At 46.9% G+C, this 144,179-nt stretch overlaps 3 protein-coding genes across 13 annotated transcripts in view; 2 read left to right on the top strand and 1 right to left on the bottom strand.

Annotated features, from left to right (window-relative positions):
* Positions 1-49,043, top strand: part of NOP14 (NOP14 nucleolar protein) — an 85,413-nt gene extending 36,370 nt beyond the window's left edge. The window contains exons 4-18 of one of the 2 annotated variants that reach the window (XM_038745597.1): positions 163-311; positions 3,270-3,404; positions 4,820-4,942; positions 7,253-7,384; positions 12,170-12,464; positions 14,207-14,337; positions 16,076-16,161; positions 23,265-23,400; positions 26,945-27,046; positions 29,519-29,672; positions 33,300-33,459; positions 35,164-35,311; positions 38,663-38,781; positions 44,693-44,848; positions 48,733-49,043. In XM_038745597.1, coding sequence (XP_038601525.1) covers positions 163-311; positions 3,270-3,404; positions 4,820-4,942; positions 7,253-7,384; positions 12,170-12,464; positions 14,207-14,337; positions 16,076-16,161; positions 23,265-23,400; positions 26,945-27,046; positions 29,519-29,672; positions 33,300-33,459; positions 35,164-35,311; positions 38,663-38,781; positions 44,693-44,848; positions 48,733-48,832 — 2,126 coding nt within the window. In that variant the 3' untranslated portion in view covers positions 48,833-49,043. Of the gene's footprint in view, positions 1-162; positions 312-3,266; positions 3,405-4,819; positions 4,943-7,252; positions 7,385-12,169; positions 12,465-14,206; positions 14,338-16,075; positions 16,162-23,264; positions 23,401-26,944; positions 27,047-29,518; positions 29,673-33,299; positions 33,460-35,163; positions 35,312-38,662; positions 38,782-44,692; positions 44,849-48,732 lie in introns of both variants that reach the window. The other variant, XM_038745596.1, reaches the window with a different exon arrangement.
* An 18,117-nt stretch (positions 49,044-67,160) lies between these two features.
* Positions 67,161-123,819, top strand: MFSD10 (major facilitator superfamily domain containing 10). Of its 2 annotated transcripts, XM_038745270.1 has the most exons (13): positions 67,161-67,246; positions 77,293-77,567; positions 80,636-80,732; positions 83,955-84,058; positions 89,427-89,585; positions 94,896-95,084; positions 103,582-103,690; positions 105,235-105,346; positions 108,117-108,225; positions 111,395-111,485; positions 114,431-114,478; positions 118,854-118,943; positions 123,513-123,819. In XM_038745270.1, exons 2-13 carry the CDS (start codon positions 77,349-77,351, stop codon positions 123,617-123,619), a joined length of 1,434 nt encoding a protein of 477 aa, XP_038601198.1. In that variant the 5' UTR covers positions 67,161-67,246; positions 77,293-77,348; the 3' UTR covers positions 123,620-123,819. The 2 variants fall into 2 exon arrangements, with proteins under 2 accessions (XP_038601198.1, XP_038601199.1); XM_038745271.1 differs by lacking the exon at positions 114,431-114,478.
* Positions 123,820-141,974: 18,155 nt separating this feature from the next.
* Positions 141,975-144,179, bottom strand: part of ADD1 (adducin 1) — a 146,440-nt gene continuing 144,235 nt past the window's right edge. For 8 of the 9 annotated variants that reach the window (XM_038744570.1, XM_038744573.1, XM_038744571.1 and 5 more), the window contains one exon: positions 141,975-143,813. In XM_038744570.1, coding sequence (XP_038600498.1) covers positions 143,497-143,813 — 317 coding nt within the window. In that variant the 3' untranslated portion in view covers positions 141,975-143,496. The remainder of the gene's footprint in view (positions 143,814-144,179) is intronic. The other variant, XM_038744578.1, reaches the window with a different exon arrangement.

Below are 144,179 nucleotides of genomic sequence, written 5' to 3'. Positions count from 1 at the left end.
TTTGTACTTCCCAAGTGCTTAGTACAGTGCGCTGCACATAGTAAGCGCTCAATAAATACGATTGATGATGATGATGATGATGATGAAAAAACATCGGCAAAGCGCGGTGGACTGGGCTTTTGTGATTCACGTCAGCCGTGTCTCCACCCTCTCTGCCTCCAGCCGAGCTAACCGCCGCCCACTTCGGAGGGGGCGGGGGGCTCCTCCGCAAGAAAGCCCCCCGACAGCAAGACGACGACGGGGAGGAGGAGAAACCCAAGTCGCGCAAGGAACTCATCGAGGAGCTCATCGTGAAGTCCAAACAAGAGAAGGTGAGTCGCTGGGATGGACCGCAGAACAACGCCCGTGGGAAACTGGTTTGGGGAGTTGGCGCATTGGATCTCCTCACCGTACCTCGTCCTCGCCTGTCCTCATCATCATCAATCGTATTTATTGAGCGCTTACGGTGTGCAGAGCACTGTACTAAGCGCTTGGGAAGTCCAAATTGGCAACATACAGAGACAGTCCCTCCCCAACAGTGGGCTCACAGTCTAAAAGGGGGAGACAGAGGACAAAACCGAACATACTAACAAAATAAATAGAATAGATACGGACAAGTCCCCCGGGCCTGGAATGCCCCCAATCCCTCTGCCCATCCGCCAAGCTAGCTCTCTTCCTCCCAGAAGCAGCATGGCTCAGTGGAAAGAGCGCGGGCTTGGGAGTCACGGGTCATGGGTTCGAGTCCCGCCTCCCCCACATCTCTGCTGTGTGACCTTGGGCAAGTCACTTCACTTCTCTGTGCCCCAGTTCCCTCGTCTGTAAAACGGGGATTAAGACTGTGAGCCCCACATGGGACAACCTCATCTCCTTGTATTCCCCCCAGCGCTTAGAACAGTGCTTTGCACATAGTAAGCGCTTAACAAATACCAACATTATTATTATTATTATTATTCTTATTGAGAGCTCACCTCCTCCAGGAGGCCTTCCCAGACTGAGCCCCTTCCTTCCTCTCCCCCTCGCCCCCCTCTCCATCCCCCCTTCTTACCTCCTTCCCTTCCCCACAGCACCTGTATATATGTTTGTACAGATTTACTACTCTATTTATTTTACTTGTACATATCTATTCTATTTTATTTTGTTAATATGTTTGGTTTTGTTCTCTGTCTCCCCCTTTTCGACTGTGAGCCCACTGTTGGGTAGGGACTGTCTCTAGATGTTGCCAATTTGTACTTCCCAAGCGCTTAGTACGGTGCTCTGCACATAGTAAGCGCTCAATAAATACGATTGATGATGATGATGATGATTCATCTTTCAGGGTTCGACGGGGTTGGAGTGTTTCTGCGGTGGTCTTACCGGCGCTAGCCATTTTCCAACCTCCGTGCCATTTTCCTCCAACCTCATGTTTGCACGAGCCCTCTCGAACGTACAGGTGCCCCCAAATTGGATGGGAAATGTTTAATTTTTGCGGGGGGCATTCCAGCCCGTTGTATTGCAGTGGTCTTTTGGGCGTTTGACCTCCCCGCGCTACCGCGGTTTCTATCAGCTTTGTTTTCCTGGTGGGCTTTCATGAGCGTGACTTTTTCATGTACCACCCCCCCGCCCCAAATGGGACTTTTCATCATCAATCATCATCAATCGTATTTATTGAGCGCTTACTATGTGCAGAGCACTGTACTAAGCGCTTGGGAAGTACAAATTGGCAACATCTAGAGACAGTCCCTACCCAACAGTGGGCTCACAGTCTAAAAGGGGGAGACAGAGAACAAAACCAAACATACTAACAAAATAAAATAAATAGAATAGATATGTACAAATAAAATAAATAAATAAATAAATAAATAGAGTAAAGAATATGTACAAACATATATACATATATACAGGTGCTGTGGGGAAGGAAAGGAGGTAAGATGGGGGGGATGGAGAGGGGGATGAGGGGGAGAGGAAGGAAGGGGCTCAGTCTGGGAAGGCCTCCTGGAGGAGGTGAACTTTTCGTTCTCAGCGGTTGAACAGCCCCACGTGGGACGACTTGATTGCCGTGTGTCTACCCCTGCGCTTAGAACAGTGCTTTGCACATAGTAAGCGCTTGATAAATGCCATTATTTTGGTGATGCCATTCATAAATTAATGGCATTAATAAATGCCATTCATCCCCCGGGGCCCAGAATGCCCCCAATCCCTCTGCCCATCCGCCAAGCTAGCTCTCTTCCTCCCTTCAAGGCCCTGCTGAGAGCTCACCTCCTCCAGGAGGCCTTCCCACACTCAGCCCCTTCCTTCCTCTCCCCCTCGTCCCCCTCTCCATCCCCCCCATCTTACCTCCTTCCCTTCCCCACAGCACCTGTATATATGTATATATGTTTGTACATATTTATTACTCTATTTTACTTGTACATATCTATTCTATTTATTTTATTTTGTTAGTATGTTTGGTCTTGTTCTCTTTCTCCCCCTTTTAGACTGTGAGCCCAATGTTGGGTAGGGACTGTCTCTATATGTTGCCAATTTGTACTTCCCAAGCGCTTAGTACAGTGCTCTGCACATAGTAAGCGCTCAATAAATACAATTGATGATGATGATGATGGTGATGATGCTTTGCACATAGTAAGCGCTTGATAAGTGCCATTATTTTTGTGATGCCATTCATAAATTAATGGCATTAATAAATGCCATTCATCCCCCGGGCCCGGAATGCCCCCAATCCCTCTGCCCATCCGCCAAGCTAGCTCTCTTCCTCCCTTCAAGGCCCTACTGAGAGCTCACCTCCTCCAGGAGGCCTTCCCACACTCAGCCCCTTCCTTCCTCTCTCCCTCGTCCCCCTCTCCATCCCCCCATCTTACCTCCTTTCCTTCCCCACAGCACCTGTATATATGTCCGTACATATTTATTACTCTATTTATTTTACTTGTACATATCTATTCTATTTATTTTATTTTGTTAGTAGTCATTCATTCATTCGGTCATACTTATTGAGCGCTTACTGTGTGCAGAGCACTGTACTAAGCGCTTGGAAAGTACAATTCGGCAACATATAGAGACGGAACCTACCCAATAACGGGCTAGAGAGCACGTTTCTGAGGAACGCAGAGGTTTGGTTTTGTTGTGTGTCTCCCCGTTTTAGACTGTGAGCCCGCTGTAGGGTAGGGACCGTCTCTAGATGTTGCCAACTTGGACTTCCCAAGCGCTTAGTCCAGTGCTCTGCACACAGTAAGCGCTCAATAAATACGATTGATTGATTGATTGATTGATTATTATTATTATTATTAATGACACGTGCCGGTATCTTTCCTCAGCGGGAACGCCAGGCTCGGCGAGAAGACGCCCTGGAGCTCACCGAGAAGCTGGACGGCGACTGGAAGGAAATCCAATCCCTCCTGTCTCGCAAAGCCCCCAAAGCGGATAAAAAAGAAAAGGACGACGAGAAGCCCAAGGTAAGAGTCGGATCGTGCCACTTCGAGAAGCAGCGTGGCTCAGTGGAAAGAGCCCGGGCTTTGGAGTCAGAGGTCACCGGTTCAAATCCTGCCTCCGCCAATTGCCTGCTGTGTGACCCTGGGCAAGTCACTTAACTTCTCTGTGCCCCAGTTCCTTCACCTGTAAAAGGGGGGTTAATACTGTGAGCCCACCGCGGGATAACCTGATCACCTTGTAACCTCCCCAGCGCTTAGAACAGTGCTTTGCACATAGTAAGCGCTTAATAAATGTCATTATTATGATTGCGAGCCCCCCGTGGGATAACCTGATCACCTTGTAACCTCCCCAGCGCTTAGAACAGTGCTTTGCACATAGTAAGCGCTTAATAAATGCCATTATTATGATTGCGAGCCCCCCCGTGGGATAGCCTGATCACCTTGTAACCTCCCCAGCGCTTAGAACAGTGCTTTGCACATAGTAAGCACTTAATAAATGCCATTATTATGATTGCGAGCCCCCCGTGGGATAACCTGATCACCTTGTAACCTCCCAGCGCTTAGAACAGTGCTTTACACGTAGTAAGCGCTTAATAAATGCCATTTTTATGATTGCGAGCCCCCCCGTGGGATAACCTGATCACCTTGTAACCTCCCCAGCACTTAGAACAGTGCTTTGCACATAGTAAGCACTTAATAAATGCCATTATTATTATTATTATTATTATTATTATTATTATTATTAAAGCAGCTTCACAGGCCTGGGATTCAGAAGGATATGGGTTCTTGATTCGGTCAAATTTATTGACACGGTGCTCTGCACAAAGCAAGCACTTGGGAGAGGACGATAGAGCAATAAAGCGGACACATTCCCTGCCCACAACGAGCGTACAGTCTAGGGGAAGAGACGGACGTGATTAGAAATAAATCAATGACAGATCTGGACATAAATCAATCAATCAATCGTATTTATTGAGCGCTTACTATGTGCAGAGCACTGTACTGAGCGCTTGGGAAGTACAAGTAAATGACTGTGAGCCCCCCATGGGACAACCTGAGCCCCCCGTGGGACAACAACCTGATTACCTTGTAACCTCCCCAGCGCTTAGAACAGTGCTGTGCACATAGTAAGCGCTTAATAAATGCCAACATTATTGTTATTATTATTATACATATATACAGGTGCTGTGGGGAAGGGAAGGAGGTAAGGCGGGGGGGAATGAATCAATCAATCATATTTATTGAGCGCTTACTGTGTGCGGAGCACTGTAGTAAGCGCTTGGGAAGTCCAAGTTGGCAACATATAGAGACAGTCCCTACCCACCAGTGGGCTCACGGTCTGGAAGAGGGGGAGGAGCACTGTACTAAGCGCTTAATTATGACTGGCTAGATTGTCACAGACCTGGTGACGACGTCCCGATGCGGCTTTTGCCTTTCAGCCCGACGCGTACGACGTGATGGTTCGGGAACTTGGCTTTGAGATGAAGGCGCAGCCCTCCGACAGAATGAAGACCGAGGAGGAGCTGGCCAGGCAGGAACAGGAGCGACTCAAGAAGCTGGAGGTACTTTAGAGACGCCATGGCTTCGTTCTCGTTTCCCACAGAAATTAACGAGGCTAATTTCCCCAGGGAGAGTCTTTACACCACAGAAAAACTTTGAAAACTCTCAGCTGCGTAGTGTTAGCCCCTCTTGTCCCTTTGGGTTAAAAAGGGGGAAACAGTATGGCCTAGTGGATAGAGCGTGGGCCCCGGGCGTAAGAAAGACCTGGGTTCTAATCCTGACTCTGCCTCTTGTGGGCTGGGTGACCCTGGGCAAGTCACTTCACTTCTCTGGGCCTCAATTCACCTCATCCATAAAACGGGGATTGAGGCTGTGAGCCCCATCTGGGACATGTTCTCTGGCCAGTCTGATTCGGCTCAGCGGAAAGAGCCCGGGCTTTTGGAGTCAGAGGTCATGGGTTCGAAATCCGACTGCGCCACATGTCTGCTGTGTGACCTTGGGCAAGTCACTTCACTTCTCTGGGCCTCAGTTCCCTCATCTGTAAAACGGGGATTGAGACTGTAAGCCCCATCTGGGACGTGTTCTTTGGCCAGTGTGATTCGGCTCAGTGGAAAAAGCCCGGGCTCTGGAGTCAGAGGTCATGGGTTCGAATGTCGACTGCGCCACATGTTTGCTGTGTGACCTTGGGCAAGTCACTTCTTCTCTGGGCCTCAGTTCCCTCATCCGTAAAACGGGGATTGAGACTGTGAGCCCCATCTGGGACATGTTCTCTGGCCAGTCTGATTCGGCTCAGCGGAAAGAGCCCGGGCTTTGGAGTCAGGGGTCATGGGTTCAAAACCCGACTGCGCCACATGTCTGCTGTGTGACCTTGGGCAAGTCACTTCACTTCTCTGAGCCTCAGTTCCCTCATCTGTAAAACAGAGATTGAGACTGTGAGCCCCATCTGGGACACGTTCTTTGGCCAGTGTGATTCGGCTCAGTGGAAAAAGCCCGGGCTTTGGAGTCAGAGGTCATGGGTTCGAATGTCGACTGCGCCACATGTTTGCTGTGTGACCTTGGGCAAGTCACTTCTTCTCTGGGCCTCAGTTCCCTCATCTGTAAAACGGGGATTGAGACTGTGAGCCCCATCTGGGACATGTTCTCTGGCCAGTCTGATTCGGCTCAGCGGAAAGAGCCCGGGCTTTTGGAGTCAGAGGTCATGGGTTCGAAATCCGACTGCGCCACATGTCTGCTGTGTGACCTTGGGCAAGTCACTTCACTTCTCTGGGCCTCAGTTCCCTCATCTGTAAAACGGGGATTGAGACTGTAAGCCCCATCTGGGACGTGTTCTTTGGCCAGTGTGATTCGGCTCAGCGGAAGGAGCCCGGGCTTTGGAGTCAGAGGTCATGGGTTCGAAATCCGACTGCGCCACATGTCTGCTGTGTGACCTTGGGCAAGTAACTTCACTTCTGGGCCTCAGTTCACCTCATCCGTAAAATGGGGATTGAGGCTGTGAGCCCCATCTGGGACATGTTCTCTGGCCAGTCTGACTCGGCTCAGCGGAAAGAGCCCGGGCTTTGGAGTCAGGGGTCATGGGTTCGAATCCCGACTGCGCCACATGTCTGCTGTGTGGCCTTGGGCAAGTCACGTCACTTCTCTGAGCCTCAGTTACCTCATCTGTAAAATGGGGATGAAGACGGTGAGCCCCACGTGGGACAACCTGATCACCTTGTATCCGCCCCAGCGCTTAGAACAGTGCTTTGCACATAGTAAGTGCTTAACAAATGCCATTATTATTATTATTATTATCTACCCCAGCGCTTGGGACTAATGCCTGGTGCCTTTTAAATGCCATTAAAAGAAAAAAAAAACCCAGATTTAAGATTGTAAACTCCGGCTGTCCTGGCATCCCGCCCGATTCATAAATAACAACCGCAGATCGCTGTTGTTGACCGAAAAGATTCCAAAACTGACCTTTTTTTTTTTTTTTATGACAGTAAAGCGCTTTGGGTTTAACTGAAGACAAAAGTACTTAACTACCAAGGAAACCCTAGTTTCTTTGGTAAACAGGATGTATTTGAAAATCTTCCTTTTTAGGCTTGAGGCACATTTGTCAGTTGGGGTTATTTGAGCGGTTTAAATAGAAAACACCCGAATCGCCTTTGAGTCGCAGCACGCACCCAAAGAGAAAGATAATGCCGAATTAAAGGTAGGATAAAACGGGGCCAGGAATCGCGCTGAGATAAACAGCACAGACCCCTTTTTAAATGATCTTTTCCGTCAGCAGCATAACCCCCGTGAGAAATGTTACGTTTCCAATTTCCTTCTCGTCAGAACAAAATCCCGTCGCCTTTCACGTACTCACTCAGTGCTGAATTTATTTTGGCCGGCAGGCCGACAGACTGCGCCGAATGCTGGGGAGAGATGAAGAGGAAAAGCTTCAGAAACCCAAGCATACATCAGCAGATGACTTAAGCGACGGCTTCATATTAGATAAAGACGATCGACGTATGCTCTCGTATAAAGTAAGGGGGCCGGGGGCTCTGGAAAGTGGATTAAAGATACCATTTTCTGGCGCGAACGATTCTGGTTTTGTTTGGTTGTCTTGTCTCAATCAATCAATCAATCGTATTTATTGAGCGCTTACTGTGTGCAGAGCACTGGACTAAGTGCTTGGTAAGTACAAGTTGGCAACATATAGAGACAGTGCCTACCCAACAGAGATCTCCCCCTTCTAGACTGTGAGCCCGCTGTTGGGTCGGGACCGTCTCTATGTGTCGCCAACTTGGACTTCCCAACCGCTTAGTCCAGTGCTCTGCACACAGTAAGCGCTCAATAAATGCGATTGAATGAATGAATGAATAATCCTGGCTCTGCCACTTGCCTGCTGGGTGACCTCGGGGACGTCACTTCACTTCTCTGTGCCTGTTACCTCATTCGGACGCTCTTATTGAGCGCTCACTGTGTGCAGGCCACCTCATCTTATGGAGATCGTGAGCCCTATGTGGGACAGGGACTGTGTTTACTTGTACATATTTATTCTACTTATTTTATTTTCTTAATATGTTTTGTTCTGTTCTCTGTCTCCCCCTTCTAATAATGATGGTATTTGTTAAGCGCTTACTATGTGCAAAGCACTGTTCTTCTAGACTGTGAGCCCACTGTTGGGTAGGGGCCGTCTCTGTATGTTGCCAACTTGTACTTCCCAAGCGCTTAGTCCAGTGCTCTGCACACAGTAAGCGCTCAATAAATACGATTGAATGAGTGAATGAATAATCCTGGCTTGCCTGCTGGGTGACCTCGGGGACGTCACTTCACTTCTCTGTGCCTGTTACCTCATTCGGACGCTCTTATTGAGCGCTCACTGTGTGCAGACCACCTCATCTGATGGAGATCGTGAGCCCTATGTGGGACAGGGACTGTGTTTACTTGTACATATTTATTCTACTTATTTTATTTCGTTAATATATTTTGTTTTGTTCTCTGTCTTCCCCCTTCTAATAATGATGGTATTTGTTAAGCGCTTACTATGTGCAAAGCACTGTTCTTCTTGACTGTGAGCCCGCTGTTGGGTCGGGACCGTCTCTATGTGTCGCCAGCTTGGACTTCCCAAGCGCTTAGTCCAGTGCTCTGCACACAGAAAGCGCTCAATAAATATGATTGAATGAATGAATGAATAATCCTGGCTCTGCCACTTGCCTGCTGGGTGACCTCGGGGACGTCACTTCACTTCTCTGTGCCTGTTACCTCATTCGGACGCTCTTATTGAGCGCTCACTGTGTGCAGACCACCTCATTGGATTGAGATCGTGAGCCCTATGTGGGACAGGGACTGTGTTTACTTGTACATATTTATTCTACTTATTTTATTTCGTTAATATATTTTGTTCTGTTCTCTGTCTCCCCCTTCTAATAATGATGGTATTTGTTAAGCGCTTACTATGTGCAGAGCACTGTTCTTCTTGACTGTGAGCCCACTGTTGGGTTGGGACCGTCTCTATGTGTCGCCAACTTGGACTTCCCAAGCGCTTAGTCCAGTGCTCTGCACACAGTAAGCGCTCAATAAATACGATTGAATGAGTGAATGAATAATCCTGGCTTGCCTGCTGGGTGACCTCGGGGACGTCACTTCACTTCTCTGTGCCTGTTACCTCATTCGGACGCTCTTATTGAGCGCTCACTGTGTGCAGACCACCTCATCTGATGGAGATCGTGAGCCCTATGTGGGACAGGGACTGTGTTTACTTGTACATATTTATTCTACTTATTTTATTTTCTTAATATGTTTTGTTTTGTTCTCTGTCTCCCCCTTCTAATAATGATGGTATTTGTTAAGCGCTTACTATGTGCAGAGCACTGTTCTTCTTGACTGTGAGCCCACTGTTGGGTAGGGGCCGTCTCTGTATGTTGCCAACTTGTACTTCCCAAGCGCTTAGTCCAGTGCTCTGCACACAGTAAGCGCTCAATAAATACGATTGAATGAATGAATGAATAATCCTGGCTTGCCTGCTGGGTGACCTCGGGGACGTCACTTCACTTCTCTGTGCCTGTTACCTCATTCGGACGCTCTTATTGAGCGCTCACTGTGTGCAGACCACCTCATCTGATGAAGATCGTGAGCCCTATGTGGGACAGGGACTGTTTACACTTGTACATATTTATTCTACTTATTTTATTTTCTTAATATGTTTTGTTCTGTTCTCTGTCTCCCCCTTCTAATAATGATGGTATTTGTTAAGCGCTTACTATGTGCAAAGCACTGTTCTTCTTGACTGTGAGCCCACTGTTGGGTAGGGGCCGTCCCTGTATGTTGCCAACTGGTACATCCCAAGCGCTTAGTACAGTGCTCTGCACACAGTAAGCGCTCAATAAATTTGAATGAATGAATGGTTGAGGTAAACTTTCGAAGGGAGTCGTTATTTTCGGTGTGGCCTAGTAGGGAAGCAGCGTGGCTTGGCGGAAAGAGCCTGGGCCTGGGTTCTAATCCCCGCTCCGCCACTTGCCTTAGAACAGTGCTGTGCACATAGTAAGCGCTTAACAAATGCCATCATTATCATTATTATTATTATTACCTGCCCCTGCTGCGTGGGACCTGCCTCGGTTCCCTCATCTGCAGAGATTTGGAGCCCCAGGTGGGACTCGGTTATCTCTTATCTACCCCAGCGCTTAGTACAGTGATTGGCGCGTAGTAAGCGCTTGAGATTCTTATTATATAAATAAATAAATATTATATATTTATTTATTATGTAATGATGTATAAATAAATAAATATTATATAAATAAATAAATATTATATATTTATTTATTATGTAATGATGTATAATAGTGAGCGCTTGAGATTCTTATTATATAAATAAATGTGTAATATTTATTTATATAATAAGAATCTCAAGCGCTCACTATTATTATATATTGTTATATATTATAACTGCAATTATTATATTAATAATAATATGATTATTTATTATAGTTATAATGTAATTATTAGTTATAATTATATATAGTTATTATGTATTTATATAAATTATATAATATAAGTGTTACTCTATTTGTACATATTTATTCTGTTTATTTTATTTTGTTCATATGTTTTGTTCTGTCTATTTCATTTTGTTAATATGTTTTGTTTTGTTCTCCGTCTCCCCCTTCTAGACTGTGAGCCCGCCGTTGGGTAGGGACCGTCTCTATACGTTGCCAACTTGGACTTCCCAAGCGCTTAGTCCAGTGCTCTGCGCACAGTAAGCGCTCAATAAATACGATTGAATGAATGAATGACTCGGTTATCTCTTCTCTACCCCAGCGCTCAGTACAGCGATTGGCGCATAGTAAGCGCTTGAGAAATACCACAGTCGTTCACTCGATGCGCTGTTCAGGGACGTAGTAGAGGAAATAATTGCCCTCTGAGGCAAGGGATGCCCATCAGAACCCGATTCACTCATTCATTCAGCCGTATTTATTGAGTGCCCACTATGTACTACTACCATGTACCTTTTAGACTGTGAGCCCACTGTTGGGTAGGGACTGTCTCTATTTGTTGCCAACTTGTACTTCCCAAGCGCTTAGTACAGTGCTCTGCACACAGTAAGCGCTCAATAAATACGATTGATTGATTGACTGATTGATGTACTAAGCACTTGAGAGAGTAAGAGCCCGGGCTCAGGAGCCGGAGGACATGGGTTCTAATCCCAGCTCCACCACTTGTTGACCGCGTGACCTCGGGGGTGGGCCGCTTCACTCTTTGTGCCTCAGTTGCCTTATCTGGAAAATGGAGTGAGTGCCGCGTAGGAGAACCTGATTGCCTTGAATCCACCCCAGCGCTTAGAACGGTGCTTGGCACATAGTAAGCGCTGAACAAATACTGTAATTATTATTATTAACAACAAACAGACGTGTTCCCTTAACAGACACGTTGAGAGAAGCAGCGTGGCTCAGTGGAAAAGAGCCCGGGCTTTGGAGTCAGGGGTCATGGGTTCAAGTCCCGGCTCCGCCAGTGGTCAGCTGTGTGACTTTGGGCAAGTCACTTCACTTCTCTGAGCCTCAGTTACCTCATCTGTAAAATGGCGATTAAGACTGTGAGCCCCCCGTGGGACCACCTGATCACCTTGTATCCCCCCAGCGCTTAGAACAGTGCTCTTCACATAGTAAACACTTAATAAATGCCATTATTATTATTATTATTATTATTATTATTATTATTATTATTATTATTCCCTGCCCACAGCGAGCTGATCCCGAGATGACTCCTGTCCCACCCAGAAAATGTCCGCTATCCCCCTCCTCCCCCTCTCCATCCCCCCTGCCCTACCTCCTTCCCTTCCCCACAGCTCCTGTATATATGTATATATGTTTGTGCGGATTTATTACTCTATTTATTTATTTTACTTGTACATATCTATTCTATTCATTTTATTTTGTTAATATGTTTGGTTTTGTTCTCCGTCTCCCCCTTCTAGACGGCGAGCCCGCTGTTGGGTAGGGACCGTCTCTGTATGTTGCCAACTTGTACTTCCCAAGCGCTTAGTACAGTGCTCTGCACACAGTAAGCGCTCAATAAGTATGATTGATTGATTGATTGAGTCTGAACATTTCAACCGGAATTTGAAGTTTCGGGTTTTAGCTGTGTCTTCGTTCTCTCTGCCGAGCCGTCCCTTTCGTTCTTTCAGCCTTTCATTCAGTCGTATTGAGGCTTTAGGCTTGTAGACTCTGAGCCCACTTAAATGATTGATTGATTGATTGATGGAGTGCTTACTTGGTGCAAAGCACTGTACTAAACGCTTGGGAGAGTCCCTGATTTCTCTCTCTGCTCCCAAGGATGGCAAGATGAACCACGAGGAAGCAGACGACTCTGAGAGCGAAGGCGACGGCGACGAGCGTGAGATGGGTGCCGTCGAAGAGGAGCGCGAGGGTGGCGGAAGGGACGGGGAAAGCGAGGCTCCGGACAGCCACTCCGACCTCGAGTCCGACGTGGACAGTGAAAGAGACGCCTCGGGAAACGACGACCAGAGCCGAGGAAAATCCCAGGCGGCGGAAGAGGAGCCTGGCGACGAGGAGGATCAGAGGGCCAAGGTGGAGGCCGCCCGGGCTGAGCTCCCTTACACGTTCACCGGTGGGTGGAAGGCAGAGTGCCCTTCGCTACAGGGAACAAAATAATAATATTAATAATACAATTAATATTAATCATCATCATCATCATCATCAATCATATTTATTGAGCGCTTACTATGTGCAGAGCACTGGACTAAGCGCTTGGGAAGTACAAATTGGCAACATCTAGAGACAGTCCCTACCCAACAGTGGGCTCACAGTCTAAAAGGGGGAGACAGAGAACAAAACCAAACATACTAACGAAATAAAATAAATAGAATAGATATGTACAAATAAAATAAATAAATAAATAGAGTAATTAATATTAATGCAATTGCAATATTATTGCAATGTTAATGCAGTGTTAATGCAATATTAATTGCATTAATATTAATGCAATTAATATTAATTGTACTTCCCACGCGCTTAGTACAGTGCTCTGCACACAGCAAGCTCTCAATAAATATGAATAGCATATTTATTTAGCATATTATGAATAGCATGCATGAATAGCATATTTATTCTATTTATTTTATTTTGTTAATATGTTTTGTTTTGTTGTCTGTCTCCCCCTTCTTGACTGTGAGCCCGCTGTTGGGTAGGGACCGTCTCTATATGTTGCCAATTTGGATTTCCCAAGCGCTTAGTGCAGTGCTGTGCACACAGTAAGCGCTCAATAAATATGAATGAATGAATGAATGAATGGAGCATATTTATTCTATTTATTTTATTTTGTTAATATGTTTTGTTTGGTTGTCTGGCTCCCCCTTCTAGACTGTGAGCCCGCTGTTGGGTAGGGACCGTCTCTATATGTTGCCAACTTGGACTTCCCAAGCGCTTAGTGCAGTGCTCTGCACACAGTAAGCGCTCAATAAATATGAATGAATGAATGAATGAATGGAGCATATTTATTCTATTTATTTTATTTTGTTAATATGTTTTGTTTGGTTGTCTGTCTCCCCCTTCTAGACTGTGAGCCTGCTGTTGGGTAGGGACCGTCTCTAGATGTTGCCAACTTGGACTTCCCAAGCGCTTAGTCCGGTGCACTGCACCCAGTAAGCGCTCAATAAATACGATTGAATGAATAAATACGATTGATTGATTGATAATGGCATTCATTCATTCCATCCTATTTATTGAGAAGCAGCGTGGCTCGGTGGAAAGAGCCCGGGCTTGGGAGTCGGAGGTCGTGGGTTCTAATCCCAGCTCTGCCTCTGGTCTGCTGTGTGACCTTGGGCAAGTCACTTCACTTCTCTGGGCCTCAGTTCCCTCATCTGGACAACGGGGATTTCATTCATTCATTCGGTCATGTTTGTTGAGCGCTTACTGTGAGCACTGGACTAAGCGCTTGGGAAGCCCAAGTCGGCAACATAGAGAGACGGTCCCTACCCAACAGCGGGCTCACGGTCTAGAAGGGGGAGACAGAGAACAAAACATATTAACAAAATAAAATAAATAGAAGTAATATGTATAAATGAATAAATAAATAATTTTTAAAAAGACTGGGGAGGTTACAAGCTGATCAGGTTGTCCCACGGGGGGCTCACAGTTTTTAATCCCCGTTTTCCAGATGAGGGAACTGAGGCCCAGAGAAGTGAAGTGACTTGCCCAGAGCCACCCAGCTGACAAGTGGCGGGGCCGGGATTTGAACCCGCGACCTCTGACTCCGAAGCCCGGGCTCTTTCCCCCGAGCCACGCTGCTTCGCCATTTAGGACCTGCCTTCGTTGCTTGTCTGACGCTTTTCCGTGCCACGTTTTCAACAGCTCCAGGATCCCTCGAGGAACTGAAGTCGCTGCTGTCGGGAAGATCGCCGGAGCAGCAGCTCGTGGTGGTGGAGAGAATTCAGAAATGCAACCATCCAAGCCTGGCGGTGGGAAACAAAACCAAGCTGGAAGTACGTGTGTTGCCTAAACCCCGCGTCTTCCCTCTCCTCCAGGAGGAATCTGCCAATGCGGCGAATCAATCAATCAATCGTATTTATTGAGCGCTTCCTATGTGCAGAGCACTGGACTAAGCGCTTGGGAAGTACAAATTGGCAACATGTAGAGACAGTCCCTACCCAACATTGGGCTCACAGTCTAGAAGGGGGAGACAGAGAATAAAACCAAACATACTAACAAAATAAAATAAATAGACTAGATATGTACAAATAAAATAAATAAATAAATAGAGTAAAAAATATGTACAAACATATATACATATATCCAGGTGCTGTGGGGAAGGGAAGGAGGTAAGATGGGGGGGATGGAGAGGGGGACGAGGCGGGGAGAGGGAGAGAGGGGGACGAGGGCGAAGGTCTTGCTCCATAACTCTCGGAAATAACAATCGATCAATCAATCAGTGGTACTTACTGAGTGCTTACGCTGTACAGTAAGAAGCTTGGGGGAATAATAATCATAATAATGGCATTTATTAAGCGCGTACTATGTGCAAAGCACTGTTCTAAGCGCTGGGGAGGTTACAAGGTAATCAGGTTGTCCCATGTGGGGCTCACAGTCTTCATCCCCATTTCACAGATGAGGGAACTGAGGCCCAGAGAAGTGAAGTGACTTGCCCAGAGTCACCCAGCAGACAAGCGCTCAATAAATACGATTGAATGAATGAAGGAACCAGGCCCCTGCTCTTCCCTCTAGACTGCACTGCTTCCAACGCAGCTTCAATCGATCTATCAATCGTATTTATTGAGCGCTTACTGTGTGCAGAGCGCTGTACTAAGCTCCTGGGAAGTCCAAGTTGGCAACATATAGAGACAGTCCCTACCCAACAGTGGGCTCACAGTCTGAAAGGGGGAGACAGAGAACAAAACCAAACATACTAACAAAATAAAATAAATCATCATCATCAATCGTATTTATTGAGCGCTTACTGTGTGCAGAGCACTGCACTAAGCGCTTGGGAAGTCCAAGTTGGCAACATATAGAGACAGTCCCTACCCAACAGTGGGCTCACAGTCTAAAAGGGGGAGACAGAGAACAAAACCAAACATACTAACAAAATTAAACATATTCCGGATCAGGCCACGGCCCCTCCGGTTGATTCCCATTTGCCGCTTCTACGGGAAGCTCCCAGGCGCACAAGACATGAACTCCACAACTCCCAGCCGGAATCCACTTCTCTGGGAGTGGGAGATGGCTCAGTGGAAAGAGCACGGGGTTGGGAGTCGGAGACCGCGGGTTCTAATCCCGCCTCCAACACTTCCCCCTTCTCTGTGCCTCAGTCACCCCATCAGTGAAATGGGGATTTAAGACCGCGAGCCCCATGTGGGACAATACGATTGCCGTGTGTCCACCCCGGTGCACAGAACAGCACTGCTTCCAGCGCAGCTTCACACAGTAAGCACTCAAAAAATACCACAACTTGGCCTTCCCGCGCGCTTCGTCCAGTGCTCTGCACACGGTAAGCGCTCAGTAAGTACGATCGAGTGAATGAATGAGTGAAGTGGCGGAGGCAGGATTAGAACCCGTGACCCCCAACTTCCAAGCCCGGGCTCTTTCCACTGAGCCACGCTGCCTCTCTCGGGGCCGAGCCATCCCCACCCCCGTGGCCCCTCTGGTCGCCTCGTCACCCGAGGACGCGGTGGCAGGTGAAGCGTTCAAGTCATCCGGGTGTTTTCTTTCCCCCACGTCCTGCAGAAACTGTTTGGATTCCTCCTGGAATACGTCGGGGAGCTGGCAACCGGGGACCCGCCGGATCTCCAGACGGTCGACAAGTTGGTCCTGTAAGTGAAGCCCGCGGGCCACGATAAGGAAGCAGCGTGGCTCGGTGGGAAAGAGCCCGGGCTTTGGAGTCAGAGGTCATGGGTTCAAATCCCGTCTCCGCCAACTGTCAGCTGGGTGACTTCGGGCAAGTCACTTCACTCCTCTGAGCCTCAGTTCCCTCATCTGGAAAATGGAGATAGAGACTGTGAGCCCCCCGTGGGACAACCTGATCACCTTGTAACCTCCCCAGGGCTTAGAACGGCGCTTTGCACATAGTAAGCGCTTAATACATGCCATCAGTATTATTGTTAAGTGGAGCGGCCTATCGTGGAAGTCAATCAAGCAATCAATCATGTTTATTGAGCGCTTACTGTGTGCAGAGCACTGTACTAAGCGCTTGGGAAGTACAAGTTGGCAACATATAGAGACAGTCCCTACCCAACATTGGGCTCACAGTCTAAAAGGGGGAGACAGAGAACAAAACCAAACCTACTAACAAAATAAAATAAATAGAATAGATATGTACAAGTAAAATAAATAGAGTAATAAATATGTACAAACATATATACATATATATGCATATATACATATGCATATGTATATGCATATATGCATATACTTGTATGTGTGTGTATATATGTGTGTATACACACACACACACACACACACACACATATACACACTGTACTAAGCGCTTGGGAAGTACAAGTTGGCAACATATAGAGACAGTCCCTACCCAACATTGGGCTCACAGTCTAAAAGGGGGAGACAGAGAACAAAACCAAACCTACTAACAAAATAAAATAAATGGAATAGATATGTACAAGTAAAATAAATAGAGTAATAAATATGTACAAACATATATACATATATATATGCATATATACATATACATATGTATATACATATATGCATATACTTGTATGTGTGTGTATATATATGTGTGTGTGTGTGTGTATACACACACACACACACACACACATGTATATATATACACTGTACTAAGCGCTTGGGAAGTACAAATTGGCCACATATAGAGACAGTCCCTACCCAACATTGGGCTCACAGTCTAAAAGGGGAAGACAGAGAACAAAACCAAACCTACTAACAAAATAAAATAAATAGAATAGATATGTGCAAGTAAAATAAATAGAGTAATAAATATGTACAAATATATATGCATATATACATATACATATGTATATACATATACATATACATATGTATATACATATATGTGTATGTGTGTGTGTGTGTGTATACACACACACACACACACACACACACACACACACACACATAAAGGAACGGACAAGCAGAAGCGGCCCTTCCTGAATTCCTCTTGGGTTTTTTCTTTTCTTTTCCACCCTCGCTTTCCGGGTGAAAGGGTGAGGGCAATGCAGTGGAGTGGTCCAGTCCATCATTCCGGTTTTTCTTGAGCCCTTCCTGTGGGCCGAGCGCTGTACTCGCCACTTGGAGTAATAATAATTGTGATACTTGCAGGTGCTTACTATGTCCCATTCATTCAATCGTATCCCAGCTCCGCCAACTGTCAGCTGTGTGACTTTGGGCGAGTCACTTCACTTCAAGTCACTTCACACACGAGAAGCAGCGTGGCTCAGTGGAAAGAGCCCGGGCTTTGGAGTCAGAGGTCGTGGGTTTGAATCCCGGCTCCACCACGAGTCTGCTGTGTGACCTTGGGCAAGTCACTTAACTTCTCTGTGCCTCAGTTCCCTCATCTGTAAAAATGGGGATTAAGACTGTGAGCCCCATGTGGGACAACTTGATCACATTGTATCCCCCCCAGTGCTTAGAACAGTGCTTTGCACATAGTAAGCGCTTAACAAATGCCATCATTATTATTATTATTATTATTATTCTCTGGGCCTCAGTTACCTCATCTGTAAAATGGGGATTAAGACTGTGAGCCCTCCGTGGGACAACCTGACCACCTTGTAGCCTCCCCAGCGCTTAGAACAGTGCTTTGCACATAGTAAGCACTTAATGCCATTATTATTATTATACTGTGTACACAGTAAGCGCTCAATAAATGTGATTGATTGATTGCAGAGCACTGTACTCAGCGCTTCCAAGCAGAGAAGCAGCGTGGCTCAGTGGAAAGAGCCCGGGCTTGGGAGTCAGAGGCCATGGGTTCTAATCCCAGCTCGACCACATGTCTGCTGTATGACCTTGGTCAAGTCACTTCACTTCCTGAGCCTGTTTCTAGACTGTGAGCCCATTGTTGGGTAGGGACTGTCTCTGTATGTTGCCAACTTGGACTTCCCAAGCGCTTAGTACAGTGCTCTGCACACAGTAAGCGCTCAATAAATACGATTGAATGAACGAATGAATGTTGCCTCACCTGCCTCACCTTCCCTTCCCCACAGCACCTGTATATATGTATATATGTTTGTACATATTTGTCACTCAATTTATTTATTTATTTATTTTACTTGTACATTTCTATTCTATTTATTTTATTTTGTTAGTATGTTTGGTTTTGTTCTCTGTCTCCCCCCCCTTCTAGACTGTGAGCCCACTGTTGGGTAGGGACTGTCTCTATATGTTGCCAACCTGTACTTCCCAAGCGCTTAGTACAGTGCTCTGCACACAGTAAGCGCTCAATAAATACGATTGATGATGATGATGATAAATTAAGACCGTGAGCCCCACGTGGGATAACCTTATATAACCCCAGCGCTTAGAACAGTGCTTTTGCGCATAGTTAGCACTTAACAAACATCATTATTATTATTATTATTGTTATTATTATTATTATTACTAAGCCCTGGGGTAGATACTAGCTAGTCCCTGTCCCACATGGGACTCCCAGTCTTAATCCCCATTTTACAGATAAGGGAACTGGGGCCCAGAGAAGTGAAATGACTTGTCCAAGGTCACCCAGCAGGCAAGCGTCAGATTCGGGCCTATCACCCAGATACTTCTGATTCCCAGGCCCTTGTTCCGTTCTCTAAACCACGCGGCTTTTCTTCTTTTTCTTCTCTTCCCCGCCCTCCCCGCAAATTATTTTGAACTGTCAACTTCTCAAGGGCAGGGATGATGCCCGTTAACTGTACAGTGCTCTCCCAAACGCTCAGCACAGTGCTCTGCACACAGTAGGTCCTCAATAAATAACCGTTGATGGACTGAAAATAGATTTTCCGGTTCCAGAGTACATCGATGCGCATTTGCTATCCTGCCCGCTTGTACTTCCAAAGCGCTTAGTACAGTGCTCTGCACACAGTAAGCGCTCAATAAATACGATTGACTGATTGATATATTTAATAGCGCACTTCTTCAGTGTTTAAGAACTGGTAGCTTGTTTCTGGTGTTGCCAATATGTTGCCAATTTGTACTTCCCAAGCGCTTAGTACAGTGCTCTGCACACAGTAAGCGCTCAATAAATACGATTGGTGATGATGGTGTGTTTTCTCAAGTGTTTACTGCTTTCCATTCAGTGGGCACGGGGATTGCTTGACCATTAATCAGAGGTGAAAGCAGCGTGGCTAAGTGGAAAGAGCCCGGGCTTTGGAGCCAGAGGTCACGGGTTCAAATCCCGGCTCTGCCAATTGTCAGCTGGGCGACTTTGGGCAAGTCATTTAACTTCTCCGTGCCTCAGTTGCCTCATCTGTAAAATGGGGATTGAGACTGCGAGCCCCCCGTGGGACAACCTTGTAACCTCCCCAGCGCGGAGAACAGTGCTTTGCACATAGTAAGAGCTTAATAAATGCCATCATCATCATCATTAATAATAGTTATTAGGGTATTTGTTAAGCACTTACTGTGTGCCAGGCACTGTACTAAACGCTGGGGTGGCTACACGGGAAGCAGCGTGGCTTATTGGAAAGAGCGAGGGCTTGGAAGTCAAAGATCGTGGGTTCTAATCCCGGTTCTGCCACTTGTCTGCTATGTGACGTTGGGCAAGTCACTTTACTTCTCTGGGCCTCAGTCCCCTCATCTGTAAAATGGGGATTGAGACTGTGAGCTCCACGTGCGACTGCCTGATTACCTTGTATTTACCCCAATCAATCAATCAATCAATCAATCGTATTTATTGAGCGCTTACTGTGTGCAGAGCACTGTACTAAGCGCTTGGGAAGTACAAGTTGGCAACATGTAGAGACAGTCCCTACGCAACAGTGGGCTCACAGTCTAGAAGGGGGAGACAGACAACAAAACGAAACATATTAACAAAGTAAAATAAATAGAATAGATATGTACAAGTAAAATAAATAAATAAGTAGAGTAACAAATATGTACAAACATATATACATATATACAGGTGCTGTGGGGAAGGGAAGGAGGTAAGACGGGGGGATGGACGGGGGGCGAGGGGGAGAGGAAGGAGGGGGCTCAGTCTGGGAAGGCCTCCTGGAGGAGGTGAGCTCTCAGTAGCTCAGCACTTAGAACAGTGCTTGGCACACTGTGTAAGTGCTTGGCAAACTTGGCTTACTATAAGAGCTTAACAAATACCATAATTGTAATTATTATTATTATTGTTACACAGTAATCAGGTCCCATGTGGGACTCGTAGTCGCAACACCTATTGTACAGATGAGGTAACCGAGGCACAAAGAAGTGACATGACTTGCCCAAGGTCACATAGCAGAGAAGTGGCGGAGCCGGGATTAGACGCCAGGTCCTTCTGACTCCCGGGCCTGGGCGCTATCCACTAAGCCACACTGCTTTTCTGGCACTTTGGGCAGTGATTGCAGACCATCAGTACTCAATAAATACTGTTGATTGATCGGTTGTACCACGCTAAAGGTATTATAATAATAATATCATCATCATCAATCGTATTTATTGAGCGCTTACTGTGTGCAGAGCACTGTACTAAGCGCTTGGGAAGTCCAAGTTGGCAACATATAGAGACAGTCCCTACCCAACAGCGGGCTCACAGTCTAGAAGGGGGAGACAGAGAACAAAACCAAACATACTAACAAAATAAAATAAATAGAATAGATGTGTACAAGTAAAATAAATAGAGTAACAAATATGTACAAACATATATCCATATATACAGGTGCTGTTGGGAAGGGAAGGAGGTAAGATGGGGAGATGGAGAGGAAGGAAGGGGCTTACTATAATAATAGTAATGATGGCATTTATTAAGCGCTTACTACGTGCAAAGCACGGTTCTAAGCACTGGGGAGGTCACAAGGAGATCAGGTTGTCCCACGGGGGCCTCACAGTCTTAATCCCCATATTACAGATGAGGGAACTGAGGCCCAGAGAAGTGAAGTGACTCGCCCAAAGTCACACAGCTGACAATTGGCAGTAAGTGCTCAATGAATACGATTGAATGAATTTATTTTGATGCCGTCGATGCCTAGCTACTTGTTTTGTTGTCTGTCTTCCCCCCTTCTAGACTGTGAGCCCGTTGTTGGGCAGGGACCGTCTCTATCTGTTGCCGAGTTGTACTTTCCAAGCGCTTAGTACAGTAAGCGCTCAGTCAATGCGAATGAATGAATGAATTTATTCTGATGTTATTGATGCCTGGCTACTTGTTTTGTTTTGTCCGTCTCGCCCTTCTAGACCGTGAGCCCGTTGTTGGGTAGGGACCTATTTGTTGCCGAATTGTACTTCCCAAGCACTTAGTACAGTGCTCTGAGCACAGTAATCGCTCAATAAATACGATTGGGTCAATCAATCAATCGTATTTGTTGAGCGCTTACTGTGCGCAAAGCACTGTACTAAGCGCTTGGGATGTCCAAGTTGGCAACATATAGAGACAGTCCCTACCCAACAGTGGGCTCACAGTCTAAAAGGGGAAGACAGAGAACAAAACCAAACATACTAACAAAATAAAATAAATAGAATAGATATGTACAAGTAAAATAAATAGAGTAATAAATATGTACATACATATATACAGGTGCTGTGGGGAAGGGAAGGAGGTGAGATGAGGGGGATGGAGAGGGGGACGCTAATCTCCTCACCATACCTCGTTCTCGCCTGTCCCGCCATCGACCCCCGGCCCACGTCATCCCCCGGGCCTGGAATGGCCTCCCTCTGCCCATCCGCCAAGCTAGCCCTCTTCCCCCCTTCAAGGCCCTGCTGAGAGCTCACCTCCTCCAGGAGGCCTTCCCAGACTGAGCCCCTTCCTTCCTCTCCCCCTCGTCCCCCTCTCCATCCCCCCCATCTTACCTCCTTCCCTTCCCCACAGCACCTGTATATATATATATATATGCTTGTACATATTTATAACTCTATTTATTTGTTTTACTTGTACATATCTATTCTTTTTATTTTATTTTGTTAGTATATTTGGTTTTGTTCTCTGTCTCCCCCTTTAAGACTGTGAGCCCACTGTTGGGTAGGGACTGTCTCTATATGTTGCCAATTTGTACTTCCGAAGCGCTTAGTACAGTGCTCTGCACATAGTAAGCGCTCAATAAATACGACTGATGATGATGATGACGAGGGGGAGAGGAAGGAAGGGGCTCAGTCTGGGAAGGCCTCCTGGAGGTGATTGGATGAATGAATGAATTGGCAGAGCCGGGATTCGAACCCATGACCCCCGACTCCAAAGCCCGGGCTCTTTCCACTGACCTCAAACTCTCGCATAGAGCTTTTCCCTGAAGTCTCTCATTTCCATTTCAGCAACTAGCCAAGATCCGGGGCCAGCTCTTTGCCGCCGGGCCTCTGCCCGTATCACGGTGCGGCCACGGTCCTTGATTTGTTCCTCCCTTCAAGGCCCTGCTGAGAGCTCACCTCCTCCAGGAGGCCTTCCCAGACTGAGCCCCTTCCTTCCTCTCCCCTTAGTCCCCCTCTCCATCCCCCCCGCCTTACCTCCTTCCCTTCACTGCAGCACCTGTATATATGGATATATGTTTGTCCAGATTTATTACCCTATTTATTTATTTATTTTATTTGTGCAGATCTATTGTATTTATTTTATTTTGTTAGTATGTTTGGTTTTGTTCTCCGTCTCCCCCTTCTAGACTGTGAGCCCGCTGTTGGGTAGGGACCATCTCTAGATGTTGCCAACTTGGACTTCCCAAGCGCTTAGTCCAGTGCTCTGCACCCAGTAAGCGCTCAATAAATACGATCGATGATGATGATTCGTTTTTCCTCTCGGGCTCGATCCGACGGTGACTCGTGTTTCTGGTCGCCGCAGGCAGTTGTACAGCCTGTGCCAGATGTTTCCCGAGTCGGCAAGCAACACGGTGAAATTTGCCCTCCGAGAGGCCGCGCACGAGGCGGAGGAGATGGTGGAAGTCAAGGGGCGTGCGGCGTTTCCGGGGTTGGACGTGGTGAGCCCCCTGCTCCTTCCAAACACGCGCCGACCGCAGTGGGTTGGGAAATCCTCGTCTGTTTTTCCCCGAAAGGCTGATTGTCGGAATACTGTACCCTCGCTGCTGCTTAAGCGCTTAGTACAGTGCTCTGCGCGCAGTAAGCGCTCAGTAAATACGATTGAAATACGATTGATGCTGCTCTGAATAATAATAATAATGATGATGATGAGGGTGGTATTTGTTAAGCGCTTACTAAGCACAGGGGTAGATCCAAGGTCACCAGGGTGTCCCACGGGGGGCTCACAGTCGGCATCCCCATTTTACAGAGGAGGGAACTGAGGCACGGAGAAGTGAAGTGACTCATCCAAGGTCACACAGCAGAGCCCACCTCCTCCAGGAGGCCTTCCCAGACCAAGCCCCTTCCTTCCTTTCCCCCTCGTCCCCTTCTCCATCCCCCCCATCTTACCTCCTTCCCTTCCCCACAGCACCTGTATATATGTATATATGTTTGTACATATTTATTACTCTATTTATTTATCTATTTATTTTACTTGTACATATCTATTCTATTTATTTTATTTTGTTAGCATGTTTGGTTTTGTTCTCTGTCTCCCCGTTTTAGACTGTGAGCCCACTGTTGGGTAGGGACCGTCTCTATATGTTGCCAACTTGTACTTCCCAAGCGCTTAGTACAGTGCTCTGCACACAGTAAGCACTCAATAAATATGATTGATTGATTGATAAGTGGTGGAACGAGGATTAGAACCCACGACCTCTGACTCCGAAGCCCGGGCTCTTCCCACTAAGCCACGTTCCTTCTCTGAATTTAGAGAAGGAACTTTTAGACTGTGAGCCCACTGTTGGGTCGGGACTGTCTCTATATGTTGCCAACTTGTACTTCCCAAGCACTTAGTACAGTGCTCTGCACACAGTAAGCGCTCAATAAATACGATTGATGATGATGATGATGAATTGAACGTGTCCCCAGAGCATGGAGGACAGCGGGAGGGGGCCGCTTTCCCTAGGTTAACAATTAACTTTCCATGTTTTTATTAAATGAAACAAGACCCACGTTTGTATTTCATAACAATAATAATAATGATCGTATTCGTTAAGCGCTTACTATGTGCCAGGAACTGTACCAAGCGCTGGGGTGGATACAAGCAAGTTGAGTATCCACACTGCAAACAGAGCACATTTCATCCATCGATAATAATCATGATGGCATTTATTAAGCGCCTACTATGTGCCAAGCACTGTTCTAAGCACTGGGGAGGTTACAAGGTGATCAGGTTGTCCCACAGGGGGCTCAGCAGTCTTCATCCCCATTTTACAGATGAGGGAACTGAGGCCCAGAGAAGTGACTTGCCCAAAGTCACACAGCTGACAGTTGGTGGAGCCGGGATTTGAACCCATGACCTCTGACTCCAAATCCCGGGCCCTTTTCCAGCGCTTAGAGCAGTGCTTTGCACATAGTAAGCGCTTAACAAATGCCATCATTATTATTATTATTATTTTCCACTGAGCCACGCTGCTTCTTCATCCATCAATGGTATTCATTCATTCATTCATCCATTCGATCATATTTATTGAGCGCTTACTGAGTGCAGAGCACTGTACTAAACGCTTGGGTGGTGCAAGTCAGCAACATATCTATTGAGTGCTGACTGTGTACGGAGCAATCAATCGATCGGATCTACTGGATAGAGCCTGGTCCTGGGAAGACTTGGGTTCTAATCCTGACTCTGCCATTCATTCAATGGTATTTAATTGTATTAATTTAATTTAATTTTGTATTTAATTCATTCAATTGCCACTTGTCTGCTGGGTGACCTTGGGTAAGTCACTTCACTCCTCAGGTCCCTCATCTGGAAAATGGAGATTGAGACTGTGAGCCCCACATGGGAGAAGGAACTGTGTCAAACCCAATATGTTTGTATCCACCCTAGCACTTAGAACAGTGCCTGACATAGTAAGCGCTTAACAAATGCCATCATCGTTATTATTGCTATTGTTATAATTATTATTAATCTCCGTGCCGCCATCTGTAATATTATTATTAATCATCTGTAAAATGGGGTTGAAGACCGCGAGCCCCGTGTGGGACGTCTAGACTGTGAGCCCGCTGTTGGGTAGGGACCGTCTCTATATGTTCTTCCCAAGTGCTTAGTACAGTGCTCTGCACACAGGAAGCGCTTAATAAATACGATTGAATGAATGAATGATTACCTTATATTCATTCAGTTGTATTTATTGAGCATTTACTGAGTAAGCGCTTATACATATGTCAGCACTTAGAGCAGTGCCTGACACCCGGGAAGCGCTTAACAAATACCCTTATCGTTATTTATTGTGTTCTTACTCTGCGCACTGTACTAAGCGCTTGGAAGAGTACAGTACAGCAGAAATAGCGGTCACGTTCCTTGCCCAAAACAAGCTTACAGTCTTCAAGGGGAGACAGACATTAATATGAATAAAGAAGTTACTGAATTTAAAGATATATACAGAGAAGTTCCCCCATCTGTAAAATTCCCCCCTCCGCCTTACCTCCTTCCCCTCCCCACAGCACCTTTATATCTGTATATATGTTTGTACATATTTATTACTCTATTTATTTTACTTGTACATATTTATTCTATTTATTTTCTTTTGTTAATATGTTTGGTTCCGTTGTCTGTCTCCCCCTTCTAGACTGTGAGCCCGCTGTTGGGTAGGGACCGTCTCTATATGTTGCCAACTTGGACTTCCCAAGCGCTTAGTACAGTGCCCCATTTTATTGAGGAGGAAACTGAGGCCCAGGGAGGGAAATGGACTTATCCAAGGCCATCCAAGAGCTGGGATTAGAGACAAGTCGCACTCTTTTTTTTTTTTTTTTAATACCTGTTTATCACTTACTACATGCCAGGCACTGCTAACCATCATCATCATCATCATCAATGGTATTTATTGAGCACTTACTGTGTGCAGAGCACTGGACTAAGCGCTTGGGAAGTCCAAGTCGGCAACATATAGAGACGGTCCCTGCCCAACAGTGGGCTCACAGTCTAAAAGGGGGAGACGGAGAACAAAACCAAACATACTAACAAAATAAAATAAATAGAATAGATGTGTACAAGTAAAATAAATAGATAGAGTAATAAATATGTACAAACATATATCCATATATATATACATATATACATATATCCTTTTAGACTGTGAGCCCACTGTTGGGTAGGGACTGTCTCTATATGTTGCCAATTTGTACTTCCCAAGCGCTTAGTACAGTGCTCTGCACATAGTAAGCGCTCAATAAATACGATTGATGATGATGATCCATATATACAGGTGCTGTGGGGAAGGGAAGGAGGTAAGATGGGGGGGATGGAGAGGGGGAACCACTGAGGAGGATACACGCTAATCAGTTTGGACCCAATCCGTTTCCCCCAAGGGGCTCACAGTCTTAACCCCCATTTCACAGACGAGGGAACTGAGGCACATAGTAAGCGCTTAACAAATACCATTATTATTATTATTATTATTTTACGTTATCTTTTTTATGTCGTTCTTCACCGTTCTTCAGCTCATTTATTTGAAGATAACGGCGATACTGTTTCCGACTTCCGACTTCTGGCACCCGGTCGTCACGCCCGCTCTGATGTACATGAGTCAGCTGCTCACTAAGGTAAAGAAATCGGGGGGCCTTTCCCCTCCTGGCCACCTTCCTTTTCGCTGGCAGATCGATCATTCAATCAACGACATTTATCCGGCAGTTACTGTGTGCAGAGCATATTCATTCAATCATATTTATTGAGCGCTTACTGTGTGCAGAGCACTGTACTAAGCGGTTGGGAAGAGCCCCTCCTTCCCCTCTCCATCCCCCCCACCTTACCTCCTTCCCTTCCCCACACCACCTGTATATATGTTTGTATGTATTTATTACTCGATTTATTTATTTTACTTGTACATATCTATTCTATTTACTTTATTTTGTTAATAAAAATTAACAATTTTGTTAAACGTTAAAAATTAAGGAGCAGCGTGGCTCAGTGGAAAGAGCCCGGGCTTTGGAGTCGGAGGTCATGGGTTCGAATGCCGACTCCACCAGATGTCTGCTGTGTGACTTTGGGCAAGTCACTTAACTTCTCTGAGCCTCAGTTCCCTCATCTGTAAAATGGGGATTAAGACTCTGAGCCTCACGTGGGACAACTTGATCACCTTGTAACCCCCCCAGTGCTTAGAACAGTGTTCTGCACATAGTAAGCACTTAACAAATGCCATCATTATTATTATTATTATTAATATGTTTGGTTTTGTTGTCTGTCTCCCCTTTCTAGACTGTGAGCTCACTGTTGGGTAGGAACCGTCTCTATATGTTGCCAACTTGGACTTCCCAAGCGTTTAGTACAGTGCTCTGCACACAGTAAGCGCTCAATAAATACGATTGATGATGATGATGATGATATGTTGCCAACTTGGACTTCCCAAGCTCTTAGTACAGTGCTCTGCACACAGTAAGCGCTCAATAAATACGATTGATTGATTGATTGATGTATATATGTTTGTACGGATTTATTACTCTATTTTACTTGTACATATTGATTCTATTTATTTTATTTTGTTAATATGTTTGGTTTTGTTGTCTGTCTCCCCCTTCTAGACTGTGAGCCCGCTGTTGGGTAGGGACCGCCTCTAGATGTTGCCAACTTGGACTTCCCAAGCGCTTAGTACAGTGCTCTGCACACAGTAAGCGCTCAATAAATGCGATTGATTGATTGATTACAAGTTGGCAACATATAGAGACGGTCCCTACCCAATGGTGGGCTCACAGTCTAGAAGGGAGAGTAATAATAACAACAATGGTGATATTTGTTAAGCACTTACTATGTACCAGCCGCTGTACTTGGCACAGTGGATGGAGCCCGGCTTGGGAATCACGAGGTCGGGAGTTCTGATCCCGGCTCCGCCACTTGTCTGCCGTGTGACCTTGGGCAAGTCGCTTCACTTCTCTGGGCCTCAGTTACCTCATCTGGAAAATGGGGATTAAGACCATGAGCCCACTCTTTTAGACTGTGAGCCCACTGTTGGGTAGGGACTGTCTCTATATGTTGCCAACTTGTACTTCCCAAGCGCTTAGTACAGTGCTCTGCACACAGTAAGCGCTCAGTAAATACAATTGATTGATTGATTGATTGCAGAACAGAGATGTGTCCGACCCTATTTGCTTGTATCCATCCCAGCACTTAGGACAATGCCTAGCAATATTAAGTGCTTAACTAACACCACAGCTGTTGTAATTATTATTATTGCTATTAAATCGACAACTACCAAATGTGTGCCGCGGGGTTGAAAACCTAAAAACAGCATACGTATAATAATAATAATCATCATCATCATCAATCGTATTTATTGAGCGCTTACTGTGTGCAGAGCACTGTACTAAGCGCTTGGGAAGTACAAGTTGGTAACATATAGAGACAGTCCCTACCCAGCAGTGGGCTCACAGTCTAAAAGATAATGGCATTTATTAAGTGCTTACTATTATCATCATCATTATCATCATCAATCGTATTTATTGAGCGCTTACTATGTGCAGAGCACTGTACTAAGCGCTTGGGAAGTACAAATTGGCAACATATAGAGACAGTCCCTACCCAACAGTGGGCTCACAGTCTAAAAGGGGGAGACAGAGAACAAAACCAAACATACTAACAAAGTAAAATAAATAGAATAGATATGTACAAATAAATTAAATAAATAAATAGAGTAAATAAATATGTACAAGCATATATACATATATACAGGTGCTGTGGGGAAGGGAGGTAGGTAAGATGGGGGGATGGAGAGGGGGACGAGGGGGAGAGGAAGGAAGGGGCTCAGTCTGGGTGCAAAGCACTGTTCTAAGCACTGGGGGGGATACAAGGTGATCAAGTTGTCCCACGTGGGGCTCACAGTCTTAATCCCCATTTTGCAGATGAGGTCACTGAGGCTCAGAGAAGTGAAGTGACCTGCCCAAGATCACACAGCAGACACGTGGCAGAGTCGGGATTCGAACCCATGACCTCTGACTCCAAAGCCCGGGCTCTTTCCACTGAGCCGCGCTGCTTCTCTTTATCTGAGGTGACCCTTTACAAGATGAACCCTTTTATCTCCTCAGTGTCCTGTCCTGTCCCTCCAAGATGTGGTCAAGGGACTTTTTGTGTGCTCTGTGTTTCTGGAGTACGTGTCCCTATCCCAGAGATTTATTCCGGAACTTCTGAATTTCCTTCTTGGAATCCTCCATACGGCCACGCCCGACCAAAGCCCCCGAGGTAAGTTCTTGTGATGTCGTAACTAAAACACAACCGAACGTTGAAAATCTGGAAGCTTTTTATCGGGATTTCCTGGAGTTTTCCAACGCTTTTTATCCTAGTGAGTGTCAGAGTCGGGTTCAGTGTGATGTGGAATTCTAGACTGTGAGCCCGTTGGTGGGTAGGGACCGTCTCTATATGGTGCCGACTTGTACTTCCCAAGCGCTTAGTACAGTGCTCTGCACACAGCAAGTGCTCAATAAGTACGATTGAATGAAAGAAGCCGCTTTTTTTTTTCCAGAGGAAATGTTTGCGTTTCATAACACTCGGATCCATTGTTTAGTTGGGTTATGTTAAATTCATTCGTTAGAGAAGCAGTGTGGCTCAGTGGAAAGAGCCCGGGCTTCGGAGTCAGAAGTCATGGGTTCTAATCCCGGCTCCTGAATCTGAACCCATGACCACTGACTCCAAAGCTCTCTTTTCCATCGAGCCACGCTGCTTCTCAGCCACTATTAAGCACTTACTATGTGCAAAGCACTGTTCTAAGCGCTGGGGAGGTTACAAGGAGATCAGGGTGTCCCACGGGGGGCTCACAGTCTTAATCCCAATTTTACAGATGAGGGAACTGAGGCCCAGAGAAGTGAAGTAACTTGCCCAAAGTCACACAGCTGACAAGTGGCAGAGCCGGAATTTGAACCCATGACCTCTGACTCCAAAGCCCGGGCTCTTTCCACTGAGCCACGCTGCTTCTCTAAGAGTCTGTTATAGTAATGATGGCATTTGCACAGTACTTAGTACAGTGCTCTGCACACAGTAAGCGCTTAATAAATACGATGACTTGTTGAGTGCTTACTATGTGCAAATCACTGTTCTAAGCACTGGAGTAGATACAGGGTAATCAGGGTGTCCCATTAAGAGCTCTCGGACTTCATCCCTATTTTACAGATGAGGGAACTGAGGCCCAGTGAAGTGACTTGCCCAAAGTCACACTGCTGACCAGCGGCAGAAGCGGGATTAGAACCCATGACCTCCGACTCCCAAACCCGAGCTCTTTCCACTAAGCTACACTGCTCCAAGTCTCTTCGTAGTTTTGAGTTGCCAAGATTCATTCATTCAGTCGTATTTATTGAGCGCTTCCTGTGTGCAGAGCACTGTACTAAGTGCTTGGGAAGTCCAAACTGGCGACATATAGAGACGGTCCCTTCCCAACAGCGGGCTCACAGTCTAGAAGGGGGAGACAGAGAACAAAACCAAACATATTAACAAAATAAAATAAATAGAATAGATATGTACACGTAAAATAAATAAATAGAGTAATAAATATGTACAAACAAATACACATATATACAGGTGCTGTGGGGAGGGGAAGGAGGTGAGGAGGGGGAGAGGAAGGAGGGGGCTCAGTCTGGGAAGGCCTACGTACTGAGCGCTGGGGTAGATATAAGCTTATTCATTCAGTCGTATTTATTGAGCGCTTACTGTGTGCAGAGCACTGTACTAAGCGCTTGGGAAGTCCAAGTTGGCAACCTATAGAGACGGTCCCTACCCAACAGTGGGCTCACAGTCTAGCTAGTCACGTTAGGCACACAGTCCTCGTCCCATGTGGGGCTCAGAGTCTCTATCCCCACTTAGACGGGGAAACCAAAGCACAGAGAAGTGAAGGAACTCACCCAGGGTCACACAGCAGACGAGTGGCAGAGCGCGGATTCCAACCCAGGGCCTCCGACCGGGCCACGCCGTCTCCTTTTCTCCCTCCTTGCTTCCGGCTTCCCGGTTTCAATCAATCAATCAATCAGTTGTATTTATTGAGCGCTTACTGTGTGCAGAGCACTGTACTAAGCGCTTGGGAAGTCCAAGTTGGCAACATATAGAGACGGTCCCTACCCAACAGTGGGCTCACAGTCTAAAAGGGGGAGACGGAGAACAAAACCAAACATACTAACAAGCGTTCAGTCCAGCAGCAGTACCTCGATCTCCTCACCCGTCCCCTGCGGCGGAACCAGAACCACGTCATCTGTGGTCCAGCCTTTTTTTTTTTGGATGGCATTTATTAAGCGCTTACTACGTGCAAAGCACTGTTGTAAGCGCTGGGGAGGTTACGAGATTATCAGGTTGCCCCTCGTGGGGCTCACAGTCCCAATCCCCATTTTCCAGGTGAGGTAACTGAGGCCCAGAGAAGTGAAGTAACTTGCGAAAGTCACCCAGCTGACAATTGGCGGGGCCGGGATTTGAACCCATGACCTCTGACTCCAAAGCCCGGGCGCTTTCCTTTTAGACTGTGAGCCCAATGTTGGGTAGGGACTGTCTCTATATGTTGCCAATTTGTACTTCCCAAGCGCTTAGTACAGTGCCCTGCACATAGTAAGCGCTCAATAAATATGATTGATTGATTGATTGATTGATTGATTTCCTACTGAGCCACGCTGCTTCTCGGTCTTGCCGTTCGATGCCGAGAGCGGCGCGTAAAGGACGCAGAAGGCTGGTTTTCACCGACGGTCACCTAACTTTGATCAGCCCCCTCAGCTGCTTCTTGGGGAAGCAGCGTGGCTCGGTGGAAAAGAGCCCGGGCTTTGGAGTCAGAGGTCATGGGTTCAAATCCCGGCTCCGCCAATTCTAGGCTGGGTGACTTTGGGCAAGCCACTTCACTTCTCTGTGCCTCGGTTACCTCATCTGTAAAATGGGGGTGAAGACTGTGAGCCCCCCCCGTGGGACAACCTGATCGTCTTGTAACCTCCCCAGCGCTTAGAACAGTGCTTTGCACATAGTAAGTGCTTAATAAATGCCACCATTATTATTATTATTATTATTATTATTATTATTATTTGATCTCCCAGCTCATCTTGGGTTTCTTTTAGACTGTGAGCCCACTGTTGGGTAGGGACTGTCTCTATATGTTGCCAGCTTGTACTTCCTTGTAACCTCCCCAGCGCTTAGAACAGTGCTTTGCACATAGTAAGCACTTAATAAATGCCATCATCATCATCATTATTATTATTATTATTTGATCTCCCAGCTCATCTTGGGTTTCTTTTAGACTGTGAGCCCACTGTTGGGTAGGGACTGTCTCTATATGTTGCCAACTTGTATATATATATATATATATATATATATATATATATATATATATATAATGGCATTTATTAAGCGCTTACTATGTGCAAAGCACTGTTCTAAGCGCTGGGGAGGTTACAAGTTGATCAGGTTGTCCCACGGGGGGCTCACAGTCTTCATCCCCATTTTACAGGTGAGGTCACTGAGGCCCAGAGAAGTGAAGTGACTTGCCCAAAGTCACTCAGCTGACAATTGGCGGAGCCGGAATTCGAACCCTTGACCTCTGACTCCAAAGCCCGGGCTCTTTCCAGTGAGCCACGCTGCTTCTCTAACTTGTACTTCCCAAGCGCTCAGTCCAGTGCTGTGCACACAGTAAGCTCTCAATAAATACGATTGAATGAATTAAGACTGTGAGCCCCCCGAGGGACAACCTGCTCACCTTGTTAACCTCCCCAGCGCTTAGAACGGTGCTTGGCACATAGTAAGCGCTTAATAAATGCCATTATTAATGGCAATAATGAATGCCATTATTATTACGCCAACTCCAAGACCACGCTCTCCGTTCACCTTTTTTTTCTCGTTGTGCCGAAACTTTAGGTTATACCCTGGTGCCCCCTTTCAAACCTCTGGGAGAAAATTTGCGACTGCTCCTGGTTTCCGATAAAGAGGATATGGACACCTGGCAGAAGAAGCGGTTACCCCTTTCTCTGATGAACGGATTGAAGGAAACCAACAGGACGGTAAAAAATCACATCAGGTACGTTGGGTTCGATTGCCGAAATGGTCCGTTGGAGCAGTTCTGTCCCGCAAGCCTTGTTTTTAGGGAAGAGGAATGGGGGAACAGCAGTTCACAATTTCCGCCCCCCCTGCCCGCTTTGTACAAGGCAAGTTTCAAGCCATTTCTTCTCCTGCAAAAGTGCATTTTATAACCGGGCAAGTTTGGAACTTAGCTCTCTTCCTCCCTTCAAGGCCTTGCGGAGAGCTCACCTCCTCCAGGAGGCCTTCCCAGACTGAGCCCCTTCCTTCCTCTCCCCCTCGTCCCCCTCTCCATCCCCCCCATCTTACCTCCTTCCCTTCCCCACAGCACCTGTATATATGGATATATGTTGGTACATATTTCCCATCTTACCTCCTTCCCTTCCCCACAGCACCTGTATATATGTTTGTACATATTTATTACTGTATTTATTTATTTTGCTTGTACATATCTATTCTATTTATTTTATTTTGTTAGTATGTTTGGTTTTGTTCTCTGTCTCCCCCTTTTAGACTGTGGGCCCACTGTTGGGTAGGGACTGTCTCTAGATGTTGCCAATTTGTACTTCCCAAGCGCTTAGTACAGTGCTCTGCACGTAGTAAGCGCTCACTAAATATGATTGATGATGATGATGTTGGGTAGTGACTGTATATGTTGCCAATTTGTACTTCCCAAGCGCTTAGTACAGTGCTCTGCACGTAGTAAGCGCTCACTAAATACGATTGATGATGATGATGTTGGGTAGGGACTGTCTCTATATGTTGCCAATTTGTACTTCCCAAGCGCTTAGTACAGTGCTCTGCACGTAGTAAGCGCTCACTAAATACGATTGATGATGATGATGATGATGTTGGGTAGGGACTGTCTCTATATGTTGCCAATTTGTACTTCCCAAGCGCTTAGTACAGTGCTCTGCACGTAGTAAGCGCTCACTAAATACGATTGATGATGATGATGATGATGTTGGGTAGGGACTGTCTCTATATGTTGCCAATTTGTACTTCCCAGGCGCTTAGTACAGTGCTCTGCACGTAGTAAGCGCTCACTAAATACGATTGATGATGATGATGATGTTGGGTAGGGACTGTCTCTATATGTTGCCAATTTGTACTTCCCAAGCGCTTAGTACAGTGCTCTGCACATAGTAAGCGCTCAATAAATACGATTGATGATGATGATGATGAAACAAAATTCTCCACAAGGCCTCCGCTGCAGAGCAGATCTGTTGGAGTTTGTGAGCAAACAACTGGCAGTGCAAATCCGCCATGTGAAAAAGTAACTTTCCCTGCCCACAGCGAGCTCCCAGTCGAGGGGCGGGGAGACGGACGGCGATGCAAATAAATAAAATGACAGATATGAACATAAGTGGTTCATATGGACTGTGGACTTTCATATGGACTTTTAGACTGTGAGCCCAATGTTGGGTAGGGACTGTCTCTATATGTTGCCAATTTGTACTTCCCAAGCACTTAGTACAGTGCTCTGCACATAGTAAGCGCTCAATAAATACGATTGATGATGATATGGGGCTGGGAGGGGGGGATGAAAGAAGGGAGCAAGTCAGGGGGACGCAGAAGGGAGAGGGTTTCCCAACTGGCGGTTGACCCCGAGGAATCCTCTGATTTTTGCCCGAGCCGTGTAAGGGAGCCGAGCCCAGAAAACGGAAACGCTTTGCCCTCACCCCAGCGTAAAATGTCGTTGCAGGCTATCGTGTGTGGCCCTGTGTTTAGACCTCGTTAAGAGATGCGGAACGATGTACGCATCGCTGGCGTCCGTCCACGAAATAATGAAGCCCATCAGAGCGCTGCTCTCCGGACACGAGTCAGGGGATGGATACCCTGAAGAGCTGCAGGTTGGTTTTGGCTCTCTATCTGCGTTCCTCAGAAAGGTGCTCTCTAGCCCGTCGTTGGGCAGGTTCCGTCTCTATCTGTTGCCGAATTGTACTTTCCAAGCGCTTAGTACAGTGCTCTGCACACAGCTAGCGCTCAATAAATACGACCGAATGAATGAATCCATTTCTTTCAGACTGAGCCCCTTCCTTCCTCTCCTCCTTGTCCCCCTCTCCATCCCCCCATCTTACCTCCTTCCCTTCCCCACAGCACCTGTATATATGGATATATGTTTGTACATATTTATTACTCTATTTTACTTGTACATATCTATTCTATTTATTTTACTTTGTTAATATGTTTGGTTTTGTTCTCTGTCTCCCCCTTTTAGACTGTGAGCCCACTGTTGGGTAGGGACTGTCTTTATATGTTGCCAACTTGTACTTCCCAAGTGCTTAGTACAGTGCTCTGCACACAGTAAGCGCTCAATAAATATGATTGATTGATTGATTTGTACATATTTATTACTCTTTATTTATTTTACTTGTACATATCTATTCTATTTCTTTTATTTTGTTAGTATGTTTGGTTTTGTTCTCTGTCTCCCCCTTCTAGACTGTGAGCCCACTGTTGGGTAGGGACTGTCTCTAGATGTTGCCAACTTGTACTTCCCAAGAGCTTAGTACAGTGCTCTGCACACAGTAAGCGCTCAATAAATATGATTGATTGATTTATTGATTTGTACATATTTATTACTCTTTATTTTACTTGTACATATCTATTCTATTTATTTTATTTTGTTGGTATGTTTGGTTTTGTTCTCCCCCTTCTAGCCTGTGAGCCCACTGTTGGGTAGGGACTGTCTCTATATGTTGCCAACTTGTACTTCTCAAGTGCTTAGTACTTAAATAAATAAATTATTTATTAATAAATAGAGTAATGAATATGTACAAACATATATACATATATACAGGTGCCGTGGGGAAGGGAAGGAGGTAAGATGAGGGGGATGAATGATGTTTTTTATTTTCCCAGGAATGGCGTCCTCTCCTTTTCAGGGCTTTGCATTATTCTCCTCAGGAGGCTGGGCTGTCACTTGTATTATAGTCAGTAATTTGGGCAGGGATCACATCCCTCAGTTCCGTTGGATTGTACTTTCCCTGATGCTTTGTTCAGTACACTGCACACAGTAACCGCTCTATCGATGCCACCGACTGATTTATGGATATTAATCATTGTATTTATTGAGCACTCACTGTGTGCAGAGCAGCGTGGCTCAGTGGAAAGAGCCCGGGCTTTGGAGTCAGAGGTCATGAGTTCAAACCCCGGCACCGCCAATTGTCAGCTGGGTGACTTTGGGCAAGTCACTTCACTTCTGTGGGCCTCAATTACCTCATCTGGAAAATGGGGATTAAGACTGTGAGCCCCTCATGGGACAACCTAATCACCTTGTATCCCCCCAGAGCTTAGAACAGTGCTTTGCACATAGTAAGGGCTTAATAAATGCCATCATCATTATTATTATTAGAATGACTTGACACCAGTTGTTTTCTGATGACTTGTTTGTTGTTGTTGGTTTTCTGATGACCTGACACCCCGTCCACGTTTTGTTTTGTTGTCCGTCTCCCCCTTCTAGACTATGAGCCCGTCTTTGGGTAGGGACCGTCTCTATATGTTGCCCACTTGGACTTCCCATGCGCTTAGTACAGTGCTCTGCATACAGTAAGCGCTCAATAAATACGACTGAATGAATGAATGAATAATAAATGCCATTATTATTATTATTATTATTACTAAGCACTTGGGAGAGGACAGTATAACAGGCTAGTATAACATGTTCCTTCCCCACAGCATGCCTACAGTCTAGCGGGGGAGACAGACATTAATAGCAATAAATTGCAAATATGTACACAAGTGCTGAGGGAGGGGTGAATGAAGGGTACAAATCCAAATTCAAGGGGTGACACAGAAGGGAGAGGGAGAAGAGGAAATGAGAGCTTAATCAGGGAAGGCCTCTTGGGGGAGATATACAGTTAATAATAATAATAATAATAATAATAGTGGCATTTGTTAAGCGCTCACTGTGTGCCAAGCACTGTTCTAACACTGGGGTAATCCAGGGTGATCAGGTTGTCCCACAGGGGGCTCACAATCTTAATCCCCATTTTACAGAGGAGGGAACTGAGACTCAGAGAAGTTAAGTGAGTCGCCCAAGGTCACACAGCAGACATGTGGCGGAGCCGAGATTCGAACCCATGACCTCTGACTCCCAAGCCCGGGCTCTTTCCACTGAGCCACGCTGCTTCTCTGCTTGGAAGGTGTTAATATCTGTCTCCCCATCTAGACTCCTGTGGGCAGGGAACATTTCAGCCAAACTCTACTGTCCAATCATGCAGTACAGTGCTCTGCGCAGAGTTAGCGCTCCATTCATTTTTTTTAATGGCATTTATTAAGTGATTATTATGTGCAAAGCACTGTTCTAAGCGCTGGGGAGGTTACAAGGTGATCAGATCTCCCAACGAGGGGCTCACAGGCTTCATCCCCATTTTCCAGCTGAGGTAACTGAGGCCCAGAGAAGTGACTTTCCCAAAGTCACACAGCTGACAACTGGTGGAGCCAGGATTTGAACCCCTGACCTCTGACTCCAAAGCCCGGGCTCTTTCCACTGAGCCACGCTGCTTCCCAATGATTCATTCATTCATATTTAATGAGCGCTTACTGTGTGGCTCAGTGAAAAGAGCCCGGGCTTTGGAGTCGGAGGTCATCGGTTCAAATCCCAGCTCCGCCACTTGTCAGCTGTGTGACTTTGGGCAAGTCACTTCACTTCTCTGTGCCTCAGTTCCCTCATCTGTAAAATGGGGATTAAGACTGTGAGCCCCCCGTGGGGCAACCTGATCACCTTGTAAACTCCCCAGCGCTTAGAACAGTGCTTTGCACATAGTAAGTGCTTAATAAATGCCATCATTATTATTATTATTATTACTGTGTGCAGAACACTGTAATAAGCTCTTAGAAAGTACAGTTTGGCAACAGATAGAGACAATCCCTACCCAACAACGGGCTTACAGTCTAGAAAAATGTCATTGACTGACTGATGGATTAGAACAGTGCTTGGCACATAGTAAGCGCTTAACAAATGCCGTCATTATTATTATTATTATAAAGACAGGCTTTGCCTTTAATCAGTGGAGTGCTGTGTCCTAGAAGAAGAGAGTCCGAACCAAAAAGAAGAAAGTACGTAATTGTACAGGAACAATTGCCAACTTGTACTTCCCAAGCGCTTAGTCCACTGCTCTGCACACAGTAAGTGCTCCATAAATACGATTGATTGATTGATTGAACCTTTTTAAAGCCCCGGCTCATTTGTGTTTCAGGAACTGATTCGGAGTGTATTAAAAGATCTGGAAAACCAAGAAAAATGTTACCGGCCCCTTGAGTGTGAGAAGAGTAAGCCTGTGCCGTTGAAACTCTTCACGCCCAAAATAGTGAAAGTGTAAGTAAAATCGGCCCCTCGTGATTCTTTACCACGCAGTGCTTCACTCTCTCCCTGGCTGCTCGTTGGAGGTCTCTTCCTCTGCCTCCCATCCTCTGACTGTCGGGGGGTCCCTCCAGTTTCAGCCTTGGGTCCCCTTCTGTTCTTCCATCTTCACCCACTCCCATGGAAAACTCATTTGCTCCCATGGTTCAGCGTCTATCTCCGTGCGGATGATTCATAAATCTCCATCTCGAGCCCTGATCTTTGTCCCTTTTCTGCCGCCTCGCATCTCCTCCTGCCCGGGAGACATCTCCACTTGGATGTCCTCCTGACACCTCAGACTTAAAACTCATTCGCTCCCGTGGTTTCAGCATCTATCTCCGTGCGGATGATTCATAAATCTCCATCTCGAGCCCTGATCTCCGTCCCTCTCTGCCGCCTCGCATCTCCTCCTGCCCAGGAGACATCTCCACTTGGATGTCCTCCTGACACCTCAGACTTGAAACTCATTCGCTCCCATGGTTTCAGCGTCTGTCTCCGTGCGGATGATTCGTAAATCTCCATCTCGAGCCCTGATCTCTGTCCTTCTCTGCCACCTCGCATCTCCTCCTGCCCAGGAGACATCTCCACTTGGATGTCCTCCTGACACCTCTGACTTAAAACTCATTCGCTCCCATGGTTTCAACGTCTTTCTCCGTGAGGATGATTCATAAATCTCCATCCCGAGCCCTGATCTCCGTCCCTTTCTGCCACCTCGCATCTCCTCCTGCCCGGGAGACATCTCCACTTGGATGTCCTCCTGACACCTCAGCCTTAAAACTCATTCACTCCCATGGTTTCAGCGTCTATCTCCGTGCGGATGATTCGTAAATCTCCATCTCGAGCCCTGATCTCTGTCCTTCTCTGCCACCTCGCATCTCCTCCTGCCCAGGAGACATCTCCACTTGGATGTCCTCCTGACACCTCTGACTTAAAACTCATTCGCTCCCATGGTTTCAACGTCTTTCTCCGTGAGGATGATTCATAAATCTCCATCCCGAGCCCTGATCTCCGTCCCTCTCTGCCACCTCGCATCTCCTCCTGCCCGGGAGACATCTCCACTTGGATGTCCTCCTGACACCTCAGCCTTAAAACTCATTCGCTCCCATGGTTTCAGCGTCTATCTCCGTGCGGATGATTCGTAAATCTCCATCTCGAGCCCTGATCTCTGTCCTTCTCTGCCACCTCGCATCTCCTCCTGCCCAGGAGACATCTCCACTTGGATGTCCTCCTGACACCTCTGACTTAAAACTCATTCGCTCCCATGGTTTCAACGTCTTTCTCCGTGAGGATGATTCATAAATCTCCATCCCGAGCCCTGATCTCCGTCCCTCTCTGCCACCTCGCATCTCCTCCTGCCCGGGAGACATCTCCACTTCGATGTCCTCCTGACACCTCAGACTTAAAACTCATTTGCTCCCGTGAATTCAGCGTCTGTCTCCGTGCGGATGATTCGTAAATCTCCATCTCGAGCCCTGATCTCCGTCCCTCTCTGCCGCCTCGCATCTCCTCCTGCCCGGGAGACATCTCCACTTGGATGTCCTCCTGACACCTCAGACTTAAAACTCATTCGCTCCCATGGTTTCAGTGTCTATCTCCGTGCGGATGATTCGTAAATCTCCATCTCGAGCCCTGATCTCCGTCCCTCTCTGCCGCCTCGCATCTCCTCCTGCCCGGGAGACATCTCCACTTGGATGTCCTCCTGACACCTCAGCCTTAAAACTCATTCGCTCCCATGGTTTCAGCGTCTATCTCCGTGCGGATGATTCGTAAATCTCCATCTCGAGCCCTGATCTCCTCCGTCCCTCTCTGCCGCCTCGCATCTCCTCCTGCCCGGGAGACATCTCCACTTGAATGTCCTCCTGACACCTCAGACTTACAACAGAACGTGTCTTCCCTCCCAAACCCTGTCCTCCCCCCTGATTTTCCCGTCACTGTAGACAGCACCACCAGTCCTCCTGTCTCGCAAACCCATAGCCTTGTGACGTTCTCATTCAACCCACATGTTCAGTCCATCACTAAATCCTGTCGATTCCACCTTCACACATGGCTAAAATCCGCCCTTTCTTCTCCATCCACCCTTGAATTGTAGTCACGAATCCTATCCTGCCTTGATTACTGTATCAGCCCCCTTTCTGGCCTCCCAGCCTCCTGTCTCTTCCCCACTCCAGTCCATATTTCACTCCGTGGCCCGGATCATTTTTCTCCAGAAATGTTCAGGCCACGTTTCCCCGCGCCTCAAGAACCCCCAGCAGTTGCCCATCCACCTCCGCATCAATAGGGAATTCCTTACTATCGTCTGCAAATCAGTCAATCAATCAGTCAATCGTATTTATTGAGCGCTTACTGTGTGCAGAGCACTGTACTAAGCGCTTGGGAAGTACAAGTTCAAATCACTCAATCCCCCTTGCCCCCTCCTGCCTCAAGTCGCTACTCTACAACCCAGCTCTCTATCTGCGTTCCTCAGAAACGTGCTCTCTAGCCCATCGTTGGGCAGGTTCTGTCTCTGTGGCCGAATTGTACTTTCCAAGCGCTTAGTACAGTGCTCTGCACACAGTAAGCGCTCAATAAATACGACCGAACGAATGAACCCAGCCCTCACACTTCATTCCTCTAATTCCAGCCTACTCACGGAGCCTCCATTTCGGCTCGCTGGCCGCCGACCTCTTATTCATTCAGTCGTATTTATTGAGCGCTTACTGCGTGCAGAGGACTGTACTGAGCGCTTGGGAAGTACCACGTCCGTAGCCCAGATGGACAGTGAAAACAGGCGTCATGGATTCTAGGCCCAGCTCTGCTTCCAGCCTGCACATAGTAAGCGCTTAATAAATGCCATCATTATTATTAAGTCTTGGGACTGGAAGATCCTTCTGGGCAAGGAACGTATTTTCCGACTGAAGCAGCACAACGGCTTCATTGTCAGAGGACCCGCGTTCTAATCCCAGCTCTGCCCACTGCTTGCTGTGTGGCCTTGGGCAAATCACTTAACTCCTCTGTTGCCAACCTGCACTTCCCAAGCACTTAGTACAGTGCTCTGCACACAGTAAGCGCTCAATAAATACGATTGAATGAATCCCCTCCCCACAGCATCTGTATATCTGTATGTATGTCTGTACGTATTTATTACTCTATTTTATTTGTACATCTTTATTCTATTTATTTTATTTTGTTAATATGTTTTGTTTTGTTGTCCGTCTCCCCCTTCTAGACTGTGAACCCACTGTTGGGTAGGGACCGTCTCTACATGTTGCCAACTTGGACCTCCCAAGCACTTAGTACAGTGCTCTGCACACAGTAAGCGCTCAATAAATACGATTGAATGAATCCCCCCCATCTCCTTCCCCTCCCCACAGCACCTGTATATCTGTATATATGTCTGTACGTATTTATTACTCTATTTTATTTGTACATATCTGTTCTATTTATTTTATTTTGTTAATATGTTTGGTTTTGTTGTCCGTCTCCCCCTTCTAGACTGTGAACCCACTGTTGGGTAGGGACCGTCTCTACATGTTGCCAACTTGGACCTCCCAAGCACTTAGTACAGTGCTCTGCACACAGTAAGCGCTCAATAAATACGATTGAATGAATCCCCCCCATCTCCTTCCCCTCCCCACAGCACCTGTATATCTGTATATATGTCTGTACGTATTTATTACTCTATTTTATTTGTACATATCTATTCTATTTATTTTATTTTGTTAATATGTTTTGTTCTGTTCTCTGTCTCCCACTTCTACACTGTGAGCCCGCTGTTGGGTAGGGACCGTCTCTATATGTTGCCAAGTTATACTTCCCAAGCGCTTAGTCCAGTGCTCTGCACACAGTAAGCGCTCAATAAATACGATTGAATGAATCCTCTGTGCCTCAGATTCCTCAACTACAAAATGGGGGTACCTGTCCTCCCTCCTGTTTAGTCTGTGAGCTCTAGGCGGAACAGGGACTCTGTCCATCCAAAATTAATTCATACCTACCCCGACGTTTGGAATAAGGATCGACATGTAGCAAGCGCTGAATCCCATTAAACAAAGCCCCGCAAAACCGAGGTGTATCATACTCTCCCCAGCACTAAGTACAGTGCTTTGCACCCCGAAAGCGCTCAAGCAGCGTGGCTCAGCGGAAGGAGCCCGGGCTTTGGAGTCAGAGGTCATGGGTTCAAATCCCAGCTCCTCCACTTTCATTCATTCAGTCGTATTTATTGAGCGCTTACTGTGTGCAGAGCACTGGACTAAGCGCTTGGGAAGTACAAGTCGGTAACATCTAGAGACGGTCCGTACCCAATGGCGGGCTCACAGTCTAGAAGGGGGAGACTCCGCCACTTCCATTCATTCATTCATTCAATCATGTTTATTGAGCGCTTACTGTGTGCAGAGCACTGGACTAAGCGCTTGGGAAGTCCAAGTTGGTAACATATAGAGACGGTCCCTACCCAGTGGCGGGCTCACAGTCTAGAAGGGGGAGACGGACAACAAAACAACACATATTAACAAAATAAAATAAATAGAATAGTAAATATGTACAAGTAAAATAAATAGAGTAATAAATCTGTACAAACATATATACGGGGGCTGTGGGGAGGGGAAGGAGGTAGGGCTTGTCAGCCGTGTGACTTTGGGCAAGTCACTTAACTTCTCTGGGCCTCAGTTCCCTCATCTGTAAAATGGGGATTAAGGCTGTGAGCCCCACCTGGGACAACCTGATCACCGCATATCCCCCCAGCGCTTAGAACAGTGCTTTGCACATAGTAAGGTCTTAACAAATACCATCATTATTATTATTATAAATACAGTTAATGATATTCATTCATTCATTCAATCGTATTTATTGAGCCCTTACTGTGTGCAGAGCACTGTACTAAGCGCTTGGGAAGTCCAAGTCGGCAACATCTAGAGACGGTCCCTACCCAACAGCGGGCTCACAGTCTAGAAGTACGTAAAGCCCAAGAACATGTAATGTTGCTGAATTACAGCAGAGTGATTGAGAATCATCTCCTTCAAAGAAACTGGGGTATGAGGAGTAGAAGTTGTGTTTTTGTTTTGTTTTGTTTTTGTTTTTAATCTACATTTGTGGCAGAAAGACATGATTCAGAAATCCAGGCCCGTACATCCACCGTTTGACTCCATAATGAATGAAGCATAGTGGCTCAGTGGAAAGAGCCCGGGCTTGGGCGTCAGAGGTCGTGGGTTCTAATCCCAGCTCCGTCCCTTGTCAGCTGGGTGACTTTGGGCAAGTCACTTCACTTCCCTGTGCCTCAATGACCTCATCTGTAAAATGGGGATTAAGACTGTGAGCCCCTCGTGGGACAACCTGATCACCTTGTATCTCCCCCAGCACTTAGAACAGTGCTTGGCATATACTATTCATTCATTCACTCATTCAATCGTATTTATTGAGCGCTTACTGTGTGCAGAGCACTGTACTAAGCGCTTGGTACTAAGCCACATGTATATATGTTTGTACATATTTATTACTCTATTTTACTTGTACATATCTATTCTATTTATTTTGTTAATATGTTTTGTTTTGTTGTCTGTCTCCCTCTTCTACACTGTGAGCCCACTGTTGGTTAGGGGCTGACTCTATATGTTGCCAACTTGTACTTCCCAAGCGCTTAGTACAGTGCTCTGCACACAGTAAGCGCTCAATAAATACGATTGAGTGATTGATTGATTGGGCAGTCCAAGTTGGCAACATATAGAGACGGTCCCTACCCAACAGCGGGCTCACAGTCTAGAAGGGGGAGGCAGAGAACAAAACAAAGCATATTAACAGAATAAATATGTACAAATAGAGTAATAAATAGGTCCGAACATACGTAGTAAGCGCTTAACAAATGCCATCATCATTATTATTCTTCTTCTTACGATAATACTGCATTTCCCCCCTTCAGCCTCGAGTTTGGAAGAAAACAAGGCCACAGTAAGGAGGAGCAAGAAAGGAAGAGATTGATTCACAAGCATAAACGTGAATTTAAAGGAGCCGTCCGGGAAATTCGCAAAGACAATCAGTTCCTGGCCCGAATGCAGCTTTCAGAAATCCTGGAAAGGTACCGATCGCGGTGTTTGACCCCGAGGCCCGCACCGTGGCACGTCACCCTCTTTCCTGGCCTGTTTAGTGACCCACTGTGCCCTCGGGGTTATTTGGTTCATGTGTCATTCATTTATTCATTCAACCGTATTTATTGAGCGCTTACTGTGTGCCGAGCACTGTACTAAGCGCTTGGGAAGTCCAAGTTGGCAACATATAGAGACGGTCCCTACCCAACAGTGGGCTCACAGTGGCTGGAGTCCAGACACCTCCCTCGTTCGCTTTTAGAAAACCGAGATCATCATCAATCATATTTATTGAGCGCTTACTGTGTGCAGAGCACTGTACTAAGCGCTTGGGAAGTACAAATTGGCAACATATAGAGACAGTCCCTACCCAACAGTGGGCTCACAGTCTAACATGGCCATGAGATGCAGAGTTCACTAAAAACTGGTGCCCAAAACAGCATCTGATTCAAGTTTCTTTAAGATTGCAGGTAGGCAGAAGATACCACCAATAGATGGTTCTCTTTTTTTAAAAAAAGAAAAAATTAAGTTACTGTCCTAGAAAAAAACCCATAAAAAAGCACTACTCCTTAGCATGTTGCAAGAAAAAAAAAAGAGAGAGAGAGGCCTTAAAAAAAAAAAATGTGACATTCAGGCTCAATTTGGAAACATGTGAAACCAGTGGTAAGAACGCCAAGGACAAAGAGAGCTGGGACTCTGCTCTGCTAAACAAGAATCTTACTCTCATCATCATCAATCGTATTTATTGAGCGCTTACTATGTGCAGAGCACTGTACTAAGCGCTTGACTGAGACCCTAAAAAGCAGAGATACAAAATTCAGAAGTATCGCCTGCCCAAAATATGGAGGCACAAACTTTACTATTGATGGCAATCACAGCTCCAATACAAGCCACAAAAAATGGTAAAACTTTTGGATTAAAATCATTCCTGTGCAAAACTACGAGGACACCCAGTACTCAGATAAGCTGCTCAGACTTTTCCTCAAAATATGGGACACTGATTGAAGAAATGTCACAGGGCTCTGAGAGGCGTCTCAGCCGTCTTCAAGAGGGGAAACCAGAATTGCCAAAGGTCTCTCACTTCTCTCCATAGCTGGAAAGACCCTAATCGGAGTCCTGGTAGAAAACCGGGATCATCATCATCATCAATCGTATTTATTGAGCGCTTGCTATGTGCAGAGCACTGTACTAAGCGCTTGGGAAGTACAAATTGGCAACATATAGAGGCAGTCCCTACCCAGCAGTGGGCTCACAGTCTAGAAGGGGGAGACAGAGAACAAAACCAAACATACTCACAAAATAAAATAAATAGACAAAATAAAATAAATAAGGATCCGCCGCTCCCTGTTGTTTGATACCCTCGGCAGATCAGCCGGAGTCATTTCAGATTATAAAATAAAGTTTGGGTATCTTTTCGGGCCCCTTTGCCATCCGCGTGAGCTTCACGCTCCCGGGGCTAAAAGGGGAGAGGGAGGAAAGGGTTGTCAGCGTGGCTCAGTGGAAAGAACCCGGGCTTTGGAGTCCGAGGTCATGGGTTCAAATCCCGGCTCCCCCCATCGTCAGCTGCGTGACTTGGGGCAAGTCACTTCTCCGAGCCTCAGTTTCCTCCACTGCAAATGGGGAGTCAATCAATCAATCAGTCGTATTTATTGAGCGCTTACTGTGTGCAGAGCACTGTACTAAGCACTTGGGAAGTCCAAGTTGGCAACATATAGAGACAGTCCCTACCCAACGGTGGGCTCACAGTCTAGAAGGGGGAGACAGAGAACAAAACCAAACATATTAACAAAATAAAAGAAAATAAATAGAATAGATATGTACAAGTAAAACAGAGTAATAAGTATGTACAAACATATACCTGTTATCCCTCCTACTTAGACTGCGAGCCCAGGTAGGTCCTGATTGTCTTGTCCCTCCCCTGGCGCTTAGTAGAGTGTTTGGCACGTAGTAAGCGCTGAGTGGATACCACCACAGTGATTATCATTATTAGCGGTGGTGTGGGCTGAACCATCCATACTTTCTTTCCTTTCAATCGTATTTATTGAGCGCTTACTGTGTGCAGAGCACTGTACTAAGCACTTGGGAAGTACAAGTTGGCAACATATAGAGACGGTCCCTACCCAACAGTGGGCTCACAGTCTAGAAGGGGGAGACAGAACAAAACCAAACCTATTAACAAAATAAAATAGAATAAATATGTACAAATAAAATAGAGTAATAAATACATCAATCAATCAATCGTATTTATTGAGCGCTTACTGTGTGCAGAGCACTGTACTAAGCGCTTGGGAAGTCCAAGTTGGCAACATCTAGAGACAGTCCCTACCCAACAGTGGGCTCACAGTCTAGAAGGGGGAGACAGAGAACAAAACCAAACCTATTAACAAAATAAAATAGAGTAATAAATACATCAATCAATCAATCGTATTTATTGAGCGCTCACTGTGTGCAGACCACTGTACTAAGCACTTGGGAAGTACAAGTTGGCAACATCTAGAGACAGTCCCTACCCACCAGTGGGCTCACAGTCTAAAAGGGGGAGACAGAGAACAAAACCAAACATACTAACAAAATAAAATAAATAGAATAGATATGTACAAGTAAAATAAATTAATAGAGTAATAAATATGTACAAACATATACCCGTTATCCCTCCTACTTAGACTGCGAGCCCCAGGTGGGTCCTGATTGTCTTGTCCCTCCCCCGGGGCTTAGTAAAGTGTTTGGCACATAGTAAGCGCTGAGTGAATACCACAGTGATTAGCATTATTAGCGGTGGTGTGGGCTGAGCCATCCATACTTTCTTTTCTTTCAATCCTATTTACTGAGCGCTTACTGTGCGCAGAGCACTGTACTAAGCACTTGGGAATTTTAAGTTGGCAACGTATAGAGACGGTCCCTACCCAACAGTGGACTCACAGTCTAAAAGGAGGGGACAGAGAACAAAACATATTAACAAAATAAAATAGAATAAATATGTACAAATAAAATAGAGTAATAAATACATCAATCAATCAATCGTATTTATTGAGCGCTTACTGTATGCAGAGCACTGTACTAAGCGCTTGGGAAGTACAAGTTGGCAACATATAGAGACAGTCTCTACCCAACAGTGGGCTCACAGTCTAAAAGGGGGAGACAGAGAACAAAACAAAACATATTAACAAAATAAAATAGAATAAATATGTACAAATAAAATAGAGTAATAAATACATCAATCAATCAATTGTATTTATTGAGTGCTTACTGTGTGCAGAGCACTGTACTAAGCGCCTGGGAAGTCCAAGTTGGCAACATAGAGAGACAGTCCCGACCCAACAGTGGGCTCACAGTCTAAAAGGGGGAGACAGAGAACAAAACCAAACCTATTAACAAAATAAAATAGAATAAATATGTACAAAATAAAATAGAGTAATAAATACATCAATCAATCAATCAATCGTATTTCTTGAGCAGTTACTGTGTGCAGAGCACTGTACTAAGCGCTTGGGAAGTACAAGGCAACATCTAGAGACAGTCCCTACCCAACAGTGGGCTCACAGTCTAAAAGGGGGAGACAGAGAACAAAACCAAACATACTAACAAAATAAAATAAAATATACATATAAAATATAAAATGTATATAAAATATACATCCTCCCCGTGCCCATTGGAAGGAAAAAAGGGCCCCGTCTGTGGTCACCAGAGAATCTTTGAGGCCTCAAAAGCAGCAAATACCCCTGTGCCCTCATCCATTTGGTAAAGCATCCAAAAATACCAGGAAGATCGGGCGAAAGAGCAAGCACGCCTTTCGTTTCTTGGCGTTCGGCCGCGCTCCGGCAGCGTTTCGGGGATGGGAACGACCCCGTCGACATCTCATTTAACTTTTATTTTCTAGGGATTCGGAAAGAAAGAGGAAAGTGAAACAGCTCTTCAACAGCCTGGCCACTCAGGAAGGCGAATGGAAGGCCCTGAAGAGGAAAAAGCTCCGAAAATAAAAAAAGTCTAGGCTTGGTCAAGGGGCTGTTCTGTTTTTGTCCTCATCACGGGGGAGTCAAGAATGCTCCGTTTTCAGAGTTGTCCGTTCAACTTGGACACCGGAATTCTTTCGTTAACAGCGTAAATCAAGTTTCAAAAATGCCCTTCTTGGTGCATATGCAAGCTAAAGCAAATGGCCCTAATAAAGTCTGCTTTTTTTTACTGGAAAAATGCAAGCCACTCATTCATTCGTCTTTTATATTAAGCGCTCGCAAAATGCAAGCCACTCATTCATTCGTATTTTATATTAAGCGCTCACAGTGGGCAGAGCACCAGGCTGAGCGCATAGAGAGGCAGCGTGGCTCAGTGGAAAGAGCCCGGACTTTGGAGTCAGAGGTCACGGGTTCAAGTTCCGGCCCCGCCAATCGTCAGCTGTGTGACTTGGGGCATTCATTCATTCAATCGTATCCATTCATTCAACCATTCATTCAATCATATTTATCGAGCGCTTACTGTGTGCAGAGCACTGTACTAAGCGCTTGGGAAGTACAAGTTGGCAACATATAGAGACATTAATTGAGCGCTTACTGTGTGCAGAGCACTGGTCTAAGCGCTTGGGAAGTCCAAGTCGGCAACATATAGAGACATTTATTGAGTGCTTACTGTGTGCAGAGCACTGTACTAAGCGCTTGGGAAGTCCAAGTCAGCAACATCTAGAGACATTGATTGAGCGCTTACTGTGTGCAGAGCACTGGACTAAGCGCTTGGGAAGTCCAAGTCGGCAACATATAGAGACATTTATTGAGCGCTTACTGTGTGCAGAGCACTGGACTAAGCGCTTGGGAAGTACAAGTCGGCAACATATAGAGACATTTATTGAGTGCTTACTGTGTGCAGAGCACTGTACTAAGCGCTTGGGAAGTCCAAGTCAGCAACATCTAGAGACGGTCCCTACCCAACAACGGGCTCCCAGTCTAGAAGGGGGAGACAGACAACAAAACAAAACATGTGGACAGGTGTCAAGTCATCATCAATCGTATTTATTGAGCGCTTATTGTGTGCAGAGCACTGTACTAAGCGCTTAAGTCACTGTTGGGTAGGGACCGTCTCTATATGCTGCCAACTTGGACTTCCCAAGCGCTTAGTACAGTGCTCTGCACACAGTAAGCGCTCAATAAATACGAATGAATGAATGAATGAATCAGAATAAATAGAACTAAAGCTAGATGCACATCATTAACACTTCTCTGTGCCTCAGTTCCCTCATCTGTAAAATGGGAATTAAGACTGTGAGCCCCCCATGGGACAACCTGATCACATTGTAACCTCCCCAGCGCTTAGAACAGTGCTTTGCACATAGTAAGCGCTTAATACATGCCATTATTTTTTTTTTACAATCTCCCCAGTGCTTAGAACAGTGCTTTGCACATAGTAAGCGCTTAATACATGCCATTATTATTTTTTTTTACAATAATTAATGGTGGCATTTGTTAAACGCTTACTATGTGCAAAGCACCGTTCTAAGCACCGGGGTAGATACAAGGTAATCAAGTTGTCCCACGTGGGGCTCACAGCCTTAATCCCCATTTTCCAGACGAGGGAACTGAGGCCCAGAAGCTTTCTGTGTGCAGGGCACTGCATTAAGCGTTGGAAAGAGTACAGTACAAGGGCTGGGGGATACACCCCCTGCCCACACCGAGCTTACGGTTTAGAGGACTCAGTAGTAGTTGCAAAAATGGGGGGAAATGGATGGTAAGTAAATGATTCCACTGAGATAATCCAAAATGTATCATTATTAAAGATTATCATTAGCGGGTGATCAACCTACACATTGGGGAATCCGAAGTTGCCAAGTTGTTGATTCATCTGTAAGCAAAGTGGCTGGAGAAGCAGCGTGGCTCAGTGGAAAGAGCCCGGGCTTTGGAGGCAGAGGTCATGGGTTCAAATCACAACTCTGCCAATTAATTCAATTAATGATGGCATTTATTAAGCGCTTACTATGTGCCAAGCACTGTTCTAAAAGCACTAGGGGAAATACAAGGTGATCAAGTTGTCCCACGGGGGGAGGCCTCACAGTCTTAATCCTAATTTTCCAGGTGAGGGAACTGAGGCCCAGAGAAGTGAAGTGACCTGCCCAAAGCCACACAGCTGACAGCTGGTGGAGCCGGAATTCGAACCCGTGACCTCCGACTCCAAAGCCCGGGCTCTTGCCACTGAGCCACACTGCTTCAGTCTCCATCCCCATTTGACAGAGGAGGGAACCGAGGCCCAGAGAAGTGAAGTGACTTGCCCAAGGTCACACAGCAATTGCCTGCTGTGTGACTTTGGGCAAGTCATTTCACTTCTCTGGGCCTCAGTTCCCTCATGTAAAATGGGGATGAAGACTGTGAGCCCCCCGTGGGACAAGCTGATCACCTTGTTACCTCCCCACCGCTTAGAACAGTGCTTTGCACATAGTAAGCGCTTAATAAACGCCATCATTATTATTGTTAGAGCCCCGGGCCTGGGTGTCATAAAGACCTGGGTTCTAATTCCGACTACGCCGCTTGTCTGCTGTGTGACCTTAGGCGGGTCACTCAACTTCTCCGGGCCTCATCTGTAAAATGGGGATTGAAACTGTGGGACATGTGGGACGGGGACTGTGTCCAACCCAGGGCTTAGTACGGTGCCCGGCACATAGTAAGCGCTTAACAAATGTCATAATAATGGCATTTATTAAGCACTTGTTATGTGCAAAGCACTGTTCTAAGCGCTGGGGAGATTACAAGGTGATCAGGTTGTCCCACGGTGGGGCTCACAGTCTTCATCCCCATTTTACAGATGAGGTAACTGAGGCATAGAGAAGTGAAGTGACTTGCTCAAAGTCACACAGCTGTGTGTGATCGTCATCACAATGATGATCATCAAGCGCTTAGTACAGTGCTCTGCACATAGTAAGCGCTCAATAAATACGATTGATGATGATCATCATCATCATCATAATCATCAATTATTATTAGCCTGCAGCCTCAACCTTTATTTTTCTAAAAAACATTCTACACATCTTCCCGACTTCTCAAAACCTTCTAGTAGCTGCCCTTCCATCTCTGTACCCAAACCGCTGTCTTAGTGGAAAGAGCCTGGTCTTTGGAGTCAGAGGTTGTGAGTTCTAATCCTGACTCCGCCACTTGTCAGCTGGGTGACTTTGGGCAGGTCACTTCACTTCTCTGGGCCTCAATTACCTCATCTGGAAAATGGGGATGAAGACTGTGAGCCCCACATGGGAGAACCTGATTACCTTTTGTTCATTCATTCGTTGCATCGTATTAAGCGCTTACTGCGTGCAAAGCACTGTATTAAGCGCTTGGAAAATACCGGTCAGCAACAAATAGAGGCAATCCCTACCCAACGGGCTCACAGTCTAGAAGCGGGGAGACACAACAAAACAAGTACATATAGAGGGACCGCCTATATGTTGCCAGCTTGTACTTCCCAAGCGCTTAGTACAGTGGTCTGCACACAGTAAGCGCTCAGTAAATACAATTGAATGAATGAATGAAGTACAAGTAAACATGCAATCAATCAATCGTATTTATTGAGCGCTTACTATGTGCAGAGCACTGTACTAAGTACTGTACATGCACATAGTAAGCACTCAATAAATACGATTGAATAGCATCAGTATAAATAGAATTACAGATTCATTCATTCAATCGTATTTATATACACATCAATAAGATAAATAGAAAAATATGTCGATATATACACAAGTCCTGTGGGGTGGAGAGGGGTTGAACACAGGGAGGGAGTTGGGGCGATGGGGAGGCGGAGCGGAGGAAAAGTCGGGGGCTCAGTTTGGGAAGACCTCCTGGAGGAGGTGAGCATTCGGAAGGCTCGCCTCACCTCCAGACTGTAAATCAATCAATCAATCAATCGTATTTATTGAGCGCTTACTGTGTGCAGAGCACTGGACTAAGCGCTTGGGAAGTCCAAGTTGGCAACATATAGAGACGGTCCCTACCCAACAGTGGGCTCACAGTCTAAAAGCCATTGTGGGCAGAGATTGTCTTCATTGCTACACTGTACTTTCCAAGCGCTTAGTACAGTGCTGTGCACACAGTAAGTGCCCAATAAATACGACTGAATGAATGAGGGGTCGGGGGCGAGATAGACGAGATGTAAGTAGAGAAAGAAGCAGCGTGACTCAGTGGAAAAGAGCCCGGGCTTTGGAGTCGGTGGTCATGGGTTCAAATTCCAACTCTGCCAATTGTCAGCTGTGTGACTTTGGGCAAGTCACTTCTCTGGGCCTCAATTCCCTCATCTGTAAAATGGGGATTAAGACTGAGCCCCCCGTGGGGCAATCAGATCACCTTGTAACCTCCCCAGTGCTTAGAACAGTGCTTTGCACATAGTGAGCACTTAATAAATGCCATCATTATTATTATTATTATTAAAGTTAGGATTAGAGGAGCAAAGTGTGCGGGGGATCCAGGGGTCCCGGGCCTCTGTGTTGTATCTACCCCAGTGCTTTGCACATAGTAAGTGCTTAACACACTTAGCTCTCCTCCCCATCCCCCCCACCATACCTCCTTCCCTTCCCCACAGCACCTGTATATATGTGTATATGTTTGTACGTATTTATTACTCTATTTATTTATTTTACTTGTACATATCTATTCTATTTATTTTATTTTGTTAATATGTTTGGTTTTGTTCTCTGTCTCCCCCTTCCAGACTGTGAGCCCACTGTTGGGTAGGGACCGTCTCTATGTGTTGCCAACTTGTACTTCCCAAGCGCTTAGTCCAGTGCTCTGCACACGGTAAGCGCTCAATAAATACGATTGATTGATTGATTGATTAACAAATACAATCATCATTAGTATTAATATCATTATTATTAAAGCACTCAGCTCGTACCCTCCCATTTCTCCTCACTCCTCTCCCACTGCAGTCCAACCAACTGCATTTTGTTGCTCTGATGTCAACCTGCTCAATAGAGAAGCAGCGTGGCTCGGTGGAAAGAGCCCGGGCTTCGGAGTCGGCGGTCATGGGTTCAAATCCCGGCTCCGCCAATTGTCAGCTGTCTGACTTTGGGCATCACTTATAATGATAATAATAATGGCATTTATTAAGTGCTTACTATGTGCAAAGCACTGTTCTAAGTGCTGGGGAGGTGACAAGGTGATCAGGTTGTCCAAGGGGGGCTCACAGTCTTCATCCCCATTTTACAGATGAGGGAACTGAGGCACTGAGTAGTAAAGTGAACTTCTGTGGGCTTCATTTACCTCATCTGTAAAATGGGGATGAAGACTCTGAACCCCCCATAGGACAACCTGATCACCTTGTAACCTCCCCAGTGCTTTGCACGTAGTACTTAATAAATACCATCATTATTATTTTTATTAATAATAAGCTACACTCTCGGGCCTCTCTTTTTTTTTATGGCATTTGTTAAGCACTTACTATGTGCCAGGCACTGTTTTAAGCTCTGAGGTAGATAGAAGCTAATCAGATTGGACACGGTCCCTGTCATCATCATCAATCGTATTTATTGAGCGCTTACTATGTGCAGAGCACTGTACTAAGCGCTTGGGAAGTACAAATTGGCAACATATAGAGACAGTCCCTACCCAACCGTGGGCTCACAGTCTAAAAGGGGAAGACAGAGAACAAAACCAAACACACTAACAAAATAAAATAAATAGAATAGATATGTACAAGTAAAATAAATAAATAAATACAGTAATAAATATGTACAAACATATATCCATATATACAGGTGCTGTGGGGAAGGGAAGGAGGTAAGAAGGGGGGGATGGAGGGGGAATCACAGTCTTAATCCCCATTTTATAGATGAGGGAATTGAAACATGGAGAAGTGAAGTAACTTGCCCAAGTTCGTGCAGCAGAGAAGTGGGGGAGTGGGATTAGACTGTGAGCCCGCTGTTGGGTAGGGACTGTATATGTTGCCAACTTGTACTCCCCAAGCGCTTAGTACAGTGCTCTGCACACCGTAAGCACTCAATAAATACGATTGAATGAATAAACCCAGGTCCTGATTCCCAGACCGGGGGTTGGCACTTCTTACCATCAACTCCTTGCTCCCTCCCTCCCTCCGGCATGGAATAATCCATCTCACATCTGCTCTCCCCATCTTCAAAGCCCTGCTAAAATCACATCTCCTCTAGGAAGCCTTCCCTCGCTCATCTCTCATTTCCCATTTTATTTTCCTTCCAATCAATCAATCAATCAATTGTAGTTATTGAGCGCTTACTGTGTGCTCTGCACACTACACTCTACTCACAGTTCCCTACCATGTCACCCAACCGCCACAGCGTTTAGGGATATAGCTTTCTATTTAACTAATTTTTACCGTCTGTCTCCTCCCCGCTATACTGTAAGATCCGTAAAATGGGGATTAATAATAATAATGATGGCATTTATTAAGCGCTTACTATGTGCAAAGCACTGTTCTAAGCGCTGGGGAGGTTACAAGGTGATCAGGTTGGCCCTTGGGGGTTAAGACTGAGCCCCTCGTGGGACAACGTGATTACCTAGTATCCCCCCAGTGCTTAGAACAGTGCTTTGCACATAGTAAACACTTAACAAATGCCATTATTATTATTATTATTATTATTATTATTATTATTATTATACTGTAAGCTCCTTGAGGGCAGGAGTGTATCCTTACTTTTCTTGCTGAAATAGTATGGTGTTCTGCACTCAGTGCTAGAACAGTGATTGTCACATAATAATCAATCAATCAATCGTATTTATTGAGCGCTTACTGTGTGCAGAGCACTGTACTAAGCGCTCGGGAAGTACAAGATGGCTGTGGCAATTATTGCAATAAGTGCTCAAGAAATACTATAGCTTGATCTTCAAAGGCAGCAAATTGCCAATAAATCCAGTTATGGTATTTGATAAGTGCTTACTATGGGCCAGGCACTGTACTATATGCTTGGGTAGATACAAGCTAAGCAGATTGGACACAGTCTGTGTCCTACATGGGGCTCACGGTCTTAATTCCTATTTTACAGATGAGGTAACTGAGGCTCAGAGAAGTCAAATGACTGGCCCTAGGTCACACAGCAGGCAAATGGCAGAAGTGGGATTAGAAACTAGGTCCTCATTCATTCATTCATTCATTCAATTGTATTTATTGAGCGCTTACTGTGTGCAGAGCACTGGACTAAGCACTTGGGAAGTACAAGTTGGCAACATATTGAGACGGTCCCTACCCAACAGTGGGCTTACAGTCTAGAAGGGGGAGACAGACAACAAAACAAAACATTAACAAAATAGAATAGCAAATATGTGCAAGTAAAATAAATAGAGTACTAAATCTGTACAAATGGACGGGGGCCGGGGGTCTACGGCGGGACAGGCAAGAACGAGGCCTAACGGTGAGGAGATTAGTGGCAGAGGAGCGGAGGGTGCGGGCTGGGCTGGTGAAGGACAGAAGGGAGGTGAGGTAGGAGGGGGCCAGGGGATGGATGGATGGACAGCCTGGAAGCCCAGGGGGAGGAGTTGCTGCCTGATGCGCAGATTGATTGGTAGCCACTGCAGATTTTTGAGGAGGGGAGTAATAGGCCCAGAGCGTTTCTGGACAAAGATAATCCGGGCAGCAGCATGAAGTCTGGATTGAAGTGGGGAGAGACACGAGGATGGGAGATCAGAGAGAAGGCCGGTGCAGCAGTCCAGACGGGATAGGATGAGAGCTTGAACGAGCAGGGTAGCAGTTGGGATGGAGAGGAAAGGGCGGATCTTGGCAATGTTGCGGAGCTGAGACCGGCAGGTTTTGGTGACGGCTTGGATGTGAGGGGTGAACGAGAGAGCAGAGTCGAGGATGACACCAAGGTTGCGGGCTTGTGAGACGGGAAGGATGGTAGTGCCTTCTACAATGATGGGAAAGTCAGGGAGAGGGCAGGGCTTGGGAGGGAAGATAAAGAGTTCAGTCTTGGACATATTGAGTTTTAGATTCATTCATTCAATTGCATATATTGAGCGCTTACTGTGTGTAGAGCACTGTACTAAGCGCTTGGGAAGTCCAAGTTGGCAACATATAGAGATGGTCCCTACCCAACAGCGGGCTCACAGTCTAGAAGGGGGAGACAGAGAATAAAGCAAAACATATTAACAAAATAAAATAAATAGAATAAATATGTACAAATAAAATGAATAAATAGAGTAATAAATACGTACAAACATATATATGTATATACATATATGCAGGTGCTGTGGGGAGGGGAAGGAGGTAAGGTGGGGGGAGGGGGAGGACGGGGAGAGGAAGGAAGGGGCTCAGTCTGGGAAGGCCTCCTGGAGGAGGTGAGCTCTCAGTAGGGCTTTGAAGCGAGGAAGAGAGCTAGCTTGGCAGATGGGCAGAGGGACTGGGGGCATTCCAGGCCAGGGGGAGGACATGGGCCGGGGGTCAATGGCGGGACAGGTGAGAACGAGGTACGGTGAGGAGATTAGCGGCGGAGGAGCGGAGGGTGCGCGCTGGGCTGGAGAAGGACAGAAGGGAGGTGAGGGAGGAGGGGGCCAGGGGATGGACAGCCTTGAAGCCGAGAGTGAGGAGTTTTTGCCTGATGCGTAGGTTGATTGGTAGCCATTGGAGATTTTTGAGGAGGGGAGTAACATGCCCAGAGCGTTTCTGGACAAAGACGATCCGGGCAGCGGTGGGAAGTATGGATTGAAGTGGGGAGAGACACAAGGATGGGAGATCGGAGAGGAGGCTGAGGCAGTAATCCAGACGGGATAGGATGAGAGTTTGAACGAGCAGGGTAGCGGTTTAGATGGAGAGGAAAGGGTGGATCTTGGCAATGTTGCGGAGGTGAGACCGGTAGGTTTTGGTGACGGATCGGATGGTGGACGGACATCCAGATGGAGATGTCCTGAAGGCAGGAGGAGACCCGAGCCTGAAGGGAGGGAGAGAGAGCAGGGGCAGAGATGGAGATTTGGGTGTCATCGGCGTAGAGATGGTAGTTGAAGCCATGGGAGCGAATGAGTTCACTGAGGGAGTGAGTGTAGATAGAGAACAGAAGGGAACCAAGAACTGACCCTTGACGAACCCCTACAGTAAGGGGATGGGAATGCCCATGTCATGGATTCTAATCCCGGCTCTGCCACATGTCTACTGTGTGACCTTGGGCAAGTCACTTAGCTTCTGTGAGCTTCAGTTACCTCAACTGTAAAATGAGTATTAAGACTGTGATCCCCCACATGGGACAAGGACTGTGTCCAACCTCATTAGCTTATATCTGGTGCAGTAGATATACAGTAAGGGGATGGGAGGGGGAGGAGGAGCCTGCAAAGGAGATGGAGAATGAACGACTGGAGAGATAAGAGGATGAACCGGGAGAAGACGGCTTTCCTCTCCATCCAAACTGCTACCCTGCTCATTCAAGCTCTCATCCTATCCCGTCTGGACTACTGCACCAGCCTTCTCTCTGATCTCCCATCCTCGTGTCTCTCTCCACTTCAATCCATACTTCATGCTGCTGCCCGGATTATCTTTGTCCAGAAACGCTCTGGGCATGTTACTCCCCTCCTCAAAAACCTCCAGTGGCTACCAATCAATCTGCGCATCAGGCAGAAAGTCCTCACCCTGGGCTTCAAGGCTGTCCATCACCTCGCCCCCTCCTACCTCTCCTCCCTTCTCTCCTTCTCCAGCCCAGCCCGCACCCTCCGCTACTCCGCCGCTAATCTCCTCACCGTACCTCGTTCTCACCTGTCCCGCCATCGACCCCCGGCCCACGTCATCCCCCGGGCCTGGAATGCCCTCCCTCTGCCCATCCGCCAAGCTAGCTCTCTTCCTCCCTTCAAAGCCCTGCTGAGAGCTCACCTCCTCCAGGAGGCCTTCCCAGACTAAGCCCCTTCCTTCCTCTCCCCCTCGTCCCCCTCTCCATCCCCCCATCTTACCTCCTTCCCTTCCCCACAGCACCTGTATATATGTATATATGGTTGTACATATTTATTACTCTATTTATTTATTTATTTATTTTACTTGTACATATCTATCCTATTTATTTTATTTTGTTGGTATGTTTGGTTTTGTTCTCTGTCTCCCCCTTTTAGACTGTGAGCCCACTGTTGGGTAGGGACTGTCTCTATGTGTTGCCAATTTGTACTTCCCAAGCGCTTAGTACAGTGCTCTGCCCATAGTAAGCGCTCAATAAATACGATTGATGATGATGATGATGATGAAGCCGAGGTTGGAGAGCGTGTTGAGGAGAAGGGGGTGGGCCACAGTGTCGAAGGCAGCTGAGAAGTCGAGGAGGATTAGGACGGAGTAGGAGCCATTGGATTTGGCAAGCAGGAGGTCATCGGTGACCTTTGAGAGGGCAGTTCCCGTGGAGTGTAGGGGACGGAAGCCAGACTGGAGGGGGTCGAGGAGAGAGTTGGTGTTGAGGAATAATAATAATAATAATTTTGGTATTTGTTAAGCGCTTACTATGTGCAAGGCACTGTTCTAAGCGCTGGGGAGGATACAAGGTGATCAGTTTGTCCCATGTGGGGCTGACAATCTTAATCCCCATTTTACTGTTGAGGTAACTGAGGCAAAGAGAAGTTAAGTGAAGTGACTTGCCCAAAGTGACACAGCTGTTGCCGACCTGTACTTCCCAAGCGCTTAGTACAGTGCTCCGCACACAGTAAGCGCTCCATAAATACGATTGAATGAATGAAGACCAGCTGTCCCCATGGGGCTCAGAGTACTCAATCGCCTCGCCCCCTCCTCCCTCGCCTCGCTACTCTCCTACTGTAACCCATTGCGCACACTTGACTCCTCCGATGGTAAGCTTCTCACTTCACCTCGATCATGCCATCGACCTCCAGCCCTCAAGCGCTTAGTACAGTGCTCCGCACACAGTCGGCGCTCAATAAATACATGAATTAATGAATGGATGCCCTCGTCCTACCGCTGTCCTGGAACACCCTCCCTTCTCAAATCTGCCGGTCGACAAATGTCCTCCCCCTCTCCTCCTCGTCCCCCTCTCCAGGAATTCGAGGCAGCGCATGTAGACGACTCGTTCGAGGAGTTTGGAAAGGAATCATCATCATCGTCAATCGTATTTATTGAGGGCTTACTATGTGCAGAGCACTGTACTAAGCGCTTGAAAGGAATGATAGGAGGGAGATGGAGCGATAACTAGAAGGGTCCTAATGACTGGAGTCCTAATGACTCCAGGGCCGTGCTCTTATCCACTAGGCCTCACCACTTCTCTGTTTTGTTCTTTTTAATCCACCGGCGTGTTTTTGTTTCCAGAAGTAAATTCCCCCTCCTCTGCTTTTCCTCGGGTGGCTCCTGCCACCGCCTGTCTCTCGATGGCTGAGTAAACCCAGCTGTGAGGGAAATAATGATAATAATAATAATAATGGCATTTATTAAGCGCTTACTATGTGCCAAGCACTGTTCTAAGCGCTGGGGAGGTTACAAGGTGATCAGGTTGTCCCTCGTGGGGCTCACAGTCTTAGTCCCCATTTTACTGATGAGGTAACTGAGGCCCAGAGAAGTGAAGCGACTTGCCCAAAGTCACACAGCTGACAGTTGGAGGAGCAGGGATTTGAACCCATGACTTCTGACTCCAAAGCCCGGGCTCTTTCCACGGAGCCACTCCGCCTCTCCTGGCCTAGCGGATAAAGCCTGGGCCAGGAGGAGGAAGGACCTGCGTTCTAATCCTGACTCTGCCACTTGTCTGCTGTGTGACATAGTAAGCGCTTTTGCACATAGTAGGTGCTTAACAAATGCCATTATTATTATTATTATTATACTTTAAGCTCCTTGAGGGCAGGAGTGTATCTCCTTACTTTTCTTGCTGAAATAGTATGGTGTTCCGCACTCAGTGCGAGAACAGTGATTGTCGCATAATAAGCACTTAAATGTGGCAATTATTGCAATAAGTGCTCAAGAAATACTATAGCTTGATCTTCAAAGGCAGCAAATTGCCAATAAATCCAGTTTGGTATTTGATTTGTCTGCTGTGTGACCTTGGGCAAGTCATTTCACTTCTCTGGGCCTCAGTTACCTCAACTGTAAAATGAGCATTAAGACTGTGAGCCCCCACGTGGGACAAGGACTGTGTCCAACCTCATTAGCTTATATCTACCCTGGTGCTTAATAATAATAATAATAATAATAATGGTATTTGTTAAGCGCTTACTCTGTGCCAAGCACCGTTCTAAGCGCTGGGGTATATACAACATAGGTTGTCCCATGTGGGGCTCAGTCTTACTCTCCATTTTCCAGATGAGTTAATAATAATAATAATGATGGCATTTATTAAGCGCTTACTATGTGCAAAGCACTGTTCTAAGCACTGAGGAGGTTACAAGGTGATCAAGTTGCCCCACGGGGGGCTCACAGTCTTCACCCCCCTTTTATAGATGAGGTAACTGAGGCACAGAGAAGTTAAGTGACTTGCCCAAAGTCACACAGCTGACAATTGGCAGGGCTGGGGTTTGAAATGCATTCATTCAATTGTATTTATTGAGCGCTTGCTGTGTGCAAAGCACTGTACTAAGCGCTTGGGAAGTGTAAGTCGGCAACATATAGAGACGGTCTCTACCTGACGATGGGCTCCTATATGAGGTTCACAATCTAAGAGCATGAGAAAGTTTAATTTACAGAACACACACAGGCAAGACAACTGTCATGAATTTTCATTTATTCATTCATTCATTCAATCGTATTTATTGAGTGCTTACTGTGTGCAGAGCACTGTACTAAGCGCTTGGGAAGTCCAAGTTGGCAACATAGAGAGACGGTCCCTACCCAACAGTGGGCTCATAGTCTAGAAGGGGGAGACAGAGAACAAAACAAAACATATTAACAAAGTCAAATAAATAGAATAAATACGTACAAATGAACAAATAAATAGAGTAGCAAACAAAACATATTAACCAAATAAAATAAATAGAATAAATATGTACAAATATAATAAATAAATATACTGATAAATACATACAAACATATATACATATATACAGGTGCTGTGGGAGGGGAAGGAGGTAAGGTGGGGGGGACGGAGAGGGGGAGGAGGGGGAGAGGAAGGAGGGGGCTCAGTCTGGGAAGGCCTCCTGAATTTCAAAATCATTCCCAACCCAAATGCGATGATTCAGTCGTATTTATTGAGCGCTTACTGTGCAGAGCACTGTGCTAAGCGCTTGGGAAGCGCAAGTCGGCAACATAGAGAGACGGTCCCTACCGTCCCTACCTATATGAGAAGCAGCGTGGCCCAGTGGAAAAGGGCATGGGCTTTGGAGCCAGAGGTCATGGGTTCGAATCCCAGCTCTGCCACATGTCTGCTGTGTGGGCAAGTCACTTCACTTCTCGGAGCCTCAGTTCCCTCATCTGTAAAATGGGGATGAAGACTGTGAGCCCCACGTGGGACAACCTGATCACCTTGTATCCGCCCCCCCCAGTGCTTAGAACAGTGCTTTGCACAGAGTAAGTGCTTAACAAATGCCATTATTATTATTATTATTGCTGTGTATTATTATTATTATTGCCCCTCCGCCAAGCTCGCTCTCTTCCTCCCTTCAAGGCCCTGCTGAGAGCTCACCTCCTCCAGGAGGCCTTCCCACACTGAGCCCCTTCCTTCTTCTCCCCCTCGCCCCCCCTCTCCATCCCCCCATCTTACCTCCTTCCCTTCCCCACAGCACCTGTATATATGTATATATGGTTGTACATATTTATTACTCTATTTATTTATTTATTTATTTATTTTACTTGTACATTTCTATCCTATTTATTTTATTTTGTTGGTATGTTTGGTTCTGTTCTCTGTCTCCCCCTTTTAGACTGTGAGCCCACTGTTGGGTAGGGACTGTCTCTATGTGTTGCCAATTTGTACTTCCCAAGTGCTTAGTATAGTGCTCTGCACATAGTAAGCGCTCAATAAATACAATTGATTGATTGATTGATTATTATTATTATTATTATTATTACCCAACGACAGGCTCACAGTCTAGAATGTCTGTCGCTCAGAGGCTGATATCCCAGTAAACTGAGCAGGCCGAAGAAAGCACAGGACAGCATTCAAACATCGCCAAAGTCAACATCCCGAGGGTGGGCAAGAGGGGGGGAAGGAAGGATTATGAGATTGTTACAATGTGCCTATTCCGCCTCCCGGAGCATTTCAAACTTCCTGGAACTATGCCACAGGAAAGGCATGGTACATTCATTCAATCCTATTTATTGAGCGCTTACTGTGTGCAGAGCACTGGACTAAGCGCTTGGGAAGTACAAGTTGGCAACATATAGAGATCTGTTTCTTCACTCCCCCGAGCACACTGTTCATTACTCAAGATAATAACAATAATAATAATGGCATTTATTAAGCGCTTCCTATGTGCAAAGTACTGTTCTAAGCGCTGGGGAGGTTACAAGGTGATCAGGTTGCCCCACCGGGGGCTCACAGTCTTAATCCCCATTTTCCAGATGAGGTAACAGAGGCCCAGAGAAGTGAAGTGACTTGCCCAAAGTCACCCAGCTGACAATTGGCAGAGTCGGGATTTGAACCCATGACCTCTGACTCCAAAGCCCAGGCTCTTTCCACTGAGCCACGCTGCTTCTCTAGATAAAATAGTCTTCTAGACTGTGAGCCCACTGTTGGGTAGGGACCGTCTTTATAGGTTGCCAACTTGTACTTCCCAAGCACTTAGTACAGTGCTCTGCACACAGTAAGCACTCAATAAATACGATTGAATGAATGAATGAATGAAAATTCATGACAGTTGTCTTGCCTGTGTGTGTTCTGTAAATTAAACTTTCTCATGCTCTTAGATTGTGAACCTCATATAGGAGCCCGTCGTTGGGTAGGGACCGTCGCTATATGTTGCCGACTTGCACTTCCCAAGCGATTAGTACAGTGCTCTGCACACAGTAAGCGCTCAGTAAATACGACTGAATGAATCCATTTGGGTTGTGAATGATTTTGAAATTCATGACGATTGTCTTGCCTGTGTGTGTTCTGTAAATTAAACTTTCTCATGCTCTTAGATTGAGAACCTCATATAGGAGCCCGTTGTTGGGTAGGGACCGTCTCTATATGTTGCCAGCTTGTACTTCCCAAGCGCTTAGTACAGTGCTGTGCACACAGTAAGCGCTCAATAAATATGATTGATTGATAAAATACTTTAAATAAGTATTTAAATAGATAAAGATAAAATGCTTTCTTGGCTGCCTAGGATATGCCACCTTAGGAGCTTTGTTGGTTTTTTAAAAATGATATTTTCTAAGTGCTTACTGTGTGCCAGGAACTGTGCTAAGCGCTGGGGTAGATACAAACTAATCAGGTGTAACATGGTTCATCTCCTATCAGGGACTCGCAGTCTTAAGCCCCATTCTCCAAGTATTTGAGGCACAGAGAGGTGAAATTACTTGCCCGAGGGCACACAGCAGACAGGTGGCAGATCTAGGGTTAGAAGCCAAGTCCTGATGAGAAGCAGCTTGGCATAATAATAATAATAATAATAATAATAATAATAATAATAATAGCATTTATTAAGCACTTACTATGTGCAAAGCACTGTTCTAAGCGCTGGGGAGGTTACAAGGTGATCAGGTTGTCCCACGGGGGGCTCACAGTCTTCATCCCCATTTTCCAGATGAGGTAACTGAAGCCCGGAGAAGTGAAGTGACTTGTCTAAGGTCTCTGTGCCTCAAGTACCTGGAGAATCATGTGGCTCAGCGGAAAGAGCCCAGGTTTGGGAGTCAGAGGTCGTGGGTTCTAATCCCGACTCTGCCACTTATCAGCCGTGTGACTTTGGGCAAGTCACTTCACTTCTCTGGGCCTCAGTTACCTCATCTGGAAAACGGGGAAAATAATAATGATGGCATTAATTAAGCACTTATTATGTGCAAAGCACTGTTCTAAGCGCTGGGGAGGTTACAAGGTGATCAAGTTGTCCCACGAGGTGGGGGCTCACAGTCTTAATCCCCATTTTACAGATGAGGTAACTGAGGCCCAGAGAAGTGAAGTAACTTGCCCAAAGTCACACAGCTGACAAGTGGCTGAGCTGGGATAAAGACTGTGAGCCCCAAGTGGGACAACCTGATCACCTTGTATCTACCCCAGCGCATAGAACAGTGCTTTGCACATAGTAAGCACTTAACAAATATCATCATTATGATTATCACTCTCCCAATACTGCATTGCCACCACCCCACAGATCACCTGGAGGAATGTCGATCGATCGATCGATCGTATTTATTGGGTGCTTACCGTGTATAGAGCACTGTACTATGCGCTTGGGAGTGTACAAAGTAGCAGAGTTGGTAGACACATGGAGATAGGGAAGCAGCATGGCCTAGTGTATATATGTATATATGTTTCTATCAATCAATCAATCATTCGTATTTATTGAGCGCTTATTGTGTGCAGAGCACTGTACTAAGCGCTTGTATGTATTTATTACTCTATTTATTTTACTTGTACATATTTATTCTATTCATTTTATTTTGTTAATATGTTTTGTTTTGTTGTCTGTGTCCCCCTTCTAGACTGTGAGCCTGCTGTTGGGTAGGGACCGTCTCTGTACGTTGCCAACTTGTACTTCCCAAGTGCTTAGTACAGTGCTCTGCACACAGTAAGCGCTCAATAAATACGATTGAATGAATAAATAGTGGAAAGATCCCCAGCCTGGGAGTCAGAGGACCTGGGTTCTGATCCTGGCGCCGCCCCCGTCTTCTGTGTGACCTTGGGTAAGTCACTTCTCTGTTCCCCCTTCTGCGAACTGGGGATTCAGTACTGGCGCTCCCTCCTACTTAAACTCTGAGCCTCATGTGGGACTTTGTTTGTGCCCAGCACTTAACAAATATCACAATTATTAATTATTATGGATCTCAATTAGGCCTCCTTATCTCTCCAGGAAATCCAGAACCTGTCAGCATTCCTCAGATCCCAGGTTTTGGGAATGCCATGCAGGTCAAATGAACGGTTTGTTCCCACCCACCGACACTAGTTCAGTTTACCTCTGTTTTTCTCTCGGAGCCTAATTAATAATAATAATAGTAATAATGGCATTTATTAAGCGCTTACTATGTACAAAGCACTGTTCTAAGCGCTGGGGAGGTTACAAGGTGATCAGGTTGTCCCACGGGGGGCTCACCGTTTTAATCCCCATTTTACAGATGAGGGAACTGAGGCACAGAGATGTGAAGTGACTTGCCCAAAGTCACACAACTGACAGTTGGCGGAGCCGGGATTACCCACGACCTCTGACTGTTCCCCTGTGGGACAACCTGATCACGTTGTAGCCGCCCAGTGCTTAGAACAGTGCTTTGTGCATAGTAAGTGCTTGATAAATGCCATCAAAAAAAGAGATGGAGGAGGAGGCAGAGGAGAAGGAGGAGGGGAAGGAAAACGAGGAGGAGCAGGAGGAGAGGGGCTGAAGGAGGAGGAGGAGGAAGAGAAGGAAGAGAAGAAGGAGGAGGAGGAGAAAAGGAGGAAGAAGAAGAGGAAGAGGCGAGGAAAGAGGAGGAGGATGAGCAGGAGGAGGGGGCTTAAGGAGGAGGAGGAGGAAGAAGAGAAGGAGGAGGAGGAAGAAGAGGAGGAGGAAGACAAGGAAGAGGAGGAGGAGCAGGAGGAGAGGGGCTGAAGGAGGAGGAAGAGAAGAAGGAGAGGGGCTGAAGGAGGAGGAGGAGGAAGAGAAGGAGGAGGAAGAGAAGGAAGAGGAGGAGGAGCATGAGGAAGAGAAGGAAGAGGAGGAGGAGCAGGAGGAAGAGAAGGAGGAGCAGCAGAAGGAAAAGGAGGAGGAGCAGGAGGAGAGGGGCTGAAGGAGGAGGAGGAGGAAAAGAAGGAAGAGAAGGAGGAGGAGGAGAAAAGGAGGAAGAGGAAGAGGCGAAGAAAGAGGAGGACAACGAGCAGGAGGAGAGGGGCTGAAGGAGGAGGAGGAAGAGAAGGAGGAGGAGGAAGAAGAGGAGGAGAAAGACAAGGAAGAGGAGGAGAAGCAGGAGGAGAGGGGCTGAAGAAGGAGGAGGAGGAAGAGAAGAAGGAGAGGGGCTGAAGGAGGAGGAGGAGGAAGAGGAGGAGGAGCAGGAGGAAGAGAAGGAAGAGGAGGAGAAGGAAGAGAAGGAGGAGCAGGAGGAGAGGGGCTGAAGAAGGAGGAGGAAAAGAAGGAAGAGAAGGAGGAGGAGGAGAAAAGGAGGAAGAGGAAGAGGCGAAGAAAGAGGAGGACGACGAGCAGGAGGAGAGGGGCTGAAGGAGGAGGAGGAAGAGAAGGAGGAAGAAGAGGAGAAAGAGGAAGAAGAGAAGGAAGAGGAGGAGCAGCAGGAGAGGGGCTGCAGGAGGAGGAAGACAAGGAAGAGGAGGAGAAGGAGGAGGAGAAAAGGAGGAGAAGGAGGAGGAGGAGAGGAAGCGGGCAGAAGGCGGGGCCTGGGACTGCCGCCCAGAGCGACGGGTTGGGCCCGTGCGGTGCGGTGCGGTGTTGTGCGGTGCGCTGCGGTCCGCGCAGGTAAGGAGAGGGGCCCAGGGGCCCGGGGGCTCCGGCCCCCGCCCCCCGCCTCCTGCCCGGCCCGGCCCGGCCCGGCCGCCATTCCGGCCCCTCCTCAGCCCCTCCTCGGCCCCCCGGCCTCCCGGCCTCTCAGCAAGGCCCACCCTCACCCCTCCCCTGTCCTCAGCCCCAGACATTTCCTTCATCCCTCCTCACCCTCACCCTCACCCCCAGTCCCCCGAATCCAGCCACCCTCCAGCCCTCAGCCCCCGCATTGCCTTCAATCCCACCCCCCCTCAGGCCTCAGCCCCCCATTACCCCCAGTCCCACCATCCCCCCACCTTCAGGCCTCAGCCCCCCATTCCCCTCAATGTCACCATCTCCCCCCCTTCAGGCCTCAGCCCCCCCATTCCCCTCAATCCCTCCATCCCCCCCTTCAGGCCTCAGCCCCCCATTTCCCTCAATCCCACTCCCCTCAGCCCCCCATTCCCCTCAGTCCTCCACCCCCTGCCCTTAGGCCCCAGCCCCCCATTCCCCTCAATCCCACCCCCTTCAGACCTCAGCCCCCCATTCCCCTTAATCCCGCCACCCCCCTGCCTCTAGGCTCCAGCCCCCCCATTCCCCTCAATCCCACCCCCCTTCAGACCTCAGCCCCCCATTCCCCTCAATCCCGCCACCCCCCCTGCCTCCAGCCCTCAGCCCCCCATTCCTTCCAATCCCACCCCCTTTCAGGCCTCAGCCCCCCATTCCCCTCAATCCCACCATCCCCCTACCTTCAGGCCTCAGCCCCCCATTTCCCTCAATCCCATCCCTCCTCAGCCCCCCCCCATTCTCCTCAATCCCTCCATCGCCCTGTCTCCAGCCCTCAGCCCCCCATTCCCTTCAATCCCCCCCATCCCCCTGCCTCCAGGCCCCAGCCCCCCATTCCCCTCAATCCCACCCCCCTTCAGCCCTCAGCCCCCCATTCCCCTCAATCCCGCCACCCCCCTGCCTCCAGCCCTCAGCCCCCCATTCTCTTCAATCCCACCTCCCTTCAGGCCTCAGCCCCCCATTTCCCTCAATCCCACCCCCCCGCCTCCAGCCCTCAGCCCCCCATTCTCTTCAATCCCACCTCCCTTCAGGCCTCAGCCCCCCATTTCCCTCAATCCCACCCCCCCGCCTCCAGCCCTCAGCCCCCCATTCCCCTCAATCCCACCCCCTTCAGCCCTCAGCCCCCCATTCCCCTCAATCTCGCCATCCCCCTGCCTCCAGCCCTCAGCTCCCCATTCCCCTCAGTCCCACCCCCCTCAATCAATCAATCAATCAACCAGCCAATCAATAGTATTTATTGAGTGCTTACTGTGTGCAGAGCACTGTACTAAGCGCTTGGGAAGTACAAGTTGGCAACATATAGAGACAGTCCCTACCCAACAGTGGACTCACAGTCTAGAAGGGGGAGACAGAGAACAAAACCAAACATATTAACAAAATAAAATAAATAGAATAGATATGTACAAGTAAAATAAATAGAGTAATATATATGTACAAACATATATACAGGACATATATACAGGCCCTCAGGCCTCAGCCCCTCATTTCCCTCAGTCCCCCCACCCCCCGTCTCCAGGCCTCAGCCCCCCATTCCCTTTAATCCCGCCACCCCCCCACCTCCAGGCCCCAACCCCCGTTTCCACCCCCCTGCCTCCAATCGATCAATCAATCAATCGTATTTATTGAGCACTTACTGTGTGCAGAGCACTGGACTAAGCGCTTGAGAAGTACCAGGCCTCAGCCCCCCATTCCCCTCAATCCCACCCCACTTCAGACCTCAGCCCCCTATTCCCCACAATCCCCCCGCCACCTCCAGCCCTCAGCCCCCCATTCCCCTCAATCCCGCCATCCCCTGCCTCCAGCCCTCAGCCCCTCATTTCCCTCTTAATAATGCCTTAATAATGCTTAATAATGCTTAATAAATGCCATTATTATTATTATTATTATTATCATTATTATTACTTCACTTCTCTGGGCCTCAGTGACCTCATCTGTACAATGGGGATTAAGACTGTGAGCCCCCCATGGGACAACCTGATAACCTTGTAACTTCCCCAGTGCTTAGAACAGTGCTTTGCACATAGTAAGCGCTTAATAAATGCCATTATTATTATTATTATTATTATTATTATTATTATTACTTCACTTCTCTGGGCCTCAGTGACCTCATCTGTACAATGGGGATTAAGACTGTGAGCTCCCCCCATGGGACAATTTGATCACCTTGTAACCTCCCCAGCACTTAGAACAGTGCTTTGCACATAGCTTATAAGAGCTTAATAAATGCCATCATCATTATTATTATTACTGCTTCACTTGTCCGGGCCTCAGTGACCTCATCTGTAAAATGGAGATTAAGATTGTGAGCCCCCCGTGGGACAACCTGATCACCTTGTAACCTCCCCAGTGCTTAGAATAGTGCTTTGCACATAGTAAGCGCTTAATAAATGCCATCATTATTATTATTATTATTACTTCACTTCTCCGGGCCTCAGTGACCTCATCTGTACAATGGGGATTAAGATTGTGAGCCCCCCATGGGACAATTTAATCATCTTGTAACCTCCCCAATGCTTAGAACAGTGCTTTGCACATAGTAAATGCTTAATAAATGCCATCATTATTATTACTATTACTACTTCACTTCTCCAGGCCTCAGTGACCTCATCTGTACAATGGGGATTAAGATTGTGAGCCCCCTGTGGGACAATTTAATCACCTGGTAACCTCCCCAATGCTTAGAACAGTGCTTTGCACATAGTAAATGCTTAATAAATGCCATCATTATTATTACTATTACTACTTCACTTCTCCGGGCCTCAGTGACCTCATCTGTAAAATGGGGATTAAGACTGTGAGCCCCCCGTGGGACAGTTTGTTCACCTTGTAACCTCCCCATTGCTTAGAACAGTGCTTTGCACATAGTAAGCGCTAAATAAATGTCATTATCATTATTATTATCAATTATTACCCCACCCCACCTCCACCTTTAGGCCTCCAGCCCTACTCAGGTGCCAGCAGCCCCCGCTCCCTCAATCAATCAATCAATCGTATTTATTGAGCACTTACTGTGTGCAGAGCACTGTACTAAGCGCTTGGGAAGCACAAGTTGGCAACACATGGAGACGGTCCCTACCCAACTGTCCCCCATATCCGTCAACTCCTCCTTCATGGTCCCCCCTGCACCCCCAATCAATCAATCAATCAATCAATCGTATTTATTGAGCGCTTACTGTGTGCAGAGCACTGGACTAAGCGCTTGGGAAGTACAAGTTGGCAACAAATCCTCTCTGTCCCCCTCGGTCCCCTTGCGAGAGTTGTCCATTCCCTCCAGAATCATCCCGAGCTGTCTTCCCAAGGGAAAGAAACCATGTTGAAGTGAAGAGTAGGAAGAGGAAAAACGCATTCCGGGCGGCTTCCGAAATCCTGCCTCTCGGCCCGTTTCTCATCAAGAAAGGAGTGTATTTTTCGTAAAAAGACGGAGAGCTAGGTTGGAACTGGACCAACAAAGGGGCATGTAATAATCATCATCATCATCATCATCAATTGTATTTATTGAGCGCTTACTATGTGCAGAGCACTGTACTAAGCGCTTGGGAAGTACGAATTGGCAACATATAGAGACAATAATAATAATAATTGTGGTATTTAAGTGCTTACTCTGTGCCAGGCACTGTACTAAGCACTGGGGTAGATACCGACTGAGCCCCCCTTTTTCCTCTCCTCCTCCCCATCCCTATTTATTTTATTTTGTTAGTATGTTTGGTTTTGTTGTCTGTCTCCCCCTTTTAGACTGTGAGCCCACTGTTGGGTAGGGACTGTCTCTCTATGTTGCCAACTTGGACTTCCCAAGCGCTTAGTACAGTGCTCTGCACACAGTAAGCGCTCAATAAATATGATTGATTGATTGATTCATTCACTCAATCGTATTTATTGAGCGCTTACTGTGCCGAGTGCTGTACTAATCAATCAGTCGTATTTATTGAGCGCTTGCTGTGTGCAGAGTGCTGTACTAAGCGCTTGGGAAGTCCAAGTGGGCAACATATAGAGACGGTCCCTACCCGACAACGGGCTCACAGTCTAGAAGGGGGAGACAGACAACAAAACAAAACACGTAGACGGGTGTCAAGTCGTCAGAACAAATATAATTATTCATTCATTCATTCAATCGTATTTATTGAGCGCTTACTGTGTGCAGAGCGCTGTACTAAGCGCTTGGGAAGTACAAGTTGGCAACATATAGAGACGGTCCCTACCCAACAGTGGTCTCACAGTCTAGAAGGGGGAGACAGACAACAAAACAAAACACGTAGACGGGTGTCAAGTCGTCAGAACAAATAGAATTCTTCAGTCATTCATTCAGTCGTATTTATTGAGCGCTTACTGTGTGCAGAGCGCTGTACTAAGCGCTTGGGAAGTATAAGTTGGCAACAGAGACGGTCCCTACCCAACAGGGGGCTCACAGTCTAGAAGGGGGAGGCAGAGAACAAAACAAAACATATTAACAAAATAAAATAAATAGAATAAATATGCACAAATAAAATAGAGTAATAAATATTAAGAGCTTACTATGAGCCAAGCACTACAGTGGATCCAAGCAAATCACGTTGGACACGGGCTGTCATTCATTCAATCGTATTTATTGAGCGCTTAATTAAAGCTAGCCGCACATCATTAACAAAATAAATGGGATAGTAAATATGTACAAGTCAAATAAATAGAGTAATGAATCTGTGAGCGCTTACTATGTGCAGAGCACTGGACTAAGCGCTTGGGAAGTCCAAGTTGGCAACATGTGGAGACAGTCCCTACCCAACATCATCATCAATTGTATTTATTGAGCACTTATTGTGTGCAGAGCACTGTACTAAGCGCTTGGGAAGTACAAATTGGCAACATATAGAGACAGTCCCTACCCAACAGTGGGCTCACAGTCTAAAAGCGGGAGACGGACAACAAAACAAAACATATTAACAATATAAAATAATTAGAATAAATAAACGGGCTCACAGTCTAGAAGGGGGAGACAGACGACAAAACAAGTAGACAGGCGTCAATACAAGAGGTGCTCAATAAATACAACTAATTGATATTTTTTATGGTATTCGTTAAGTGCTTACTATGCACCAGACACTGTACTAAGCGCTGGGGTAGATACAAGCTAATCAGTCGGGATCCAGTTGCTTGGCACATGGTGAGCGCTTAATAAATATCACAATTAATAATAGTAATAATAAGAATAACTAGGGCATTTGTTAAGCACTTACCATGTGCTAAGCACTGTTGTAAGCGCTGGGGTGGATACAAGTTAGGTTGGGCATAATCCCTGTCCCACGTGAGGCTCACAGTCTTAATCCCCATTTTATAGATGAGGTCACTGAGGCCCAGAGAATAATAATAATAATAATAATAATAATAATAATAATAATAATCACATTTATTAATCATGTATCTATTCTATTTATTTTATTTTGTTAGTATGTTTGGTTTTGTTCTCTGTCTCCCCCTTTTAGACTGTGAGCCCACTGTTGGGTAGGGACTGTCTCTATATGTTGCCAATTTGTACTTCCCAAGCGCTTAGTACAGTGCTCTGCACATAGTAAGCGCTCAATAAATATGATTGATGATGATTTATTAAGCGCTTACTATGTGCAGAGCACTGTTCTAAGCGCTGGGGGGATACAAGGTGATCAAGTTGTCCCACGTGGGGCTCACAGTCTTTATCCCCATTTTACAGATGAGGGAACTGAGGCCCAGAGAAGTGAAGTGACTTACCCAAGGTCACACAGCAGACATGTGGCGGAGTCGGGATTCGAACCCATGACCTCTGACTCCAAAGCCCGGGCTCTTTCCACTGAGCCACGCTGCTTCTATAGCCACGCTGCTTCTATGTAATAGAATAATAATAATAATAATAATAATAACAATAATAATAATAATAATAACAACAACATCAACAACAATAATTAATGGTGTTTGTAAAGCACTTACTATGTGCCAGGCATTGTTTTAAGCGCTGAGGTGGATATAAGCAAATCGGATTGCACGTTTCTGTTCCACCTGGGGCTTACAGTGGTCATTTATTCATTCATATGTATTTATTGGTCGCTTACTATGTGCAGAGCACTGTACTAAGCGCTTGGAAAGTACGGTACTTTCACAACAGAATTACAGTCTAGAGCTGCGGTGAAGTGACTTGCCCAAGATCTACAGTAGAGAAGCAGCGTGGCTCAGTGGAAAGGGCACGAGCTTCGGAGTCAGAGGTCATGGGTTCAAATCCCGGCTCCACCACTTGTCAGCTGGGTGACTTTGGGCGAGTCACTTCACTTCTCTGGGCCTCGGTTCCCTCATCTGGAAAATGGGGATGAAGACTTTGAGCCCCCCGTGGGGCAACCTGATCAGCTTGTAACCTCCCCAGCGCTTAGAACAGTGCTTTGCACATAGTAAGTGCTTAATAAATGCCATCATTACGGTAGTGAAGTGACTTCCCCAAGACCACGCAGCAGACCCGTGACGGAGCCGGGGTTCGAACCCATGACCACGATAATTATTATAGTTATTATGATGATAAATGATGGGAAGCAGCGTGGCTCAGTGGACAGAGCCTGGGTTTTGGAGTCAGAGGTCATAGGTTCAAATCCCGGCTCCGCCACTTGTCAGCTGTGTGACTTTGGGCAAGTCACTTCACTTCTCTGGGCCTCAGTTCCCTCATCTGGAAAATGGGGATTAAGACTGTGAGCCCCACATGGGACAGCCTGATTACCTTATATGTACCCCAGCGCTTAGAACAGTGCTTTGTACATAGTAAGCGCTTAACAAATACCATCAGTATTATTATTATTATTGTCAGCTGTGTGACTTTGGACAAGTCAGGTCACTTCACTTCTCTGGGCCTCAGTTCCCTCATCTGGAAAATGGGGATTAAGACTGTGAGCCCCACATGGGACAGCCTGATTACCTTGTATCTACCCCAGCGCTTAGAACAGTGCTTTGTACATAGTAAGCGCTTAACAAATACCATCAGTATTATTATTATTGTCAGCTGTGTGACTTTGGGCAAGTCACGTCACTTCACTTCTCTGGGCCTCAGTTCCCTCATCTGTAAAATGGGGATGAAGACTGTGAACCCCACATGGGACAACCTGATTACCTTGTATCTACCCCAGCGCTTAGAACAGTGCTTGGCACATAGTAAGCGCTTAACAAATACCATTATTATTATTATTATTGTCAGCTGTGTGACTTTGGGCAAGTCACTTCACTTCTCTGGGCCTCAGTTCCCTCATCTGTAAAATGGGGATGAAGACTGTGAGCCCCCCATGGGACAACCTGATTACCTTGTATCTACCCCAGCGCTTAGAACAGTGCTTGGCGCATAGTAAGCGCTTAATACCAACATTTTTTTTTATGATAAAGGAATCGCCCCCGCCTGCCCAGCCCTCAGAGGACTGACCATCTTGTCTGGCCAACAACCCTCACCCAAGCGCTCCGGTTTGTAATAATAATAATAATAATAATAATGGCATTTATTAAGCACTTACTATGTGCCAAGCACAGTTCTAAGTGCTGGGGAGGTTACAAGGCTGTCCCACGGGGAGCTCACAGTCTTCATCCCCATTTTCCAGATGAGGGAACTGAGGCCCAGAGAATGAATCAATCAATCAATTGTATTTATTGAGCACTTACTGTGTGCAGAGCACTGTACTAAGCGCTTGGGAAGTACAAGTTGGCAACATGACAGAGAAGTGAAGTGACTTGCCCAAAGTCGCACAGCTGACAGTTGGCAGAGTCGGGATTTGAACCCATGACCTCTGACTCTTTCCACTGAGCCACGCTGCTTCTAAGTAGGTTTGTCTAAGTAAGGTTTGTCAATCAGTCAATCAATCAATCGTATTTATTGAGCGCTTACTGTGTGCAGAGCACTGTTTGTAGACTGTGAGCCCACTGTTGGGTAGGGACCGTCTCTCTATGTTGCCAACTTGTACTTCCCAAGCACTTAGTATATATAGTATATATATAGTATATACTGTATATATGTATATATATGTGTATATCTGTATGTATATATAGTATATACTGTATAGTATATACTGTATATGTGTATATATATGTGTATCTGTATATATGTATATATGTTTGTACATATTTATTACTCTATTTATTTATTTATTTTACTTGTACATATCTATTCTATTTATTTTATTTTGTTAGTATGTTTGGTTTTGTTCTCTGTCTCCCCCTTCTAGACTATGAGCCCACTGTTGGGTAGGGACTGTCTCTATATGTTGCCAACTTGTACTTCCCAAGCGCTTAGTCCAGTGCTCTGCACGCAGTAAGCGCTCAATAAATGCGATTGATTGATTGATTAGTACAGTGCTCTGCACATAGTAAGCGCTCAATAAATATGATTGATTGATTGATTGGACTAAGCGCTTGGGAAGTACAAGTTGTCCCTCGCTGGAGGTAGAGGAGGCCCTTTGGGAAGAGAAGCAGCGTGGCTCAGTAGAAAGAGCCCGGGCTTTGGAGTCAGAGGTCATGGGTTCAAATCCTGCCTCCGCCAATTGTCAGCTGGGTGACTTTGGGCAAGTCACTTGACTTCTCTGGGCCTCAGTTGCCTCATCTGTCAAATGGGGATGAAGACTGTGAGCCACCCGTGGGACAACCTGATCACATTGTAACCTCCCCAGCGCTTAGAACAGTGCTTTGCACATAGTAAGCGCTTAATAAATGCCATCATTATTATTATTATTGCCAACTTGTACCTCCCAAGCGCTTAGTACTTTGTACATATGTATAACTCTATTTATTTATTTATTTTACTTGTACATATCTATTCTATTTTATTTTGTTAATATGCTTGGTTTTGTTGTCTGCCTCCCCCTTCTAGACTGTGAGCCCACTGTTGGGTAGGGACTGTCTCTAGATGTTGCCAACTTGTACTTCCCAAGCGCTTAGTACAGTGCTGTGCACATAGTAAGCGCTTAATAAATGCCATCATTATTATTATTATTGCCAAATTGTACCTCCCAAGTGCTTAGTACTTTGTACATATTTATTACTCTATTTATTTATTTATTTTACTTGTACATATCTGTTCTATTTTATTTTGTTAATGTTTGGTTTTATTCTCTGCCTCCCCCTTCTAGACTGTGAGCCTGCTGTTGGGTAGCGACCATCTTTAGATGTTGCCCACTTGGACTTCCGAAGCGCTTAGTACAGTGCTCTGCACACAGTAAGCGCTCAGTAAATATGATTGATTGATTGATTGTGTGCAGAGCATTGTTTCTAGACTGTGAACCCACTGTTGGGTAGGGACCATCTCTCTATGTTGCCAACTTGTACTTCCCAAGCGCGTAGTACAGTGCTCTGCACATAGTAAGTGCTCAATATATATGATTGATTGATTGATTAGTACAGTGCTCTGCACATAGTAAGCACTCAATAAATACGATTGATTGATTGATTGATTGGACTAAGCTCTTGGGAAGTACAAGTTGTCCCTCGCTGGAGGTAGAGGAGGCGCTTTGGGAAGAGAAGCAGCGTGGCTCGGTGGAAAGAGCCCGGGCTTTGAAGTCAGAGGTCATGGGTTCAAATCCTGGCTCCTCCAATTGTCAGCTGTGTGGACTTTGGGCAAGTCACTTTCCTTCTCTGGGGGCCTCAGTTGCCTCATCTGTTAAATGGGGATGAAGACTGCGAGCCCCCCTTGGGACAACCTGATCACCTTGTAACCTCCCCAGCGCTTAGAACAGTGCTTTGCACATCATCATCAATCGTATTTATTGAGCGCTTACTGTGTGCAGAGCACTGTACTAAGCGCTTAATAAATGCCATCATTATTATTATTATTATTATTATTTGGGACGGCCCCGGACGTCTGTGGTCTTGCAGGGCGGCCTGCGGCCACGAGCGCCGGAGGAAAAGAGGAAGTTGAAATGAGTCCGTTACATTTTCTCTCTTTCTCTCTCTCCCTCCCTGTCCTTCCGCCTCCATCCCCTTCCGCGATCCCCTCTTTCCCAATTCCCCCCCCCCCGTGCCAGGGGGATGCGCCCGCAGAGAAAGCAGCGGAGCCGGTAGTGGCTGTTGGCCGGAGAAGATGGCAGAAGGCGCCGGCCCTCAGCGGGCAGAGGAGCATGGCGGTCAGCGCCCGCCCGTCAGGAGCAGCAGCAGGCCGCGGGAGGAAGGCTCCCTCTCCTCCTCTTCCGGAGGGCGCCTCATCCCCGTCGTCTTCCTCGCCCTCCTCATCGACCTGCTGGGGTTCACCCTCATCCTGCCCCTGCTGCCGTCCATCCTCGACCACTTTGGCCAGTCCGACGTGAGTCAATCAGCTGATCAATCAATCAATCGTATTTATTGAGCGCTTACTGTGTGCAGAGCACTGTACTAAGCGCTTGGGAACATATAGAGACGGTCCCTACCCAACAGTGGGCCCGCCGCGTGCCGGGCCTGGGGTTGCCACAGCGGAGCGTGGGGGACTGGGGCCGGCTGGGCTGTGGGGATCTTCCTGCACCCCCAATCAATCGATCAATCAATCAATTGTATTTATTGAGCGCTTACTGTGTGCAGAGCACTGTACTACTGTGAGCCCACTGTTGGGTAGGGACTGTCTCTATATGTTGCCAACTTGTACTTCCCAAGCGCTTAGTACAGTGCTCTGCACACAGTAAGTGCTCAATAAATACGATTGATTGATTGGGAAGTACACGTCGGCAACATATAGAGACGGTCCCTACCCAACATTCATTCATTCAATCGTATTTATCAAGCGCTTCCTGTGTGTGGACACTGGACTAAGCGCTTGGGAAGTACAAGTCGGCAACGTATAGAGACGGTCCCTACCCAACATTCATTCATTCATTGTCGTATTTATTGAGTGTTTACTGTGTGCAGAGCACTGGACTGAGCGCTTGGGAAGTACAAGTCGGCGACCTATAGAGACGGTCCCTACCCAACATTCATTCATTCATTCAATCGTATTTATTGAGCGCTTAATGTGTGCAGAGCACTGGACTAAGCGCTTGGGAAGTACAAGTTGGCGACATATAGAGACGGTCCCTACCCAACATTCATTCATTCATTCAGTTGTATTTATTGAGCGCTTACTGTGTGCAGAGCACTGTACTAAGCGCTTAGGAAGTACAAGTTGGCAACATATAGAGGGTAGGGACAGTCTCTATATGTCGCCAACTTGTACTTCCCAATCGCTTAGTACAGTGCTCTGCACACAGTAAGTGCTCAAAAAATACAATTGATTGATTGATATAGAGACGGTCCCCACCCAACAGCGGGCTCACAGGCTAGAAGGGGGAGACAGACAACAAAACAAAACATATTAACAAAATACAATAAGTAGAATAAATATGTACCGGTAAAATAAATCAATAAATAGAGTAATAAATCCGTACAAACATATATCCAGGTGCTGTGGGGAAGGGAACTAGGCAAGGCGAGGGGGAGGAGGGGGAGAGGAAGGAGGGGGCTCAGTCTGTTTTTTTTTTGTTTTATTTGTTTTATTAATGATGTGCATGTAGTTATTTTGATGCTATTGATGCCTGTCTACTTGTTACTCCCCTCCTCAGAAATTTCCGGTGGCTACCAATCAATCTGCGCATCAGGCAGAAACTCCTCCCCCTGGGCTTCCAGGCTGTCCATCCATCCCCTGGCCCCCTCCTCCCTCCCCTCCCTTCTGTCCTTCTCCAGCCCAGCCCGCACCCTCCGCTCCTCCGTCGCTGATCTCCTCACCGTACCTCGTTCTCTCCTGTCCCGCCATCGACCCCTGGCCCACGTCCTCCCCCGGGCCTGGAATGCCCCCAATCCCTCTGCCCATCCGCCAAGCTAGCTCTCTTCCTCCCTTCAAGGCCCTGCTGAGAGCTCACCTCCTCCAGGAGGCCTTCCCACACTCAGTCCCTTCCTTCCTCTCCCCCTCGTCCCCCTCTCCATCCCCCCATCTTACCTCCTTCCCTTCCCCACAGCACCTGTATATATGTTTGTACATATTTATTACTCTATTTATTTATTTTACTTGTAGATACCTATTCTATTTATTTTATTTTGTTAGTATGTTTGGTTTTGTTCTCTCTCTCCCCCTTTTAGACTGTGAGCCCACTGTTGGGTAGGGACTGTCTCTACATGTTGCCAACTTGTACTTCCCAAGCGCTTAGTACAGTGCTCTGCACACAGTAAGCACTCAATAAGTACAATTGATTGATTGATTATATTGATGCTACTGATGCCTGTCTACTTGTTGTCTGTCTCCCCACTTCTAGACTTTGAGCCCGCTGTTGGGTAGGGACCGTCTCTGCGTGTTGCCGAATTGTACTTTCCAAGCGCTTAGTCCAGTGCTCTGCACACAGGAAGCGCTCAATAAATATGATTGAGTGACTAAATGAATTAGAGGAGCAAAGTCTGCGGGCTGGGTTGGAGTAGGATTCTATTTATTTTATTTTGTTAATATGTTTTGTTTCATTCTCTGTCTCCCCCTTCTAGACTGCGAGCCCACTGTTGGGTAGGGACCGTCTCTGTGTGTTGCCGAATTGTACTTTCCAAGCGCTTAGTCCAGTGCTCTGCACATAGTAAGCGCTCAATAAATATCACCATCAATCGTATTTATTGAGCGCTTACTATGTGCAGAGCACTGGACTAAGCGCTTGGGAACTACAAATTGGCAACATATAGAGAGAGTCCCTACCCAACAGTGGGCTCACAGTCTAAAAGGGGGAGACAGGGAACAAAACCAAACATACTAACAAAATAAAAGAAATAGAATAGATATGTACAAGTCAAATAAATAAATAAATAGAGTAATAAATATGTACAAACATATATACATATATACAGGTGCTGTGGGGAAGGGAAGGGAAATTTATTGATTTAGTCAATCAATAAATATGATTGACTAAATGAATTAGAGGAGTGAAGTCTGCGGGCTGGGTTGGAGTAGGATTCTATCTATTTTATTTTGTTAATATGTTTTGTTTCGTCGTCTGTCTCCCCCTTCTAGACTGTGAACCCGCTGTGGACTGTCTCTGTATGGTGCCAACTTCTACTTCCCAAGCGCTTAGTACAGTGCTCTGCACGCAGTAAGCGCTTAATGAATGAATGAATGCTGTCACCCATTACCCCTGCGTTTAGCGCAGGGCTTGGACCAGAGTGAGGGCAGAATAAAGACGATAGGCAAGGCAGGGCCGCGGCGGCCTGACGAAATCGGGCCAAGACGGGCCGGGCCCAACTCTATATGTTGCCAACTTGTACTTGCCAAGCGCTTAGTCCAGTGCTCTGCACACAGTAAGCGCTCAATCAATACGATTGATTGATTGATTGATTGACCCGGCCCTGAGACGGGGCCCGCTCCGCCGCCGCTAACCCGAAACTTCCTTCCCCTAGGATCGTTTCTACGCGGCCCTGCAACGCGGCGTGGACTGGTTCGCCGCGGCCATAGGCGTGCCGGCCGAGAGGAAGTACAACGGCGTCTTGTTCGGAGGTACGGCTCGCGCTCCTGATCTTTTGGGCGGCGGCGGGGCCGGAGGGATCTTCATCATCATCATCATCATCATCATCAATCGTATTTATTGAGCGCTTACTGTGTGCAGAGCACTGGACTAAGCGCTTGGGAAGTGCAAATTGTCAACATATCATCATCATCATCATCAGTCGTATTTATTGAGCGCTTACTGTGTGCAGGGCACTGGACTAAGTGCTTGGGAAGTACAAATTGGCAACATATCATCATCATCAATCGTATTTATTGAGCGCTTACTGTGTGCCGAGCACTGTACTAAGCGCATGGGAAGTACAAATTGGCAACACATAGAGACAGTCCCTACCCAACAGTGGGCTCACAGTCTAAAAGGGGGAGACAGAGAACAAAACCAAACATACCAACAAAATAAAATAAATAGGATAGATATGTACAAGTAAAATAAATAAATAAATAAATAGAGTAATAAATATGTACAACCATATATACATATAGAGACAGTCCCTACCCAACAGTGGGCTCACAGTCTAAAACCGGGCTCCCCGGCACCTCTCCGGAGCCTTGGGATTGCGAGAGAATCAATCAATCAATCAATCATATTTATTGAGCGCTTACTGTGTGCAGAGCACTGGACTAAGCACTTGGGAAGGACAAGTTGGCAACATAGAGAGACGGTCCCTACCCAACAGCGGGCTCACAGTCATTTATTCATTCAATAATATTTACCGAGTGCTTACTGTGTGTCCCCAGCACTGTACTCAGTGGAAAGAGCCCGGGCTTTGGAGTCAGAGGTCGTGGGTTCGGATCCCAGCTCCCCCACATGTCTGCTGTGTGACCTTGGGCAAGTCACTTAACTCCTCTGAGCCTCAGCAACCTCATCTGTAAAATGGAGATTAAGACTGTGAGCCCCATGTGGGACAACTTGGCCACCTTGTATCCCCCCCAGCGCTTAGAACAGTGCTCTGCACATAGTAAGCGCTTAACAAATGCCATCATCATCATTATTATTATTATTATTATTAAGCACGTGGGAGAGTACAATGAAGCAATAGACACATTCCTGGCCCACAACGAGCTTGCAGTCTAGAAGCGCGGAGACAGACACAAATAAATGAAATTACAGATATGTACATAAGTGCTGTGGGGCTGGGAAGGGGGAAGAGCAAAGGGAACAAGTCCCGGTGATGCGGAAGGGAGTGGGAGATGAGGAAAAGTGGGACAATCCGGAAAGGCCTCCTCTTCTGTCTCCCACCCCTAAACTGTGGGGGTCCCTCAAGGTTCAGTTCTGGGTTAATAATAATAATAATAATGGTATTTATTAAGCGCTTACTATGTGCAAAGCACTGTTCTAAGCGCTGGGGATTTAACAAGGTGATCAGGTTGTCCCACGGGGGGCTCCCGGGCTTCATCCCCATTTTCCAGATGAGGGAACTGAGGCCCAGAGAAGACAATCCCTTCGATGGTCCCTTGGCTTTTAACTACCACCCCTATGCGGATGATACCCAAACCTACGTGAAGTGACTTGCCCAAAGTCACACAGCCGACACTTGGCGGAGCCGGGATTTGAACCCATGACCTCTGACTCCAAAGCCCAGGCTCTTTCCACTGAGCCGCGCTGCTTATTTCTATTGATGCTACCGATTCCTGTCTACTTCTTGTGTGTCTCCCCCCTTCTAGACTGTGAGCCCGTTGTTGGGTAGGGGCCGTCTCTGTGTGTTGCTGAATTGTACTTCCCAAGCGCTTAGTCCAGTGCTCTGCACACAGTGAGCGCTCAATAAATACGATTGAATGAATAAATGAATTAGAGGAGCAAAGTCTGCGGGCTGGGTTGGAGTAGGATTCTATTTATTTGATTTTGTTAATATGTTTTGTTTTGTCGTCTGTCTCCCCCTTCTAGCCTGTGAGCCCGCTGTTGGGTAGGGACCGTCTCTAGATGTTGCCAACTTGGACTTCCCAAGCGCTTAGTACAGTGCTCTGCACACAGTAAGTGCTCAATAAATACGATTGATGATGATGATGATTGAATGAATAAATGAATTAGAGGAGCAAAGTCTGCGGGCTGGGTTGGAGTAGGATCCTATTTATTTGTTTTTGTTAATATGTTTTGTTTTGTCGTCTGTTTCCCCCTTCTAGACTGTGAACCCGCTGTTGGGTAGGGACCGTCTCTAGATGTTGCCAACTTGGACTTCCCAAGCGCTCAGTACAGTGCTCTGCACACAGTAAGCGCTCAATAAATACGATTGAATGAATAAACCGTGAGCTCCTTGTGGGCAGGGAACGTGTCTGCTTATTATGTCGTACTCTCCCAAGCACTTAGTACAGTGAGAAGCAGCGTGGCTCAGTGGAAAGAGCCCGGGCTTTGGAGTCAGGGGTCATGGGTTCTAATCCCGGCTCCGTCCCTTGTCAGCTGGGTGACTTTGGGCAAGTCACTTCACTTCCCTGTGCCTCAATGACCTCATCTGTAAAATGGGGATTAAGACTGTGAGCCCCCTGTGGGACAACCTGATCACCTTGTATTCTCCCCAGCGCTTAGAACAGTGCTTTGCACATAGTAAGCGCTTAATAAATGCTATTATTATTATTATTATTATTAATCCCCATTTTACAGATGAGATAACTGAGGCTCAGAGAATCAATCAAACGTATTTACTGAGCGCTTACTGTGTGCGGAGCACTGTACTGAGCACTTGGGAAGTCCAAGTTGGCAACATAGAGAGACGGTCCCTACCCAACAGTGGGCTCACAGTCTAGAAGGGGGAGACAGACAACAAAACAAGACATATTAACAAAATAAAATAAATAGAATAGATATGTACAAGTAAAATAAATAGAGTAATAAATACTCTAAATAAATAAAGAGAAGTTAAGTGACTTGCACAAGGCCACACAGCAGACATGTGGCAGAGTTGGAATTTGAACCCATGACCTCTGACTCCAAAGTCCGGGCTCTTTCCATTGAGCCGCGCTGCTTCACTTACCATGTGCCGGCACTGCACTAGACACCGGGCCGGGTGCCGGCTAATCGGTCCAAAAGGGAGGGAAAGAGGGAACGTTCCTTCCATTTTACAGATGAGGACACCGAGGCCCGGTGTGGGCTGAGTGACTCGCCCGAGTTACCGGGCAGGCCGGAGTTTGAACCCGCGCCCTCCCCACTGGGCCACACTCTCTCCAGCGCCGTCTGCGACGCTCCAAAGGGCAGCGAGTATAACGCTCCGTCTCTTCCAGGTCTCATCGGCTCCATCTTCTCCATCCTGCAGTTTCTGTCCTCCCCGCTGACGGGAGCGGCCTCGGATTCCTACGGCCGGAGACCCATCATGCTCCTGACGTTGGTAAGTTTGTCGCCGCATGTCATCGACATATCACCTCCCTCCCCACATCTGTCCTTCCCTCCGGCCCTCCATTTCTCCGTCCGTTCCTCCACTCTTCCGTCTGTCCCTCTGTCCTCCCCTCTGTTCCTCCATTCCTCCTTCTGTTCCTCTGTCCCTCCATTTCTCCGTCCCTCTCTCTGTCCTCCCCTCTGTCTCTCCGTTTCTCCATCTTTTCCTCTGTCCTTCCACTTCTCCATCCATCGCCCGTCCCTCCATTTTTCCGTCCATCTCTCTGTCCTTCCTTCTGTCCCTTCATTCCTCTGTCCATTCCTCTGTCCTTCCCTCTGTCCCTCCATTCCTCGGTCCATTCCTCCGTCGTTCCCTCTGTCCCTCCATTCCTCTGTCCATTCCTCCGTCCTTCCCTCTGTCCCTCCATGCCTCTGTCCATTCCTCCGTCCTTCCCTCTGTCCCTCCATTCCTCTGTCCATTCCTCCGTCCTTCCCTCTGTCCCTCCATTTCCCTGTCCATCGCTCTGTCCCTCCACTGCTCCATCCATCCCCCTGTCCCTTCATCCGTCTCCCCCTTTTAGACTGTGAGCCCACTGCTGGGTAGGGACCGTCTCTATATGTTGCCAACTTGTACTTCCCAAGCGCTTAGTACAGTGCTCTGCACACAGTAAGTGCTCAATAAATACGATTGATTGATTGATTGATCCTTCCCTCTCCCTCCATTTCTCCGTCTGTTCCTCTGTCCCTCCATTTCTCCGTCCGTTCCTCCGTCCTTTCCTCTGTCCCTCCACTCCTCCATCGTCTGAGCCCCCTCCTTCCTCTCCCCCTCCTTCCCCTCCCCACAGCACCTGTATATATGTATATGTTTGTACGTATTTATTACTCTATTTATTTTACTTGCACATATTTATTCTACTTATTTTACTTTGCTAATATGTTTTGTTTTGTTGTCTGTCTCCCCCTTTCAGACTGTGAGCCCACTGTTGGGTAGGGACCGTCTCTACATGTTGCCACCTTGTACTTCCCAAGCGCTTAGTACAGTGCTCTGCACACAGTAAGCACTCAATAAATGCTATTGAATGAATGAATGAATCCGCCAAGCTAGCTCTCTTCCTCCCTTCAAGGCCCTACTGAGATCTCACCTCCTCCAGGAGGCCTTTCCACACTGAGCCCTCTCCTTCCTCTCCCCCTCATCCCCCTCTCCATAATCCCCGACTTACCTCCTTCCCTTCCCCACAGCACCCGGCTATATGTATATATGTTTGCACGGATTTATTACTCTATTTATTGATTTATTTTACTTGTACATATTTATTCTATTTATTTTATTTTGTTAATATGTTCTGTTCTCTATCTCTCCCTTCTAAACTGTGAGCCCGCTGTTGGGTAGGGACCGTCTCTCTATGTTGCCAACTTGGACTTCCCAAGTGCTTAGTCCAGTGCTCTGCACACAGTAAGCGCTCAATAAATACGATTGATTGATTGATTGATTGCTCATCGCTCATCCTGTCCCGACTGGATGACTGCTTCAGCCTCCTCTCTGATCTCCCATCCTGCTGTCTCTCTCCACTTCAGTCTATACTTCACTCTACTGCCCGGATTCTCTTTCTAAAGAAACGCTCTGGACATGTCACTCCCCTCCTCAAAAATCTCCCGTCATTGCCTATCAACCTTCGCATGAAGCAAAAACTCCTCACCCTGGGCTTCCAGGCTGTCCATCCCCTCGCCCCCTCCTACCTCACCTCCCTCCTGTCCTTCTCCAGCCCAGCCCGCACCCTCCACTCCTCTGCCACCGCTAATCTCCTCACCGGGCCTCGTTCTCGCCCGTCCCGCCGTCGACCCCCGGCCCACGTCCTCCCCCTGGCCCAGAATGGCCTCCTTCCGCACATCGGCCAAACTAGCTCTCTTCCTCCCTTCAAAGCCCTACTGAGAGCTCACTTCCTCCAGGAAGCCTTCCCAGATTGAGCCCCCTTTTCCTCTGCTCCTCTTCCCCTCCCCATCGCCCCGACTCCCTCCCTCTGCTCTACCCCCCTCCCCACCTCACAGCACTTGTGTATATTTGTACTTATTTATTACTCTATTTTATTAATTCATTCAGTCATATTTATTGAGCGCTTACTGTGTGCAGAGCACTGGACTAAGCGCTTGGGAAGTACAAGTTGTCACTCAATCAGTGGTATTTTTTGAGTGCTTACTGTGTGAAGCTGTGTTGGAAGCAGTGCGGTCTAGAGGGAAGAGCAGGGGCCTGGCTCGTTCATCCATTCAATCGGATTTATTGAGCGCTTACTGTGTGCAGAGCACTGTACTTTGAAGTGTAATATAATTCTGTTTATTTTGATGCTTTTTCATTCATTCAATCGTATTTATTGAGCGCTTACTGCGTGCAGAGCACTGGACTAAGCGCTTGGGAAGTACAAGTTGTCACTCAATCAGTGGTATTTTTTGAGTGCTTACTGTGTGAAGCTGTGTTGGAAGCAGTGCGGTCTAGAGGGAAGAGCAGGGGCCTGGCTCGTTCATCCATTCAATCGGATTTATTGAGCGCTTACTGTGTGCAGAGCACTGTACTTTGAAGTGTAATATAATTCTGTTTATTTTGATGCTTTTTCATTCATTCAATCGTATTTATTGAGCGCTTACTGTGTGCAGAGCACTGGACTAAGCGCTTGGGAAGTACAAGCTGTCAATCAGTGGTGTTTTTTGAGTGCTTACTGTGTGAAGCTCTGTTGGAAGCAGTGTGGTCTACAGGGAAGAGCAGGGGCCTGGCTCATTTTCTTCCATTCAGTCGTATTTATTGAGCGCTTACTGTGTGCAGAGCACTGTACTTTGATGTGTAAATATAATTCTATTTATTTTGATGCCTTTTCATTCATTCATTCAGTCGTATTTATTGAGCGCTTACTGTGTGCAGAGTACTGTACTAAGCGCTTGGGAAGTCCAAGTTTATTTTATTTGTACATATTTATTCTATTTATTTTATTTTGTTAATATGTTTTGTTTTGCTCTCGGTCTCCCCCTTCTAGACTGTAAGCCCGCTGTTTTGTAGGGGCCATCTCTATCTGTTGCTGAATTGTCCTTTCCAAACGCTTAGTACAGTGCTGTGCACACAGTAAGCACTCAATAAAGATGATTGAATGAATAATAATGATGGCATTTGTTAAGTGATTACCACTACTACTACTAATAATAATGTTGGTATTTGTTAAGCGCATACTATGTGCACTTTTCTAAGTGCTGGGGTAGATACAAGGTAATCAGGTTATCCCACATGGGGCTCACAGTCTTCATCCTCATTTTCCAGATGAGGTAACTGAGGCCCAGAGAAGTTAAGTGACTTGCCCAACGTCACACAGCTGACAAGCGGTGCAGCCGGGATGAGAACTCATGACCTCTGACTCCCAAGCCCGGGCTGTTTCCACTAAGCCACGCTGTGCCAATCAATCAATCAATCAATCGTATTTATTGAGCGCTTACTGTGTGCAGAGCACTGTACTAAGCGCTTGGGAAGTACAGGTTGGCAACATATAGAGACGGTCCCTACCCAACAGTGGGCTCACAGTCTCGCTGGGGTAGATACAAGGTAATCAGATTGTCCCACATGAGGCTCCCAGTCTTCATCCCCATTTTCCAGATGAGGGAACTGAGGCCCAGAGAAGTGAAGTGACTTGCCTAGTGTCACCCAGCTGACAAGTGGCGGAGCCCGGATTAGAACCCACGACCTCTGACTCCCAAACCCGGGCTCTTAGAGAAGCAGCGTGGCTCTGTGGAAAGAGCCCGGGCTTTGGAGTCAGAGGTCGTGGGTTCAAATCCACTTGTCAGCTGGGTGACTTTGGGCAAGTCACTTCACTTCTCTGGGCTTCAGTTCCCTCATCTGTAAAATGGGGATTAAGACTGTGAGCCCCCCGTGGGACAACCTGATCACCTTGTAACTTCCCCAGCGCTGAGAACAGTGCTTTGCACATCGTAAGCGCTTAATAAATGCCATTATTATTATTATTATTATTATTTCCAATAAGCCACGCTGGTTCTCCTGAATTCATTCATTCATTCATTGTCGCATTTATTGAGTGCTTACTGTGTGCAGAGCAGTGTACTAAGCGCTTGGGAAGTCCAAGCTGGCAACATATAGAGACGGTCCCCACCCAACAGCTGGCTCACAGTCTAGAACGAGGAGACAGCAAAACAAAACATATTAACAAAATAAAATACATAGAATAAATATGTACAAATAAAATGAATAAATAAATGAAGTAATAAATACGTGCAAACGTATATACATATACACAGGTGAATGAAGGCGAGGGGATTGGGCCGGTCACTCTGTGCCCTCTTTTCATTCATTCATTCATTCAATCGTATTTATTGAGTGCTTCCTGTGTGCAGAGCACTGTACTAAGCGCTTGGGAAGTCCAAGTTGGCAACATCTAGAGACGGTCCCTACCCAACAGCGGGCTCACAGTCTAGAAGGGGGAGACAGACAACAAAACAAAACATATTAACAATATAAAATAGACAGAATAAATATGTACAAATAAAATAAATAAAGTAATAAATACGTGCAAACATATATACAGGTGAATTCATTCATTCAATCATATTTATTAAGTGCTTACTGTGTGCAGAGCACTGTACTAAGTGCTTGGGAAGTACAAGTTGGCAACATCTAGAGACGGTCCCTACCCAACAGCGGGCTTACAGTCTAGAAGGGGGAGACAGAGAACAAAACGAAACATATTAACAAAATAAAATAAATAGAATAAATATGTATAAATAAATAAAGTAATGAATGCGTGCAAACATATATACAGGTGAATGAAGGTGAGGGGATTGGGCTGGTCACTCTGTGCCCTCTTTTCATTCACTCATTCATTCAATCGCATTTATTGAGCACTTCCTGTGTGCAGAGCACCGTACTAACAGCTGTGTGACTTCGGGCAAGTCACTTCACTTCTCTGTGCCTCAGTTCCCTCATCTGTAAAATGGGGATGGAGACTGTGAGCCCCCCGGGGGACAACCTGATCACCCTGTATCCTCCCCAGCGCTTAGAACAGCACTTGTCACATCATAGACTGTGAGCCCACTGTTGGGTAGGGACCGTCTCTATATGTTGCCAACTTGTACTTATCAATCAATCAATCAATCAATCGTATTTATTGAGCGCTTACTGTGTGCAGAGCACTGGACTAAGCGCTTGGGAAGTACAAGTTGGCAACGTATAGAGACAGTCCCTTCCCAACCGTGGGCTCACAAGTGCTTAGTACAGTGCTGTGCACACGGTAAGCGCTCAATAAATACGATTGATTGATTGATTGGTAGTAAGCGCTTAACAAATACCAAAATTGTTATTATTATTACTAAGCGCTTGAGTCTTTATTCTTCCGCAGGTGGGGCTGATAGCGTCGTACGCCCTTTGGGCCGTCTCCAGGAGCTTCGGGGGCTTCCTGCTGTCCCGCGTGGTCGGCGGATTAAGCAAAGGCAACGTCAGCCTCTCGGCCGCCATCGTCGCCGACCTGCCTTCTCCCAAAGTTCGGAGCAGGGGCATGGTCAGTTGGATCGAAATGCCATCATTATTAATAATAATAATAATAATAATAATAATAATGACATTTTTAGACTGTGAGCCCACTGTTGGGTAGGGACTGTCTCTATATGTTGCCAATTTGTACTTCCCAAGCGCTTAGTACAGTGCTCTGCACATAGTAAGCGCTTGATAAATACGATTGATGATTTATTAAGCGCTTACTATGTGCAAAGCACTGTCCTCAGCGCCGGGGAGGTTACAGGGTGATCGGGTTGTCCCACGGGGGGCTCACGGTCTTCATCCCTATTTTCCAGATGAAGTCACTGAGGCCCAGAGCAGTGGTTGGCCCAAAGTCCCACAGCTGACAAGTGGCGGAGCCGGGATTCGAACCCATGACCGCTGACACCAAAGCCCCGGCTCTTTTCCACTGAGCCACGCTGCTTCTCTGTGTTATTATTATCTCCATCTTTGGCGGGGCGGGGAGGGTCTGAGCCTGAGATTTGGTCCTCATCGATTCGCCCGCTGCTACTCCCCGTCCCTTCTCTGTCACCCTCGCGCTTGGAGAGAAGCCGCGTGGCTCAGTGGGAAGAGCCCCGGCTTTGGAGTCAGAAGTCGTGGGTTCGAATCCCGGCTCCGCCAAGTGTCAGCTGTGTGACTTTGGGCAAGTCACTTCACTTCTCTGGGCCTCAGTTCCCTCATCTGGAAAATGGGGATGAAGACTGTGAGCCCCCCGTGGGACCGCCTGATCTCTCCCTCCTTCCCCTCCCCACAGCACCTGTATATATGTTTGTACGGATTTATTACTCTATTTATTTTATTTGTGCATATTTATTCTATTTATTTTATATTTTGTTAATATGTTTTGTTTTGTTCTCTGTCTCCCCCTTCTAGACTGTGAGCCTGCTGTCGGGTAGGGACCGTCTCTAGATGTTGCCAACTTGGACTTCCCAAGTGCTTAGTACAGTGCTCGGCACACAGTAAGCGCTCAATAAATATGATTGAATTGAATTGAAATCACCTTGTAACCTCCCCAGCGCTTAGAACAGTGCTTTGCACATAGTAAGTGCTTCATAAGTGCCATTATTATTATTATTATTATTTACCAGATTTACCAGAGAAGCAGCATGGCTCAGTGGAAAGAGCCCGGGCTGGGGAGCCAGAGGTCGTGGGTTCTAATTCCGGCTCAGCCGCTTATCAGCCGTTTGACCTTGGGCAAGTCACTTCACTTCTCTGGGCCTCAGTTCCCTCATCTGGAAAATGGGGATGAAGACTGTGAGCCCCACGTGGGACAACCTGATTACCTTGTATCTTCCCCAGCGCTTAGAACAGTGCTTTGCACATAGTAAGCGCTCAACAAATACCACCGTTATTATTATTATTTGCACCCTTTAGTCAGCCTACTTGTTTTGTTTTGTCGTCTGTCTCCCCCTTCCAGACTGTGAGCCCGTTGTTGGGTAGGGACTGTCTTTGTATGTTGCCAGTTTGGACTTCCCAAGCGCTTAGTACAGTGCTCCGCACACAGTAAGAGCTCAATAAATACAATTGAATGAATGACTGTATTCAGCCCTCCCTCAGCCCCGTAGCATCTGTATCCCTAATGCAGCGACCGAGAAGCAGCGCGGCTCAGTGGAAAAGAGCCCGGGCTTTGGAGTCAGAGGTCATGGGTTCAAACCCCGGCTCCTCCAATTGTCAGCTGGGTGACTTTGGGCAAGTCACTTCACTTCTCTGGGCCTCAGTTCCCTCCTCTGTAAAATGGGGATTGAGACTGAGCCCCCCGTGGGACAACCTGATCACCTTGTAACCTCCCCAGCGCTTAGAACAGTGCTTTGCACATAGTAAGCGCTTAATAAATGCCGTCATCATTATTATTATTATAATGTCTGTCTTCCCCTCTAGACTTGTAAGCATGTTCATTCAATCGTATTTATTGAGCACTTACTGCGTGCAGAGCACTGTACTAAGCACTTGGAAAGTACAATTTGGCAACAGATAGACAGTCAGTCAATCAACCAATCAATCAATCGTATTTATTGAGCGCTTACTATGAGCAGAGCACTGTACTAAGCGCTTGGGAAGTCCAAGTTGGCAACATATAGAGACAGTCCCTACCCACAGAGGGCTCACAGTTGTGGGCAGAGAACAAATCCACCAACTCTGCTATATTGGACTCTCCCAAGTGCTCTGTACACAGTAAGCATGTGGCTTAGTGGATGGAGCAAGGCCTGGGTTCTAATCTTGACCCTGCCCCTTGTCTGCCGTGTGACTTTGTGCAAGTCACTTCCCTTCTCTGGGCCTCAGTGACCTCCTCTGTAACAGCGCGGCTCTGTGGAAAGAGCCCGGGCTTGGGCGTCAGAGGTCATGGGTTCTAATTCCGACTCCGCCACCTGTCAGCTGTGTGACTTTGGGTAAGTCACTTCACTTCTCTGGGCCTCAGTTCCCTCATCTGGAAAATGGGGATTAAGACTGTGAGCCCCCCGTGGGACAACCTGATCACCTTGTATCCCCCCCAGCGCTTAGAACAGTGCTTTGCACATAATAAGTGCTTAATCAATCAATCAATCGTATTTATTGAGCACTTACTGTGTGCAGAGCACTGTACTAAGCGCTTGGGAAGTACAAGTTGGCAACATATAGAGACAGTCCCTACCCAACAGTGGGCTCACAGTCTGAAAGGGGGAGACAGAGAACAAAACCTTAACAAATACCATTATTATTATTATTATTATTAATAAAATAGAAATTGAGACTTTGAGCCCTACGTGGGACAGGGACTGTGTCCAACCCAATTACCTTGTATCTATCCCAGCGCTTAGTACAGTGCCTGGCACATAGGAAAGCACTTCCCGTCTAGACTGTGAGCCCGTTGTTGGGTAGGGACCATCTCTATATGTTGCCAACTTGTACTCCCCAAGCGCTTAGTACAGTGCTGTGCACACAGTAAGCGCTCAATAAATACCACTGAGTGAATGAAATGCCATTGATTGATTGATTGACTCGACTGATACACAGGAAGAGGCGGATTCGATCCTCCCCTGAAGCGTTTGGGGCCAGAACTGAAGAGAAGCGGTTTTCTGCTAATCAGTCTGGGCTAAATCAGAACCATGTGAGCCCACTGTTGGGTAGGGACCGTCTCTATATGTTGCCAACTTGGACTTCCCAAGCGCTTAGTACAGTGCTCGGCACACAGTAAGCGCTCAATAAATAATAATAATAATAATAATGTTGGTATTTGTTAAGTGCTTACTATGTGCAAAGCACTGTTCTAAGCGTTGGGGTAGATACAAGGTGATCAGGTTGTCCCACGAGGGGCTCACAGTCTTCATCCCCATTTTCCAGATGAGGGAACTGAGGCCCAGAGAAGTGAAGTGACTTGCCCAACGTCACACAGCTGACAAGTGGCGGAGCCGGGATTTGAACCCATGACCTCTGACTCCAAAGCCCGGGCTCTTTCCACTGAGCCACGCTGCTTCTCTGTAATAAATGCGATCGATTGATTGATTGACTGTCTGTTGCCAAATTGTACTTTCCAAGTGCTTAGTACAGTGTTCTGCACACAGTAAGTGCTCAATAAATACGATTGAATGAACATGCTTACAGTCTAGAGGGGAAGACAGACATTATAATAATAATAATGATGATGGCATTTATTAAGCACTTACTATGTGCAAAGCACTGTTCTAAGCGCTGGGGAGGTTACAAGGTGATTAGGTTGTCCCACGGGGGGCTCAGTCTCAATCCCCATTTTACAGAGGAGGTAACTGAGGCCCAGTGAAGTGTAGACTGAAGTGGGGAGAGACAGGAGGATGGGAGATCAGAGAGGAGGCTGATGCAGTCATCCAGTCGGGATAGGATGAGAAATTGAAAGAGCAGGTTAGTGGTTGGGATGGAGAGGAAAGGGCGGATCTTGGTGATGTTGCGGAGGTGAGTCTGGCAGGTTTTGGTGGCGGATCGGATGTGAGGGGTGAACGAGAGAGCGGAGTCGAGGATGACACCAAGGTTGCGGGCTCGTGAGACGGGAAGGACGGTAGTGCCGTCTACAGAGATGGGAAAGTCAGGGAGAGGGCAGGGTTTGGGAGGGAAGATAAGGAGTTCAGCCTTGGACATATTGAGTCCCGGTTCCCAATCGCACGCCCTTTCTCCGCTAGGCCACACTGCCTTACGGCGGGGCTCGGTCTGCTTCCCGAGGGTGACCAGATTTGGGGGCCGTTGGCTGGGTTCCTTTGGGGTTGCTCCGGGCTCCCTGGAGGGCAGGGAGAACCGGTGCCTTCAACCCATTTCCCAGAGGAGAAAACAGAGACGTTCAGCGACTTGTCCAGGGCCACGCAGCGGAGCAGCGGCGATGCCCGACACCCAGCCAGGTGCTCTTTCCAGCTCGCCTGGCCAGCGATAATAATAATAATAATAATAATGATAGCATTTATTAAGCGCTTACTATGTGCAAAGCACTGCTCTAGGCGCTGGGGAGGTTACAAGATGATCAGGTTGTCCCACGTCGGGCTTACAGGCTTCATCCTCATTTTACAGATGAGGGAACTGAGGCCCAGAGAAGTTAAGTGACTTGCCCAACGTCACACAGCTGACAAGTGGCGGAGCCGGGATTTGAACCCATGACCTCTGGCTCCCTAGCCCGGGCTCCTTCCACTGAGCCACGCTGCTTCTCATAATAATAATAATGATGATGATGGTATTTGTTAAGCACTTACTATGTGCCAAGCACTGTTGTAAGCACTGGGGGAAAACAAGATGATCAGGTTGTCCCCCGTGAGGCTCACAATCTTAATTCCCATTTTACAGATGAGGTAACTGAGGCCCAGAGAAGTGAAATGACTTGCCCAAAGTCACACAGCTGACAAGTGGCAGAGCCTGGATGTGAACCCATGACCTCTGACTCCAAAGCCCGGGCTCTTTCCTCTGAGCCACGCTGCTTCTCATAATAATAATAATGATGATGATGGTATTCGTGAAGCGCTTACTATGTGCCAATCACTGTTCTAAGTGCTGGGGGATTACAAGATCAGGTTGCCCCCCGTGAGGCTCGCAATCTTAATCCCCATTTCCCAGATGAGGTAACTGAGGCCCAGAGAAGTGACTTGCCCAAAGTCACCCAGCTGACAAGTGGCGGAGCCGGGATGTGAACCCACGGCCTCCGACTCCAAAGCCCAGGCTCTTTCCACTGAGCCACGCTGCCGCTCCCATCATCATCGTCATCAATCGTATTTATTGAGCGCTTACTGTGTGCAGAGCACTGGACTAAGCGCTGGGGAAGTAGAAGTTGGCGACTTGTGCGTGGGGGCCCGGGCTGTGGGGTCGACGCTTCCATCTGTCTCCCCAGGCTATGATCGGGATCGCCTTCTCGCTGGGATTCACCGTGGGACCCATGATCGGCGCCTACTTGTCCGCGGGGACGGGGAAAGGAGCCCCCTTCTACCTCCCTGCGGCCCTGCTCGCTCTCGGCTTCGCCGTCTCCGACCTGCTCTTCATTTACCACCTCCTGCCGGAGACGCTTCCTGAAGAAAAGCGGGTAATCGATCAATCGATCAATCCTATTTATTGAGCGCTTACTATGTGCAGAGCACTGTACTAAGTGCTTGGGAAGTACATATAGAGACAGTCCCTACCCAACATTGGGCTCACGGTCTAAAAGGGGGAGACAGAGAAAAAAAAAAACCAAACATACTAACAAAATAAAATAAATAGAATAGATATGTACAAGTAAAATAAATAGAGTAATAAATATGTACAAACATATATACATATATACGGGTAACGGGGCCGCCGTCCAAAAGCGGGTAACGGGGCCGCGGTCCCGGGGGACGGCGGCGTTGGGGGTGAGGCCTCCGTCGGGCCGGGCCGCCCGGTCCGCTTTGGCTGGACTTTCATCATCATCATCATCAATCGTATTTATTGAGCGCTTACTGTGTGCAGAGCACCGTACTAAGCGCTTGGGAAGTACAAATTGGCAACATATAGAGACAGTCCCTACCCAACGGTGGGCTCACAGTCTTTCAGCCCAGAGATGGACATATTTAGTCCTTTTAGACTGTGAGCCCACTGTTGGGTAGGGACTGTCTCTATATGTTGCCAATTTGTACTTCCCAAGCACTTAATACAGTGCTCTGCACGTAGTAAGCGCTCAATAAATACGATTGATGATGATGGTATTTACTGTTCTATTTATTTTGTTAAATTTTACAGATGAGGGAACTTCTTCTAGACTGGGAGCCCACTGTTGGGTAGGGACCGTCTCTAGATGTTGCCAACTTGGACTTCCCCAGCGCCTAGTCCAGTGCTCTGCACACAGTAAGCGCTCAATAAATACGATTGAATGAATGAATGAATGAAAGTTAATGATGTGCATCTAGCTTTACTTCTGTTTATTCTGACGACTTGACACCTGTCCACGTGTTTTGTTTTGTCGTCTGTCTGTGAGCCCACTGTTGGGTAGGGACCGTCTCTATATGTTATTTTATTTTGTTAATATGTTTGGTTTTGTTCTCCGTCTCCCCCTTCTAGACCGTGAGCCCACTGTTGGGTAGGGACTGTCTCTATATGTTGCCAACTTGGACTTCCCAAGCGCTCAGTACAGTGCTCTGCACATAGTAAGCGCTCAATAAATACGATTGAGGATGATGATATGTACTGTTCTATTTATTTTGTTAAATTTTACAGATGAGGGAACTCCTTCTAGACTGTGAGCCCACTGTTGGGTAGGGACCGTCTCTATATGTTGCCAACTTGGACTTCCCCAGCGCTTAGTCCAGTGCTCTGCACACAGTAAGCGCTCAATAAGTACGATTGAATGAATGAATGAAAGTTAATGATGTGCATCTAGTTTTACTTCTATTTATTCTGACGACTTGACACCTGTCCTCGTGTTTTGTTTTGTCGTCTGTCTGTGAGCCCACTGTTGGGTAGGGACCGTCCCTATATGTTATTTTATTTTGTAAATATGTTTGGTTTTGTTCTCCGTCTCCCCCTTCTAGACTGTGAGCCCACTGTTGGGTAGGCACTGTCTCTATATGTTGCCAATTTGTACTTCCCAAGCTCTTAGTACAGTGCTCTGCACATAGTAAGCGCTCAATAAATACGATTGAGGATGATGATATGTACTGTTCTATTTATTTTGTTAAATTTTACAGATGAGGGAACTTCTTCTAGACTGTGAGCCCACTGTTGGGTAGGGACCGTCTCTATATGTTGCCAACTTGGACTTCCCAAGCGCTTAGTCCAGTGCTCTGCACACAGTAAGCGCTCAATAAATACGATTGAATGAATGAATGAATGAAAGTTAATGATGTGCATTTAGCTTTACTTCTATTTATTCTGACGACTTGACACCTGTCCACATGTTTTGTTTTGTCGTCTGTCTGTGAGCCCACTGTTGGGTAGGGACCGTCTCTATATGTTATTTTATTTTGTTAATATGTTTGGTTTTGTTCTCCGCCCCCCCGTTCTATACCGTGAGCCCACTGTTGGGTAGGGACTGTCTCTATATGTTGCCAACTTGGACTTCCCAAGCGCTTAGTACAGTGCCCTGCACACAGTAAGCGCTCAATAAATGCAATTGATTGATTATATGTTGCCAACTTGTACTTCCCAAGCGCTTAGTCCAGTGCTCTGCACACAGTAAGCGCTCGATAAATGCAATTGATTGATTATATGTTGCCAACTTGTACTTCCCAAGCACTTAGTCCAGTGCTCTGCACACAGTAAGCGCTCGATAAATGCAATTGATTGATTGATTATATGTTGCCAACTTGTACTTCCCAAGCGCTTAGTCCAGTGCTGTGCACTCAGTAAGCGCTCAATAAATATGATTGATTGATGGATTGATTGATTGACGACGTGGGAATGGATCGAAGGAGTCAGGGATGATGTCCGGCCGGCCGGCCGTGAGCGGAGGGTGGGGACGATGGACTCCGGTAGAGGCCGAAGCCCAGGCTTTGGCTTTTGGTCACGATGAAGCCTTAGTCCAGTGCTCTGCACACAGTAAGCGCTCAATAAATACGATTGATTGATGAAGCCACCCTCTCTCTCCCCCACCCTCCTCACTCTCACCATCACCTCCCTTTTCTGCTTCCGTCCCTGCCCTCCCGTCCCGAAGCCTCGGCGGTTTCCAGCGGTCCGTCTCCGGGCAGGGAAGAAGGGAGAGAGACTGCCGCCCTATCCAGAGAAGCTGGTGGCTTCCGTAGGGCAGCGGTTTTCACGATGATGATGATGATGATGGAATCTGTTAAGCGCTTACTATGTGCCAAGCACTGTTCTAAGCGCTGGGGGAGATACGAGGTACCCAGGTTGTCCCCGATGATATGGGCCATTTCAGGGATCCAGTTAATTAGGGCGCCTGCTGGGTTGGCATTTGGGTTGCCGAATTGTACTTCCCAAGCGCTTAGTCCAGTGCTCTGCGCACAGTAAGCGCTCAATAAGTATGATTGAATGAGTAAATGAGTAAATGAGTAGCAGCGGGGCTCAGTGGAAAGAGCACGGGCTTTGGAGTCAGAGGTCATGGGTTCAAATGCCGGCTCCACCACATGTCTGCTGCGTGACCTTAGGTAAGTCACTTAACTTCTTTAAGCCTCAGTTACCTCATCTGTAAAATGGGGATTGAGAATGTGAGCCCCCCCATGGGACAACCTGATCACCTTGTATCCCCCCCAGCACTTAGAACAGTGCTTTGCACATAGTAAGCGCTTAATAAATGCCATCATTATTATTATTATTATTATTATTAAATGAATTAGAGGAGCAAAGGCTGCGGGCTGGGTTGGAGTAGGATTCTATTTATTTTATTTTGTTAATATGTTTTGTTTGGTTGTCTGTCTCCCCCTTCTAGACTGTGAACCCGCTGTTGGGTAGGGACCGTCTCTATAGGTTGCCAACTTGTACTTTCCAAGCGCTTAGTACAGTGCTCTGCACACAGTAAGTGCTCAATAAATACGATTGAATGAATGAATGAATGAATGACCAAGGTCTCCCCACCCCTCCATTTTCCAGGCGTAGCTTCAGTGGGAACAGATGCTCGGGCCCTGGTGAAATTGTCTGAGGAGGCATTGTGGAAAGATGAGGCACGGGGTATCCAGGGAGTCTTAATCCCCATTTTTCAGATGAGGTCACTGAGGCACAGAGAAGTTAAGTGACTTGCCCAAGGTCACACAGCTGAGAGCCGGAATTAGAACCCACAACCTCTGACTCCCAAGGCCGGGCTTTTTCCATTAAGCCACCGTTTTCTCTTGGGGGTACCAAGATCTTTCCGGAGGCATCCTGATGCCTCACCCCAGCGCTGGGCATGGGCGTCCAGGGTACTCTGTTCCTGCTGGACCACTGGGGCCCCAAGGCTTCAAGGGCCACACGTATGCCTTTTCTCACCGTAATAATAATAATAATAATAGCGATGGTATTTCACTTCACTTCTCTGGGCCTCAGTTACCTCCTCTGGAAAATGGGGATGAAGACTGTGAGCCCCCCCGTGGGACAATCTAATCACCTTGTCATCTCCCCAGCGCTTAGAACAGTGCTTTGCACATAGTAAGCACTTAATAAATGCCATTATTATTATTATTATTGGAGTAAGAGGTCATGAGTGCAAATGCCGCCTCTGCCAATTGTCAGCTGTGTGACTTTGGGCAAGTCACTTCTCTGGGCCTCAGTTACCTCATTTGTAAAATGGGGATGAAGACTGTGAGCCCCCCGTGGGACAATCTGATCACCTTGTAATCTCCCCAGCGCTTAGAACAGTGCTTTGCACATAGTAAGCGCTTAATAAATCAATCAATCAATCAATCAATCGTATTTATTGAGCGCTTACTATGTGCAGAGCACTGTACTAAGCGCTTGGGAAGTACAAATTGGCATCACATAGAGACAGTCCCTACCCAACAGTGGGCTCACAGTCTAAAAGGGGGAGACAGAGAACAGAACCAAACATACCAACAAAATAAAATAAGTAGGATAGAAATGTACAAGTAAAATAAATAAATAAATAAATAAATAGAGTAATAAATATGTACAACCATATATACATATATACAGGTGCTGTGGGGAAGGGAAGGAGGTAAGACGGGGGGATGGAGAGGGGGACGAGGGGGAGAGGAAAGAAGGGGCTCAATCTGGGCCATAATAAATGCCATTGTTATTATTATTATTATTATTTGTTAAGCACTTACTATGTGCCAAGCACTGTTCTAAGTGCTGGGGTAGATAATGATGGCATTTATTAAGCGCTTACTATGTGCACAGCACTGTTCTAAGCGCTGGGGAGGTTACAAGGTGATCAGGTTGTCCCACGGGGGGGCTCACAGTCAATCCTCATTTTCCAGATGAGGGAACTGAGGCCCAGAGAAGTGAAGTGACGTGCCCAAAGCCACACAGCTGACAATTGGTGGAGCCGGGGTTTGACTCAAAAGCCCGGGCTCTTTCAATCAATCAATCAATCAATCATATTTATTGAGCGCTTATTGTGTGCAGAGCACTGTACTAAGCTCTTGGGAAGTCCAAGTTGGCAACATGTAGAGACAGTCCCTACCCAACAGTGGGCTCACAGTCTAAAAGGGGGAGACAGAGAACAAAACCAAACATGCTAACAAAATAAAATAAATAGAATAGATATGTACAAGTAAAATAAATAAATAAATAGAGTAATAAATATTTACAAGCATATATCCATATATACAGGTGCTGTGGGGAAGGGAAGGAGGTAAGATGGGGGGGGATGGAGAGGGGGACGAGGGGGAGAGGAAGGAAGGGGCTCAGTCTGGGAAGGCCTCCTGTAGTGCTCCTTTCCTCTGAGCCACGCTGCTTCTCTAGGTACAAGATAATGAGGTTGCCCACGGACCCTATCCCACATGGGGCTCACAGTCTTAACCCCAGTTTTACAGATGAGGGAACTGAGGCACAAAGAAGTGAAGTGACTTGCCCAAGGTCGCCCAGCAGAAAGAGGTGGAGCTGGGGTTAGAACCCACGTCCTCTGATTCCCAGGTTTGTGCGCTGGCCTCTAGACCGTGCTGCATCTGCTCATACTCTCTCTTAGAGAAGCAGCGTGGCTCAGTGGAAAGAGCCCGGGCTTTGGAGTCAGAGGTCATGGGTTCAAATCCCAGCTCCGCTAACTGTCAGCTGTGTGAATTTGGGCAAGTCGCTTCACTTCTCTGGGCCTCAGTTACCTCATCTGGAAAAGGGGGATTAAGACTGTGAGCCCCCCGTGGGACAACCTGATCACCTTGTAACCTCCCCAGTGCTTAGAACAGTCCTTTGCATTCATTCATTCATTCATTCAGTCAGTCAGTCATATTTATTGAGCGCTTACTGTGTGCAGAGCACTGGACTAAGCGCTTGGGAAGTACAAGTTGGTAACATATAGAGACAGTCCCTGCCCAGTGGCAGGCTCACAGTCTAGAAGGGGGCTAGTAAGGGGGCTGTGTGCTTTGCACATAGTAAGCACTTAACAAATACCATTATTATTATTATTATTATTGTGCTCTCTCTCTTTCTCTTTCTCTTTCTCTCTTGTGCTCCCACTTTTACAATCTCTTTGATGCTCTCATTCTCTTGCTCTCTCTTTCACAATCTCTCTTTCCTGCTCTCTCACACTCTCTTGTGCTCTCATACTCTCCCTCTCTGCCTCTCTCCCTCCCTCTCCTGCTCTCTCCTGTTCTCTCTTTCACAGTCTCTCTTTCCTGCTCTCTCTTGTGCTCTCCTGTGCTCTCACCCTCTCTCTCCTTCTCCTGCTCTCTCCTGTTCTCTTTCACAGTCTCTCTTTCCTGCTCTCTCCTGTGCTCTCCTGTGCTCTCACCCTCTCTCTCCCTCTCCTGCTCTCTCCTGTTCTCTCACAATTTCTCTTTTCTGCTGTCTCTTGTGCTCTCACACTCTCTCCCTCTCCTGCTGTCTCCTGTTCTCTCTTTCACAATCTCTCTTTCCTGCTCTCTCCTGTGCTCTCATGCTCTCTCTCCCTCTCCTGCTCTCTCCTGTTCTCTCTCACATTCTTCCCTCTCCTGCTCTCTCCTGTTCTCTCTTGTGCTCACACTCTCTCTCCCTCTCCTGCTGTCTCCTGTTCTCTTTCACATTCTTCCCTCTCCTGCTCTCTCCTGTTCTCTCTTTCACAATCTCTCTTTCCTGCTCTCCCCTGTTCTCTCTTTCACAATCTCTCTTTCCTGCTCTCTCTTGTGCTCTCACACTCTCTCCCTCTCCTACTCTCTCCTGTTCTCTTTCACATTCTTCCCTCTCCTGTTCTTTCACAGTCTCTTTCCTGCTCTCTCTTGTATTCTTGTGCTCTCACCCTCTCTCTCCCTCTCCTGCTCTCTCCTGTTCTCTTTCACAATCTCTCTTTCCTGCTCTCTCCTGTTGTCTCTTTCACAATCTCTCTTTCCTGCTCTCTCTTGTGCTCTGCTGTCCTCTCACGCTCTCTTTCCCTCTCCTGCTCTCTCCTGTTCTCTCTTTCACATTCTTCCCTCTCCTGCTCTCTCCTGTTCTCTCTTTCACAATCTCTTTTCTGCTGTCTCTTGTGCTCTCCTGTGCTCTCACCCTCTGTCTCCCTCTCCTGCTCTCTCCTGTTCTCTTTCACATTCTCTCTTTCCTGCTCTCTCTTGTGCTGTCTTGTGCTCTCATGCTCTCTGTCCCTCTCCTGCTCTCTCCTGTTCTCTCTTTCACAATCTCTTTCCTGCTCTCTCCTGTTCTCTCTTTCACAATCTCTCTTTCCTGCTGTCTCCTGTTCTCTCTTTCACAATCTCTCTTTCCTGCTCTCTCTTGTGCTCTCCTGTCCTCTCACGCTCTCTCCCTCTCCTGCTCTCTCCTGTTCTCTCTTTCACATTCTTCCCTCTCCTGCTCTCCTGTTCTCTTTCGCAGTCTCTCTTTCCTGCTCTCTCTTGTGCTCTCACGCTCTCTCTCCCTCTCCTGCTCTCTCCTGTTCTCTCTTTCACAGTCTCTTTCCTGCTCTCCTGTGCTCTCACGCTCTCTCTCCCTCTCTTGCTCTCTCCTGTTTTCTCTTTCACAGTCTTTCCTGCTGTCTTGTGCTCTCTTGTTCTCACGCTCTCCGTCCCTCTCCTGCTCTCTCCTGTTCCCTTTCACATTCTTCCCTCTCCTGCTCTCCTGTTCTATTTCACAGTCTCTTTCCTGCACTCTCTTGTGCTCTCCTGTGCTCTCACCCTCTCTCTCCCTCTCCTGTTCTCTTTCACATTCTCTCTTTCCTGCTCTCTCTCGTGCTCTCTTGTGCTCTCATGCTCTCTCTCCCTCTCCTGCTCTCTCCTGTTCTCATTCACAATCTCTTTCCTGCTCTCTCCTGTTCTCTTTCACAATCTTTTTCCTGCTCTCTCCTGTTCTCTCTTTCACAGTCTTTCTTTCCTGCTCTCTCTTGTGCTCTCCTGTCCTCTCATGCTCTCTCTCCCTCTCCTGCTCTCTCCTGTCCTCTCTTTCACAATCTCTCTTTCCTGCTCTCTCCTGTCCTCTCCTTCACAATCTCTCTTTCCTGCTCTCTCCTGTTCTCTCTTTCACAATCTCTCTTCCCTGCTCTCTCTTGTGCTCTTACGCTCTCTCCCTCTCCTGCTCTCTCCTGTTCTCTCACATTCTTCCCTCTCCTGCTCTCTCCTGTTCTCTTTCACAATCTCTGTTCCCTGCTCTCTCTTGTGCTCTCCTGTGCTCTCACGCTCTCTCCCTCTCCTGCTCTCTCTTTCACATTCTTCCCTCTCCTGCTCTCTCCTGTTTTCTTTCACATTCTTCTCTCTCCTGTTCTTTCACATTCTCTTTTCTGCTCCCTCTTGTGCTCTCCTGCGCTTTCATACTCTCTCTCTGTCCCTCTCCCGCTCTCTCCTGTTCTTTCACAGTCTCCCTTTCCTGCTCTCTCCTGTGCTTTCATACTGTCTCTTCCGCTCTCTCCTGTTCTCTTTTTCTTTTTCATCCCTCTTTCCTGCTCTCTCTCATGCTCTCTCTCACGGCCTCTGTGTCTCTTTCCCTCTCCCTCTCTCCCCTACCCTCTCCCGTTCCCTTTCTCTCCCGTGGTCACTCATTCCGTGTCCTTCGTTCTGTCCGGGCAGGCGCCCTCGGTGAAGTCAGGATTCCAAGCGGCGGCCGACTTGCTCAGCCCTTTCTCCTTGTTCCAGTTTTCCGCGGTCACCCGAGAGCCCGACGGCCCCCGCGGACAAAGTAAGGACGGCCGGACTCTGGTGGGGCCCCACGTGGATCTGAGAATGTGCTTTGCCCTTCCTCAGGCCCGGGGGTCCACGGGAATCTCGAATCCAAGTTTTCCCCAGGGATCCGGCTCCCCGAGGGGCGAGCGTCACGAGGGTTGGGGTCTGCGGTACCCACCGCCACTGCTTCTGCTGCCCCCTCTTTCCTCAGCCGATTCCGGTTGATCTCACCCTCTTCCCCAAGTTAGCCTTGAGCGTGGGCGGGAAAGGGAGCGGAATTCCTAGTGGAGGTGGCGGGAAGATGAGGATTGGGAGAGGGTGGACATCCAAGAAAAAACAACGTGGGCCCCCCACACCCTTAGGCCCCATGGAAGGAGGCAGCGTGGCTCAGTGGAAAGACCCCAGGCTTGGGAGTCAGAGGTCTTGGGTTCTAATCCCGGCTCCGCCACATGTCTGCTGTGTGACCCTGAGCAAATGATGATAGGATGATGGCATTTATTTGGGTAGGGACTGTCTCTCTTTGTTGCCAACTTGTACTTCCCAAGCGCTTAGTACAGTGCTCTGCACACAGTAAGCACTCAATAAATAGGATTGATTGATTGATTTATTAAGCGCTTACTATAATAATAATAATAATAACAGTAAGTGCTCAATAAATACGATTGATTTATTAAGCGCTTACTATAATAATAATAATGGCATTTATTCAGAGCTTACTATAATAATAATAATAATAATAATGACATTTATTAAGCGCTTACTATAATAATAATAATAATGGCATTTATTAAGCGCTTACTATAATGATAATAATAATAATAATGATGGCATTTATTAAGCGCTTACTGTGTGCAAAGCACTGTTCTAAGCGCTGGGGAGGTTACAAGGTGATCAGGCTGTCCCACGGGGGGCTCACAGTCTTCACCCCCATTTGACAGATGAGGGAACTGAGGCCCAGAAAAGTGAAGTGACTGGCCCAAAGTCACACGGCTGACAAGTGGCGGAGCCGGGATTTGAACCCAGGACCTCTGACTCCAAAGCCCGGGCTCTTTGCATATAGTAAGCGCTTAATAAATGCCATAAAAAAGTCGAATCAATCAGTCGTATTTATTGAGTGCTTACTGTGTGCACTCAGTTGCTCTGTACTCTGAGCCTCAGTTGCCTCATCTGTAAAATGGGGATTAAGACTGTGACCCCACGTGGGATTGATTGATTGATTGAAGCGACTTTTTTTGTTTGGTGGCATTTATTAAGCGCTTACTGCATGCAAAGCACTGTTCTAAGCGCTGGGGAGTTTACAAGGTGATCAGGTTGTCCCACGGGGGGGGCTCACAGTCTTCATCCCCATTTTCCAGATGAGGGAACTGAGGCCCAGAGAAGTGAAGCGACTCGCCCAAAGTCACCCAGCCGACAAGCGGCAGAGCTGGGATTTGAACCCGTGACCTCCGACTCCAAAGCCCGGGCTCTTTCCACTGAGCCACGCTGCTTCTCTAGGGAAAGAAGTGGCATCTAGCCCACATGCCCTCCCGTGGCCTTTGTCCCCCGCCCCGTGTCTTGCAGACCTCGGGAACCTGAAGGTCCTGGGTGCGGTTTACTTCCTCTACCTGTTCTTGTTCTCGGGACTGGAGTACACCCTCACGTTTGTCACGCATCAGCGCTTTCAGTTCAGTAGGTAGGTCTGCCGGCGTGGGGGGCGTCCTGGCCACTGTCCGGGAGCTGGGGTCGGCGGGCAGGGGAGGGCACATCGTCAATCGTATTTATTGAGCGCTTACTATGTGCAGAGCACTGTACTAAGCGCTTAAGACGGGCGGTACCCTGAGCCCGCTGTTGCGCAGGGACCGTCTCTACATGTCGCCAACTTGGACTTCCCAAGCGCTTAGTACAGTGCTCTACGCACAGTAAGCGCTCAAGAAATACGATTGGTTGATTGATCCCGGGCCCCAGAGGGAAGCGTCACCCGGGGCCGGAGTCGGCCACCTTAATCAATCAATCAATCGTATTTATTGAGCGCTCACTGTGTGCAGAGCAGTGGACTAAGCGCTTGGGAACTACAAGTCGGCGACATATCTATATGTACATTTGTACCTATCTATTCTATTTATTTTATTTTGTTAGTGTGTTTGGTTTTGTTCTCTGTCTCCCCCTTTTAGACTGTGAGCCCACTGTTGGGTAAGGACTGTCTCTATATGTTGCCAATTTGTACTTCCCAAGCGCTTAGTACAGTGCTCTGCACATAGTAAGCGCTCAATAAATACGATTGATGATGATGATTGATGATGGCATATAGAGACGGTCCCTACCCAACAGCGGGCTCACAGTCTAGAATAATAATGATGGCATTTATTAAGCGCTTACTATGCGCAAAGCACTGTTCTAAGCGCAGGGGAGGTTACAAGGCGATCAGGTTGTCCCTCGGGGGACTCACAGTCTTAATTCCCATTTTACAGATGAGGTAACTGAGGCCCAGAGAAGTGAAGTGACTTGCCCAAAGTCACCCAGCTGACAATTGGCAGGGCCGGGATTTGAACCCATGACCTCTGACTCCAAAGCCCGGGCTCATTTCCACTGAGCCACGCTGCTTCTCTAGTCTAGAAGGGCGATGATGGTGTGCAAAGCACTGTACTAAGCGCTTGAGAGAGTTCAGTCTTACAACAGACACGTTACTGTCCACAGATTCATTCATTCATTCATTCAGTCGTATTTATTGAGCGCTTACTATGTGCAGAGCACTGTACTAAGCGCTTGGGGAGTCCAGGTTGCAACATATGGAGACAGTCCCTACGCAACAGGGGGCTCACAGTCTAGATGGGGGAGACAGAGAACGAAACAAAACATATTAACAAAATAAAATAAATAGAATAAATATGTACAAATAAAATAAATAAATAAATGGAGTAATAAATCCGTACAAACATCTATACATATATACAGGTGCTGTGGGGAGGGGAAGGAGGTAAGGAGATAGAATAAATATGTACAAATAAAATAAATAGATAAATGGAGTAATAAATCTGGACAAACATATATACATATATACAGGTGCTGTGGGGAAGGGAAGGAGGTAAGGAGATAGAATAAATATGTACAAATAAAATAAATAAATAAATGGAGTAATAAATCCGGACAAACATATATACATATATACAGGTGCTGTGGGGAAGGGAAGGAGGTAAGGAGATAGAGTAAATATGTACAAATAAAATAAATAAGTAAATGGAGTAATAAATCCGTACAAACATATATACAGGTGCTGTGGGGAAGGGAAGGAGGTAAGGAGATAGAATAAATATGTACAAATAAAATAAATAAGTAAATGGAGTAATAAATCTGTACAAACATATATACATATATACAAGTGCTGTGGGGAAGGGAAGGAGGTAAGGAGATAGAATAAATATGTACAAATTAAATAAATAAATAAATAAATGGAGTAATAAATCCGGACAAACATATATAAATATATACAGGTGCTGTGGGGAAGGGAAGGAGGTAAGGAGATAGAATAAATATGTACAAATAAAATAAATAAGTAAATGGAGTAATAAATCTGTACAAACATATATACATATATAGAGGTGCTGTGGGGAAGGGAAGGAGGTAAGGAGATAGAATAAATATGTACAAATTAAATAAATAAATAAATAAATGGAGTAATAAATCTGGACAAACATATATACATATATACAGGTGCTGTGGGGAGGGGAAGGAGGGGGAGATCACAGTGTAAGAGTGGGTGTCTAGTAGAGTTAAGAAGCAGCGTGGCTCAGTGGAAAGAGCCCGGGCTTTGGAGTCAGAGGTCATGGGTTCAAACCCCCGGCTCCGCCAATTGTCAGCTGTGTGACTTTGGGCAAGTCACTTCACTTCCCTGTGCCTCAGTTCTCTCATCTGGAAAATGGGGATTAATAATAATAATAATAATAATAATAATGGTATTTGTTAAGCGCTTACTATGTGTAAAGCCCTGTTCTAAGCACTGGGGAGGTTACAAGGTGATCAGGTTGTCCCACAGGGGGCTCACGGTCTTAATCCCTATTTTCCAGATGAGGGAACTGAGGCCCAGAGAAGTGAAGTGACTTGCCCAGGGTCACACAGCAGACAGGTGGCGGAGCTGGGATTTGAACCCATGACCTCTGACTCCAAAGCCCGGGCTCGTTCCACTGAGCTACGCTGCTTCTCAAGACTGATACTTCCCAAGCGCTTAGTCCAGTGCTCTGCACACAGTAAGCGCTCAATAAATACGATTGAATGAATTAAGACTGTGAGCCCCCCGAGGGACAACCTGATCACCTGGTTAACCTCCCCAGCGCTTAGAACGGTGCTTGGCACATAGTAAGCGCTTAATAAATGCCATTATTACTATCTGGCACATAGTAAGTGCCTAATAAATACTACAATTATTATTATTAATTATTGTTCTGGTGGTGTTGATGGTGTCTCGGCAGCATGCAGCAGGGGAAGATGTTCTTCTTCATCGGGATCACCATGGCGGCCATCCAGGGAGGCTACACGCGGAGAATCGAACCGGGCGCCGAGATCCGGGCTGTGAGACGGGTAAGTGGGGTCTCTCGCGGAGACTGCCCTGGGCTCCCCCTTTCATTCATTCAGTCGTATTTATTGAGCGCTTACTGTGTGCAGAGCACTGGACTAAGCGCTTGGAAGGTTAGATACGATTGAATCAATAAATACGATTGATTGATTGATTGAAGGTACGCTACAGCAATAAGGAGAGAGAATCCCGGCCCACAACGGGCTTACAGTCCCCACCCCTCATTCATTCATTCATTCATTCATTCAGTCAGTCAGTCAGTCAGTCAGTCAGTCATATTTATGGAGCGCTTACTGTTTGCAGAGCACTGGACTAAGCGCTTGGAAGGTTAGATACGATTGAATCAATAAATACGATTGATTGATTGATTGAAGGTACACTACAGCAATAAGGAGAGACAATCCCAGCCCACAACGGGCTTACAGTCCCCACCCCTCATTCATTCATTCATTCAGTCAGTCAGTCAGTCAGTCAGTCGTATTTATTGAGCGCTTACTGTGTGCAGAGCACTGTACTAAGCACTTGGAAGGTTAGATACGATTGATTGAGTCAATAAATACAATTGAGTGATTGATTGAAGGTACACTGCAGCAATAAGGAGAGACAATCCCGGCCCACAACGGGCTTACAGTCCCCACCCCTCATTCATTCATTCATTCATTCATTTAATCGTATTTATTGAGCGCTTACTGTGTGCAGAGCACTGGACTAAGCGCTTGGAAGGGTAGATACGATTGAATCAATAAATACGATTGATTGATTGATTGAAGGTACACTACAGCAATAAGGAGAGACAATCCCGGCCCACAACGGGCTTACAGTCCCCACCCCTCATTCATTCATTCATTCAGTCAGTCAGTCAGTCAGTCAGTCGTATTTATTGAGCGCTTACTGTGTGCAGAGCACTGTACTAAGCACTTGGAAGGTTAGATACGATTGATTGAGTCAATAAATACAATTGAGTGATTGATTGAAGGTACACTGCAGCAATAAGGAGAGACAATCCCGGCCCACAACGGGCTTACAGTCCCCACCCCTCATTCATTCATTCATTCATTCATTTAATCGTATTTATTGAGCGCTTACTGTGTGCAGAGCCCTGGACTAAGCGCTTGGAAGGATAGATACGATTGAGTCAATAAATACGATTGATTGATTGATTGAAGGTACACTACAGCAATAAGGAGAGACAATCCCGGCCCACAACGGGCTTACAGTCCCCACCCCTCATTCATTCATTCATTCATTCATTCAGTCGTATTTATTGAGCACTTACTGTGTGCAGAGCACTGGACTAAGCGCTTGGAAGGTTAGATACGATTGATTGAGTCCATAAATACGATTGAGTGATTGATTGAAGGTACACTGCAGCAATAAGGAGAGACAATCCCGGCCCACAACGGGCTTACAGTCCCCACCCCTCATTAATTAATTAATTCATTCATTTAATTGTATTTATTGAGCGCTTACTGTGTGCAGAGCACTGGACTAAGCGCTTGGAAGGGTAGATACGATTGATTGAATCAATAAATACGATTGATTGATTGATTGATTGAAGGTACATTACAGCAATAAGGAGAGACAATCCTGGCCCACAATGGGCTTACAGTCCCCACCCTCATTCATTCATTCATTCATTCGTATTTTTGAGCGCTTACTGTGTGCAGAGCACTGGACTAAGTGCTTGGAAGGTTAGATACGATTGATTGAGTCAATAAATACGATTGAGTGATTGACTGAAGGTACACTACAGCAATAAGGAGAGACAATCCCGGCCCACAACGGGCTTACAGTCCCCACCCCTCATTCATTCATTCATTCATTCATTCAGTCGTATTTATTGAGCGCTTACTGTGTGCAGAGCACTGGACTAAGCGCTTGGAAGGGTAGATATGATTGATTGAATCAATAAATACGATTGATTGATTGATTGAAGGTACACTACAGCAATAAGGAGAGACAATCCCGGCCCACAATGGGCTTACAGTCCCCACCCTCATTCATTCATTCATTCATTCATTCATTCATTCGTATTTATTGAGCGCTTACTGTGTGCAGAGCACTGGACTAAGCGCTTGGAAGGTTAGATACAATTGATTGAGACAATAAATACGATTGAGTGATTGATTGAAGGTACACTACAGCAATAAGGAGAGACAATCCCGGCCCACAATGGGCTTACAGTCCCCACCCCTCATTCATTCATTCATTCATTCAGTCGTATTTATTGAGCGCTTACTGTGTGCAGAGCACTGGACTAAGCGCTTGGGAAGTCCAAGTCGGCAACATCTAGAGACGGTCCCTACCCAACTGCGGGCTCGCAGTCTAGAAGGGGGAGACAGACAACAAAACAAACATATTAACAAAATAAAATAAATAGAATAAACATGCTCCATTCATTCAATCGTATTTATTGAGCGCTTACTGTGTGCAGAGCACAGGACTAAGCGCTTGGAAGGTTAGAGACGATTGATTGAATCAATAAATACGATTGATTGATTGATTGAAGGTACACTACAGCAATAAGGAGAGACAATCCCGGCCCACAACGGGCTTACAGTCCCCACCCCTCATTCATTCATTCATTCATTCATTCATTCAGTCGTATTTATTGAGTGCTTACTGTGTGCAGAGGACTGGACTAAGCGCTTGGAAGGTTAGATACGATTGAATCAATAAATACGATTGATTGATTGATTGAAGGTACACTACAGCAATAAGGAGAGACAATCCCGGCCCACAACGGGCTTACAGTCCCCACCTCTCATTCATTCTTTCATTCATTCATTCATTCATTCATTCATTCAATATATAATATATAATATAATATATATAATATAATAATAATAACAACAATAATAATAATAATGACATTTATTAAGCGCTTACAATGTGCAACTCAATCAGTCGTATTGAGCGCTTACTGTGTGCAAAGCACTGTTCTAAGCGCTGGGGAGGATGCAAGGTGATCAGGTTGTCCCACGGTACTTCCCAAGCGCTTAGTACAGTGCTGTGCACACAGTAGGCGCGTAATAATGTCTCTCTATGTTGCCAACTTGGACTTCCCGAGCGCTTAGTCCAGTGCTCTGCACACAGTAAGCGCTCAATAAATCCGATTGATTGATTAATACATCCGATCGGAGGATTGAATGACTGTCTGTCGTTTGCCCACAGGCCATCCTGCTGCTGGTGCCGGCCTTCCTGCTCATCGGCTGGGCGCGCAGCCTCCCGGGCCTGGCCGCCGGCCTGCTGCTCTACTCCTTCGGTCAGGGCCTCTCCTCTCCTGCCCTCTCCTCGGCGGGGAGTGTGCTGGACGCCCCCACTCTCCCTGGGGGGGTGCAAGGAAGCGGTTTGGGGGGTCTGGGTTGGAGCCCCGTGGTGGGGAGCGGGAGGTGACGGTTGTCGGCCCTCTCAGACCTCTCTCCTCCCCACTCCACTCCCCGGACAGTCATCATCATCATCATCAATCGCATTGATTGAGCGCTTACCGTGTGCAGAGCACTGTACTAAGCGCTTGGGAAGTCCAAGTTGGCAACATATAGAGACGGTCCCTACCCAACAGCGGGCTCACAGTCTAAAAGGGGGAGACAGAGAACAAAGCCAAACATACTAACAAAGTAAAATAGAATCAATCGTATTTAATCAATCGTATTTACTGAGCGCTTACTGTGTGCAGAGCACTGGACTAAGCGCTTGGGAAGTACGAGTCGGCAACGGTTCCGGCGCCCGCCACGATCTCAGTGGAACGCCCGGGCTTTGGAGTCAGAGGTCGTGGGTTCAAATCCCGGCTCCGCCACTTGTCGGCTGGGTGACTTGGGGCGAGTCACTTCACTTCTCTGGGCCTCAGTTCCCTCATCTGGAAAGTGGGGGTGAAGACTGGGAGCCCCCCGGGGGACAACCTGATCCCCTCGGAACCGCCCCAGCGCTTAGAACAGTGCTTTGCATGTAGCGCTTAATAAATGCCATCATTATTATTATTATTATTGTTATCTGTCACTCCTGCCATCTCGAGCCCACTGTTGGGTAGGGACCGTCTCCATATGTTGCCAACTTGGACTTCCCCAGCGCTTAGAACAGTGCTTTGCACATAGTAAGCACTTAATGCCATCATTATTATCATTATTATTTGTCACTCCTGCCATCTCGAGCCCACTGTTGGGTAGGGACCGTCTCTATATGTTGCCAACTTGGACTTCCCCAGCACTTAGAACAGTGCTTTGCATGTAGTAAGCGCTTAATAAATGCCATCATTATTATTATTATTATTATCTATCACCCCTGCCACCTCGAGCCCACTGTTGGGTAGGGACCGTCTCTATATGTTGCCAACTTGGACTTCCCCAGCGCTTAGGACAGTGCTTTGCACGTAGTAAGCGCTTAATAAATGCCATCATTATTATTATTATTATTATCTGTCACTCCCGCCATCTCGAGCCCACTGTTGGGTAGGGATCGTCTCTATATGTTGCCAACTTGTGCTTCCCCAGCGCTTGGAACAGTGCTTTGCACATAGTAAGCACTTAATAAATGCCATCATTATTATTATTATTATTATCTGTCACTCCTGCCATCTCAAGCCCACTGTTGGGTAGGGACCGTCTCTATATGTTGCTAACTTGTGCTTCCCCAGCGCTTAGAACAGTGCTTTGCACATAGTAAGTGCTTAATAAATACCATTATTATTATTATTATTATTATTATTATTATTATTATCTGTCACTCCTGCCATCTCGAGCCCACTGTTGGGTAGGGACCGTCTCTATATGTTGCCAACTTGTGCTTCCCCAGCGCTTAGAACAGTGCTTTGCACATAGTAAGCGCTTAATAAATACCATTATTATTATTATTATTGTCACTCCTACCATCTTGAGCCCACTGTTGGGTAGGGACCGTCTCTATATGTTGCCAACTTGTACTTCCCAAGTGCTTAGAACAGTGCTTTGCATTTAGTAAGCGCTTAATAAATGCCATCATCATTATTATTATTATCTGTCACTCCTGCCATCTCGAGCCCACTGTTGGGTAGGGACCGTCTCTATATGTTGCCAACTTGGACCTCCCCAGCGCTTGGAACAGTGCTTTGCAATCAATCAATCAATCAATCGTATTTATTGAGCGCTTACTGTGTGCAGAGCACTGTACTAAGCGCTTGGGAAGTACAAGTACACATAGAGACATAAGCGCTTAATAACTGCCATCATCATTATTATTATTATCTGTCACTCCTGCCATCTCGAGCCCACTGTTGGGTAGGGACCGTCTCTATATGTTGCCAACTTGGACTTCCCAAGCGCTTAGTATAGTGCTCTGCACACAGTAAGCGCTCAATAAATACAATTGAATGAATGAATGAATCTCCTCCCCCTTTCCTCTTCCTCCACATACTTCTTCTCCCTCCCCCTCTTTCTCCCTGCCCCTCCTCTTCCTCCCTTTTCCTCCTCCATCTCCTCTTCCTCCTCCTGCTGTTCCTCTTTCTCCTCCTGCTCGTCATTCATTCCTTCAATCGTATTTATTGAGCGCTTACTATGTGCAGAGCACTGTACTAAGCGCTTGGGAAGTCCAAGTTGGCAACATATGGAGACGGTCCCTACCCCACAGTGGGCTCACAGTCTAAAAGTCGTCATCCTCCTCCTGCTACTCCTCCCTGTCCCCCCCTTGTCATTCATTCATTCAGTCGTCTTTAGTGAGCGCTTACTGAATGCAGAGCATTCAATCAGTCAATCAATCAATCATATTTATTGAGCGCTTACTGTGTGCAGAGCACTGTACTAAGCGCTTGGGAAGTCCAAGTTGGCAACATCTAGAGACGGTCCCGACCCAACAGTGGGCTCACAGTCTAGAAGCTCCAGGCCCCGTCCTCGGGCGGTCGGTGACCCCAGCGGCCCTGGGCCCCGCTCCCGCCGCCCCCCACGCTCTTCCCTGCCCCGTCCCATCCATCATCATCATCAATCGTATTTACTGAGCGCTTACTATGTGCAGAGCACTGTACTAAGCGCTTAACCATGGCTTAACTATGGCTTTACTAAGTCCATAAGTAGACTGTTAGACTGTGAGCCCACTGTTGGGTAGGGACTGTCTCTATATGTTGCCAATTTGTACCTCCCAAGCGCTTAGCACAGTGCTCCGCACATAGTAAGCGCTCAATAAATACGATTGATGATGATGATGATAAACGGGGGTCCTCAGCTACACCGGGGGTCTGTCTTCCAGCTGCCGCCGTCGTGGTCCCCAGCTTGTCGGCGGTGGTCTCCGGCTACGGTGAGTGGCTCGTCGCCAGGGTGGGGGAGTAGGGAGGGTCTCCTTTATTCATTCAGTCCTGTTTATTGAGCGCTGACTGTGTACTAAGCGCTTGGGAAGTCCCAGCTCCGCCAGCTGTCAGCTGTGTGACTTTGGGCACTTCTCTGGGCCTCAGCGGCCTCATCTGTAAAATGGGGATTAAGCCCGGGAGCCCCCCGTGGGACAGCCTGATCGCCTTGTGTCCCCCCCCCCCAGCGCTTAGAACAGTGCTTCGCACATAGTAAGCGCTTAACAAAATACCATCATTATTGTTATATGATTTTCTAGAAAAATCTGTTCTTTGTTTTTTTTAATGTTACTTAAGTATTTACTTTTAGACTGTGAGCCCACTGTTGGGTAGGGACTGTCTCTCTCTGTTGCCAACTTGGACTTCCCAAGCACTTAGTACAGTGCTCTGCACACAGTAAGTGCTCAATAAATACGACTGATTGATTGATTTTCTAGAAATATCTGTTCTTTTTTTATGTTACTTAAGTATTTACTACTCATTTTCTAGAACAATCTATTCTTTGTTTTTTTTTAACGTTACTTAAGTATTTACTTTTAGACTGTGAGCCCACTGTTGGGTAGGGACTGTCTCTCTATGTTGCCAACTTGTACTTCCCAAGCGCTTAGTACAGTGCTCTGCACACAGTCAGCGCTCAATAAATACGATTGATTGATTGGTTTTCTAGAAAAATCTGTTCTTTTTTTTCATGTTACTTAAGTATTTACTGCTGATTTTCTAGAAAAATCTATTCTTTGTTTTTTTTTTAACGTTACTTAAGTATTTACTTTTAGACTGTGAGCCCACTGTTGGGTAGGGACTGTCTCTCTATGTTGCCAACTTGGACTTCCCAAGTGCTTAGTACAGTGCTCTGCACACAGTCAGCGCTCAATAAATACGATTGATTGATTTTCCAGAAAAATCTGTTCTTTGTTTTTTTTCATGTTACTTAAGTATTTACTGCTGATTTTCTAGAAAAATCTATTCTTTGTTTTTTTTTTTTGACGTTACTTAAGTATTTACTTTAAGACTGTGAGCCCACTGTTGGGTAGGGACTGTCTATGTTGCCAACTTGGACTTCCCAAGCGCTTAGTACAGTGCTCTGCACACAGTCAGCGCTCAATAAATACGATTGATTGATTGATTGATTTTCTAGAAAAATCTGTTCTTTGTTTTTTTTTTCATGTTACTTAAGTATTTACTACTGATTTTCTAGAAAAATCTATTCTTTGTTTTTTTTGATGTTACTTAAGTATTTACTTTTCGACTGTGAGCCCACTGTTGGGTAGGGACTGTCTCTCTATGTTGCCAACTTGGACTTCCCAAGCGCTTAGTACAGTGCTCTGCACACAGTCAGCGCTCAATAAATACGATTGATTGATTGATTTTCTAGAAAAATCTGTGCTTTGTTTTTTTTTATGTTACTTAAGTATTTACTACTGATTTTCTAGAAAAATCTATTCTTTGTTTTTTTTAATGTTACTTAAGTATTTATTTTAGACTGTGAGCCCACTGTTGGGTAGGGACTGTCTCTCTATGTTGCCAACTTGGACTTCCCAAGCGCTTAGTACAGTGCTCTGCACACAGTAAGCGCTCAGTAAATACAATTGATTGATTGATTTTCTAGAAAAATCTGTTGTTTTTTTGTTACTGAAGTATTTACTACTGATTTTCTAGAAAAATCTATTCTTTGTTTTTTTTTGACGTTACTTAAGTATTTACTTTTAGACTGTGAGCCCACTGTTGGGTAGGGACTGTCTCTCTATGTTGCCAACTTGGACTTCCCAAGCGCTTAGTACAGTGCTCTGCACACAGTCAGCGCTCAATAAATACGATTGATTAATTTTCTAGAAAAATCTGTTCTTTTTTTTTCATATTACTTAAGTATTTACTACTGATTTTCTAGAAAAATCTATTCTTTGTTTTTTTTTAATGTTACTTAAGTATTTACTTTTCGACTGTGAGCCCACTGTTGGGTAGGGACTGTCTCTCTATGTTGCCAACTTGGACTTCCCAAGCGCTTAGTACAGTGCTCTGCACACAGTCAGCGCTCAATAAATACGATTGATTGATTGATTTTCTAGAAAAATCTGTGCTTTGTTTTTTTTTATGTTACTTAAGTATTTACTACTGATTTTCTAGAAAAATCTATTCTTTGTTTTTTTTAATGTTACTTAAGTATTTATTTTAGACTGTGAGCCCACTGTTGGGTAGGGACTGTCTCTCTATGTTGCCAACTTGGACTTCCCAAGCGCTTAGTACAGTGCTCTGCACACAGTAAGCGCTCAGTAAATACAATTGATTGATTGATTTTCTAGAAAAATCTGTTGTTTTTTTGTTACTGAAGTATTTACTACTGATTTTCTAGAAAAATCTATTCTTTGTTTTTTTTTGACGTTACTTAAGTATTTACTTTTAGACTGTGAGCCCACTGTTGGGTAGGGACTGTCTCTCTATGTTGCCAACTTGTACTTCCCAAGCGCTTAGTCCAGTGCTCTGCACACAGTCAGCGCTCAATAAATACGATTGATTAATTTTCTAGAAAAATCTGTTCTTTTTTTTTCATGTTACTTAAGTATTTACTACTGATTTTCTAGAAAAATCTATTCTTTGTTTTTTTTTAATGTTACTTAAGTATTTCCTTTTAGACTGTGAGCCCACTGTTGGGTAGGGACTGTCTCTCTCTGTTGCCAACTTGTACTTCCCAAGCGCTTAGTACAGTGCTCTGCACACAGTCAGCGCTCAATAAATACGATTGATTGATTGATTTTCTAGAAAAATCTGTGCTCTGTTTTTTTTTCATGTTACTTAAGTATTTACTACTGATTTTCTAGAAAAATCTATTCTTTGTTTTTTTTTAACATTACTTAAGTATTTACTTTTAGACTGTGAGCCCACTGTTGGGTAGGGACTGTCTCTCTATGTTGCCAACTTGGACTTCCCAAGCGCTTAGTCCAGTGCTCTGCACACAGTCAGCGCTCAATAAATACAATTGATTGATTGATTTTCTAGAAAAATCTGTTCTTTGTTTTTTTTTTCATGTTACTTAAGTATTTACTACTGATTTTCTAGAAAAATCTGTTCTTTGTTTTTTTTTCATGTTCCTTAAGTATTTACTACTGATTTTCTAGAAAAATCTATTCTTTGTTTTTTTTTAACATTACTTAAGTATTTACTTTTAGACTGTGAGCCCACTGTTGGGTAGGGACTGTCTCTCTATGTTGCCAACTTGTACTTCCCAAGCGCTTAGTACAGTGCTCTGCACACAGTAAGCGCTCAATAAATACGATTGATTGATTGATTTTCTAGAAAAATCTGTTCTTTGTTTTTTTTTCATGTTAAGTATTTACTACTGATTTTCTAGAAAAATCTATTCTTTGTTTTTTTTTTTGATGTTACTTAAGTATTTCCTTTTAGACTGTGAGCCCACTGTTGGGTAGGGACTGTCTCTCTATGTTGCCAACTTGTATTTCCCAAGCGCTTAATACAGTGCTCTGCACACAGTCAGCGCTCAATAAATACAATTGATTGATTTTCTAGAAAAATCTGTTGTTTTTTTTCGTTACTTAAGTATTTACTACTGATTTTCTAGAACAATCTATTCTTTGTTTTTTTTTAATGTTACTTAAGTATTTTTAGACGGTGAGCCCACTGTTGGGTAGGGACTGTTTCTCTATGTTGCCAACTTGTACTTCCCAAGCGCTTAGTACAGTGCTCTGCACACAGTTAGCGCTCAATAAATACGATTGATTGATTGATTGATTGATTGATTTACTATGTGCCAGGCATTGTACTGAGCGCTGAGATAGATGCAAGCGAATAAGGTTGGACTCAGTCCGTGGCCAACACGGGCACACGGTCTTAATTCCCGCTTGACAGAAGAGGGAACCTAGGCCCAGAGAAGTTAAGTGACAGTGCTCTGCACACAGTAAGCGCTCAATAAATACGATTGATTGATTGATTGATTGATTGATTTGATTGACAGGCCTGTCCAACGAAGCTTCTCTCCCTCCTAGCTTTCTTCGCGGGAGGGCCTTCCCGAGCCCGGGGCCGTGACTGGTGTATGTTGGCGGGTCGGCCCCGGAAACGGGAAGGTGACCGATCATCATCATCAATCGTATTTATTGAGCGCTTACTATGTGCAGAGCACTGTACTAAGCGCTCGGGAAGTCCAAATTGGTAACATATAGAGACAGTCCCTACCCAACAGTGGGCTCACAGTCTAAAAGATGTCACCTTGTGACTTCCCCAGCGCTTAGAACCGTGCTTCGCACATAGTAAGCGCTTAATAAATGCCATCATTATTATGATTATGATGATTATGATGTGGAAACCTTCCCCCCCGCGCAGGTTCGGCCGGTCAGAAAGGAAGGATTATGGGGACGCTGAGGAGCCTGGGAGCGCTGGCCAGGGCCGTGGGGCCCGTCCTCGCAGCCACAGGTCAGTGACCGCAGGGCCCGGGCCGCAGAAGGAACTACTGAGGCCACACCGCGGGGCGATTGCGGGCCGCTCCGTACTGGGGGAAAAATATAACAAAACCCAGGACACGTTCCCCACTTTTGGATAGGGACCGTCTCTCTATGTTGCCAACTTGGACTTCCCAAGTGCTTAGTACAGTGCTCTGCACACAGTAAGCGCCCAATAAATACAATTGAATGAATGGCCAGGGCCGTGGGGCCCGTCCTCGCAGCCACAGGTCAGTGACCGCAGGGCCCGGGCCGCAGAAGGAACTACTGAGGCCACACCGCGGGGCGATTGCGGGCCGCTCCGTACTGGGGGAAAAATATAACAAAACCCAGGACACGTTCCCCACTTTTGGATAGGGACCGTCTCTCTATGTTGCCAACTTGGACTTCCCAAGTGCTTAGTACAGTGCTCTGCACACAGTAAGCGCCCAATAAATACGATTGAATGAATGGCCAGGGCCGTGGGGCCCGTCCTCGCAGCCACAGGTCAGTGACCGCAGGGCCCGGGCCCCAGAAGGAACTACTGAGGCCACACCGCGGGGCGAGGCGGGCCGCTCCGTACTGGGGGCTAATACAACAGAACCCAGGACGTGGTCCCCACTTTTGGGTAGGGACCGTCTCTCTATGTTGCCAACTTGGACTTCCCAAGTGCTTAGTACAGTGCTCTGCACACAGTAAGCGCCCAATAAATACGATTGAATGAATGGCCAGGGCCGTGGGGCCCGTCCTCGCAGCCACAGGTCAGTGACCGCAGGGCCCGGGCCCCAGAAGGAACTACTGAGGCCACACCGCGGGGCGAGGCGGGCCGCTCCGTACTGGGGGCTAATACAACAGAACCCAGGACGTGGTCCCCACTTTTGGGTAGGGACCGTCTCTCTATGTTGCCAACTTGGACTTCCCAAGCGCTTAGTACAGTGCTCTGCACACAGTAAGCGCTCAATAAATACGATTAAATGAATGGCCAGGGCCGCGGGGCCCGTCCTCGCAGCCACAGGTCAGTGACCGCAGGGCCCGGGCCCCAGAAGGAACTACTGAGGCCACACCGCGGGGCGATGCGGGCCGCTCCGTACTGGGGGAAAATACAACAGAACCCAGGACGTGGTCCCCACTTTTGGGTAGGGACCGTCTCTCTATGTTGCCAACTTGGACTTCCCAAGCGCTCAGTACAGTGCTCTGCACACAGTAAGCGCCCAATAAATACGATTGAATGAATGGCCAGGGCCGTGGGGCCCGTCCTCGCAGCCACGGGTCAGTGACCACAGGGCCCGGGCCCCAGAAGGAACTACTGAGGCCACACCGCGGGGCGAGGTGGGCCGCTCTGTACTGGGGGAAAATACAACAGAACCCAGCACATGTTCCCCACTTTTGGGTAGGGACCGTCTCTCTATGTTGCCAACTTGGACTTCCCAAGCGCTTAGTACAGTGCTCTGCACACAGTAAGCGCTCAATAAATACGATTGATTGATTCCCTGCCCAAAAGAAGCTTACGCCGGAGCGGCCGAGACAGAACAATAAGTACTACTAATAATAATGATAGCATTTCTTAAGCGCTTACTACGTGCAAAGCACTGTTCTGAGCACTGGGGAGGTTACAAGGTGATCAGGTTGTCCCACGGGGGGCTCCCAGTCTTCATCCCCATTTTCCAGATGAGGGAACTGAGACCCAGAGAATAATAATGATGAGATTTATTAAGCGCTTACTCTGTGCAAAGCACTGTTCTAAGCGCTGGGGGGATACAAGGTGATGAGGTTGTCCCACGTGGGGCTCACAGTCTTCATCCCCATTTTCCAGATGAGGGAACTGAGACCCAGAGAAATGACTTGCCCAAAGTCACCCAGCTGACAATCGGAGGAGCTGGGATTTGAACCCATGACCTCCGACTCCAAAGCCCAGGCTCTTTCCACTGAGCCACGCTGCTTCTCTAAGTACCAGCGGAGGAGTCAGAGGAAGTCAGTCTTCTCATTCTTTCATTCATTCATTCCTATCTATTGAGCGCTTCCTCTGTTCAGAGCGCTGTACTAAGAGAAGCAGCGTGGCTCAGTGGAAAGAGCCCGGGCTTTGGAGTCAGTGGTCGTGGGTTCAAATCCCGGCTCTGCCAATTGTCAGCTGTGTGACCTTGGGCAAGTCACTTAACTTCTCTGGGCCTCAGTTCCCTCATTTGTAAAATGGGGGTTGACTGTGAGCCCCCCGTGAGACAACCAGATCACCTTGTATCCCCCCCGCGCTTAGAACAGTGCTTTGCACATAGTAAGCGCTTAATAAATGCCATCATTATTATTATTATTGAGAGGGTACAGTACAACCAACCGGGAGGACCAGGGCACCGTCTGCGGAGAAGAGGGTGAAGAACAGTGCTTCGAACAGTGCTCCAGCGCTTAGAACAGTGCTTTGCACATAGTAAGCGCTTAATAAATGCCATTCAAAAAAAAAACAACAGAAAAAAACCAGAGAGGGCAGAGGGGAAGACTCGGCCCGGAGCCTTCAAGCCAGTTGGGAGGGTGGGTGGGCGAGCGGGCACTGAGAGAAGCCCGACGCAGATGAGGTGGCCGAAAGCATTTTGAAGAGAAAGGGTGTGCTGGGGATGGGGCGGGGGGGGTCTCCCCACTTTCATTCATTCAGTCGTATTTATTGAGCGCTTACTGTGTGCAGAGCACTGTACTTAGCGCTTGGGAAGTACAAGTTGGCAACATATTCATTCATTCATCCAATTGTATTTATTGAGCGCTTACTGTGTGCAGAGCACTGTACTTAGCGCTTGGGAAGTACAAGTTGGCAACATATTCGTTCATTCATCCAATCGTATTTATTGAGCGCTTACTGTGTGCAGAGCACTGTACTGAGCGCTTGGGAAGTCCAAGTTGGCAACATATAGAGACGGTCCCTACCCAACGGCGGGACAGACGACAAAACAAAACATATTAACAAAATGAAATAAACAGGATAAATATGGACAAGTAAAATAGAGTTCATTCATTCATTCAGTCGTATTTATGGAGCGCTTACTGTGTGCAGAGCACTGTACTAAGCGCTTGAGAAGTCCAAGTTGGCAACATATTTGTTCATTCATCCAACCGTATTCATTGAGCGCTTACTGTGTGCAGAGCACTGTACTAAGCGCTTGGGAAGTCCAAGTTGGCAACATATAGAGATGGTCCCTACCCAACGGCGGGACAGACAACAAAACAAAACATATTAACAAAATGAAATAAACAGGATAAATATGGACAAGTAAAATAGAATTCATTCATTCAGTCGTATTTATGGAGCGCTTACTGTGTGCAGAGCACTGTACTAAGCGCTTGGGAAGTCCAAGTTGGCAACATATAGAGACGGTCCCTACCCAACGGCGGGACAGACAACAAAACAAAACATATTAACAAAATGAAATAAACAGGATAAATATGGACAAGTAAAATAGAATTCATTCATTCAGTCGTATTTATGGAGCGCTTACTGTGTGCAGAGCACTGTACTAAGCGCTTGGGAAGTCCAAGTTGGCAACATCTAGAGACGGCCCCTACCCAACAGCGGGCTCACGGGCTAGAAGGGGGAGACAGAAGACAAAACAAACATATAGAGACGGTCCCTACCCAACAGTGGGCTCACAGTCTAGAAGTCCCTCACGGAGGCCCAGGTGCATTGAGCGCCCAGTACAGTGCTCTGCACACAGTAAGCGCTCAATAAACCCGATTGAATAATAATAATAATAATAATGGCATTTATTAAGCGCTTACTATGTGCAAGGCACTGTTTTAAGTGCTGGGGGGATACAAGGTGATCAGGTTGTCCCACGTGGGGCTCACAGTCTTAATCCCATTTTTCAGATGAGGTAACTGAGGCACAGAGAAGTGAAGTGGCTTCCCCAAGGTTCCACAGCTGACAAGTGGCGGAGCTGGGATTCGAACCCATGACCTCGGACTCCCAAGCCCATGCTCTTTCCACCGAGCCACGTGGCATTTATTAAGCACTTACTATGTGCCAAGCACTGTTCTAAGCTCTGGGGGGGCTACAAGGTAATCAGGTTGACCCATGGGGGGCTCACAGGCTTCATCCCCATTTTCCAGATGAGGGAACTGAGGCCCGGAGAATCAATCAATCAATCATATTGAGCGCTTAGTGTGTGCAGAGCACTGTACTGAGCGCTTGGGAAGTCCAAGTTGGCAACATATAGAGACGGTCCCTACCCAACAGTGGGCTCACGGTCTAGGAAAGTGAAGTGGCTTGCCCAAAGTCACCCAGCTGACAAGTGGCGGACCTCTGACCCCAAAGCCCGGGATCTTCCCACTGAGCCACGCTGCTTCTCAATCAATCAATCAATCGTATTTATTGAGCGCTTACTGTGTGCCGAGCACTGGACTAAGCGCTGCTCCTCATTGAACGAGTGAATCAGGCCGGTCGGCGCGGCCCCGGGTTCGCCCGGCGCGGCGAGGCGGCGGAGACCGCGGCCGAGGGAAGCCCGCCGGGCTCCGGGGATGGGCGGGCAGGGATTGGGGGGAGAGGGGCCGGGCTGGGGGGTGTCCACCACCGCTCTTTGGCTTGCAGCGTACTGGCTGGCGGGAGCCGAGGCGTGCTACACCCTGTGCGCCACGCTCTTCCTGCTTCCCGTCCTGCTCCTGGGCCGCCTGCGGCAGGAGACCAAGACCGACTGATCGCCTTCTTCCCGCCCGGGGCTCGTTGGCCCCGTGGACCACTGGCCCCAGCTCTTCCACTGGTTCCCCTTATGGATGAGGCCCACTTGGTCCGGGGTCAAAGGTCAGCGGACGGCTCAAAGGAGTCCTCTCGGCCGGGAACGCCGAGCGCCCAGACCGTTCTCCGTGGAAATGATAATAAATAAATGATAATAGCATTTCCTAAGCGCTTACTATGTGCCAAGCACCGGGGAGGTGACACCCGTCGTCCGGGGACGGGTTCGTTAAGTGATCGGCGAGGCGAGAGACGGAGAGAGAGAGAGGCCTGGGACAGAAAGCCCAAGTTTTATATAAAATTTATTCCACAAGGCGAATTGAATTTATGTAATTGTTTAGGCACAATGGAAAGCCTAAGTTTTATATACAATTTATTCCACGAGGCGGATTGAATTTATATAATTGTTTAGGCACAATGGAAAGCCTAAGTTTTAGATACAATTTATTCCGCGAGGCGAATTGAATTTATGTAATTGTTTAGGCGCAATGGAAAGCCTAAGTTTCATACAAGATTTATTCCGCGAGGCGAATTGAATTTATGTAATTGTTTAGGCGCAATGGAAAGCCTAAGTTTCATATAAGATTTATTCCGCGAGGCGAATTGAATTTATATAATTGTTTAGACGCAATGGAAAGCCTAAGTTTCATATAAGATTTATTCCGCGAGGTGAATTGAATTTATATAATTGTTTAGGCTCAATGGAAAGCCTAAGTTTTATATAAGATTTATTCCGCGAGGCAGATTGAATTTATGTAATTGTTTAGGCGCAATGGAAAGCCTAAGTTTCATATAAGATTTATTCCGCGAGGCGGATTGAATTTACGTAATTGTTTAGGCGCAATGGAAAGCCTAAGTTTTATATAAGATTTATTCCGCGAGGCGGATTGAATTTATGTAATTGTTTAGGCGCAATGGAAAGCTTAAGTTTCATATAAGATTTATTCCGCGAGGCAGATTGAATTTATGTAATTGTTTAGGCGCAGTGGAAAGCCTAAGTTTTAGATAAAATTTATTCCATGAGGCGGATTGAATTTATGTAATTGTTTAGGCGCAATGGAAAGCCTAAGTTTCATATAAGATTTATTCCGCAAGGCGGATTGAATTTATGTAATTGTTTAGGCGCAATGGAAAGCCTAAGTTTTATATAAGATTTATTCCGCAAGGCGGATTGAATTTATGTAATTGTTTAGGCACCATGGAAAGCCTAAGTTTTATATAAGATTTATTCTGTGAGGCAAATTGAATTTATGTAATTTTTTAGGCACAATGGAAAGCGTAAGTTTTATATAAGATTTATTCCGCGAGGCGGATTGAATTCATGTAATTGTTTAGGCGCCATGGAAAGCCTAAATTTTATATACAATTTATTCCGCGAGGCGGATTGAATTTATGTAATTGTTTAGGCGCAGTGGAAAGCCTAAGTTTTAGATAAGATTTATTCCACGAGGCGGATTGAATTTATGTAATTGTTTAGGCGCCATGGAAAGCCCAAGTTTTATATAAGATTTATTCCGTGAGGCGGATTGAATTTATGTAATTGTTTAGGCGCCATGGAAAGCCTAAGTTTTATATAAGATTTATTCTGCGAGGCGAATTGAATTTATGTAATTGTTTAGGCGCAGTGGAAAGCCTAAGTTTTAGATAAAATTTATTCCGCGAGGCGGATTGAATTTATGTAATTGTTTAGGCGCCATGGAAAGCCTAAGTTTTATATAAGATTTATTCTGCAAGGCAAATTGAATTTATTGAATTGTTTAGGCACCATGGAAAGCCTAAGATTTATATAAGATTTATTCCGCGAGGCGAATTGAATTTATGTAATTTTTTGAGGCACAATGGAAAGCCTAAGTTTTATATAAGATTTATTCCACGAGGCGGATTGAATTTATGTAATTTTTTGAGGCACAATGAAAGCCTAAGTTTTATATACGATTTATTCCGCGAGGCGAATTGAATTTATGTAATTGTTTGGGCGCAATGGATTGAGCTTCCCTTTCAGGAGGAATATAATCGATTAGCAATATTAGAGCTTCCCTATGCGGGAGGAACGCAATCATATGTTAATCGCGTGTGGTATTGAAATTCCCTTTCGGGAGGAATATAATTGATTAGCAATTTTAGAGCTTCCCTATGTGGGAGGAACACAATCCTATGTTAATCGCGCATAGGATTGAACTTCCCTTTCGGGAGGAATAGAATCGATTAGCAATATTAGAGCTTCCCTACGCGGGAGGAACGCAATCCTATGTTAATCATGCGTGGGATTGAACTTCCCTTTCAGGAGGAATATAATGGATTAGCAATATTAGAACTTCCCTACACGGGAGGAACGCAATCATATGTTAATCGCACGTGGGATTTAACTTCCCTTTCAGGAGGAATATAATCGATTAGCAATATTAGAGCTGAGGAACGCAATCCTATGTTAATCGCGCGTGGGATTGAACTTCCCTTTCGGGAGGAATATAATCGATTAGCAATATTAGAGCTTCCCTACGCGGGAGGAACGCAATCCTATGTTAATCGTGCGTGGGATTGAACTTCCCTTTCGGGAGGAATAGAATCGATTAGCAATATTAGAGCTTCCCTACGCGGGAGGAACGCAATCCTATGTTAATCGCGCGTGGGATTGAACTTCCCTTTTGGGAGGAATATAATCGATTAGCAGTATTAGAGCTTCCCTACGCGGGAGGAACGCAATCATATGGTAATCGCGCATGGGATTGAATTTCCCTTTCGGGAGGAATATAATTGATTAGCAATATTAGAGCTTCCCTACGCGGGAGGAATGCAATCATGTTAATCGCACGTGTGATTGAACTTCCCTTTTGGGAGGAATATAATCGATTAGCAATATTAGAGCTTCCCTACGCGGGAGGAACGCAATCATATGTTAGTCGCGCGTGGGATTGAATTTCCCTTAAGGGAGGAATATAATCGATTAGCAATATTAGAACTTCCCTACGCGGGAGGAACGCAATCCTGTGTTAATCGCGCGTGGGATTGAACTTCCCTTTTGGGAGGAATATAATCGATTAGCAATATTAGAGCTTCCCTACGCGGGAGGAACGCAATCATGTTAATCGCACGTGTGATTGAACTTCCCTTTTGGGAGGAATATAATCGATTAGCAATATTAGAGCTTCCCTACGCGGGAGGAACGCAATCATATGTTAATCGTGCGTGGGATTGAACTTCCCTTTCGGGAGGAATAGAATCGATTAGCAATATTAGAGCTTCCCTACGCGGGAGGAACACAATCATATGTTAGTCGCGCGTGGGATTGAACTTCCCTTTCGGGAGGAATAGAATCGATTAGCAATATTAGAGCTTCCCTACGCGGGAGGAACACAATCCTATGTTAATCGCGTGTGGGGTTGAACTTCCTTTTCGGGAGGAATAGAATCGATTAGCAATATTAGATCTTCCCTACGCGGGAGGAACGCAATCCTATGCTAATTGCGCGTGGGATTGAACTTCCCTTTCGGGAGGAATAGAATCGATCAGCAATATTAGAGCTTCCCTACGCGGGAGGAACGCAATCCTATGTTAATCGCACGTGGGATTGAACTTCTCTTTTGGGAGGAATATAATCGATTAGCAATATTAGAGCTTCCCTACGCGGGAGGAACGCAATCCTATGTTAATCGCGCGTGGGATTGAGCTTCCCTTTCAGGAGGAATATAATCGATTAGCAATATTAGAGCTTCCCTACACGGGAGGAACACAATCGCGCGTGGGTGAGGCAGCTAGTTCTCATCCCTGTACCCTTCCCACTTGGGAAGAATCCACTTCCTTTCCCAAATGGGAAGGATTCATTCCATTCCCCGCGCACATGGTGGGCTAGCTTTCACCATGTGCTCTCCCTACGTGGGAGGAATCCAGTCGTGATTCCCATCATCATCATCATCATCATCAATCGTATTTATTGAGCGCTTACTGTGTGCAGAGCACTGTACTAAGCGCTTGGGAAGTCCAAGTTGGCAACAAATAGAGACAGTCCCTACCCAACAGCGGGCTCACAGTCTAGAAGGGGGAGACAGAGAACAAAACCAAACATACTAACAAAATAAAATGGTATCCCATCCTCATTTCCAAGTTCCGCCTGCTGGCCCAGGTGGCCACGAGGTAGCTTTTGACCTTGAGATGGCCGGTACCCAAGGGTCACCTTGGGACAGGAGGATACAAGGTGATCAGGTTGTCCCACGGGGGCTCACAGTCTTCATCCCCATTTTCCAGATGAGGGAACCGAGGCCCAGAGAAGTCAAGTGACTCGCCCCAAGTCCCACAGCTGATAACTGGCGGAGCCGGGATTTGAACCCATAATAATAATGATAATGATGGCGGTTGTTAAGCGCTTACTATGTGCAAAGCACTGTTCTAAGCACTGGGGAAAATACAAGGTGATCAGGTTGTCCCATGTGGGGCTCACAATCTTAATCCCTATTTTCTAGATGAGGGAACTGAGGCCCAGAGAAGTCAAGTGACTCGCCCAAAGTCACACAGCTGGCAATTGGCAGAGCTGGGATTTGAACCCATAATAATTATGATAATGATGGCAGTTGTTAAGCGCTTACTATGTGCAAAGCACGGTTCTAAGTGCTGGGGAAGGTACTAGGTGATCAGGTTGTCCGATGTGGGGCTCACAATCTTAATCCCCATTTTCCAGATGAGGGAACTGAGGCCCAGAGAAGTCAAGTGACTCACCCAAAGTCCCACAGCTGACAATTGGCAGAGCCGGGATTTGAACCCATAATAATAATGATAATGATGGCGGTTGTTAAGCGCTTACTATGTGCAAAGCACGGTTCTAAGCGCTGGGGAGGTTACAAAGTGATCAGGTTGTCCCACGGGGAGCTCACAGTCTTCATTCCCATTTTCCAGGTGACGGAACTGAGGCCCAGAGAAGTCAAGTGACTCGCCCAAAGTCACGCAGCTGACAATTAGCGGAGCCGGGATTTGAACCCATAATAATAATGATAATGATGGCGGTTGTTAAGCGCTTACTATGTGCAAAGCACCGTTCTAAGTGCTGGGGAGGATACAAGGTGATCAGGTTGTCCCACGGAGGGCTCACAGTCTTCAAAGACTTGGCTTCACAGACTCCATCCTCTCCTGGTTCTCCTCTTATCTCTCTGGTCGTTCATTCTCAGTGTCTTTTGCAGGCTCCTCCTCCCCCTCCCATCCCCTCACTGTGGGGGTTCCCCAAGGTTCAGTTCTCGGTCCCCTTCTGTTCTCGATCTACACACACTCCCTTGGTGACCTCATTCGCTCCCACGGCTTCAACTCTCATCTCTACGCTGATGACACCCAGATCTCCATCTCCGCCCCTGCTCTTTCCCCCTCTCTCCAGGCTTGCATCTCCTCCTGCCTTCAGGGCATCTCCATCTGGATGTCCGCCCGCCACCTAAAGCTCAACATGTCCACGACTGAACTCTTTATCTTCCCTCCCAAACCCTGCCCTCTCCCTGACTTTCCCGTCACTGTAGACGGCACTACCATCCTTCCCGTCTCACAAGCCCGCAACCTTGGTGTCATCCTCGACTCCGCTCTCTCATTCACCCCTCACATCCAAGCCGTCACCAAAACCTGCCGGTCTCAGCTCCGCAACATTGCCAAGATCCGCCCTTTCCTCTCCATCCAAACCGCTACCCTGCTCGTTCAAGCTCTCATCCTATCCCGTCTGGACTACTGCACTAGCCTTCTCTCTGATCTCCCCTCCTCATGTCTCTCCCCACTTCAACCCATGCTTCACGCTGCTGCCTGGATTGTCTTTGTCCAGAAACGCTCTGGGCATGTTACTCCCCTCCTCAAAAACCTCCAGCGGCTACCGATCAATCTGCGCATCAGGCAGAAACTCCTCACCCTGGGCTTCCAGGCTGTCCATCCATCCATCCCCTCGCCCCCTCCTCCCTCCCCTCCCTTCTCTCCTTCTCCAGCCCAGCCCGCACCCTCCGCTCACCCACCACTAATCTCCTCACCGTACCTCGCTCTCGCCTGTCTCGCCATCGACCCCCGGCCCACGTCCTCCCCCTGGCCCGGAATGCCCTCCCTCCTCACATCCGCCAAGCTCGCTCTCTTCCTCCCTTCAAGGCCCTACTGAGAGCTCACCTCCTCCAGGAGGCCTTCCCACACTGAGCCCCTTCCTTCCTCTCCCCCTCGTCCCCCTCTCCATCCCCCTCGTCTTACCTCCTTCCCTTCCCCACAGCACCTGTATAGATGTATGTGTCTGTACATATTTATTACTCTATTTATTTATTTTACTTGTACATATCTATTCTATTTATTTTATTTTGTTACTATGTTTGGTTTTGTTGTCCGTCTCCCCCTTCTAGACTGCGAGCCCACTGTTGGGTAGGGACTGCCTCTATATGTTGCCAACTTGTACTTCCCAAGCGCTTAGTACAGTGCTCTGCACACAGTAAGCACTCACTAAATACGATTGATTGATTGATTCATCCCCATTTTCCAGATGAGGGAACTGAGGCCCAGAGAAGTCAAGTGACTCGCCCAAAGTCACACAGCTGACAATTGGTGGAGCCGGGATTTGAACCAATAATAATAATAATAATGGCAGTTGTTAAGTGCTTACTATGTGCAAAGCACTGTTCTAAGCACTGGGGAAGATACAAGGTGATCAGGTTGTCCCACGTGGGGCTCACAGTCTTCATCCCCATTTTCCAGATGAGGGAACTGAGGCCCAGAGAAGTGAAGTGACTTGCCCAAAGTCACCCAGCTGACAGTTGGCGGAGCCGGGACTTGAACCCATGACCTCTGACTCCAAATCCTGGGCTCTTTCCACTGAGCCACGCTACATAAGCAAACCGAGATGCTCCGATGGCTTTTGTCCGAGTTGGGAGGGGGCGTTGGCACGGAGGCCTCGGGGGCGGCCGAGTTTGGTTTCTTTTGAGAGAGACGGGGTCAGGTGCTGAGCGTCCTGGCGGCCTTTTGGACAAAAACCCGAATATGGAATTAAATCCCCTTCTGGACCGTGAGCCCACTGTTGGGTAGGGACCGTCTCTATATGTTGCCAACTTGGACTTCCCTAGCGCTTAGTACAGTGCTCTGCACACAGTAAGCGCTCAATAAATACGACTGAACGAATGAATGACTGAATGAAATCCGGGTTTGGCTGTTGTAAGGCAAGTAAATGATCAATCAATCAATCAATCGTATTTCTTGAGCGCTTACTGTGTGCAGGGCACTGTACTAAGCGCTTGGGAAGTACAAGATGGCAACATATAGAGACGGTCCCTACCCCACAGTGGGCTCACAGTCTAAAAGGGGGAGACAGAGAACAAGCTCCCGCCTCGCCTTACCGGAGCGGGGCCCGCTCTCCCGAGGGCTCCGACCGCCGCCCCTCATCTTCCCCGTAGTCCCTTCAGCGTGGCTCAGTGGAAAGAGCCCGGGCTTTGGAGTCAGAGGTCATGGGTTCGAATCCCGGCTCCGCCACATGTCTGCTGTGTGACCTGAGGCAAGTCATTTAACTTCTCTGAGCATCAGTGACCTTATCTGTAAAATGGGGATTAAGACTGTGAGCCCCACGTGGGACAACCTGATCACCTTGTATCCCCCTCAGAACTTAGAACAGTGCTTTGAACATAGTAAGCGCTTAACAAATGCCATTATTATGATGATTATTATTATTAATTATTATCATTATTATTATTATTATTATTCCCCCGGGGCTTGGGTCAGCTTGGGGTTGTCTGCCCCCACAAAGGTCTTCCCCTTTGAAGCCATCGCCAGCTGGGTCCAAGTCAGACGGCAATAATAATAATGATGGTATTTGTTAAGCGCTTACTATGTGCCAAGCACTGTTCTAAGCGCTGGAGTAGATACAAGGTATTCAGGTTGTCCCACGTGGGGCTCACACTTTTAATCCCCATTTTGCAGATGAGGTAACTGAGGCACAGAGAATTAAGTTCATTCATTTATTCAATCATATTTATTGAGCACTTACTGTGTGCAGAGCACTGTACTAAGCGCTTAGGAAGTACAAGTTGGCAACATAGAGACGGTAAGAGCACGGACCTTGGAGTCGGAGGTCATGGGTTCAAATCCCGGCTCCACCACTCGTCAGCTGTGTGACCTTGGGCAAGTCACTTCACTTCTCTGGGCCTCAGTTACCTCATCTGTAAAATGGGGTTTAAGACTGAGCCCCACGTGGGACAACCTGATCACCTTGTAATCTCCCCAGCGCTTAGAACAGCGCTTTGCACATAGTACGCGCTTAATAAATGCCATCATCATTATTATTATTATTATTACAAGGTGATGAGGTTGTCCCATGGTGGCGGGGGGGGGGGGGGGGCTCACAGTCTTAATCCCCATTTTACAGATGAGGGAACTGAGGCCCAGAGAAGTGAAGTGACTTGTCCAAAGTCACACAGCTGACAGTTGGCGGAGCCGGGATTTGAACTCATGACCTCGGACTCCTAAACCCGGGCTTTTTCCACTGAGCCGCGCTGCTTCTCACAAGATGAGGCGTGAACAGTCTTCTACACTGTGAGCCCGCTGTTGGGCAGGGACCGTCTCTCTATGTTGCCAACTTGTCCTTCCCAAGCGCTTAGTACAGTGCTCTGCACATAGTAAGCGCTCAATAAATACGATTGATTGAATGAACGAATGAATGAACAGGTGGCTGCGGCCCCCAAGCCCAGAAACCAGTTCGGGTGAGGGGCAGCTGGGCGGGCCGCGAGACAGCTCTCTCTCCCCCCAGCCTTTCCACGGGTTCTCAATAATAATAATTTTGGTATTTGTTAAGCGCTTACTATGTGCCAAGCACTGTTCTAAGCGCTGGGGGGAGATACAAGGTAATCAGGTTGTCCCTCGTGGGGCTCACAGTCTTAATCCCCATTTTACAGATGAGGGAACTGAGGCCCAGAAAAGCTAAGTGGCTTGCCCAAAGTCACACAGGTGATAAGCACTTAAACAGTGCTTTGCACATAGTAAGCACTTAAATACCATCATTATTATTATCATTATTTTTATAAGTGGTAGAGTGGGATTAGAACCCATGACCTCTGACTCTCAAGCCCAGGCTCTTTCCACTGAGCCACACTGATTCTCAATAATGGTATTTTGTTAAGCGCTTACTATGTGCCAAGCACAGTTCTAAGCGCTGGGGAGGGGATACAAGGTAATCCGGTTGTCCCACATGGGGCTCACAGTCTTCATCCCCATTTTACAGATGAGGGAACTGAGGCCCAGAGAAGCTAATAATAATAATAGGCATTTGTTAAGGGCTTACTATGTGCAAAGCACTGTTCCAAGCGCTGGGGAGGATACAGGGTGATCAGGTTGTCCCACGTGAGGCTCACAGTCTTAATCCCCATTTTACAGATGAGGGAACTGAGGCCCAGAGAAGCCAATAATAATAACAGGCATTTGTTAAGGGCTTACTATGTGCAAAGCACTGTTCCAAGCGCTGGGGAGGATACAGGGTGATCAGGTTGTCCCACGTGAGGCTCACAGTCTCAATCCCCATTTTACAGATGAGGGAACTGAGGCCCAGAGAAGTTAAGTGACTTGCCCAAGATCACACAGCAGACATGTGGTGGAGTGGGGATTCGAACCCATGACCTCTGACTCCAAAGCCCGGGCTCTTTCCACTGAGCCGCGCTGCTTCTCTAGGTGACTTGCCCAAAGTCACACAGCTGATAAATGGCGGAGCTGGGATTAGAACTCACGACTTCTGACTCCCAAGCCCGGGCTCTGTCCACTGAGCCACACTGCTTCTCAATAATAGTATTTGTTAAGCGCTTACTATGTGCTAAGCACTGTTCTAAGCGCTGGGGAGGGGATACAAGATAATCAGTTTGTCCCACATGGGGCTCCCAGTCTTCATCCCCATTTTACAGATGAGGGAACTGAGGCCCAGAGAAGCTCAGTGACTTGCCCAAAGTCACACAGCTGATTAAGTGGCGGAGTGGGATTAGAACTCATGACCTCTGACTCCAAAGCCCGGGCTCTTTCCACTGAGCCACGCTGCTTCTCAATAATGGTATTTGTTAAGCGCTTACTATGTGCCAAGCACTGTTCTGAGCGCGGGGGAGGGGATACAAGGTAATCAGGTTGTCCCACATGGGGCTCACAGCCTTCATCCCCATTTTACAGATGAGGGAACTGAGGCCCAGAGATGTGAAGTGACTTGCCCGAAGTCACACAGCTGATTAAGTGGCAGATTCAGGATTAGAACCCATGAACTCTGACTCCCAAGCCTGGGTTCTTTCCACTGAGCCACGCTGCTTCTCAATAATGGTATGTGTTAAGCGCTTACTATGTGCTAAGCACTGTTCTAAGCTCTGGGGAGGGGATACAAGATAATCACGTTGTCCCACATGGGGCTCCCAGTCTTAATCCCCATTTTACAGATGAGGGAACTGAGGCTCAGAGAAGTGAAGTGACTTGCCCGAAGTCACACAGCTGATTAAGTGGCGGATTCAGGATTAGAACTCATGACCTCTGACTCCAAAGCCCGGGCTCTTTCCACTGAGCCACGCTGCTTCTCAATAATGGTATTTGTTAAGCGCTTACTATGTGCCAAGCACTGTTCTAAGCGCTGGGGAGGGGATACAAGGTAATCAGGTTGCCCCACATGGGGCTCCCAGTCTTCATCCCCATTTTACAGATGAGGGAACTGAGGCCTAGAGAAAGCAAAGTGACTTGCCCAAAGTCACACAGCTGATTAAGTGCAGCGTGTCTCAGTGGAAGGAGCCCGGGCTTTGGAGTCAGAGGTCATGGGTTCAAATCCCGACTCCGCCACTTGTCAGCTGGGTGACTTTGGGCAAGTCACTTCACTTCCCTGGGCCTCAGTTCCCTCATCTGGAAAATGGGGATGAAGACTGCGAGTCCCCCATGGGACAACCTGATCACCTTGTATCCTCCCCAGCGCTTAGAACAGTGCTTTGCACATAGTAAGCGCTTAATAAATGCCATCATTATTATTATTATTAAGTGGCGGAGCTGGGATTAGAACTCATGACCTCTGACTCCAAAGCCCGGGCTCTTTCCACTGAGCCACGCTGCTTCTCAAGCGACGCCGGTCCGTGCCCGCACAAAACAGCGGCAGGCTGGTGGCATTCCCAACCTTTCCCAACCTTCCCCACCCACCAGGGACGGGAATCACCTGGAACCGGACTAACAGCTATAGCACTTCACCGGCAAACCGGGATAAGGAAAGGGGGGTGAAGGAGCTAAGCACTGTCCACACCGTCTTCAATTCTGGGCCTCAGTTCCCTCATCTGGAAAATGGGGAGAAAATACCTGGGAAGCGGGGGTAGGCTGGGGGCACCTGACATAGCAAGTGCTTTAATACCACTATTATTATTATTATTATTATTGTTCATCTCTTCTGGAGTGGGAGCAACTGGGAAACCCTGGTCCCTTGTCGCATCCAGGCGGGGAATCTTCAACATTCATTCATTCAATCCTATTTACTGAGCGCTTACTGTGTGCAGAGCACTGTACTAGGCTGGGGGCACCTGACATAGCAAGTGCTTTAATACCACTATTATTATTATTATTATTATTGTTCATCTCCTCTGGAGTGGGAGCAACTGGGAAACCCTGGTCCCTTGTCGCATCCAGGCGGGGAATCTTCAACATTCATTCATTCAATCCTATTTACTGAGCGCTTACCGTGTGCAGAGCACTGTACTAAGCGCTTGGGAAGTCCAAGTCGGCAACATAGAGAGACGGTCCCTACCCAACAGCGGGCTCACAGTCTAGAAGGGGGAGACAGAGAACAAAACAAATTAACAAAATAAATAGAATAAATACGTACAAATTAAATAGAGTAATAAATACGCTGGGACTGTTCCCAACCATTTCTTTCAATTCCCTTAAAAAAAAAATAATTAAAAAAAAATCCCTTTGTGGTGGTGAGAGGCAAACACATCCCAGGATCCCAGAGAAGCAGCGTGGCTCAGTGGAAAGAGCCCAGGCTTTGGAGTCAGAGGTCATGGGTTCAAATCTCCACTCAGCCAATTAGCCGTGTGACTTTGGACAAGTCACTTCGCTTCTAGACTGTGAGTCCGCCGTTGGGTAGGGACCGTCTCTATATGCTGCCGACTTGGACTTCCCAAGCGCTTAGTACAGTGCTCTGCACACAGTAAGCACTCAATGAATACGATTGAATGAATGAATGAACTTCTCTGGGCCTCAGTGACCTCATCTGTAACGTGGGGATGAAGACTGTGAGCCCCCCGTGGGACAACCTGGTCACCCTGTAACCTTCCCAGCACTTAGAACAGTGCTTTGCACATAGTAAGCGCTTAATAAATGCCATCATCATCAAGGAGCTAAGCACTGTGAAGGCCACACCTTCTTCAATTCTGGGCCTCAGTTCCCTCATCTGTAAAATGGGGAGAAAATACCTGGGGGTTGGGGGGTAGGCTGGGGGAACCTGACATAACAAGTGCTTTAATACCATTATTATTATTATTATTGTTCATCTCTGGAGTGGGAGCAACTGGGAAACCCTGGTCCCTTGTCGCATCCAGGCGGGGAATCTTCAACATTCATTCATTCAATCCTATTTATTGAGCGCTTACTGTGTGCAGAGCACTGGACTAAGCGCTTGGGAAGTACAAGTCGGCAACATAGAGAGACGGTCCCGACCCAACAGCGGGCTCACAGTCTAGAAGGGGGAGACAGAGGACAACAAAACAAATTAACAAAATAAATAGAATAAATATGTACAAATAAAATAGAGTAATAAGTACGTTGGGACTGTTCCCAACCATTTCTTTCAATTCCCTTAAAAAAAAATAATTTAAAAAAAAAATCCCTTTGTGGTGGTGAGAGGCAAACACATCCCAGGATCCCAGAGAAGCAGCGTGGCTCAGCGGAAAGAGCCCGGGCTTTGGAGTCAGAGGTCATGGGTTCAAATCTCCACTCTGCCAATTAGCTGTGTGACTTTGGGCAAGTCACTTCACTTCTCTGGGCCTCGGTTCCCTCATCTGGAAAATGGGGATTAAGACTGTGAGCCCCCCGTGGGACAACCTGATTACCTTGTATCCCCCCCAGCGCTTAGAACAGTGCTTTGCACATAGTAAGCGCCTAACAAATACTATCATTATTATTATTGTATCCCCGCAGCGCTTACAACAGTGCTTTGCACATAGTAAGTGCTTAACAAATACTATCATTATTATTATTATTGTATCCCCCCCGCGCTTACAACAGTGCTTTGCACATAGTAAGCGCTTAACAAATACTATCATTATTATTATTATTGTTGTATCCCCCAGCACTTACAACAGTGCTTTGCACATAGTAAGCGCTTAACAAATACTATCATTATTATTATTATTGTATCCCCCCAGCACTTACAACAGTGCTTTGCACATAGTAAGAGCTTCACAAATACTATCATTATTATTATTGTATCCCCCCAGCGCTTACAACAGTGCTTTGCACATAGTAAGCGCTTAACAAATACTATCATTATTATTATTGTATCCCCCCAGCGCTTACAACAGTGCTTTGCACATAGTAAGCGCTTAACAAATACCATCATTATTATTTATTTTTATTGTATCCCCCCAGCGCTTACAACAGTGCTTTGCACATAGTAAGCGCTTAACAAATACTATCATTATTATTATTGTATCCCCCAGCGCTTAGAACAGTGCTTTGCACATAGTAAGTGCTTAAATACTATCATTATTATTAATATTGTATCCCCCAGCGCTTAGAACAGTGCTTTGCACATAGTAAGCACTTAACAAATACTATCATTATTATTATTGTATCCCCCCAGCGCTTACAACAGTGCTTTGCACATAGTAAGAGCTTAACAAATACTATCATTATTATTATTATTGTATCCCCCCAGCGCTTAACAAATACCATCATTATTATTTATTTTTATTGTATCCCCCCAGCGCTTACAACAGTGCTTTGCACATAGTAAGAGCTTAACAAATACTATCATCATTATTATTATTGTATCCCCCCAGCGCTTACAACAGTGCTTTGCACATAGTAAGCGCTTAACAAATACCATTATTATTTATTGTTATTGTATCCCCCAGCGCTTACAACAGTGCTTTGCACATAGTAAGCGCTTAACAAATACTATCATTATTATTGTTATTGTATCCCCCCAGCGCTTACAACAGTGGTTTGCACATAGTAAGCGCTTAACAAATACTATCATTATTATTATTGTATCCCCCGAGCGCTTACAACAGTGCTTTGCACATATTAAGCGCTTAAATACCATCATTATTATTTATTTTTATTGTATCTCCCCAGCGCTTACAACAGTGCTTGGCACATAGTAAGCGCTTAACAAATACTATCATTATTATTATTATTATTGTATCCCCCCAGCGCTTAGGACAGTGCTTTGCACATAGTAAGTGCTTAACAAATACTATCATTATTATTATTATTATTGTATCCCCCAGCGCTTAGAACAGTGCTTTGCACATAGTAAGAGCTTAACAAATACTATCATTATTATTGTATCCCCCACCGCTTAGAACAGTGCTTTGCACATAGTAAGCGCTTAACAAATACTATCATTATTATTATTATTGTATCCCCCCAGCGCTTACAACAGTGCTTTGCACATAGTAAGAACTTAACAAATACTATCATTATTATTATTATTACTGTATCCCCCCAGCGCTTACAACAGTGCTTTGCACATAGTAAGCGCCTAACAAATACTATCATTATTATTATTGTATCCCCCCAGCGCTTACAACAGTGCTTTGCACATAGTAAGCGCTTAACAAATACTATCATTATTATTATTATTGTATCCCCCCAGCGCTTACAACAGTGCTTTGCACATAGTAAGCGTTTAACAAATACTATCATTATTACTATTATTATTGTATCCCCCCAGCGCTTAGGACAGTGCTTTGCACATAGTAAGCGATTAACAAATACTATCATTATTATTATTGTATCCCCCCCAGCGCTTAGAACAGTGCTTTGCACATAGTAAGCACTTAACAAATACTATCATTATTATTATTATTGTTGTATCTCCCAGCACTTACAACAGTGCTTTGCACATAGTAAGCACTTAGCAAATACTATCATTATTATTATTATTGTATCCCCCCAGCGCTTAGAACAGTGCTTTGCACATAGTAAGCGCTTAACAAATACTATCATTATTATTATTATTATTGTATCCCCCAGCGCTTACAACAGTGCTTTGCACATAGTAAGCGCTTAACAAATACCATCATTATTTATTTTTATTGTATCCCCCCAGCGCTTAGAACAGTGCTTTGCACATAGTAAGCGCTTAACAAATACTATCATCATTATTATTATTATTGTATCCCCCCCAGCGCTTAGAACAGTGCTTTGCACATAGTAAGAGCTTAACAAATACTATCATTATTATTATTCTTGTATCCCCCCAGTGCTTACAACAGTGCTTTGCACATAGAAAGCGCTTAACAAATACCATCATTATTATTTATTTTTATTGTATCCCCCCAGCGCTTACAACAGTGCTTTGCACATAGTAAGCGCTTAACAAATACCATCATTATTATTTATTTTTAACCCCAGGCATCAAAAGACTGTGAGCCCACCTTCTAGACCGTGAGCCCACTGTTGGGTAGGGACCGTCTCTAGATGTTGCCAACTCGTACGTCCCAAGCGCTTAGTACAGTGCTCTGCACACAGTAAGCGCTCAATAAATACGATTGAATGAAAAGGCAAACTCGGGGGGTGAGAGAGACTGATCCCTAAGTGCCCGGGCTGTCCTACCTTTTCGGTTCGTTGGTTCTGACGGGCCATTCCCCTGCCTCTCACTCCATCCTCTATTTATTACTCTATTTATTTCTTTATTTTACTTGTACATCTCTATTCTATTTATTTTATTTTGTTAGTATGTTTGGTTTTGTTCTCTGTCTCCCCCTTTTCGACTGTGAGCCCACTGTTGGGTAGGGACTGTCTCTATATGTTGCCAACTTGGACTTCCCAGGCGCTTAGTCCAGTGCTCTGCACATAGTAAGCGCTCAATAAATACGATTGATGATGATGATGATGATGATCCCTAAGTGCCCGGGCTGTCCTACCTTTTCGGTTCATTGGTTCTGACGGGCCTTTCCCTGCCTCTAACTCCATCCTCTATTTATTACTCTATTTATTTTACCTGTACATATCTATTCTATTTATTTTATTTTGTTAGTATGTTTGGTTTTGTTCTCTGTCTCCCCCTTTTCGACTGTGAGCCCACTGTTGGGTAGGGACCGTCTCTAGATGTTGCCAATTTGTACTTCCCAAGCGCTTAGTACAGTGCTCTGCACACAGTAAGCGCTCAATAAATACGATTGATGATGATGATGATCCTCTATTTATTAGTCTATTTATTTCTTTCTTTATTTCATTTGTACATATCTATTCTATTTATTTTATTTTGTTAGTATGTTTGGTTTTGTTCTCTGTCTCCCCCTTTTCGACTGTGAGCCCGCTGTTGGGTAGGGACCGTCTCTAGATGTTGCCAACTTGTACTTCCCAAGCGCTTAGTACAGTGCTCTGCACACAGTAAGCGCTCAATAAATACGATTGATGATGATCCTCCATCCTCCTCCTCCTCCTCCTCTCCCCTTCATTCCCCCACTCAGACTTTTTGCCAGATGGAAGCAGCGCGGCTCAGTGGAAAAGAGCCCGGGCTTTGGAGTCAGAGGTCATGGGTTCGAATCCCGGCTCCGCCAATTGTCAGCCGGGTGACTTTGGGCAAGTCGCTTCACTTCTCTGGGCCTCAGTTCCCTCATCTGGAAAACGGGGATGAAGGCCGTGAGCCCACCGTGGGACAACCTGATCACCTTGTAACCTCCCCGGCGCTTAGAACAGTGCTTTGCACATAGTAAGCGCGTAATAAATGCCATTATTATGGAAGACAGGACAAGCTATCGGCCAGCCCTCTCCCTCCTGCCTCAAAGTTTTGTTACTCAAAAATCCCCAATTATTTGTTTTACGGCATCAAGTGCTTACTCTGCATCGAACGCTGTTCTAAACGCTGGGGTGGATACATGTTGGGTAGGGACCGTCTCTATATGTTGCCAACTTGGACTTCCCAAGCGCTTAGTACGGTGCTCTGCACACAGTGAGCGCTCAATAAATACGATTGACTGAATGAATGAATGAATGAATGTTAGGTCGGACACAGTCCTTCCCACGTGGGGCTGACGGGCTAAGTTAAAAAGTTGCAAAGGTAACAGCTGAAATCAATCAATCAATCAAGCGTATTTATTGAGCGCTTACTGTGTGCAGAGCACTGTACTGAGCGCTTGGGAAGTCCAAGTTGGCAACATATAGAGACGGCCCCTACCCAATAATCAATCAATCAATCAATCGTATTTATTGAGCGCTTACTATGTGCAGAGCACTGTACTTCAAGCGCTTGGGAAGTACAAATTGGCAACACGTAGAGACGGCCCCTACCCAACAGCGGGCTCACAGTCTAAAAGGGGGAGACAGAGAACAAAACCAAACATACTAACAAAATAAAATAAATAGAATAGATATGTACAGGTAAAATAAATAAAGAGTAATAAACCCAGTGTGTATGACAGCAACAGGAGGAGAAGCAGGGTGGCTCAGTGGAAAAGAGCCCGGGCTTTGGAGTCCGAGGTCATGGGTTCAAATCCCAGCTCCGCCACTTGTCAGCCATGTGACTTTGGGCAAGTCACTTCATTCCTTTATGCCTCAGTTCCCTCATCTGTAAAATGGGGGTGAAGACTGTGAGCCCCTCGTGGGACAACCTGATCACCTTGTAACCTCCCCAGCGCTTAGAACGGTGCTTTGCACATAGTAAGCGCTTAATAAATGCCATAAAAAAATACATGACTTTTTTAGTCATATCTGACGCATCTGAGGGGGGAGATGGCGTACAAATTGCTATTCATTCAGTCGTATTGATTGAGCGCCGACTGTGTGCAGAGCACTGTACTAAGCGCTTGGGAAGTCCAAGTTGGCAACATATAGAGACGGTCCCCACCCGACAGCGGGCTCCCAGTCTAGAAGGGGGAGACGGCCCTTAGCTGAAGCAGCATGGCTCAGCGGGAAAGAGCCCGGGCTTTGGAGTCAGAGGTCATGGGTTCAAATCCCGGCTCCGCCAATTAGCTGTGTGACTTTGGGCAAGTCGCTTAACTTCTCTGGGCCTCAGTTACCTCATCTGTAAAATGGGGATGAAGACCGTGAGCCCCCGCGTGGGGCAACCTGATCACTTGTAACCTCTCCAGCGCTTAGAACATAGTTAGAGCTCAATAAATGCCATTATTATCATTACTAGCAGTTCGTCGAAAGCAGTGAAACCCACGCCTGAGCCGCTTCTTGTTTAAAGAATTTATTCGTGAATAAAACCACGGTGCGGCGATAACAGAAAAATCCAGGGCCCGTTCTCCCCAGCGCGTGTACCCAGAGACGCAACTCTCCCTCCTAGGTGGGAATACAAAGGAAAAGGACGAACTACAAAGTCAGGAGTGTAAAATCGTTGCATATACGCGAAGAGATGGGGAGGGGAAGGAATCCGTCCCGAACCGATGAAACGCGGCGACCGAGGGCGGAGGGCGCGGAAGAGGGGTCTGCTTTCGAGCGGACGCAGGACATACGAGGTGAGGATACAAGCTCAAAGCCATTAGCGCCATGCGGTCCGTACCAAACGCGACGGTTTCGGGGCGGGGGGGTCTCTCTCGGCGGTCAGCCGGCCGGGACGCCCACTCTCCCCCGCCTCGGCTCCTTCCGAAAAGTAGACGGCTGCCGGCTTTTGGGGTCCTTTCTGCCTTTCCCCCTCCTGCAGGCAAACGGACGGCGCCGAGGGGAAGCCTCGCCCCCGCTCTCCGTCGCTCCTTAAAATTGGCCGGGGCCTAACGCGGGTTTCACTCGCCCGTCGGACCGGCTGCGGACGGGTGGGAGCGGGGGGGCTTGAAGGGCAACCTTAAAGCCCCAATCCGGGATCCGGCTCCACCGACGGGGCAAAGAGCCACAGTTGGAGGGAGTCAAACCACCTGGGAAACGCTGAGAAACGTCGCCGAACGCGCCCCCCCAAACGCGTCAGAGGACCGGAGCTTCCCGGCACACGGGTCACCCTGGTGTCTCGGGAGAGGGGGTCGTCGTCATCAATCGTATTTATTGAGCGCTTACTGTGTGCAGAGCACTGTACGAAGCGCTCGGGAAGTGCAAGTTGATAGAGAGACAGTCCCTACCCAACAGCGGGCTCACAGTCTACAAGATGGCCTTGTCACGGCTCGCCCCGTGCCCCTCGGCGGGGTCGAGGGGAAAAGCCGGCGGCGGGGAGCGGCCGGGAACACGCGGGGCCCGTGCTGGGAAGAGTGGCGGCTCGGGGCCCACGAGGGCCTTCCCGGGAGAGGCGGGAGAGTGGATCCCGGGGGAAGGCCCGGCTTCGGCGGGGTGGGAGGCGTAGGGTGGGCGCAGGCCCGGGGTTAAAGGCCGGGCCCGGTTGGAAACGACGGATCGGCCGCGGCCGCCCCTTTGGCGGGGTCCGTCGACCAAGGAAAGCCGTGCGGCTCCGTCCTCCCAACCCCTCCACGCCGGTGCCCGTGAACCCGCGGCCGGGAACGCCCAGGGTGGGAGGCTGAAGGCCCCGTCGGAGGGCCGCTCCCGGGCCCCCGGGGCTAGCACCTTTGGGCAGGTCGTCTCTGTCTACAGCCGGAAACTTGCCGCAGCCGCGACGGGACGGGAGCGGACGGGACGGGTGTGGAGTGGTCTCGGTTTTGCATTCCGCTACATAATTATCAAGACAGACATTCAACACGAGCCGGTACGTTCTAGTGGTTAATGCACGGGGAGGGGAGGGGAGGGAAGGGGAGGCGGCTGGACGGCGGGCCGGCCTCTACGAGTCGCTCTTCTTCTTGCTCTTCTTCAGGAAGGAGGGTGTGCGGAACTTCTTTTTCTTTTTGGAAGGGGACTTCCCCGGAGACTCGTCGCTGGCGGGGTCCGGGGCGGCGGCCGGGGGCGGCCCGTCCTCGGCCGGGTCCGCGGGGGCCGCAGCCGGGGCCCCGTCCTCGCCGCGTCCGTCTTCCTCTTCCTCTTTCTCAAAATGGGGGAAGCTCAGGGCTTCGGAGGGCTCGTCGGGGGACAGGTCCGGGAGGGTCTGTTCGAAGGTGGCCGCGTCGCTGTCGTCCTTGGGGGTCCGGTCCTGCTGGGGCTCTAAGTGGGCGACGGGGCGAGAGGCCCTTCAGTCGGGGCGAGCCCCGCTCTCGCTCCCGACCGCGGGCCGGGCAGCCGCCCGTGTTCCCGACCGGCATCTCGCCCCGGGACGGCTCTCGGTTAAGACCTTTCTGCTCTGCTTCGGGATTAGGCTCGCCCCGTGGGCCCAGGCTGGGCGCCCGCCTAACCGGAGGGACGGAAGGAGGGACGCTGACAAAATTGGGGCCACCCGCTAAGGACCAGAGCTTAGAGGAAGAGGAACAGCGGGCATCTTAGGCCAGGTGACCCCGAAGGCTCCGGATCGCTCCATTCCCCCCAAAACCATCCGGGCCATCTCATTCCCACAGCGCTTTGGGCTGCTGCCTG

This window comes from Tachyglossus aculeatus, chromosome 4, assembly GCF_015852505.1.
Source record: "Tachyglossus aculeatus isolate mTacAcu1 chromosome 4, mTacAcu1.pri, whole genome shotgun sequence".
NCBI lineage: Eukaryota > Metazoa > Chordata > Mammalia > Monotremata > Tachyglossidae > Tachyglossus > Tachyglossus aculeatus.
Note: the sequence above shows the minus strand (reverse complement) of the source record. Positions and strands in the feature narration are given on the sequence as shown.

What these genes read in the sequence shown, in the direction of transcription:
- MFSD10 (XM_038745270.1), top strand. Translation starts at nt 77,349, where the DNA reads ATGGCAGAAGGCGCCGGCCCTCAGCGGGCAGAGGAGCATGGCGGTCAG. An exon ending in CGACGGCCCCCGCGGACAAA is followed by an intron (nt 103,691 to 105,234) that starts GTAAGGACGGCC and finishes CGTGTCTTGCAG; the next exon opens with ACCTCGGGAACCTGAAGGTC. An exon ending in CAGCGCTTTCAGTTCAGTAG is followed by an intron (nt 105,347 to 108,116) that starts GTAGGTCTGCCG and finishes GTGTCTCGGCAG; the next exon opens with CATGCAGCAGGGGAAGATGT.